A 144179-nucleotide genomic window follows, 5' to 3' on the forward strand; every position below is an offset into this window, starting at 1 on the left:
GTAGATTTATTGGAGACTCTATATTGTCCATATGTGTGAATGTATGTTGACCCTGTGATACACTGGAGAGTTGTCCAAGGTGTCCTCTCGCCCATCGTCAGCTGGGGTTGGCTCCAGGGTCCCACGTCCCCCTCAAAGGATAAGTGTTAGGGATAATGGACGGGTGGCGCAAATTCTCAGAGCAACTTGTAAATTAATCGAGCACTAAAAACAAAAAACAAAAAATGAAGAGAATTTATGGAGCTTTTGAAGGGATTTGTGGATCCAGGGGCTCAGCGCCAGCTACCAGCACTTAAGATAAGATAAGATAAGATAATCCTTTAGAAGTCCCACAATGGGGACACTTGCTTATGATTAAATAAAAGAGAAGGTAATTATTAAAATGAGTTCATGAAAAAACAAGTAGCTATTCCACATTTTAAATAAATACATTTTAAGTACAGGCCTATAGATATGTTAAACAGTGTTCAACATGATGCTGGTTCATATACATTATAGCCTATCACATTATATTTATATATAACGATGGGCAGGCCCCTCCAGCTTTGAGAAGCAGTGTTATCTCGGTTATCACCTAACTACATTTCTTCAAGACTTTCCCGCTCTGATCCTCCTCTGGTGAAACAGACTCCATGTAAAACCATTGAGAAGCAGTGAAGCTGGAGGCGTGAAACTTTCTCTCAACTTCTCCTCCCTCCCCCGGCCAATAACAGGGCGTCCTCTCGTGTAGGGCCTCCTCTGATTTGTCCAGGCCTCCTGTCCGCGGTGTGACTGACAGCCCGGGGGGGGGGGGAGAAGACTTTTTTTTTTTTTGTGTGTGTGTGTGTTGCCCCGTTGGATTTGAAGCGGGGGGGGGGGCTCTATGTGACGACTGAGGGAGGGGGCAGCACTTGTGATCGCAGGGAGCAGCGGTGCAGGACAGTCGAGAGGAGCAGAGAGGAGAGGAGCAGTGCGGGAGAAGACGGTGTCAACCATCCGTCAGCCAGCTGGAGGAACCCCACACTCACAAACCCCTTATGGCTGCTTGAGAAATAACGATACACCCCCCCTCCCCCTTTCTCTCTCTTTCTCTGGGACTTTTTCGGACTTTTTTTTTTTGAAGTTGTCCAAGAAGTTGTTGCGCGTCAAAGTAGTTGAAAGTTGAGAAACAGTGAATCCACTTGCCGTGGACGTCTCTGGCGGTCATGGATACCCATATAAGATGGAAAGTTAAACGGAGGTTAAGGGACGTCCAGATCACTTTAGCGGTGGTTCTGCTTTTTGTCACATCGCAAGCAAGTTCAGGTAAGACGCAGCTGGGGAGGGTTTGTGGATGCAGATTGTTCTGGAGACGCGCTGCGCTGTGCGTAAAAGTTTGTCTTCTCCGTCTTTTGGGTCACAGTGGACCCCCCCTCTCCTCCTAAATCATCTTTGTGCCTTTTTTTAATGTATTCAACGTGGTCTGCACAAAACCTAGGGGGCTGTAGTGTTAGTGTGAAAAGACTGGGGGAAAGCGCTTTCTTATAGGATTGAATTGGCTTCTTCTGTCTGTGATCATATGGAGCAACTCTGCAGGGAGGTGTGCACAAATAAAATGTGTTTTCCAGATGTCACTTTAAGATGAAATCCATTTTGCTTTTGCACTCTGCAGACTTGTCACTGTGCTGTAACTGTAATTTGGCTCTGGTGCAGCTGAAGCAGTTTTTTTCAATCTTTTTTCTTTTTCAGTTTTTTCTTTTCTTCTTTTAACTGATGAGAGGGATGAGCATAAGAGGGCGGGGCTGGAGCTTGTCTGAAGTGGCAGGGTGGAGCTGCCTTTAAGGACTCAGACACCAGGATCAGGACACAGCCTCTAAAGCAGTGGGCCCTTTATGCTAAGACGGCAACAACCGCATATTTCACAAATGTATTCTATAGAAACTCCACATGCTTCTCAGTGACACATATGTAAAAGTTTGGAATTTGTAACTTCAAAAGAGTTCAAACCCAGTCCGAAGACAGGATTGATGGAAGAAAAAAAACACATTATGTACTCGTGTGGGACTGTTGTGTCCCATAGGTGCTCAGGGGCCATGCCGTGCTGTGACAGTGGGGCTGGGGTCTGGCCTGCATTTATTATTAGCACCTTAAGACTGCCTGGCATGGTTGGTGGTCCGCTGTGAGTCTCTGACACAGGACTTTGAGGTGAACAGGTGGCTTCTTCTGTCTGTGCAGGACAGTTTGAAAGTGTCTGTGTGGAGTGTGTAATGCTGCCGCCTGAAGACAGAGACATTGAAATAATTATTATGAAAAACAGATGGAGCTGAAATGGTTTTACTGGCTCACATTGTTGGTGCTGTTAAATGTATATGAGGGAATTCGTGCCGCTTGTTCCCACGTTGCCTGTAAACACTGGTTGTAAGCTGAACAGAAACTTGGTCAGCATATAGGCTAACAGTTGGTTCAAGATCTGGGTCATTTTTGATGACAGGGGGAAGTTGGAGAGGAATTTAGTTGGGACATTACAGAGCATGGAAATGATTGTGATGCTCCAGGCTAGAGTTAATCAGCTCTTAAAACTGACACAGAGCAGCCAGAGTCTTGTAAGTGATTTTCCAGGGGGCTGGTACACTTCCTGAAACTTGACACGTGCTGAATGAGAAACACTTGATGAATGAGCGTGAGCAACGTGCCAACTACATGACAAGTTCTATGCAAACTAATTAGATTGAATGTAAATGAGCAAAGCTTTAAATATCATGGTGTTGGCTTGAATTAAAAATTGTATGCAAGATTTGCACGTGTCTTCCCCATCATTGTGGAAGAGGACCTGGATATGCTGTACATGCATCTGTACATTCAGCCAGCCCATAAGCACCACTATTGGTTATATGGATTTGTCAACCATACAGTATATCTGCATGCCAATTTAAAATGGTAAGATTTACAAGCATTGAACAAAGTATTATGATTGAATTAAATATTTTGCGCATTACAAAATGAGAGATTTGGCAACTCAAATAACATTCTTCATTTACTATATACTTTGTGTATTGGGTCCAATTATTAGTTCCATTATGGATACAATCCAAAATTGTCAAAATAACCAGATTTGCTAGCTCCAAATGTAAGAAATGCCTCAATCAAATTTAGTAAGATTAGTTTGTTTTAGCCAATAGAATTGTTTTAGTTGATATATTTTTCACCACCCAGGGCAGTAAAAGGAGCTGAAAACACAACACATAACTCACCACAATAACCTTGTATTTACAGCAGAAATGGAGAAACCTTATTGGTCATTTGGATTCGTGCTTCTTTCAACCTATTGAATGTAAGATAAATATTCACTCTCCTTTTAGCTCGGCTTTGGTCTCCACCAACTCTATGGACAAAAGTCTCAAGGTCTGTAGTTTGCTAAATGTTTCACCGTGCTAACACACGCTAGTTGCTAACTTTACCTGTACACCGTACACCAAGCGACTGCTTTATACAAGATCCGAGACCAGGACCAGAACTGCAACAGGGAACCACAACTGCTAAATGCTAAAATGCTCTGTAGAGCTGAGTGTGGTGAACATCTGCTGTGGCTTTGTTACTATGAGTCACTCATTTCACATCAAGCAGCCATTTGTTAATATAAAACATAGATGAGTGCAGTTTTAATGTTGTACTGATCCTCAGAATCACTGACTGGTCTGCAGGGAAATGAAGCCTGGCCTGCTCGCCTGCAAAGCTCTAATGGAGAAGAATGTAATACTCTATGATAGTATTTTTGCCACCGATAAACTCAAGAGAAATATTAAAATGTGCCTCTAACACTAAAGCATATTCTCAAAGTATATTTTTTGCACACTACCAGGTAGTTTAGAGTTCACAGCAACCTGAGGTCAGAGAGGATCCAGACAGTCTAGCTTTATTAGAGAGAGTGAGGGAAGTCAGAGTCCATAGACTTTTCAGGGAGGTCATCTGACTCTGGCATTAATGAGGAAACCTCATTTTAAACATATGTGAACAGTGGTAATACCAGAAGGCTCATAAGACATGGAGGTTAAGAATGAGAAGAGGGGTCAGAGTTCAAAGGTGAAGGTCAGGACGTTGGGATTGCCACTGCTGTCAGGTTTACAGTTTCAGTGCCTGAAGATACGAATTCTTGCTGCAGCTCCTTGTGTCTGTAAATCCTCCTTTGACTGATGGAGGTCACAGAGAAAGATAATGAGTTTCTGTCAATGTTTTATTGTGCTTTGTATAAAACCTCTTCTTTGCTCTTAAACAGTCCCATTGAAATGGAGAGTTTTTAACTATATACTAAGATTCAGAATTAGCTTGATTTAGTTAATAAAGGGGTTTTGGCCACCAAACCTCCAGCTAGTAGACACTTTCCTCCATTTAAGTGTAATATAATGCCCTGGCCTCCCAGTGTGGGACCTCAGTAGTTGAGTAGATTTACGATCAGCATTTCTGCAGTGGACCAAATCTGGCTTCTTCTCCAAAAGGTTTCCTTCAGGTTTCTGCTGAGTTGATTTTCTCTTAACTTCCTTCAGATCAATGGACTCTTTTCACGAGTCTTGGAACGTCTGTTTTCATTCTTTTTTTGCTGTGGTTTGTTATCATTAATTAACCAAAACTTTTTTGGATGGTCTTCGTCCATGACAAATATTCACACAGGACCAGAACCTACTTGTATAGAGTACTTTAGTCATCAAAAATACTGAGAAAACATTCTTTGAATACCATGTGCAAATGAAAACAAGGATGGATTTTGGCCAAAGTCACTGATGGTAACAGAAGACGGCGTTAAAAAAGGTACGCAAAAGAAATTAAAAAAATTATTCCAAACTTTAGGAGCCGATAGTTGTTTTATCCTCATGTACGTTTTAATGGGATAAACAGAAGAAAGCCTCGCTGTTTCACCGATCGCCTTCACATCTGGATTCGATGAGTTCCATTGTGCTGTCTGCTAAGCCCTCTAAAAAGCCAGAGAAATGTCTTCCAGATGTTTTCTTCCCATTCTTGGTGAAACAGGGGACCATGAAAGAAAAAAAAAAACGTTGCATTTTTTAAAAGAAAATACACCGTTCTGGGCTGGTTCTAGTGAAAAATTCCTAATCAAATAACATCTGCAGCCTTATAGCTGAGTTAGTACCTTTTGCGATTCAGCCAGGTTTGCACACACACACACACTTTCAGGGTCATTAAAAGGTTCTTTCTGTTGAAGTGAGTTGACTTTATGACAAGGTTAAAGGTCGGATACACCTGGTCCACAGCTGTTTCTATATTTACAGTCTCTTTATATCTGGACAACACTCTTTCTTAAGGAATTTATAGGGCTCAGCCAAGTCAGCCTTTTTTGCCACCATGTGTTAAGTTCTTCATGTGGCCAATTTAAAAAGCTTAAAGATGTGATTGAATTCCTACAGACCTCGCAGAACTTTCCATGTGCCAACTTTTTCTTTTCTTCTTTAACACAATGCTAACAGCCAGTTAGCCCTGAATGATGCTGTAGAGCTCCTATAGTGAGAGGCAGACACAGTCGTACCTTTGCGTTACCATTGCTTTCAGAGCCAATACTACCATTTCTATTGGTAATCATCTTTCAGTCAGACGGTATTTCTGTGGGTGGTTTCTTAATCACCTTTAAGTGGCGATCCCGAGGTCAGGTCCAGCTCAGTCAGATAAGTGGCGTTGAGAAAAAAGAAGGAGCGTCTTGTGTGTGCCTATATCGCCGTGGCTCTGAGGAAGGAATCTGAGCCAGCTGGACTGTGGAGAGAAGCAGTGACCCTGCAATCGCATGTGCCACTTCACCCTGCAAATGCAGACTTTGTGGAAAGGACTCTGTAAATAAGCCTCTAATGCCTGATAACAGCATTGGAGATTGTACAAAATATGCAGGACAAGGTTTTGACCCCGTGTTGGAGTTGAGGAGATTCTTTGTTCGCAACGAATAGTGCATTATTTGCCATATCCTGGCCAGGATATCATCTATCCCTTTCCAGACTCATTAAGGGTGAAATAATTGTTTTGCACTGCTCAATGGTCCTCTGTGCTGAAGACACAGTGAAATTGAAGCCAGCTGCAGATAGTTTTATCTAAAAGGTGTTTCTTGCACAAATCTTTTATCTGCTGGAGACACTCAGACAGAGATGAATCATTTCAGCTTCAGACAGAAAGGGCTGAGTTGCTCTTTATCCTTACAAAAAGGAACAAAATGGAGGCAGTCCCGTTTGAAATGTCAACACGGACACATCGGTGATGTAAAAAGTTGAAAGTGTTACCTCATGATGCAACTTCCACCCCTGAAGTTGATTTTTTAACAGTATGCTTTGTATGAAGTGCATGGCTTGAGTTAAACGTTAAGTCTGGTCCTGGCTCACAAGCCGACTATTCACTTGAGCTGGGAAACAGTGCTTTTCTCTGTAATGGGGTATTATAATCATTGAGCATGGAAAGCAATGTATGACTCATCCTTTCCAACCCCATTCCCCCTTCCCCAGCCCGAGCTTAGCCACAGCCTGGGCAGCAGAAATCCTGAGTGTAAGCACTTTTTTCTTCTAAAAGGGAAATACAATGGTTTCTGGTCAAAACTTTATTGAAGTCATGTGTACTATTTTTAATTGTGACTTTTGCAATTTAATAATGTAGCAATTAAATAATAATAAAACGTTGTAATGGTTATGTTTGCAGACAGTACTTAGTCAAGTTTGGGAAAGACTGCAGTCTTGGAAGTTATTAGGATTTCTCCTGTAACATAATTTGCAAAACAAAGTTAATAGTTTTTTTCTCCATTCTAACCTGGGACATGGAGTCAGTGGCTTATTTCGATTTTGTCTCAGGTAAAGTAGACTACCGTCAGTCAAAATCATTTCTGTTCACCCACAGGGTTGATGTTGCTCAAGTTTGACACTAGCTAAAGTGTCAGGAGGAGATGAATTGATGGTTGACTTGGCTGTCACTGCAGCTCAGGCAGATTATTTGCCACTACAGGAGATGGTAAGCTTTTCCTACCCCCAGGCTACATTTACAGTGTATGTTATCACAAGAACATTACCTTCCTTATGGTTTTTCCATTTCAGGTTTTCATCAATCTCTCCTATGGTTTGGGTTAGGGTTGGTTTCAACCCTCAGGTGTGCACACTGAGCTCATCAACATCTTTTATTGATGTCAGCAAGTTTTTCTGACAGTTGCAGTCAAACTCAAAACACAAATGAATCAATGCAGAGAGGAAGAAACATTGATGACAGTGATAACGTCTGTAAGAAGGTCTTTTTGTTTGTAAATTTGCTGAAACTAATTTCCACACAGCATCGGCTTGAATTCCAGTAATACCATGTATTTTATGGACACTGTTGGAATAATATTTCACGCAAGTAGACTTAGCTCGTTTCATCCTCGCCTGATCACATGCATACCTTTTGCCACTCTGTGTTCTGACTGTTTAAAACTTGTGTTGGACTGCTTTTTTCCATATGAGAAATTTGTCAGGATCTAATAAGCATAAGCAGATATTTTAGATCTTATAAATTCCCATTGCTACTCTTTACTGAAGCTGTGCCATTACTTTAACATTCTCCATCCTTTCTGGTTGGTTTCTCTTCCCTTTAGACACTGTTAGCATAGCTATCTATATGCATCTTGAAATGGTGTCGCTTTTGATGCTTGACTTGCATCTTTGAGTCGGAAGATGTCAGTATTCAATTCACACAACTCTAAAAGCATAACTTCGAAAAAGATAAGCTTGTGAATCCGTTTTTGGACGTTACACTTTTATGTGGGATTAATTAAAGCATTTCTTTGCACATGTTGACAGGTCACTAATGATGATGAAACTTTCTTTGTCAGAAAACAACATGCAGTATTTGGATCTATTGCCATCATTAGCTATGAGGCACAACACCTCAGTGAAGAGTTGGAAAATGTAATACGTAGGTTTGATAGGCCTGGGTGTATCAGTGCTGGAAAGCCTTTAACAAGAGGAAAGATTCACTACTGTGCAGGATTTTATATTCATAAGATTCAGTTTAATGATATTTTTTTTGTCAGTGTATTGGTGCTGGAATAATGGTTATCTGGGAGTGGGGTTGAGAGGAAATGGTTTTGTAATTTCAGTGCTGCAGGGCCATCTTTTATCATAAATTTCTCAGCAGGCAGCCATCAAAACTATATCTGCTGTGGGAGAGACAGAATGAGGGAGAGGCCTCATTGCAGGAAAAGATAAAATAGGCAGAGGGGTATAAAGCAAAAGGAGGTTTTAGAATGAAGCTGGTGCAAAAAAAGACAAGGCCACAGAGGGTGGAAGGCGAGATGAAAGACAGAGATAATGGTGATAACACGTTCCTAAAAAAGGGAGCATTTGGTATCAAATGTGCATTCAGAGGTGCACCGTGGAATCTTGACTCGGTTTTTCCATCTTCGTCTGGTGGACGGCAGACTGCGATTTATCCAAAGTGCTGTGAGCTGCAGCGTGGAGACAGTGAAGTAAACCATCTGGTATTCCCTCTGTTAAAGCAATAAGACCTCGGCTGAAGCTCACAGAAGAGTAGCTGTGGTCAGAATAACTCTCTGTTCTCTGGATCATCTTTCACATCTGAGGGCCTGTCATCTTGTGTCTGTGTGTGAGAGACGGAGACAGTACATCTGTGTGAATATGCAAGACTGTATCTGCAGATCATGCTGGGTGCATTTTGTCTGCATGAGTCTCGGTCTGACTGACTGCCATTTCTTGCCGTTTCCTGTCATTTTGTGATTGGACGTTAAGGCTAATCTATCTCATCATCATGAGCTGGTCGTCAACAGGGAAATGAAGGCATTAAGTGCATAAACAAAAACATTTCCCTGTTTGTATTTCCTGTGCTGCCTCTTCCTCCCCCACTGCGGCGTTCACGTGCCGCTCTCAGTGGAGGTCACTGGGTCAGTGTCATGTAAAGTCTAGATCAAAGTCAGCCGATTAAATGAAACTTAATTGATACTGGCACGTGAGGTCATTCACAGACTTTGTTTGGCTCATGTTGCTCAGAGCCGTTACCTAAAACTCGTTATTTAATCAGAGATACCTGCAGGCATTCATAGTTCTTACTTCTTCTTGAATCAAATCAAAGCTGCTGACAATGTGATTACTGCTAATGCTAATAGCTTATCATGTTCAGAGATACTCTGTGACCTTTGTTGAACTGCACCCACTATGGCCATAAGTAGTAATGAACCGACTCATCAATGTCAGTTACATAGTAATATCTAAAGTTTAAAGTTGGTGTCATTGTTGCTAAGAAAGAGTGAGTGGGTTTTTGATTGTACAATTTTTATTTACTTTTTTTTTTAAAGGAGTTAGTATGCTTAAATTCCTTTTAATCTCACTTCACACCATCTCCTCTCATTAAACCATATTCTCAGGAAGATCTGATTGCATTTACTCTACTCAAGATTGATTTCCGGTCAAATTACCCAACCTTGGCAGGGTTTTACAGATGTTTACTAAAGTATAACTCACTTACAGCCACTCAAGTACGACTTTTTGCCGGGCTCATGTCCTCAGAACTGTGTGTATGTGTGAGCACAGCACGTCGTCCATGTTGGTGCAGTGTTATTGCAGAGCGTGCAGAGGATGTGGAGATTGCCAGGAAATCTCCCTGGCAGTTGTTAAGCAGTCAGTAGATTTAATTAGGCTGCGGTGCTCAGGTGTGTGTGATTGCTTGCCATCTTGCCAACAGACGTCTGGGTCGCGCCTGCGTTGGGTTACTCATGTGTTACTTGACCAGCGATCTCCATGCAGTGTATATAATGTGTTAAATCTAGCAAGCTTAATACCTGTGGTATGATTCCCAGGTCTGGTCACATGAAACCCAGACGCAACAACTCAAGGTCAGTTTTGATGAGTGTGTTTTGAGAGGTTTTCTGCTGTAATAATCCTGGACTCTAAACCTTGATGCTTTTGTATTTTTGCCAGAATTCTGTTTTAACTCCACCACACCTGAAACAAAGACCCTTTCCACAGATTTGATAGAAGCTGAAACACTTTTATGAGAGGAAACATTTACCCTAAAGGGAGAAAGGCACTATTTCAGATTATAAATGTCACGTATTTACAAAGTGGTCGTCACCTCAGCTAAACAATCCTCCCTCCTGATGGTTTACACTGTAAAACAAACTTTTGTAACTTTTGCTGAACTGTGGCTATGGAACATGATAGGCTAATATCGTATAAGGGTAAATGCTTTAGATTAAGCGTAACAGTAGTGCATATAGAGAATGCTCAGTTACACTGTGACTTCAATATAACAGAGTGCTTTAGTTGCTTATGAATTCAACTTTTAATTGGAAGAAGAAGAAGAAGAATGTTGAACTCATTCATCCTCTTCAGAAACTTACATAGTCTCGCTTTAAGTAATTAAAGTCAGGGCTTTAATGATAACCCGCTGTATTCACAGTGAGACTCCGGCTTCGCAACAGTTGCCTTCAGTTAACTTTTTATAACAGAATCAGGTGGAAAGAAAAAAACCTTACACCCTCTCTGTCGGTGATGCGCTCTAGGAGGGGGAAGTCTTTCATTGGACATTCTTGTTTTCAGCTGTGCGTGGTTTCCAAGAGAGGCAGGGTCCTCCTTATGGCTGCTAATTACTCCTTGTCCTCAGCACCAGGTCAAGCATGTGCCTGGAGAGTCAGGCCTCACTTCAGGAAGGGCCAGAGGAGGAGGATAGGGGGCAGTGGAAGAGGGAAGAATGTTAATCCCCGCCCCCCATGATAAAGTCCTAATTCACTGTTCCTGCACCCCTCCTCCTGTCAAATGAAATGGTGCCGTTTGGAGTCAGTAAGCATTGTTACAGACAGGGTGTGTGTGCGTGTAAGTGCATTTGTGGAAATCAAGGGTAGATGGATGGGTTAGGGGAATGGGATCCACCACAGTCTTGGCACTGAGCCGAAAGTAGGATTATGAATCTGGCACTTGAGCTACTGTTCAGAGAAAGGGTGCAAAAAGGTAGAAAGAAAATGTAGTGAGGTAGGGAGGGGAAGATACTTGTAAAATCACATCATGCCCACTTTTCTCTGTAACTGCTGTAATATAGTATGTTTCATCACGCTTTAAAAAAAAAAGAAGTAATTCACACTTTTACTGCATGTTTTATGAATTCATTAGCCTTTACGGTGCTGTAACCTCATCCAGACCCATGTCTGACAAACAAACCCATAAAAGGCTTTAATCAAAGTTAAGTGCTCCTCTTTTAGCACATCACTTCAAAGATACAGCACTTTACTCGCTAATTTTAACATTACACTTACAGTTTCCACTGCATACATGACTTTAGTAAAACCCTAACAAGGGGAGTAGAAATAGATATACGTTATGCATCTAAGAGTTTTTATAATAAAGAGTTTGGAAAACGTTGAACACAAGTCTGCTAAGTAGGGAGATGCACGCTCTCGACCAATCAGGTTTCACCCTGTTTTTATGAAATCAAAATAACCAAACAAAAAATGATTAAAACCAATCTTACAGGAAAAACTAGCACTTGAAAATACATCAGTGTGTTAAGAGCTACCTACTGTACAATGACAAACAATCTTTGGTGTGTACTTTGACTTTTTAGTTTGAGGGGAGGCAGGGTTTATGACCTGTAGTGCAGCCAGCCACCAGGTGGTGATCAAGACATTTTGGCTTCACTTTTGGCGAGCGGTCATGTCATCCATCTTTAACTAGAGTCAATGGTTTGTACAGTTTGAGGAAGACAAGTGTACATCAACTAGGACAGGATGAGTGAATCCTGTGTGTTAAGTTTTTCAACCAGACCCGATCCCCCATTTTCAAATTTCCATTCACGAATTTTGTTGCTTGCACATTTGTAATTGTGTTGTAAATGAATTTCTGTGGATAGTAGAGGGTTTGTGAATGACGGAAGCATTGGTGAAATGTAGAATAGTGCCCCTGTCTGTTGTTCTGTTAATATATGGATTAAATGAGATTAAATGAAGGGGTTTTATTTATACATAAATGTATTTTGAAGGGATCTAGAGGTGAAAGGATGCTCTGTAATTACAGTATAACTTTTTTGTATCATGTTCCATTGCATGAGAGCAGTTTACGCAGCAGAGGAGGCGGGGCTGACCGGCGGTGTGCATATGTACACAAGGCCGTGTCATGTAAACAGCTTCTATGTATGTGTGGAGAACCTGCCATCGAGGATGTGAAGGGCTGTGGTCGCAGGGGAAAGTATTTTTAGCATCATGTGCCAGAGGTGTTGGCCTCTCGAGGGAACTGCCGTGTTAAGTGGGTAAACATCTCAGCTTAACAAGGTGGGACATAGACCCGCACCTGTGGCTTAGGATGTGGTCAGGACGGCTTCCGCTGGAAGGTCGAGTGCCGGTGACAGAGGGCCATGAATGAAGGTGTGTGGGAATACATCGAAGAGGGAGAGAAATAACGTTGATGCTTGTGTTTGTAACTTTCTAAAGTGTCCGATTTCCTTTATTAAAGGAGAAAATGGTTCAGTTGCTAAATCACGTTTGAGCAGGCTTTGGTTGCCCGCAGGTCAGCAGTGTGTGTAGAGAGCAAAAGAGGTGGAACACATTGATGGAAATTCATCGGCTATCCGTTTTTTAAATTTATCCGCATTCATATGCATATAGCTGAGATTATCCAAAATGTTGTCTGGACCTAAGACACCTACAAAAAGTAACCCTGTTTGGTTTTTGTGTGGAGAAGCGTTTGGCTTGTGCGATAAAAGAAGCTAGTCGGACTGTAAATTGTGTGTGCTGAACAGAAGACAGAGTCTTGGCCTGAATATCAGCTGTCTACACTAAAAGCCCAAATATATGGTCAGTTGCCCACAGAGGCTATAATTTGTAGTCAGACGATAGCCAATGGGCTCCAAGATTGATTGTTTTGTAGTTGGTGTCTGGATACTGTATCATGCTATCTCTTCACCTTCCCCCTGCTAACTGGCCCTCTCCACCCAGCTCATCTCTCGCTAAAGAAGAGGCCCTGTAGTTGCTTATAGGTCCTTGAACTCAACAGATTACACATGAGAAAAAAAGGAAATGAGAGAAGAGAACAGTTTGATAATAGAACTGACTGACCGACGGAGGGGAAGAGTGGTTAACAGGTGTGGAATGAGGGGGCATCCTCATGTCAATTGCTTCCTTTCTCAAAAAGCTGCTGATCTTCATGGGATTAGCTGGTGTCAGTGTGGATTAGCAAAAGCAACTCTCCTCAGCAGGGGTCGTGAGAGACTTCCCCCTCTTTCTTCCCTCCTTGTGTTGCTGTTATGATGATGTTGTTATTGTAATCGCGACATCCGTATTGTTATGATGAACTGCCAGAGTGTCGGCGGCTGTAGCCCAGAGGAACTGCTTTGAATCATTAATCACTGTTTGTGTGTTGTTGTCATCTATAAACTAATAAAACGGGCTGCAGCTTGTTGGAAACAACTGATAACTGTTTACCAGTAGTCCCTGTTTGTTTGTGTGTGTTTAGACATTCTGGTGTGAAGACAATGAAGTGATTGCTACAGCTAATGCGTTGCCATGTTGATGAATGATTGCGAAGTTGTCTAACATGGAGGGATATCATTTTTAGCGTTATTACAAGAAGTACAATTTGAGGTGAGTATTTGTTCGTGTCATCACCAGAGTGTCAGGCACCTTGTGCGGTTGTGGGTCTTTATAAGGTCCTGGAGTGAGTGAGTGTGTGTGTGTTGTGATGAATTAAGAGGCGGTGGAAAAGGGATGCAACGGCTCGATGGTTTGTAACAGTCTGAGAATCACAGACTCACTCGTCATAAAAGCGAACGTGAATGTTGCAGCTCGGTCATTTAGACAGTTAAACAGTCGCGGCATTAACCAGTCCAGTCCTTGTTTGGATCTCTGCGTAACTGTCAGTGACAAAATTGATCGGTCTCCCAAGGGATGATGTGCAGCTGGCTGTTGGCAGGTTAGAGGGAATCACTGCAGCAGAAGAGGTTGACTGTGGTTGTCTGAGAAAAGGGCAACGATTAATAGTTGCCTTGATTACTTGTTAAAAACAGTATTAAATTAAAATGCTCTCTCTCTCTCTCTCTCTCTCTGAATGTCACTTATTGCTGCAAGGCACTAGCAGGGTCTAGTCAGCAACAGTGCAGCGTTTAGAAAGATTTTACTTAATTAAAATGCAAGTTGTCATAGCCTGTTATAGAAGAGTAGGTGCAGACGAGTTCCATCACATCTCTGAGACAGCCTCATCCTACTAGAACAAATTATAAACAGCTTGGTAGAAACAACCGAGGCGTTCAGGCGCCTAACTGCCTACAATAAACTCCCAAAAAGTTAATTGTAGGCTGTTAAAACGGTCTCTACAAGCAGTTTATCTTTTGTTGCCGGTTTGATGAATAAATATAACATTTTCAGCGCAAAAATTTTAGACGCTGTAATTAAACAGACATAGCTTCATCTCGCTTCCCTGGGTGCTTGTCATGTCTTTTATCTTGAATCTTTCAAACCCTTCATTTCAGAATCATTACGTCTAATTGATGTTGGATAATCATTTCAACACGATCTCGTCTTTCCCCTGAAACAGGACTCCCTGTGCTTCAATTACTGTATCTTCATGCTCCAAGCTGCTGAGTGTGAATAATAAACATTTTATTCAACTTTTCCGATGTTTAATGTAGGCATTAAGGCCTCAGTTGCTAAGAGACGAACTCTGCAAATAAAGAGGGTCCATTTTCTAATTTTTTAAGATTAGTTCTTAGTATCTCCCATTTGCAAACAATAACAATGCAGAACACCGACTTTGATTCATGGCAAAACTACATTTCCCAATGTTAAAAAATGTTAACGGTATTTTACTGACCTTTAACAAACAGCAGCTTTCTTGTTTTGGCCTCTGTGGCCGTTTATTAACACATTTTTCCACAGACAACTGGCAAAACCACATTAGTTTTAATCCCTTATGTTGCTGCCATCACCATGGTTACCCAGAGCTCCTTACCGGAGTGAGTGACAGTACAAAACAACATTACAACAAGAGAGTCCCATAACCTCACAATATGCTGAACCCATGCCCAACAAGCTTCGGTGAATCATGTGAAAGCATCCCATTTCCTGTGGTGCCTGGCGTGCTGCAGAGTTTTTGGAACCCGGAGACTTGAATTTGAGTCTGGATGGACTTTTTGAAATTATGATGCTGTCACTCACATTCACTTCCTAATTGGCTCTCATCAGTCAAGCCTCGACTACCAGCTGCTAACATTTATTGTAAGTTACAGTTACGAGTTCCACCTCGTTGTTGGACCAAGCAAAGAAAATGCCGGTCTTAGTTTTAGTCATTTCTCTTTCTTGTTTGTTGCCAACAGGACAGTAGAAAATCTGGTTCCTGTTTATATCGGCATGCACATGACTTGTGCCAGAACACTGGCTTCTCTCTTGCTGCAGTATAGGGGGACCATACTTAAAGAGAATACTTCTCCTGGCTCCAATTACACAATACTGTCAAGATCAGGTGCAAAATCAAACTAAAATGTTACACCTAATTCAACTTCCTACAGTCTCTAAGTCCAGACCATCTGTATAGCACAACAAAATGAAAAAAAAAAAAAAAACTGCCTCCATTCTACCTAATTGAGGAGCTCATTAAGTGGACCTCTGTCATCATGGTGAATGATAGACATTTTCTGGCCCGTGGTTGAGTTTCTGCCTGTCTCTTCATTATGACCTGATGACAGACAAAGCTTTCTCTTTGTTTACACCCTTCACTTGCTTTAGAGGCTCTGTCAGCCTGTGGTATGCACATCCAGGAATATTAATGCAGTTATCTGTTTGACATGCTTAAAGGATGGACTAGATGGCTTTTTTTAAACAGCTGGGTGTGGTGCTTGGATTACTGTACTCTGATTAATACACCCCTGAAGCCATGTCTGCAGAGTGCCACGTTTGTGTAGACTTCCTGCATGAAGGAGGAAAAAGGCAGAAAGATTGAGATGAGATAGGAAAGCACCACTCAGCACATTTATATGACTAAATCAATTCTTGTCTGCTGAAAGAAATGTCTTCACACTCTTGTTCCAGACTGCGATGGTAATATTTATGCAAAGACAGGTATAAACTGTTTGACCTTTGTGCACATGCACTGTGGAAAACGCAGAGGACACGCTCACACACAACAGAGTGAAAGAGCGAAAGACAGGAGAACTGCTTTGAATGAAACATAAGGAGCTAAAGCTTTGAAGTCTGACTGTCTGCGTGGATGGTAAAAACGGTATGGACCATACCCCTGTCCATTGTTTTTGTTGGTTGGTTTGTTTATAGCCAAGATTGAACAACAGAAGAGATCTACACGAAACATGGGGGAAGAATGTGATATGGGTCAAGTATGAACCCATTAAAGTTTGGCACAGATCTGGATCAGGGGGCGGATCAACTTCAATCAAGTTTTTTTACTTTCTTTAACATTGTGAGATTGGGTGTTTTTTTTTTTGTTAGGTCTTAGCAGAGGTATGCACTCAAATGATTGCTATTCTTATTTTTTTTTTTGATGGCATCAAGATACTTAAAGTCTGATTTCTATTTAGGTTTTTTCAATAAAAGAACTTGATTACCTTCAAGCATCTCTTGGATTTCAATGCTCTCAGCAAGCTTTCTTTAGTTTAAGCTAAGCTTACCCTTTTGATAAGATAATCAATGCAAAACGTAGGAAGCTTTGTTTCCACAATTGCTGCACAGCTGTAGAGGAACATTTGCAGCCAAAGTGTTCTTAAACTGAGACCTCTGTCTAAGAATGTAGATTTTTTTTTTTAATTGACCTGATCTGCATGTGAGTCAGTGTAATGACATCCAGCTGGAGGTGGCTGCAGGGCAGCGCACAATGTACAAACTCTTTTTTTTGAGCAGCCCACTTGCCTTTCCGCTTTTCCCAGCAACCCTTTCACTGCCCGATGGATGGAGCTATTGAAAGTTTTTTTCTGAACTTTTTGTGTGGTCTTTGTAGCCTGACACTAGCACTGCTGTACCTGAGTGTGTGTGTGCAAGCTTTTATACTTGGCTGATGGGATGCCTGCCTGCACAAAAAAGCGCCCTAAACTCCTGTGCCATAAAATCCCTTTGTTGTCTTCTGTTTAGTTCTCCTGAACTTTAGTATTTGCCCTCCTCTAAAGCATCCTGACGCCCCTCCTTTTCCTTATGCGACTTGTCCCTAAAGATGTGACCCGGTGTCCTTTTCTGGATGCTAATGTGTGTCATTGTGCAGCTTGTTATGTGTGCATCTGGCTGCAGGAACAGCTGTTTGTCCTGGGTGGTTTTGGCGTGCGATTGTGCGGTCCAGGGTCAAACCCTGTGTTACATTGTTCTGAACCAGTGTGCTCCTGTGGTGGCCTGGTGACAGCCGGGACGACCGGCCTAAAAGTGTGTTAATTGCACGGTTGTGGCCAAACGGAGGCAGCCGTAGAGTCAGCGTAGCCGAGGAATGGAGGGAAGGATGGGTTTTGCTGCAGCTGCAACCCATGATCATGGTGATCTATAAATGGGCACAACTCTGTTTAGTGTCTAAATGGATAACAAAAAAGAAAATCCTCTGTTAACCAAAATAGCAAAGTCTAGTGCTTCTGAGTCAGCAAAAGACAGACGAAGGCAAACAGTGTTCATAATGAAAGCTTATCCAATATGCATTTTGTCAAAATGTTGGTAATTTGTGCTTTAATGATCTTAACCTTTACTTTTCTTTGTGTCTCTTTTTTTTATTCCTGTAGCGGAACCAGCAGACCTCTTGAAGATTTTAGATTTTCACAGTTCACCCGAGGGTGTTACAAAAACAACGGGTTTCTGCTCACATAGGAGGTCAACACAAGGACCCGATGTGGCTTACAGAGTATCCAAAGATGCCCAGCTCAGCGCCCCAACCATACAGCTGTATCCAGGTGAGTACGTGACTCGGCACACATACCACGGTCTCTTTTTGTCTCTCTTTTTAATAACATCAAAGGATCCTCAAAGCCATTTTAATCCAATTTTACTTTTCCATACTGCACTTGAGGGACTGTAAATGTTGTGGCTTTTCCAAGATCTTTAACGTATCTTACTAGTTGTCTCTGCTACACAATCTTTCCATCTGGTCAGCTTGATGACATGCTCTCACCTAGTCTGTTCCAACCCCCCCCCCCCCCCTTATCCCCCCAGCTGGACGATTTATTGGCTCGTATAAGTTGATTATTTATGTCAACTATATCTTTAGTTTATGGGATTTTAGGCAGGGGACCCCTGCAAGTGTTTCACCTCCCTGTTCATTCCCCACAAACATATACAGTATGTCTAAATCTTTTAGCCCTGTAAAGAAGTCAGAGATGAGCAGCACATCTGGAAAATTAGTCAGTCCTTAGTCTCACACAATAAAATGTCAAAACAATAAAGATAATGCATGCTGACTCCTCACACAGCTAAACATTCCAGCTCTGTAATATTTGATTCTGGAGGAGGAGCCAGACAGTGGAAAAAACAGTGAAAATAGGGGTGGTAGAGGGGCGGGAAGTCTGGGGTTCCACTTTCGCCCTTGTTCTATTGTGCTGACGTGGCTTCAGGCTGCTGCTCCGTTCTTTCCTCTGTCTCATCCCTCTGCTTGCCTTTCTCCCTCCTTCACGTTATTTTCCCTCAAGCGCAGTAATTTTCCCCTCTGTCATTGCTTCTAGACGGCTGCTGCCTCACAGTGTACTTTTCTCTCTCTCTGTATATCATCTAAACTGTCTGGTGAGACATGCTGAGCTCCTTTCTCGGTACACTTTTTTTTTTTCTTGCTCCAGTACAGAAACTCAAAACCATATTTCTGTGACAACCACTTTCTAAAATATAGATAGATTGGTTTCTCCGCAGCTTAAAGATACAAAAAGTCACAAAAAAAGAAAAGAGCAACGTGGTCTAGAGGGAGAAATGATAACCCTTCCTGTGAGCTAAGTCTCCACAAAGCTTAGATTGGATGATGGCCCTCTCAGACGTTGCACTGGCCTTAGCGGACCTTTGATCCATATCATAGTTCTTTTTTGGGGCTTAAAGCTGAGCCACAGGGCTGCTGCGGCCTGCGTGCCCTATCATGCTCTCCAATCAAACAAATACTGCTCCACTTTGAAGCTCTATGTCAGCGGAGCCCTCTGTTTAGATACACGTTCTATAATTACGCACATGCTACTTCGGATCATCCAAAATAACAGTCTTCATAAAACAAACCAACTTTGGAGGAGTTCATAACAGGCACCACATACTCTTTAGGTGCAAACAGAATACGTTGCTGCCTGGAGCTCCAAGGCCTTAAAAGCCAGTGTAAGTGTCTGTGAATGTGGTCCCCTCTCTCACCTCACCATTAAGAAAATGTACAGCTAATATATTCCAGAAGGCAGCGAAACGTGTGAGATCATTTTATCCATCTCTTTTTTCCCCCCTTAAATTAAGTTTGCTACTGAATTTTGACTCTGGCCCAAAGCCTGGGAGGTACAGTTCTCTCTCAATTATCAACCCAGCACCCTTTCCCCTGAGGGAAAACATATATTATATGAGAAAAACAAAGGCGTGTAAACTCATTCTGTTATGACTAACGTCAGTCATAAAAAAATATATAAACCTGCAGAAGCTCCGATTGAGAACACACTGGCCCATGACCCCGTAACCACAGTCTGTGATGATGTGTTGGAAAACGAGCGAGTACAGACATGCAATCATTAGGCAAACATGTGGAAGGGATGATTCATGTGAAACTACAGAGGCACTGAGAACAGAGGAGTCCTTTCTTACCTATATTATGTGAATGAGAACTGAAGAAACAGGGAAACGGAGACATATCAGGCTTTAATTTTTATACCACACACTTCCCATGGCTTAATAGTCAATCCTCCTCTAATTATTGTCTCTTAATACAGATAAGTCAAAAGAAATGGCATGTAAGTGCGCATATATACAAATACAAATTACCACAAATCTGCAGTATCTTAAAAAGTATCAAAATTAATAATCTTCAATTCTAAAAAGTGTTAAATACGCTAAAACATTATGTGCTAGGTCTTAAATACATTTAGGTAGGTCTAAATTATGTGAACTTTCATTAAACACTTCCACTGTGTTTTAAAATTAGTTTTTTATTTCGCTGGCATGCGTAGTTTATAATGTCTCCTTGTGTTGTAGGTTTTTCTCGACGATACAGATATTGGCACGCTGTAACAAAACTCAGAACAAGACCAACGTGGAACCAAAGTCTATTGATACCTAGCGTCTCTGTGTGTAGTTATTCTCCACGAAGCTACTTCTCTTTATCTTATTATAGGAAGATATAAGTAATTCCGGGACTCAGATTCCTTCATATAAGTCACACTTGACATGTGGTGCATTTAATTTGTTATGCTCTGAAAAAAGCTCTTAAAACGTCTCAAATTTAACTTGCTGAGAAACCCTGCTGTAGCTCAGACAATGTGAAGTCCAGAAGAGATTTCCTCCCCCGCTGTCTCTGGTGACGACAGCCTGCATCAGCCCAAACAGCAAGGAAAGATTGATGCAGCGTCTTCTCCCTGATTGAGGTTATAGCTGTCACTTGGCATGTGTACTTGTAATCACGGCTGCTGTGGCTCGATGGCACTGGCCATGTGATTAGGGGCTTCTGCTTGCAGCATGCGGTGAAATTCAAACGGCCAAGCTGAGCTCAAGAGCTGTAGAAGCAATCTGGACATGGCTCACAAATGACTCAGTCGGTTAACTTCATAAAACCTTGGGTAATAATATTGATGTTATTTATTATGATAGGAAATATTTCCATGCCACATGAACAGTGAGTCCTGAAATTTTGGTTTAGTACTCGTCATTCGAGAGACTGTGGATGCAGAATATGCATCATGATATGACAGTAGTAGGGAAACATGATTGTTCTGATATCCAGTCATTAGGTAATTATTATGGTTATTTTAGCTGATTGAAATAATTATGGGAATAGATAATAATAAGAGTAGTTTATCTTCATGTCTCTATAAAAGTAAATACAAGCAGCTCTATCCACTGATCTGCATGTATACAGATTAAAGCCACCATTAGTGACATCAGTATAAGATGTAAGAGGTGTAACTCTCTCTCTTCAGATCTAATCCTATCGCATCCTATCTTACTGGAGCGTATCTTATCTGATCTTATGTGATGTGATTCGGGCCTTTAATTTAAATCATTTCTATCCTGAGTCCTATTACGCTCACCTGTATGCAATACACCATCCATCTTCCGCTCTGTCCTTTGTCCGGGTTTGTCAACGTTTTTGCAACAGTCAGGTACACATCTCTGCAGCAACGCGCAATCCCACTGGAATGTTGCTTGTCTTAAACATAAGGAGGGATTTGGACACGGCGATGACTGAAAGACCAATTACTATAGGACACAAGACTTTCTACCTCATTTACCTGCATGCACGCACGCAGAGAGAGAAGATACTGCCCTTCACTCCCTCCCGGACTGTCTGTGTGTTCTCAGCCATATGTTTGGTTGATGAAAAAGAGTAAATGAGGTGTAAATGTCAAATGCCAGCGGTGAAAAAATTGAGAGGGGGAGGCAGGAGACGCTCTAGATCTCCTTTAACTTCTATATCTGTATATCATACTAGATCAATATTTTATGGCGATACAAAGCAGTTTTAGTTTAGGGTAATTAATCTGAGGGAAAATGATGGATGTTGCCTCATTTGAGATGTTTGGACTTGTTTTTGAGTCTCTGACATCCCCAGACCTTTTTAGTCTGATGCCAGTATAAACGACCAGCCTCTCCATTCCCACACACACACACACCAAATGAGGAATGAGTTATCTCTCATCTGGTGGCCTAAGTAGCAGTGTGAGAGACACATTCCAGAGAAACCCGAGCTTTTCTGAATGACCCCCCCATCCCCAACCTTCCACTCTGTTACACGGTCCAGAGGAGAGAGTGAGGAGGAAGGTTTTTTTTTTTAATTATTCAGGGGCATCTCAGTCCTCGATGGCACAGGGGATAAATAGTGCATTTAGCATGAATCCACATATGATAAACCTTGCTGTGTAAATGCTGCATCAAAATTTAGAGAAAGTTTGATTTTGATTCTAAAACCACTACTTTAAATTTGGAAAAAGCCATTCTCTGTTTTAGTAAAGAAAAAAATTGTAAAATTAAAATAAATTAAGTTCAATAATAATATATAGAAAGTACATTCTCATTGCTTTGCTCCCCCACTTTCTCCCTCTGTGCCGTGGAGTCCCTTTTGCCCCTCAGCTGACCCTTGACCTGCACACAAACAGCCCGTCCTGAGCCAGCGCTGAGTCAATGCCTCTGCGACAGAATGTGACTCATGTGCAACCGGATGTAGAGACAAACACTCACTCATGGTTTCTCTTCTGATACTCCCCACCTTTCTCTTTTTGCATCAGACAGTAACACGTTTCATATTCTGCATATTCAAACTCCTCCATGTTTCTGAAGGCTTTTCTCTTCTCTCTCTTTCACCGTCCCGCTGTCGAAGCATCTGTCAATTAGAGACAATGTTTTTCATATGATGCCAAGCTAAATTCCTGAGGGAGCACGCCGCCAAGGCATGTGCTCTCCGCATGATGTGATTTGGTGCCTGGCAATAATGAAGGGATGATGGAAAAGGCAGGAAGATAGGACAGGAAGGCAAATGCCTGATGCTGACCAAGAAAAGAGAATAAGTAAATGGATAATAGTGGCAAGATATTTTTTCTCTTCTTTTTCTTTCCCCTTTTTCCTTTTCCACTATCTCTTCCCAACCTCAGCTTTCCTCACCGCATTCCCTCTGAGTCGTCCTCTACATTTTCTGATTGGCCACCTAGTTGCTCCAATTTCGCATTTTCCACCCCACAGCAGAGTAAAAAGGGGGTTTAATGGCTGCACGAGGTGCTAGAAAACCACTGCAACCACAAACCCTGCCTCTCTTTTCCGGTCGTCTGGAAATCTGCTCCGTGCACTCTGAACAGCAAGGAGCTGCTGCTGGAGTCCCAGTCGTTTCATTTGCTTATGTTAAACATAATCCAGATAGCTGCTTTCTCCTAACAGTAGTGGTTTTGATATAGTCAAGATCGCCTCTTTCTAAAAGATTAGAAACCAGCATTTGCCTCAAGTGAAGTCTGACCTGGTCGCAAAGTCCCATACTCTTTCTGGGGTCCTGAATGCCCCAGGAAGAGTCTGTCTGGCAGATGTTCCGAACACTTCAGCAAAATGGAGGAAGTAGTTGAGGCTCCACCAAGCAAATGGAGGAAAAACATGTCTTTTTCATGTCTGTGCCTGTACCCTTTTATGGGTTTAAATACCAAATTATGATTTCCATTTCCACTTATGTCTTTAATTCTTTCTCCTGTAAAAAAAGTTTAAATCATATTTCCTTTTTTCCTCTGCTGGAGCGTTTCAGTGTCTGTTAGATCGATCATCTGAGGGGAGGGGTTTGAAGGATACTTCAACAAAGTCTCTCTGGATCACATGCTTTTGTCATTATGCTTCTCATCCTGCATTATGCTGGAATTGCTCCCACTTTGCATTTCTGCTTCAAACTTTTTTTTATTTTTTCCTCTCTTCGGCCTTTATCCATTTCAGATTAATCCTCTCATGTTACAGTCTCCGCACTTAACAAATAGTTTCCTTTCGGAGCTCAAAGCCATCAGTTATTCCAATCTAAATTATCTTTGTTTATTTAGCAGATCTTTCGATTAGAAGTAACAATAATAACTTTTATAGTCGCTCTTGACGCTGAAGAGCACACTGTCTCCTTAAAAAAATACTCGATTACAACATCCCTACCAAATAGTCTAGGCCTAGAAGTATTTGATTCCTTTTATGATGATGAACAACTACTAATATGTCTCCAAAACATCTGTCTCTGTCCAACCCACCATCCATCCTGCCAGGTGATGTGTTCCCAGAGGACTTTTCCATCTTGGCCACGGTGAAGCCCAGGAAGGGCAGCCAGTCCTTCCTGCTGTCTGTGTACAACGAGCAGGGCATCCAGCAGCTCGGACTGGAAGTGGGACGATCCCCCGTGTTCCTGTACGAGGACCACACAGGGAAACCCAGCCCCGAGGACTACCCCCTCTTCAGAGGAGTCAATCTAGCTGATGGAAAGTAGGTTCACCAGTCGATGAACGCGCATGAAGGCGTGTCGGCCTGTTTTTTTTCTTTTGCATCTTCCCCCTGTAATCAGAGTCCAGGTGGATGTGTCGGGCTTTAATGAACTGATGTGTTGTGTCTCTGGATAGTTTAGTGTGTTTGCACTAAACCCCATAATGCATCACCTGAAGCAGGTGTACCTGTTGCAATTGATATTTATTCTCTCTATTAGATATTACACATGATGTAGATTGCAGTATCCTCAAACGTGTATCTAGTGCAGAACCCATCCATGTCAACAAAAAGAGTTCTAAGATTATTTTACTCTCAAAAACTAAATGGGATATATTTAGATTTGAAGCCAGACACAAAAGGGGCCTTCAGCCTGTTGGCGGTGTGTATGTGGGCAGCAAGTAACCCAGTAAGCGTGTGAATTAACTCCTCCTCCCTTTCTAGGTGGCATCGAGTGGCCATCAGTGTGCACAAGCAGACCATCACCCTCATTCTGGACTGTAAAAAGAAGACCACCCAGAAGCTGCTCCGTAGCCCCAACCCCATCATCGATACCAAAGGAATTATAGTGTTTGGAACTAGAATACTTGATGAAGAAGTCTTCGAGGTAGGCATTTTGCTCTTTATCTACATGTTGGTATTGGTATGGTGCATTTAATCACCAGGCTATTAAAGATGGAACGCATAATTCATTGTCGTAAATACAAGTTGCGGTCTCAGCTCCACACATCAGAAAAGGGCCATGTCAAGGTTTTTGTTCTTCACTCAACTCAGAGTAGAACAGTAGCATACAAGCTAACAAGCTGAAGCAGCAAGAAAGCTGCCGACACAGTTATCAATGTCTGACCATGATGTGTATCAAATTACATCTGATTGTTTGGCCAACTTTCGAAACCTTGATGGAAATGGGTTTGCTTGATGTTAATAGCGAGTCGACAACTTCACTTACGCTGTTTTGAGTCAAGCTAGCATAACAGCACAAAACATAGCAAACAAGCTAAAGCTATCGCACAATATCCACAACGGCAGGTCGGCTTCTGTCCTGGGTCCTTTGGCCTCTTTTATCTCTCGCCAACAAATGAAATATCAACTCTTGTTTAGTTTCTTAATTTGTCACCTTCACCTATCCTCCTCTTCAATTCCTCCGACAACATCAACTTTGGTTTCTTCGGAGGCTCTGCCATGATGTCCACACTGAGAATGGCGAGTTGCCTCTTATTGCTAAGTGCTAGCTCTGGCTCTGGTTGCTAGTGTGCAATGTATGCCTAAAAGCAGGTCGTCATGTTCCAGCACTGTACACCAGAGTTACATGGTGCAGTTCCAGGCGTCCAGGGGGCGCTGTGGCAGTGACAGACGGGCCTTTCTTCCAATTATAAATTTATTTACCATCAGAAGGACTTTGCTGTTTCTGTTGCTTGAAGAACTATTTGTATGCTTGATTAGAGTGATTTCTGCCAGGTTCACACTAGTTTTCCAATCATCTTTGTCCATTTGGTTCCATGGTAAATTGCTGGTGCCAAAGTGGGATGAGTGAACAGATTTATAGGTTTCATAACTGATGCATTTTGGTATTTCCCGTCACATACTATTTACAAGGCCGTTCTAAACAAGTCAACGCAGTCTCTCTCAGACCAATTTGACTTTGATTTAAAGTCCTAAAGAAAGCAACATAAAAGTAAATGTGATTCATCTTTAAAGTACAGTACACACACATGGCAGTGGTGCAAAAGATGGTCGTCACCAATCCCCGTTCTGTGTGTCATGGAGGACAGAATACGGATTATGGTGGCGCCCACATCCTCCATAGAAGTGTGGATTTAGCTTTTGGAGCCCCCAACATCTACCCACTCGTACACACCCACACAAGATTGCAAATCAAATTTAATTTAAAGTGCCAGATATTCCACACTTTCCACAAAAGAACTTAATGTCCTGCAATTCTATTCCCTTTCCATCTGTGCTGCATTTGCAGTTCAACTTTGCATCTGTTGTTACGGTTTGAAAAGTTTTGCCTTATTGTGGCTACTAAGCAACTAAAAAATATTACTCAAACTGTTATATTTCTTTTATTGTTTGTGGTGTCTCCTCATCTAAATGGGCATGGGCAACATTTGTGTTTACAGAGCTTTTTAGGAAGCGATGGCAGGTTTTGATTGTTCAACTGAGGGGGTTTCCTCTTCCTTTCTCCACTTTTTATGTGTATAAAAGCTTTGTGGCAGGAGATGAAAGATTAATCATAACCTGACCAGACAGTACAGGAAGCCTTCACCTGATCTGCATCATAATATAAAATACAGTTTGCTTTTACCTAGTGTGAAGAATCAGAGTTTGTTTGGATACTGCCTATAGCGAGCTTTTGTGTGTATATTTGTCGCTCTTTAACATCACACACACATGCACACACGTACAAAAATGCACAGAGCGGCACAAGGCACAAGGAATAGTGTTGTCTTTGTCCCGTCGGAGTTGTGTTTGTTTAAAGGGGGATTAGTCTGTGAGGCTGAGGCCCTCAATAATAATTAGTAACAGAGGCTGACTGATGTGACTGATGCTGAGCCAGCTGACCTCTGACCTCACTGCTGCTCAACGAGAACAGACAAAAAGAAAGAAACATGACATCATCCCATGTACAATCCCTAAAGTCGCTCTGCCAAGCTATAGGGGACATGAATAAATGATGATAGACTAAGACTAAAACTTTCCCTCATTCATAACCATTAATGACAGACTTGCAACTAAATCCAGATTTCTACATTGAAAAAATGCCATATCTCAGTATGTACGATACTTTGTGTGCATAAATCTTTCCCAAGTGTCAGATGTGGTTCTGGAGTGAAGAAAAGAGGGGAATTTTTTAAGGTTATACAGATTATGTTTACATTTTTTGTGAAAATGTTGCCTTTAACCATTTGATAACTTCTCGTTTCCACACAGTTTTGCTTCGTATCTATTATTCCGTATCATATATGGACTTTGCCCCCTAGTGGCTTATTTTGTTATTATGTAACCTTCAAATTTATTTATCTTGTAGCAAAATAACATTATTGAAATTCACAATTTGTTAAACTGATTGAACCTGTTTAATTATACAGTTACACAGTCAGTTAGTTTTATGCTAATTTTGTGTGGGACAAAGTGCACATGGTTTGTCCGATATCCAACGCGAAAAAAAAGGTCCCAGACTGAAAAATACCAGATGGGAGGAGCTTTACAACAGATGAGATCACAGAGGTTGCCATAGGAATGCATACGAATGACTTGCATATGGACACAGAGCGATGTGGAAAAAGGAGGCGTTAGACATAAATCCTAATGTTTTTTATGTGTGTGCTATAGCTACTATTTAATCTACATCTATGGAGGTGACTGCTTTTATCCAGCACAGCTCTACTATTTGCTCTAATTTTATTGTTGCCCAGAGAAAACTGATCTTAAGGTTAAGGCGACACAGGAACACTTTAAATCATACCGAGCTATCGGAGCCGTGGTAACAGTCCAATGGTTACTGTGGGAACAGACGGATATTTTGTGAGAGATGTTTAAAGCCCTCCTGCTGTGCGTCTGCCAGTTGGGAGACAGGACAGGCTCCAGTGCGTGCACAAAATGGAAAATATGCCACATAGTTTCCAAATTATGCTCAGCCTGCACTCTTCTCACTCTCTCCTCCCCTCACTCCCTTCTCCCCTCTGTAGTTTAGTCGGATCCCATGTTGACTTTTGCCAGAGTCAGTTACCACCAGGAGGTGGTGAGCATGAAAACACACACACATGCACACACACACTAAAGAAAACACGTTTGATTTCACCAGCAGGCCGATTAGTTCAGTTGACTTGAGAGCCTGCAGTTTCCACTCAGTCTCGGAATGCAAAAGAGGAAATAATAAGACAAGAGAGAAAAAAAGAATCAGTTTGGAATTATCAAATTTGAGAGAGCTGTTCGTGATGGCGCTTATTTGATATCTCAAAACTTCTCAGAGGAGAGGATTTTATGTAAAGAGGACAAAACATTAATAGTCAAAAGCAGAGATAAAATGATGTGACTTTGCATCTAAGAATTGGAGTAAATGTAAAGTTCTGTCTGCCTGTGAATCTCTTTACTCGCCCGGGTCTTTTCTTTCCATACCGCAGTCAGGAGAGACGTATACTTGCTGAGGGGGGTTTGTGGTTTGGTTTCTGACATGGTTTTTGTGGTCACAGAGAGAGCATTTGCCCTCTAACTACCATAATGTTATTTTTTTTTCTCAGCGGTTTGCAAAAGAGTAGTGTGGCTCGTGCCAGTGAAGATCATAAACGTAATCAGAGCAGTTATTATGGGAGAAGACGGGTATTTTACCTGGTAATCACTGCTTATATGTTGCAATGAGATCACAATTACTCCATTATAATGCCTAATGCCCCTAAAATCTATTCAAATCAGTCCTCAGACCTTAAGCAGTGCTGTTACACTTCATGGATGTGTAGAGCTTGTGGGTATATTTTTGTGTTGTTCAGATAGTTGGTGCCTCTTTGACATTGTCCATCTGCAGAACGTGTCCCCCCCCCGATTTGTCTGTTTTCCCGGAGAGTGTGCCAAGAAAAACTCACAGAGAATTTAATGCCCATCCCTCAGTTTAAAGTGCCGCTCAGTGAAACAAATGGCTGCAGTTGGTCTGAGAGAACACAAACAGGGACGGACGAACCACTTGGCCTTACTCAGGTAATGTGGGAGGGGAACCTCCTCGAGTGAACCTGAGCAGCCGAAGTGGAGCCATGCGAACACAGCAGTGTCTGGATCTCGAAAGTCATCCAGTTTTGATACGTGTGATTTTATAGCGCAGTTTGTGTTACAAAAAACACATACATTTTGTATATTAGTGAGCTGGAGGATCAGAAAAAAGTCCTGGTGTCGAGAAAACAAGAGGTTGTGGTTGTGTAAGCTGAAACCTTTGGGCCATACTCTGGAAATTATGAGGAGATCTTTTCCCACTGATGTCAGACTTGGAACAGCACACATGCCACGTGACATCATCCAGAGGTTTCCTTGGTAGCCGCTGATAGGCCGTCCCGGGCCTGCAGCAACACGGGGGGATGAGGGTGTCCGTGTGTCAGGGTTAGTGGGTGGGGATATAAAATAGCAGGAGGACGAATGAGGTTGGATGTAGAGAAATAAAGGATTAGAGATGGAATGAGTGGGGGAGTAAAGGCAGTGTGATACGAGTAAGAGTTGGGACTGAGGCATTTAATGGGGCAGGGATGATGTGGGGCTCCCATGCTGCATCCACAGCCAGGAAAAAGTAGTAAAATCATGCAACACGTGAGCTTGATACTTGTTAAGAGCAGTGATGTTGTGATTTCATGATGAGTTTAACACATCCTGTTTTCCTCTTGTTTTTCCTGCCTCCCATTATTTAAATTTAACATGTTTCAGTCATCTAAGGTAAAGACAGATTTACCTCAGTAGTTATTCCTGATTTAGGACTTGACAGTTGTCAAGGGGGATAAACTGCAGAGAAACCTGACACCACCTTGTTCCATTTGGACAGAAGATTTTTCAAATTCAGAATCTAATTTAAGCTCATTTTGGCTGAAGTCTCTGAGGCAGAGGTAGAAACAGTTTGGCTAATGTTGCCAGGCCTTGACTGGACCTCTGTTTTATTGTTATAAGATATATTCAGTAACTTAAGTTCAGTTCAACTTTTTTCAAGAGTACCTGACTCTTTGCTCTCAACTTGACAGTTCCCAATAAATATGGAAATACACCTGAGGAGGCACCACTAAAGCCACATTTACATTGTGAGCACAAATAGTTCCTTGGCTTCATGAAACATCACTGAAAACCCACTAGAAATGGTTGGGAATCATACTGCAAATGAAGGTTATGATTTTTTTACCTTTTGTCTGCCATTTGTTGGCAAGATTTCACAAAAACAGCTCAACGAATTTCCACGAAACTTGGCGGAAGGATGTGTTATGGCAGAGGAAAGAATACATAAAGATTTGGTGTGGTGGGGGATGGATCCAGGATCCCCCCCCCCCCACCACACTTTCTTTAACATTGCAAGATGTGGTGTTATTATAACATGCTTTCCCAGGGAATAATTTGGCGGAGCACCACTGAGTGCCATAGTTTCCCTGCAGTGTTTGTATGATTTTCAGTCAGACTTGATTTTTCACACAGATAAAATCCGGTCATGGGGGAAGCGATGCATCTGACATTAATTTAAGAGGCATTCAGACCCCATATGCGAACTACAATGTGTCCCATCTGGGAAATATACGGTGATCCAAATGTTTCTGGGCGCATACCTTTTTAAAGAAATGTCCGTTATTGATAATGGGTTATTACAGATCCAAGTGGCTTACCTACGAGGATTTGGCCATAATAAATTTATTGTATTATCTTGTCCAAGGCAAACGTCATGCTTCACTCTCAAAGCACACTCTATACATTTCAGGCAATGAAATCGACTCCAGTAGCCTCAGGGAAGATGGAGTTTCCACCATGGATAATTAAGAGAATTTCCCTAATTCATGTCAGATGTTTGTCTTTCGCCACCTTTATTCCCTCCGTTCCTCCTTTACCGCGTCAGCAAGCCCTGAAAGTGTACCCTCAGCACTTCAGCGAACGGCCAAGCCAAACACTCATGAGACTACGTCTGCTAGGTGAGGTGAGCCGCTCCGGTTTCCACCACCCCAAGGAGGACGGGAAATGGGAATATGGCCGCCCGTGGCCTTTGGTGGTGTGGGATTAAAATCTTACACAGATGGGAGCGCGATGGGGGGAGGGCAAGGGGGGAGGAGACCTAGACGGGGGTCCAAACACAGGGATAGCATCAAAGAGGTGAAGGGATGGTTAAGGTGCTGTGTAGTGGATAAGTGGGGTGGCAGACGGGCCTGTTGCTCTTGGCAGCTGCTCTGAGCGTTGGGGTTGCACAGTCTAGAGGGGAAAGTGCATGTGGGTGAAAATGTACTTGATGTCTGGTAAAGGTAATTATATATTTGTTGGAAGTGCAATTCCCTTGTTGGCATATGTGTGTGTTGCTTGTTTGTACTCAAACAGCTATGTCGACGATGTGCATCTATTTTGTGGATGCAGTTTTGTGTGTGTTGGTGCTGATTTATGGCCCCTGTGCAGTGGGCTGACCTCTGCAGTGTGTGTTTCTGTGGTCAGGCTGGAGAGCGCCCAGGCACTGGGACTGCGAGTGTTGCCGGTGTGGGCTGGCAGTGGGACCGAGACCTGACTCAGAGCTCATGGGTGACTGTGTAAATATGCTGTGAAAAGTATTTCACCTTAAAAACGCAGCCAGATCTTGGACCTCCCAGTCTTATCCTGCCCTGTGGGACCCTCCCGCACCCATTTTCCCTCTGCTGACACCTGGTGAAATGATGACAAACTCGAGACTTAAATTTTCCTTCTTTAAGCCGCCGTCTTTTTTTATTGTGTGAGGCGAAGAAGGTAAACAGAACCTGTGTGAGCTGTCCCTGGTTTGTTTTATCTCATGCTGCTCCGAGCCAGGAAAGTGCAACTTTGACATCACCTCCAGAGCTTAGTCTAATAAAAAGGCCTTTGTTGGTCTCCTTTTACTTCATGCTTGAAATATGTGCGTGTATGAAAAAAGAGAGGAAGACGAAGAGTGTGTGTGTGTGTGTGCATGTGTGTGTGCGCGTGTGGTTCATGTCGTTTCAGCAACATTCAAGGCCGATCATGTTGTGATGATCTTTGAAAAGGCACCAATATTTGCTGCTCATGCATCATATCTTTTAATTCACAAGAGGGAACGATGAGCTCAGTCCACTCTTCGTGATTGTGGGTCAGGTTCAGTTGGAGACAGATGTTTGTTTCTGTGCTCACTGGAGCACTCTCCTGCCACCATTTGGACACAACCAGAACATCCAGCAGGGATTGATATGTGGGGTGGGGGGGCGAAACAGGGCGAGGTTCTGTGTAATATTTAAACAATAGATTATTATTGATCAGAATCCAGTTGTTCTGCTTCCGTAATCTTGTTACAAGTTGCAACCCTGCAATCACATATCGTGTCTTTCACATGAATGTGATGTGGAGTGAGGTCTTCCATCGCTCGCAGCCACAGGCGAATGGCATTTCAGCCAGAGCGCGACAAGAGGAGAGCACTGGCCAGGAGCTGAATCGTATTTCAGCAGCGTCCAGGGAGATGCTGACAGCCGCAGCCCTGTTATTGTCTGAAAATTCTGCCTTAAGCACCACTCTGATGTGCCACATGACATTGCGGAGTGAAAAATGTCACTGTCCCTTCTCAAAGAGGAGAGCTGATTGCTCGTCTTTTATGGCTCCCCTCTTGGGTTTGGATGTGATTCTATAATTCCAGGGTTTTTTCTTTTCTTTTGCGTTTGCTGTGATTGGGTCTGGGTTTGCTTATGCCTGTGTATGGTGCTGCATGTTAAGGCTAGTGTATTTTGTTTTGCACACCAGCTTCCATCTGTGAATTCTGAGGTGAAGAATAATCTGTACCGTGTTGACCATTGAGTGCCAGAAGACTAAATACTTAATAACCATTTAATACATTTGCATTAGTATGCAGTTGGGTACCGCATAGGAATATTTACTGTTTCCCTACATCTGTAAAACAGCAGCTTATATAACATTTTGGCGCCACAGTCCGTCTAGCTCCGTGCGGTGAAAGGAGCAGCTCTGGCTCAAAGGGAGGAAATCAGAAGCGGCTTTAGCGCTTGTCGGGGTGGATCAAGACTTTGACAATAGTTTCACTGTGAAGGTGTAGCAGCTTTCATGGGAACAAATGCACTGTAGCCTGTGCCTTTTTATATCATATGTGTGAAGATGGATAGAAATGAAACAATCAGGGAAAACTTTTGCATCTTTGCATACACTGTAGATTGCATGATTTCCCATCATTGTCTATATTCAAACAGCATCAAAAAACATAATTAGTGTGCACATCCAATTAATTATATGGCTTTACCAATACTACCAATACCTTTTTGAAACCAGCCTGTTTGGAATGGGCTACTCTCTTGTCCTGTGTTAATGTTTCGGAGCTACTTCAGAATTATTCCTCATCCTTAGTGAGTCTTCCTCAAACATTTCTACAATATACTGTCACTTTTTATTGTTTGTGTGTTGGACGTTGTGTGAAGAGCTTTTTAATAAACAGTCAATGGTGCAGAGTGGAGTGGTTCATCCAACCTGGTTTATCTGCAATGAAGATTTTACTGTCAATGTTCCCATACATTTTAACTAAATATGGTGTTGTCATGTGTTGCTTATATAAGTTCAAATTATTTACTTAATTGTTGCGTTCCATCTACAGACAGAGACGTTTGTGGAATTAGTAGGTAAATAATATTTTTAATTATCTGTAGAAACCTTTTGCTGAAAAATAAGGGTGCACCATTGATTTTACTAGTTGCGGTGAGGACCACACAGCCTGTGAATAGACCATACATTTCAACAACAGAAAGTCTGTGTGTGGAGGTTGATAGCATTAGCTTTAAACTCGCAGGGAAGCTCTAATGAAGAGTCGCTAATAAATGACATTAAGGGAGATTTAGGAGCCCATGTTCTTGGAGATTAACCCACGCTAATCGAAAAACTGTGGATAACTCTGAGTCTGCTGCATCGATTTTGACCCATTAAATCTAAGTGCAATCTAGTTTTGTATCCGTCTGAAGTTGGTTTTGTGCAGTGTTCAGTTCTTTTTCTAGTCGAGAACTTTTAACAGAGCAAAACACTTCAGTACATTCTCTATCCAGCATTTTCTCATCCTTTTTCCCCTTCTCATATACCTTCAGCCAAAGCCATCAGCTTTTCCAGCGTCAATATGACCCATATAACGCAACTCTTTTTCAGGCATCCACATGCCTCTTTCCTTCTCTTCTCATGTCACACATCATTAAACACGTTCTTCCACACTGCTCCCAGTGTTGCTGGGATGTTCTCATTAATTCTTAGGTGTATGATTAATTATCTCATCTTGGTGAAATTAGGATCAAACTGCTTGTGGTCAGGATCCACGCTGACATTCCCCCGGCCGCTGTGGGAGATGAAGAAGAAAAAAAAAAAAAAGAGCATAGGGGAAAAATTAAGGCAGAAGAATGGCATGTGAATAGGGAAACAGTCGCAGTGCTCCAGACGGCAGGGCTGTTTTGTTGTACGCTGGGCCTACTCCTAATTCAATGTGACCTCATTTCAAACAGTGCACTCCCATCATCCCCTTTCAGTGCAGCTGTGACACACGGTCTGGCCAGCATGAGGAGGACAGACTGTTGAAAATGATACCAAGTCTCTAGCCTCCTCACGCATTGCGATTTTTGGACAAATGGCTGAAAGGTAGCCATTTGAATGTTTCCTGGGAGCTCAGGAGTTCCTAGCTGGGGGAGTTGGGTAATGGCCAATCCAGTCCTTCGGTCTTGGAGGAAGTAGTGGGATTTGTTTTCTTGCATTCACCATAAAACCCCACTGATAACATAAGCCAAGGACGGAGCAGGAAACATCATCTTGTGAAGTGTTCTGCAATGTTTTTTTCTCTCTTTTTTTTAAGGATGCCAGACACAATGTTCTGTGTGGTACCTCCTACCGAAGCGCCGGGATTGGTTGCTCTTTAGTGAACTGTCACTGGTTAGACCACAAATGCAATCAATTTCTGTGTGTCAAAAAATACGAGAGTCATCTGTGGAGAATTTCAGCTGGAAAGACATGTTGAGCGATTTCAGACTTTTGGCAATTGCACATAATAAAAAACACTGCATGCTCTGCGACGGGCTGTTCCCAGAGTTAAGCCGCTTCATGATTCTCCTACCACCACACCCCCCTGAATGTATATTCATTTCGACCCTGTGTTTGATCGATGTGGAACAACATCACTGCATTTTGGAAGTGTGATCAGTACATGTTTGGAAAGATACATTACAGCATTTTTGGTGCCATGAGCGTTCTGTTAAGAAAACATGTGGCAAACACACACACACACCCAGCTCCCCATGTTGCCCGGGGATCCTTCGGAGCCCTTTGCTCTTTTTCTCAGTTGTTCTTTTTCTGTCGACCTCCTCTTTTCCGTCTCTTTCTTTAAACCTCTCACCTCTGCTACTGTTCTTCCTCCCCCCCTGCACCTCCACTCAGTGCGCACACACACACACACACACACACACACACACACACACACACACACACACACACACACACACACACACACACACACACACACACACACACACACACACACACACACACACACACACACACACACACACACTCTCTCAGGTCAGATATCTGTATCTGCAGGTCTGCTCATGTTCTCCTTGTCACTCGAGCTAAGTTTATCCATTCATCTCACACAATCAGCTTGAGGGTGGAATCACTCCCATTCAGATCTCAGGCTGGGCTTATGCGTTTTGTTTAAACTCATTCATCTTGTTAAAGATCTACTCGGAGTGTGTGTGTGTTTTATTGTTTGCGTTAGCTACATGAAGTCAGTTGTTCCATGTTCTGCTTGTCTCACTCCTGGACCTCGGACAAAGTTCTTCATCATGCAGTCACCCTGAGATTCCCCCTGCCTCGACCTAGTTTCAGGCCTGTTTTGGATGCGATAATGCTGCAGGCAGATGTTCTCCCTCTTTATTTCCTTTCTTTCTTTCTTTTTTCCTCACCCCCCTCCTCCACTGTGAGACCGCCATGTCTCTCACTAATGACTGTTTGCTTGTTTATTTACATGCATGACTTGTAACTGCGCCCGGCAAGTCTCTTGACTTCCTGTTCTGTTGTGATTTCCAGGGAGACATCCAGCAGCTGATGATTGTAGCAGACCATCGTGCTGCCTATGACTACTGTGAGCACTACAGCCCTGACTGCGAAGTGCCAATGCCCGATCAGCCTCAGGCCCAGGACCCCAACACAGATGATTCGGTGAGTAAAATCAACTTTCTCAGCTTTAGTTTAACTTCTATAAGCTCAAAACTTACAGTTCAGCTTTGTAAACACAATACAGGCCATAGAGATCAACAGTGTGGTTCCAGAAGTAAAAATCCCATTCATTTTCTGAATTGAGATGTTTATTATTAACCATAATGTTTTAACCATCCTAGGTAGAATTAGCACACATTATGAGATTGTGAAACAAAGTTATATTCTCCTGTAGAAGCCACAAGTCTGCATGACTACCGACAGTCGCGAAAGATTGGCTACAATCGGATTGTTCAGTGTCACTACACAAGGTTATTACACTATATGAAACTCTATATGCAAACATTGAAGATACAAACTACAATATATTACAACACTATATAAACAACAATGTTCAATTTCAAGAAGTAAAGGATGATTTCCAACGGCTTATGGGATGCGTAGTTCCTTCACTGTACACAGACATCTACCTCTGCTGTCAAGCTTAATCTGAACCCTAACCCTAACGGAAAATGTTTAATGGTCATGTTCAATTCATCGTGTAGCTGGTCAGCCTGGGTCTAGTTTTAGACGTGAACCTCTTTCTGAAACGGCAATAGAGAAAATTAATGGGACATTTATGTGAAGGTACCAGAGCAGTTATAAAAGTGGGCGGTCACTGTTACGCTCTATTACTAGATGTAGTTTTGGTGGATATTTGCATATAGCAAAATACAGTACATTGTAGAGTCAAGATAAAAGAGACGCATGTGCTCTCATGACTGACCCTGCTCAAGGAAGTTCATTTCCCTTAATCTATAATTGTCTCTAATGCTCAGATCTCTGCCAGAGGAAAGAACTGAGTGGAAAGAACGGTGCTCCCAGGCTTTGCATTCACTTAATAATGTTCAGGAATGATGACAGTGCCTGCCGAAGCCTGCACCACGCTGTTTTCCACATTAAATACCAGCACACTGTGCGCATGCTAATTAAAGGCGTGTCAGAGAAGTGTTACAAGATGGACAGGAAGCTCTTCCTCTTCTCGTTTTTCCTTTTGTGCTGGGGCCTGTCAATATGCCTGCAAGCTACACAAAAACTTGACCTGTTTTTTCTTTCTTTTCTAAAGATGGGTGACATATTCGTTTAGAAAAAAATTGCTGTGGAAAAGTAATTTATCATTCAGTCGTAACATGTTGCAACAGGGAGATAGAGCATGAGGTTTCAGCATGTGTAAGGCATTCCTGTGTGCTACTGATCGATGGCCTGCCTGGTGCACATGCATCAGCCAGCCGGCAGCAGCAAAGCAGTGGATCATATTTAAGAAATCATGTTTTTAATAATTGATACTGATTCTTTCTCCCTCAGTCTCTTTGTCTCAACCCCAGTGTAATATTTTTCTCCTTTAGAAACCAGAGGACGCCTACTATTATGAATACCCTTACTATGAGGACGTGGATGGCAAGCCTTACGAATCAACCGGCGATACAGAGATCACAAAAGAAGTCAAGGTAGTCTCCTGATGCACGTTTTGACCCAGATGGATTTTTCTATTTAAAATGCACCAAAAGTGGCTGACAAGAATATCATCTATGGCCCACAGGTGACAGAAGCAGATGGAGACACAGTGGTGACCACAGTGGAGGAGGTTCTGAGTGGCGGCACTGGTGGTGGCATCGACCACAAAGTCCTGGCTGGCTCATCCGCTGGCTCATCCGCTGGCTCCTCTGCCGGCTCGTCCTCCAGCTCATCGTCCAGCTCCTCCGGCACTGCTGCCGGGGGAGGGGACGCCTACGGAGAGGAGACCAGCCCTTATGACGGCTATGACGACTATGGTAACTACGGGACCTACTACGACGAGTCCACGGCGGCACCGGACGGTGACAAGACCCGACACGTTACCCTCACCAGCATCGACACCGGGGGTGAGGTGGATCTGGGCACAGGGGGAAAGATCGACTTGGGCACAGGCGACACAATTGAAAGGAGCGTGAGCACCAGGGGATCTGGAGGTGCTACGACCATCATCGCCAATGAGACATTAGTACGTTGACTTTAATGACACTAGCTTCTGGATGTTGTGACCTGTTAGGTTAATAGATGTATTTATGTGTTCAAAAACACATTTAAAATAATACTTACTTTAGTGTATCCTGAATGCATGGTCTACCTGCACATATGTTAATGTTTGAGATATTTAAGTGGAGCCCTTCATTATGGAAGCAATGCCAGTGTGTATTTGAAAATCTCACTGTAAAGGAATAAATGCTTGTATATAATTTCTTATTAAGTCAATCAAAATATTAACTGCAACCATTTTTGAATTGTTTGTGTTGTGTATGCTTTTATCCATTTATATTATCATCTTCATTTTTATCCTGTTATATTTTGTCTCTAAAATATATCTGTTTTTATAGGTGGAATCGTCGTACGATAACTATGGCGAGGGAGATTATAATGTGGACGACCATTACACCACTGGTGGAGGTGGCAGCAGCAGCAGCAGTACAGTGCACATCGGTGGTGGCGGCGGAAGCAGCAGCAGCAGCAGCACTGGAAATACCGGTGGTGGAGGAGGCGGAAGCAGCAGCACAGTCCTCGTCAGTGGTGGCGGCGGCGGCGGCGGCGGCGGCGGCGGCGGAGGCAGCAGCAGCAGCAGCAGCAGCTCCACCATCAACGTTGGAGGTGGCTCTGCTGGAGGATCTTCTGCTGCTGGAGGCGGATCAGCCAGCGCGGGCACTGGAGCTGGGGGGTCCATCGCCACCGGAAAAAACCTTGGCGTGGAGGGTGACGGAGACTACACCGACCAAGATGAGTTCACGGAGGAGCACATCACCGACTATGATTTAGACAACTATGACACCAATGACGCCTATGGCGACCTGGATTACGAGAAAGGGCGCAAGCTGCCTGCTGAGACCGATGAGTATTACGGACAGGTGAAAATTTCATGGGAGAACAAGATCTTCAAGATGAGGAGGATTGCATGATGATGGTGACGAAGAGGAAGGGCGCTGATCATGTGTGTGTGTGTCTGTGTGTTTGGTGTGCAGGTCGACGGAGCTCGTGGCGAGAAGGGACAGAAGGGAGAGCCTGCTGTTATTGAGCCTGTGAGTAGATCGCTGTTTGAACAACACAGTTGAGCAGCAGATGTAGGCTGCATATGGGCGCATGTTTATATCTACAAATACATATGTGTGATCCACATCTAAACACAACCCACCTCTCACTTCTGAATCCCGAGGCCCAAAACACTCATACAAGAACTTTCCCATAGTGTCCATGGGCAAGGCCTGGTCATCGGGACTCCAGCATAAACATCTCAAGAATGGCCTTCCAAGGATTGTCAATAATCTCAAACACAGAGTGGGTAGTGTGTAAACAGAAGAAGTCCAAGCAGAACAAAAGCTTTTTTCCCTTCCTCTCTTAGGCTTTGTCTAAATACAAACAGGTGGAAAACATCCAACCCTCATTCTCACATACAGGTGACATTGTGAACATGAGGACTCCTCTTTTGTGCATCAGGCGCAGGAGGAATTTACATTTACATACACAGCTACAGTATATACACAGCTACAGCTGTTTCACTTCAAACAACTGTCACCGAGCTCCACTGAGTATACAAGCCTCAGTGAGTAAGTGTCTTTGTGTTTATACGTGAGAGCAGGACGGACGGCCATATCCTCGATGACCGTTTGCTTATGCGTGTGAGTGTGTTTGAGGACTCCAACAACTTTGAGTTCACATCACCACCCAGGCTCTCGTCTCTTTTTCTGCCTCCCTTGAGGTTTAGCCCATTTTCCCAGCACAGACTGCAGGCAAAATATAGGCATAACCCAGGGAGTGTCAAAAAGATCAGATGGGGTAAGTTTGATGATGAAATCGCTCACGGGTGCAGTAGAGCTTGGGGGTTGACTGAAAAAAAAGGCAGAAACAAAAGCTGAGATCACATAATTGACATGAGTTTGGATAATGTGCGGGTTTCGGTCCTCCATAACAAAGCAGGAAGCCAAATGTTACCACAAGCACAAACAAAGCAATATCTCTGCAGCCGCAGAGCTGCGACAATGTGCCTGCAAGTCCACGCCGAGCCGGCCTGCTGTTTTTCACTGCAGGGACCGTGCATATGGTAGAGGAACACTACAGTGAATGTATTTCACATAACAGGCACATGCCTACACAAATTAATTACAGTATTAAAACTAGAATGTCACATAGAGTGCATACCTCTGCCAAAGCCCAACAGTCCCCTTATGAAACACATTTAAATTCACTTAATTTGGATCGGCTAGATCTATGAATTATTCTGACATATCAAAGAAACGATAGGGATTTAGGGAAAACGCCACATCTTGCAGGGATGAAAAGTGATTTTTTTTAATTAACATTAAAAATCACTAGATCTGGATCTGCACCAAGTTGCACACATTCAAGTCAGTCCCCTAAACTGATTTCTTAAAATCAAGATCCATGAAATACTCTTAGAAATCAATGAAAATGATTGGGAATAGGGAAAACGCCCTATTTTGCAATGTTAAAATAAGTCAAAGGAAAAATAAGAAATCCTGGTTCCAACTCCTGATCTGAATCTGCACCCAAATTTTGTGGGTTTTTCCCTGACCCATAATCACATCATTTCACCAAGTTTCGAAGTCATCCAATCAGTAGTTTATGCGGGCGAGCTCCTGAGGGCGTCTTCACCTCGGCGTCTCTGCAGTCACTCTCCTGTTCTCCGTGGATTAATTGCGAGCATGAAACTGAAATGACAGGCAGGAATGTCTATTAAGTCTGCAAAGACACAGAGGTAGAAAGTTGCCAGGCAGCTGTGTTGGAACACGTATTCATGGACATTTAACGGCTTTAACCGAAGCTGTGTTAATGGACAAGGGCGATGTTGAGGACATGAGAAAGTTTCAGGGAATTTTATGGTTTCTGATGATTTTTTTTGTGTTTTTCTGTTTCAGGGTATGTTGGTGGAGGGTCCGCCTGGGCCTGAAGGGCCAACAGTAAGTCAATCTGTCACAAATTATGTCACCCTCAGCCTCTCCCTCTCCATTTCCTCTGTTTTATCAAATCCTCCTTTTCCCCTCTGTGCCTTTCAATCACTGGCATTTTCTTTGTGATCTGTGTCCATAAAATAAAAGCTGATAACAATTTATATCCGCTATTGTTTTAGACAGTTTACACATTTGAATCAAGTTTAAAGCCTTCCTCTGAAAGAATCTCTGGCAGCCTGATTTCTCATGCAAAGGGAGTGGCCAAAGCAGTTTCCCCTGAAGAGATATGGACTTTCCGCAGATGTTGGAGGAACTTAATTATTTATCTAGGAAGATTTTTTTTTTTTCCCAGACACAGTTGCTCTTGACACCCTGCAGATGGAGTCCCACAGAGGCGAGCCACTCAGGCATCGTGTTGTAAACAAATAAAAGAGCGCCTCACAAAAGGATTTACAACTCGACAGGCTGCCCCACATTGCCTCATGCATTCCTATCCCCCATGTGTGACCACTTTGCAAGATAAAGTCGAGAAACTTTAGCGGAGCGAATATGACTGTTCACTTATGTATGTATGGGAGTCAAATGAGATCTTTTGCTTGGAAATAGGGTCTGCCAGGACCCCCGGGTTCTTCTGGCGCACCAGGCGGTCCTGGAGATGTTGGAGAGAGGGTGAGTTTGAACTCTAATGTCTCACAGATTTGCAGTGTTATTAAAATACAGAATTCTTTGTCATTTCTTTCTCCCCATCAATCTCTGTGTGTGCTGTTCCCCGTCTTAGGGTCCTACGGGTCGTTCCGGTCTCCCTGGTGCTGATGGTCTGCCTGGACCCCCTGGCACTGTCTTGATGCTGCCTGTAAGTGAATTACAGTTGTTAAAAATTGGTTTAAATTAGCAAAACAGGATTCCCACTCTGTTATTACACTAAAAAAACTGAAACATTTTTCCTAGTGGTCTCATATCCTTGTTGGCCGTGTTCAAAGCCTTGTATGATGCATGTTTCTCTGTTTTATCAATAACTCTTGACTGTGGTATACACAGTCTCCTGGAATGAAAGGAGGCTTCCTTTGAAATCATTATTGATGGATGTCCATGGCTGTGAAAATATTGTGTAATGTAAATATGTGCTCTAGCGGCCCCTTGTGGCGTGTTTAATAAGTGACCTATAGTGTGTTCTGACTCCATGTATGCAAATCTACATATTACAGGACTGTCTGTTTTCCACATTCCTCAGCCAAAATTGAAGCTATCAGGTGGCTTCCAGGAAGTTGTCGAGCTTTAGACAGGAAGCAAAGCAGCACAGTCCACCGCAGCACTTACACAGACGTCCTAACTACTTCCTATGCCGTCTGCCTTCTTGCTCTTTCCTTTCTTGGAAGACTTGACACCGTCGCTGTCGGACCTGATTAGTTGTGCAGATGTGAAGCTGTGATTTCAGGGCTGCACGGAGCTGTCTGGCCCGAGCCATGTGGCGAGCTCTGTCTGGACAGGAACTCCAGTTGTTCCTGGTGCGTCCACTGGCAGGGAGTCACGACTTGAAACCCGATTCCTTGAGCTCCAGGCCTAATGAGAAACATGCATTGTTGTTTCACCAAAGAAACTTTGTATCTCGGAGGATTAACAGGATTAATTGGCAAATCTTACCAATGCGTTTTTCCACTGTTAAATTCACGATTTATACAGTGGTGCATCCTCTGTGCTATGTGGAAAAAACATAATGTAATTCCCACTAGAGGTTTTTTTTCTCTTTCTCTGCTTTTCCAGTTAACAACTTGCTGTGGAAGAACATTCTGTTCAAAGTTTGATGTTGCAGAGGAACATTTTTAATGAAATGACGTAAAGAATGAGTGAGACAGAAACAATCATATAGAGAAAAAAATTTAGGAATAATAACAAGAACTAGTCAAATACTGTAGATTTGATCTGAAAGCAAATAGCCGAGACCTAAACTTATAAGACATTTCTATCGGAGAAGTATCTGTGGGATATAGTATGAAAAGTTTGTGCTCTGGATGAGTTTGCTTTGTGGTGGGGGAGCTGCAGTCGACTCAGCCCTGATGTTCTGAATCAACAGTCGTGTATTTGATTCTTGGTAACAATGCTTCACTGATTGTGAAATTCACAGTATTCCTCTGGCGTGCTGCTGTACATCTGTAAACCAACCAGCAGTCAGCCTCCCGAGGACTGAGCTCTGTAACCCAACCCGAGACGCCTGGTCTCTGAACATTTTCACACCACCCAGCCCTGGATATTCTCCTGTGGTGCAGTGCCTGCTCATCACCACCAGATGCCAGTAGAATGTGAAGTTCATGGCTGCAGAGGCGGCCTTTGATGCTGCTGCTCTGGCATCTGGAGGCCGATGCTCAGTTCAACATCTGTTGCATAGTTTGAGATGGGAATTACTGACGTTATTGTTGGAAATAGATGTTAAATATTCAAAGTTCAATATTTAATTTGCTGCAGGATTTTCCAGTATTTTAGTAACTCCAAATGTTGCACTGGTTTTTATTTTTGTGTCTGATGTGCTGGCATGATTCTCACTGGAATGAAGTCTTGACACGCTTTGATTCCCTCCACAGTTCAGATTCAGCTCTGGAGGTGACTCCGGACAGAAGGGACCTGCTGTATCAGCACAGGAATCCCAGATGCAAGCGATCATGCAGCAGGCCAGGGTAACAGTTCACACATAAACACACTGCAGCACTCAATATTATTCTCCAAATTTGATTATCTTGTTGAAAAACTTGTCTTACTTTTCCTTATTGTTTCGATGATCTTTGCTGTACAATGTGCTGATAAATATAATTTAAAAAAAGATATTTATCATTTACTTTTTTGCATTATTTCAAACTGTCTTTTTATAGCACTTTTCAATCATAAAACATGTGTAAGGACGCTAATACACGTACAGCACACACAAATGGATAAATACTTGATATATTCAATTATAAATCTGCTAAGAACAGCTTTTATCATCTTATGCATGTTCCTGACTTTGTTTTAATCCTGTTCATCTTTTCCCTCCTGTCATCAGTTGGCGATGCGTGGCCCTACAGGTCCAATGGGTCTGACTGGCAGAGGTGGCCCTCTGGTATGTATTTCAAATCCTCTCACCGCAAAAACAAATCAATACAAATTCCTTTGTCAAAGATTTAATCAGCACCTATTATAGTCCGCAGCACAGACAAATGCATTGGACATGTGGAGTCTGAGGCCAAGTTGCAAACCTATATCTTGAATCTTTTTCCTCTCAGGGTCCGCCAGGTGTATCAGGACTGAAGGGAGAGTCTGGAGAGGGAGGACCCCAGGTACAAGATACTAACGTTATTATGTTATAATAAGTCTATTTCTTAAAAAACTGAAATATCCAAAGCTAAACAACCCCCTTCTGAAACCAATGAATATATTATATACCTATTATAGTAAAATAACAACTATTTAAAGTGGAGCAACTCTTTTGTTCATTTCCAATATGGTTTTAGAGATATTAAATGCAGAAAAATAAAGAAATGCTTCTGTGTGTTTCTTACAGGGACCTCGTGGGCCCATTGGATCCCTTGGACCCAATGGAAAGCCTGGCAGAAGGGTAAGAGTCGTCAGCAGCATAGAATGCAATACATACTACCTGACACTCGCTTTTGGAGTGCTTTAAAAGTCAGGTGTATTCTAGCCATTATAGTATATTCCTTAATACGAATAGGCCACATATTGTGAAACTTTTGTTTTGTATTTTTGAATAGGGTCGCTCTGGAGCCGATGGTGCCAGAGGCATGCCTGGACAGCCTGGAACCAAGGTACCTTGTCCATCATAGTCACTCCCTTAACACTTTTGACTTTCTACTGTCTACAAGTTTTTTGACACCTGGACAGGAAGTTCTAACACAGTTTTCTTCCTGCTCTTCAGGGAGACAGAGGGTTCGATGGTCTGGCTGGACTTCCTGGTGAAAAAGGACACAGAGTAAGCAGATTTGGTTTTTTTTTTATATCAGTGTGGTGGCAAATGTGTGGGTTTGATGTGACACGGTTAAATGTGAATGTTTGTTTGTTCTATAGGGTGAATCTGGCCCGTCGGGACCTCCTGGAGCTCATGGCGAGGATGGAGAGAGGGTAACAGAGAAAAAACACACACTTTTGTTTTTGATTTATTGTTGCATTAACCTAAGTCGGCTGATAGAACTAAAGATCTAAAGGCGTGTATATGCTTGTGTCTGATGTACATCATCCACTAACTGTTAGTGAGCTGAACTTCTCTGTCAGACCAAATGCTTCTTTTTTGTCAACTTCTAAATATCTATTCCTCCAGCTCATCTCCCCTTTCTCCCTCAATACCCTCTTTGATACATATAATTTTTTTATCTCTGCACACCTTTATCTGTGTCTAATCTCCTTCTCCGCCCTCATTACCAAGATCAGCTGATGCAACCTGATCCCCTCTTCCCCTGCTTTTTCTTTGTGCCTTCTCATTATCTCTCGCTTCCTGTAACACACACACACACACACACATCCTCACTTTCTCCTCTATTATTCTTCACTGTCTGTTCCACATTCTGACCCGCTCTCTCTCCCTCTTTCCCAGGGAGATGATGGAGAGATCGGACCCAGGGGGCTTCCTGGTGAACCAGTGAGTGATCACATGTATTACCGTTCAGCCTCATACTGAGGGGTTTTCGCGATAGAGCCGCGGATGTTGGCATGTTGGGGAACGATCATGGTCTGATGCAAACATCTATCATTCGCAGACTGCAGACGCTGTTCATATTCACAGATATTTTTTTGCAGTATACTGCTTAGAGGTACATGCTGATCAGGTTTCATCTGTGCAAAAGATTCATCGGAGGTGGTGAAATGGACGCAGCCCACATCAGGCTTGTTATAATAGGTTCCCACTCTTTCAGGCAGGCTGTTCCCAACGGAGCGGCAGAAAGACAGGGAAGGAGAAACCATCAGATAGCCTTTTATATCCCCCTGTTATAATTGATTTTGTCCACCAGGGTGTGCTACATTGGTTTGAATTTACTCTTGCCAGGACTACACATCTTGTTAGGTAACTGTAGCTGCGAGCCAAAGCCCAGAAATTCAAAGCATTGTTTGATAGGCCTAGCTGTGGGGAATGCATGTGTAGTAGAGGGGGGAAAAGAAAGGGGCTTTAAGCTTTCCCCTCAAAAAAAATAAATTACTCTGCAGAATATCCTCAAGGACATTTGGGGAGTCGCGTTGCTTCCTGGAGTATAATTTTGAAACTTGATTTAGCCGAACATGTTCAATAATTCATAATTTCTTTCACAGGTGTGATATCATTCTCAGTGTCATTTCCTTTTCTTTCCTAGGGGCCCCGTGGTTTGCTCGGACCAAAGGGACCTCAGGGACCTTCCGGACCCCCTGTGAGTCCCCATGTCCTCCTCTCACCTTTTCATACCCACCACAGATTTACTGTTTCAGAGAGCGGAATCTATTTTTTATGATCTCATAGGCAGTGGGAGCAAAAGATGCAGCGAACAGCACCCACAGGAAGATACAAAACTCAATATGTAGCAGACAGTGTAGACAAAAAGCGTACGTTATTGAGTTTAACGTCAGTACTTCAGACAAATGTCCAAAACAATTGTTTTTATTGTTTCAACAGATTTAATTTAACATGGACAGTGTGCATCAATACAGCGACTCTGTCTAATTTGCCATTGCAGGATGTAGAGACCTCACATTGGTTCAGTATGGTTTGATATGCATCTGCTGAATGTTGTGTTCATCTCATCTGCTGCAGGGTGTCACTGGAATGGATGGTCACTCTGGACCCAAAGGAAACATTGTAAGTAAAGCTGTAATTGATGAAGTTGTCAATTGAAGAGATACTCTCCACTTGTATGTGTTTCTTAGCTGTAAACTAAATTATATGACTCTTGTCTGATGAAATACATTAACACTGGTTGTAATATCACATTTATTATCAAATATATAAAGAAATCTACGTTAATTGGTTGAACTTGGCTCATAACGCCACCTGGTGGTTCATATCCATATCGTCTTGGCCAATTTTTACGTGGAGTCAACCGTCCTTTCATTTGTATATATATTTGAAAAAGTCAACACCCTCCCAGCAGTGCGTTCTCAAGGCATTTTTTGAATTTCCAGGCAGAGACACTTAATCCTAAACTGAAGGAAGAAGTTACACTTTAATTATACAGTAGACCATTCATTTTCAAAATAAAACCCCACAAAAAACTACCCACACAGCCATCACAGAATCCCCAAAATACATCGGTTTTAAACATTTGTTTATTTCACCCTCAAATCTGCAAAACAGCCTTGTGTGTCCTCTCTAAACCACACACACACACACACACACACACACAGTGTTACAATCAGAGGATACTTAACGGTTAATGAAGAACAGAGCGGCTGTATTTAGATCCATTTAAGCAGTCCACCACTGCCAGTTGGATTTCTCCGGGTCAATTTCTGGTAGCGTCTGGCCGTAATGAGAAAATACCTGGCTGGAGCAGCTTGTCTGTTGTCTGGAACAGCGTAATTGATAGCCAGTTTTCTCACAGGGGAGGTGTTTGTGGTTCAGCAGTTTCTTTCATTAGGGAAGGTGTGAGATTGTGTACTAGGCGTTAGTGTGTGTGCATCTTCTGCTACGAGTCAGAGCAAGCTATTGTGTTATTTGCTAAAAAGTTGTGGCCTATTTAGGAACAGGAGTATAATAATCCAGTGATGCGTAGTTGGACAGTTTTAATTTATTTCTCTTCAGAGCAACACCTAACTTTTCATCGACCATTTGAAGCAACAGATAACCCTCAGACGTTTTACTCGTGTAAATACAGTAATCAATCTATGTATTTATAATGAGATTTCTAAAATTAGCCTCATGTCTTTTTCAGGGACCTCAAGGAGAGCCAGGACCTCCTGGACAGCAAGGAAACCCAGGTGCCCAGGTCAGTGATAAACGGTCTGTCTGACATTCCATTTATTTATCTCATCCATCAAATACAATGTCCTGAGCCTTTTGTATCCTCTCTACAGGGACTTGGAGGGCCCCAGGGAGCCATCGGGCCCCCAGGAGAGAAGGTAAGATATGACATGATTATTGACTGTAACTAATGTGAAATATGTAGTTCCTGCTAATCCACAGAGACTAAAAAACTGATGGATTAATAAAATGTGAATAATACGGATCCCACAGCTATTAAATGGCAAGAGACACTCATTCATCTGCATGAATTAAAAGCTTCCGTCTTATTCAGTTGAATATCAATTTACTTACCTGCTTGTGTCGCGCCAAATCACAGCACACATTTTCCTAAGGCAATTTAGATAGTGAGATTGAAACCTTACAAGATCAGAGAGAGGAAATCAGCAGTTCCCAAAAGAGAAAAATTCCCTCAGATTCCAAATGCTTGTCACATTATTAAACAAACACGTCCCCTTCCCCAACGCAGAGAGAAGCATTGTAGACAGTACAGAGATTTTAATCCCGATAAATTTTAATCCAATTTCTGCTAAAGGACATTTGCCAGCGGGTATTCAGTTTATTATTGAACAGCTGGAATCTGAGAATGAATAATGCAGGTGTTGTTTCTCCTGGTTGTAGATGAAACATGAGAAAGCTGTGGCATTTGATGTAATATAATAGAGTGAGGGAAAGAGTGATTTGAAAACACTGGTACAAATTAGGAATCTGTTGCCCAGGTACCATCAAAACACAGACAATACATCAATAAACCTTTGATACAAAGACAGAAGCATTTCTAAATGTTGCTAGTCTACATTGTCATGTTTTACCGAAACCGTGGCTGAAGTTATACAAACGATAATTACAAAGAACGCTTTCTTTACCCACATACCCATGTGACCCCTTCGCTTTAATTAATAGCAAAACTTGTCGCCATCGGCCTCAGTTACACATTTATGTTAATTACCACGCTAAATATTGAATGTTAGCATTGTTTCCTGGAGCGTACAAGCAAGATGATCTTAGTGTGTAGCTCCAAGCAACATTGTGCGCTGCCAGTATGGCTGTGGACTCGAGACAAGGAGATGAAGGGTCATAAAAGTCCTCTTGTCTTACTTTGTGATGTCTTATTTGCAACCTAACAACTTGTCGTCTTCTGTCCAGGGTCCTACTGGAAAGCCAGGCTTGCCAGGAATGCCAGGAGCTGATGGTCCACCGGTGAGTTTATACAACACAGATCCAAAAGAAATGTATACAAGTGGAGCAGCTGCTCTTTTTCTCCCTCTCTGTCTTTTAAAAATCAATTAAGAATCGGCATAACTCTGGTAAAACAACATTTCTGAAGCACTACATACAATCTTAATGTTTGAAAACCGCTGAACATGCTCAGCGAGATGTTTATTAGACTGAACCATATGTATGCTACAACAGATGTGTAACAGTGGAGCAACCCGCCCACACAGACACATACATGCAAACACGCTCCTTCCCATCTCTGCACAGAAGAAAGACACGTGCACTGATGGCAGCTGTGTCTCGGAAGCCACAAGGTTGCCCCTGAAGGGACAGGAGATAAGAGAGGCTGTGAAATATAAATAACTGTCCTGAAAGAAAAAGACACAGGGAGATGGTTTGAAAATGGGGGATTTAGTAGACGACAGGAAAGCGAAAGAGAGGATACATCTGCAATCGACTGCAATGTTCTCTCTCTCAATGCTCTCTCCCTGCTCCTCATCCCTGTCCTCTCTCGTGTCTCCTTCCTCCTCCTCCCTCTCTCACACATCACTTAAAACCCATCAGAGGCTTTGCACAGCTCCTTTGTCTCATGAGAGTGAAATCAATTTCCTTCCAACAGTTTTTTTTTTTTTTTCCAGACATCCATGTGTGTATTAGATGCGTTTTTTGTGTCTTGTCCCTTTTGTTTTATACAAATCTCAGAGCAGCAGTCTTGGATTTTAGAGTCCAGTAATATCCGCTGGCGCCTCAACAACACTGTGCATTAAAGGATGAAAATCTCAAATGAGATTGAACTATAAAAGGTTCCGCCTCCAATTTTGCGGTTTGATATGTCCTCCAGTAGTTTAACAACCTAATCCTCGGGTTATAGTGGGTGTTGTAGTATTTATGGTGGTAATTATCGTGAAATGAGATGCAATAATATTTCTCTTAATAATTCATAGGGTCACCCTGGAAAGGAGGGGCCTAATGGAGACAAAGGACACATGGTAACTTCAACGTCTTACTTTTGGAGCATTGTCTGAGTTCACACAATTTGCAGTAATGTACAGTAACACTCACATTGTGGGTGTACTTGTGTGATGTATTTGTGTGTGTTACAAGCTCTCACCAAATATCTTTCACCCCAGGGCCCTGCAGGACCTCAAGGACCCATTGGTTATCCTGGCCCCCGAGGCGTGAAGGTGAGTTCATCATCATCTAGTAAGAAATTCACGTGTAATATTGTCCTGTCCTTGTGCTTTTGCAATTACCAACTGTTAGAGGCTAATTGTTTACCACTTTCATTGAAGGTCCTCTGAAAAAAAAAGAAGCTCATTATTATTCCAAGGTTTGTCCAACCGACCATGATTTTGTGAAAAGTTGTGTAACAAGTTAAAAGCCACAGTTTCCAGTTAAATTACACTCCCTTCAAAGAGGAGCTGTATTAATTGTTAAATAGCCTCTTTCTTTGTTAAAAGGACTTAAGAAGTATCTCAGTGATGCAAAGATTAAGACAGGAGCATCAACTTCTCAGATCTTACATCATTTAGCGCCCATTAGACACAGACTGATAACAGCTCAGGGCAAACAGCTCTTCTCTTTTTTTGGTGTCATTAGAAGCTGATGAAACCACGACAAAAGAAATCCCATCAAATACAGTAATTCCTTGTAGAAGGGTGTGACTGATCCGATCATTAAAAGCTTCCACATAGAGGGGATCCCACAAGTGGCTTGATTTGCAACTAAAGCTGTTTTCATGAATTCCAGGAGAATGTCCACAGAATTAGATCTGGACTCTCTGTCCACTGTACATGTTTTCACACATTTCATTGCTCTATTCTCAGACGTATTAATTCCGCTGTGGAGATCACATGACTTTTTTAAGACACAGAGTGTCAGCTCGCATTGAGTCCAGCAGGGCATCCCCTGCTTTGTTCTAACATCGAATTCTCCTGACTTCATACCAGGGGCTATGCAGAGAAAGTCAGCAAGTAATCCGGAGCCTCTCACTCGGATATATGCGTTTACACTTTAGCAGAAATTTGCAGAAAATACATGTCTGAAAGCAGCATATTACTTTTGCGTTCTCACATGCAGCATGTCTGAAAGCATCTTAAGTATCTTCACCGTCTATGAAGATGTTAAGAGAGCGACAATAAGGAGACCAAACACATCTAAATGCATCCCTCAGGGTTTATCCTCCATAGCTCACTCGTTTGATAGGGGGGGGAAAAGCAGTGACAGTTTGTTGCATCAGATACCTTTCCTGATTTTATTTTGGAAAAAAAAAAAAAACTGTATCCATCACACTGGTGTGAGTATCTTCATGTCACAGTTGCACTTAGTACTGTGAAATGCACCCCCCCCCCCAACTCAGTCTCTTTTGCACTGTACTGGCCTGTAACGTCTGTCTGGTCTTGCATCACAGGGAGCCGATGGTGTACGCGGCCTTAAGGGACACAAGGGTGAAAAGGTAAGAGTGCACCGCCTGTTGACTTACTGTGAAAAGACAGGTCTTATGATACATTAAACTATTTGTATGAATTGTAAATAACATTAAGAGAGACAATAAGGAGATGATGATGATGAGTGGTGGTAGTTTTTCATACCAACGATAATGTCAATGAAATCCTGTAAAACGCATCCGAGTTTCGCTGGCTCACAGAAGGGGAAAAAAGCAATCAAGAGTTTCTATGGCAACAGGGGATCTTGCCAAGACTCCATATATCTGTGTGTGTGTGTGTGTGTGTACTTGCCTTTGAGTGTGTGTCTGCGACATGAATACAAACCACAAACGGTTCCAACATCTGTATTATCAAATTATTTCTTCGTTACATCCTCATCTCTCTTTACTCTCTTCCTAGGGAGAAGACGGCTTCCCGGGCTTCAAGGGAGATATGGGTATCAAGGGCGACAGGGTAAGTCGTCTTTGTTCATGTGTCAATCACTTCTGTCAGAAGCATCATCAAATATATCAAGCTAATTGGATAACTCTAACTTCTGCATTGTGGTTAGTTTTTGGGGCTAGGTTTTACTTTACATGTTAGCCCCCTTTGGGCCCATGCCTCTCACCGCAATGGAATTGTGGGTAATAAGCAAACACAAGTTGTTCCCAATGGCCTCTTTTAGTGTGTGCCCCTGCGATTGTGTTTACGCGAGCAGTTCTCAACTCTTTCCTATTCCCCCCGTGCCATTTCCCAGTCCGTCCAAAATACAGCAACTTTAAGCACAAGTTTGACAGGTTCACCCATCAACCAGCTCCCTTCTGTAAACTGCATTAGAGGTTTACACTGTCAAGTCGTACCACCTTTTTCCACAGTGAGAAACATAACTTGAACCAGGCCCCTACTTCAGACATCAAACACCCAAACCCTGACCAGGCTGTCTATAGAGCAAGGAGAAATCAATGCCATTTAAACCCCTTCAAGCCTAAGAGAGGGACATGGGGCTCCAGCCTGTTTTCCTCTGGCGATGCAGCAGATCCAGATGAAAGCAAAGATTTGAGGAGGCCCTCTGTTCTGGAGGAGACGCACATGGACTAGAATCTCAATGACTAAGTTGTCAGCGTGCCTATGGAAAGTGTGTGTGCGTGCATGCAAGTGCTCAATTTAAGGTGTTGTCTTTGATGAGCTTGCCGGTGCGAGTCAAGTACAGTTTGCTTGACGCCGTTTCATGTGCGCAGTGCACTTGAGTGTGGGTGTTTGCGCGCGCACTCGGGTGCATGTGTAGCTGTGCACCAGCCCTTTAACTAGATACCTTTCATACACCACTGGGTCTCCGCTGCAGAGACTGGTTGTCAGCGCGAGTTTGTACTCTATCATTTAGCGTGTGTCCTGCTCGAAGGGGAGCACACTTACAGAGAGCTGCCATAATAGGATTACTAACTGCTTTGAGGGGCAGGCAGCGAGGGAAAATAGCCCGACTTGACTCCATAAGCAACATCACACTCAACCGTTTTAAAAAAGGGGGTGACCTGAATTGCCCAGAGAGGACAGACCTGCTCGCTAATCAAGAAATCCTGTTACCCAACTCCCCATGTGACCCAAATGAATATGAATAAGATTGTGTGGTTGTAAAGGAATGATTTAATACAGTGTGAGTTATTTCCTGCCACGTGAGGATAGGACTATAGCCCCATATATTAACCCGAAATAAATGTAGCAGTTCCATGCTGCAGAAAATGCCCCCCCCATTGACTGAAAACATAGAGTAGGTTGTTCAGATCTTTAGTTTCTCACCACAGATGTTGCTGTAAAGCAATGTTTTGATCAATTCACCACGCGACTGAAAAGGAAGATGTACGATGTGTCTCCACTTCCTCCCAATATCCTGAAATTAGGTCCAAATATCCCAGATAGGATCGCAGCCATCCTGCGCAGTAATGTATTATGGAAGCCAGAAGTAGTGGTGCAGTAGTGATCGGGGAATGGAGCCACTGTAGCAAGGTCCCGCTGAAACACGCACTCGGCCAATCGTGCGTTAGTCTCAGCTGTCAATCAAGACAATTCATGCCATTTTTATAGCATCAATTCACAAATTAACAGCAAACTTATCAGACAAATTAACACTTTAACATAAATGTATCTGATGTGTGTTTAGATCTTTTAGCTCGGCCCATGTCCCATTCACTAACATAGAGGAGGTGGAGTTTGACCTACAACTACACTAAGCCACCAGGTGGCGATCTTAACACTTTGGCTTCACTTTTGTGGAGCTGTCATATTATCCACCTTCATTCACAGTGTATGGGTGCACCAGGCTGTGCATTAGCATCTGCAAAATACAATTTATTTATTTATTTAATGGGAAGTAAAAAAAAATGCTTCCTTTTAATCAAAACTTGGTTGTAAAAATTGAAATTCCACTTGGCTTAAAGGACAATGACAAAATGTCCATACAAGCTATTCAGTTACAAATATATGTGTTCAGACCTAAAGATAACAGTGCATAATAGTTGTGTTTAAGAACAAGGCATGTGATATTTGTTGCTTGTGCTCTTCGTGTTTTCCAGGGAGAGCTTGGACCAGCAGGATCCAGAGGAGAAGATGGTCCAGAGGGGCCGAAGGGTCGCTCAGGTCTCCCGGGAGATGCTGGTCCTCTTGGAACTACTGGAGAGAAGGTAAGCTCCTTTTGAGAGTTTGGCTCCTGTAACTATAAAGACGTGATATCCCACGAGTACTCTGACTAAATTCTACTCGGGCTGATAAAATAGAATAAAATCCCTGGTAGTTATTTTGTATCATCAGGCTTGTTTGATCGAGGATGATGGCTCAGCGGGGCTTAACAAGGAAAATTGTTTTACCGATCAGTTTGGCAACTGATTTTTCTCTGCTGCTGTGCAGAAACCAACTGGGAGCAGAAAATGGATTCAGTTCTCATCATTGTCTATTGTGAAATTGAAAACTGTTTTTTTTTTTTGGGTAAAGGAATGAAAAACATTTATTCTTCTAGATAACACTCCCTCTTATTGTCTTTCACTAAAGGTAAATATTGTCTTGAAGACAGTTTGTAAATGCGGTTTTGTTTTCCAGCCTCTTTTGCATAATATATGTAGTTTTTACTACTGGAATAAAACCAATATTCTAATGGTTTACATGCTCAGGAGGAGCAACATTGTATACAACTTCTAATTATTTGATTATTTTTTCATTACCAATACCCTGTAAAAATAACAGAGTTCATATACAATGCCACATTATTAGTAAGTGTTTCATATATTTTATGTATTCATCAAAAGCATCATATCGTATTGAATTACATAATGAAGGCATTAAACCAAAAAACTGCTCAGCCAGTAAACTCCATGGATCTGGAATCAGCTTTTTGGTGTTAAAGTTAATCTGGATTTGTGTTACTCACTAGAGTTGTGTAGTTTGAAAGAATTTGGCTGAGGAGATTAAGTTATTGACTTGCATTATGGGAACTGTAGGATCCAGCACCTTTGGAGTTGAGCATTGACCATTGAGTTGTATGTTTTTTAGAATTTTTCCTAACCTTCTGGAAGTGCAGCTGTCAGCAGCTGGTGTAGCCTTTCGATGAAATCTAATAACACATTTCTCATTTACAGGGTAAACTTGGAGTTCCTGGGTTGCCAGGATATCCAGGAAGACAAGGACCAAAGGTAAGCTATCGCTAAATGATACTATCAATATGATATGAAACAATTCTTCATTAAAATGTCTGAAAACGACCCAGCCCATGTTATATAGTTTGACATGTATATTAAAATTATCCAAACTAATATTCAAACTCAGAATAATCCCCAATTTTATTCAAGGTATCAGGACGTTTCATTTTTGTCACCTTTTGATTGTTTCATGTCTGCGATAACTTCCCCTGCAAACGTCTCATTACGAAGGAGAAACTCACTGTTAGCCAGTTAGACAGCTTTTTTTCCTTCCACTCTTTCTATTGGCCAATCAGAATGGATTGCAAATTTTTATGGCAGTTTGCTTGTGGGTTCTGTTGCTGAATCTCTCCTAGTAAAGTGCAAACGCACAGGAGGAACACTCAGCCCAAGGAGATGGTGGTGAAACCAAAAACTCCCATGTATCTGCTTCATGACATCATCAAACTAGGACTTTTTTTAAATAGTTTTGATTGAGACCCCCTTGTGGCGAAGTTATATATTAGGGACACAATTTCCCTGAATTCCAACTACACACACACATTTCTGTGTGCATTTAAAACAAATTGAAAAATACACACTGTACATGTGCATGTGAATGCTGCTCTTCCTGAATTTGTGAGGGGTTTTGAGGCTGAGCCGTCGTCTGACTGCTGGACAAGCTTGAAGCTCCCTGATCAAAGAGCCGGGGATTTAAAAAATGCCTTTTGGTGTCAGCACTCAGCTCCTGATACAAGAATAAAACATTGCTTTACTCAGAGAGCATGCAGTCCCCCTTTTGCATTTAATAAGCGGGGGATGTGTCAGTGAATAAACAAGGGATATAATATTTACAGTTTGTCTCTCAGATGATTAATCTTTGTCTTTCTCGCACACAGGGATCTCAGGGTTTCCAAGGCTTCCCTGGCGCCAATGGAGAGAAAGGAACTCGGGTATGTCAGATAGACTTCTTATTATTCTTCTCATTCCTACAAGGGCTGGATCAATACAGGCGCAGCGGTGGAGACAAACTCCTGTCCCAGCTCCAGATTTATCAACCTAGAGGAAGTCGCATAGGATCTAAAATAAAGATTTTTTTTTTTTTCAAACCAAGAGCTGAAAGACGATTGCGTTCCTTCTTCATTATCACTTACACAACTCATTTCATACCACCAAAAGCATTGTTTATCACTTTGAGGTAGCCGAGCAATGTTTCATTTTCTTTGTTTAAGGGATGGGCCATTAGCTCGGTGGCAAGAGTAATGGATTGTCACCACGGATGCAGCAGGGCACGCAAAGCTTTTAATCTTCACAAAAACATTTGTGAGGTTTATGAAACCAAGCTGCCAGACAAAGAAAGGAAAACAGTGCTATTAAAATAAGTTTCACGGCACTTGTTTGAAACTTCAAAAACCGCACAAAAGATCTAATTGTTTCTCTCATTAAAGTTGTATGCAGCCACTGGGATTGCAAGATCTCTGTAGAGCCATTACATTGTGCATTAATGTTTATCAAACTGTCCTACTAATGGATGTAATATAAGTGAGGACAAATACTGATCATATTGCAACAGCTAATGTCCGAGGTTGCCCGTTAAAATCTGCTTGTAAATGTGTGTTGGCAATAGATTTGCTCTCGTAGAGGATTCCACCTCTTCGTGATGCCACTGCTTTGATCATCGTGCATGTTCATTGTGTCCACAGGGAACAGCAGGGAAGGCTGGCCCACGCGGACAGAGAGGACCAACGGTTAGTCTTACTCAGCAGACTCGTGCCTGTATACAGATGGCAAAGCTTGGCACCTGAGTCAAAGTGGAGGTTCAACCGGGGGGAGATGCTGAAGCTTAACAATGACTATGTGTACATGGACACTAATATTCTGATATTTACCTGATTAAGACAATAGTCTTTTTCTGATAATCTTAATAATTTCATCCTCGGAATAAAGAATAATCCACTTAAAATATGTGGAGTATTCTGACCTTAGTCGCATTATGGTAAATGATCTGTATTTATATTTTCCAGTCTGATTAACCACTTAAAGCACTTTACAGAACAAGTCACAGTCACACAGCACATTTTCCATCACACCATTCATACACTGTCAGCACACTTTGGAATATAGGTGATAAGTTGAGGATCGAACCGCCAACCTTTTGGTTAGTGGACGACACTCTCTACCTCCTACAGGAGTTACCAGCTGCTTGAAGTCAGGCATATAAGAAGAATAATCTATTAGCAACTCATGTAAACCTCATAATTAATATATTATCTTATTCAGAATAGGTTGATTTTCAGAATATTGCTGTCCATGTTAAAAGAGTCATTTTCAGATCACAAATAAAATACAAGGAGCTTTTCTAGGATTTTAATTGTGTTGTATTTTTGGAATCAAGGGGCCTCGAGGAGAGAGAGGGCCAAGAGGACCAACGGGAAAAGCTGGACCAAAGGTGCGTAAAAGATATTTCACATGCTCGTTAACACACTCAACCATTAGTCCATAAATGCACCAGTTTAATTCATCTTTTTGTAACTTCAGGGTACCTCAGGAAATGATGGCCCATCAGGACCTCCCGGTGAGAGGGTACGTACCATCAAATAATCATAGTCATCAAGAGTCGTTTCAACCATGTGTTGCTTTCGATTAAAAGATGAATGATCATTGATCAGCTTTCATTTGTGGTTTGTTGCAGGGTCTGCCAGGGCCTCAGGGACCAACAGGTTTCCCCGGACCAAAGGGTCCTCCTGTAAGTCCAAACTCAAACACCGTACCTGCTCCTCCATAAACCCATCCTCTTTGTACTGTGTATTCATGGGTCTGGGTATGTTTCAGGGACCTGCAGGGAAAGACGGACTGCCTGGACATCCCGGACAGAGAGGAGAGACTGTGAGTGAACTGGTGTGATTACTCAGCTCTTTATGTTTCGCACAAAATCCGCTGTTGTTGACAATCCTGTTTTTTCTCCTCCCGTAATGAACAGGGATTCCAAGGCAAAACTGGCCCTCCTGGTCCTCCAGGTGTGGTTGGACCTCAGGTGAGTCTGTCCATCACTGTCCATCATGTTTACATGATCCTTGACAGTTTCACTTGAACTTTTTGTATAGATTTGGTTCCACAGCTTCCTCTGCCAATACAAATCTCTATTCATGTGGAGGTACTTGCATTGAAATTTGCACTATTAAATTTACCATTGCACATTCTCTGCATTTTGTTTGTCCGACCAAAAAAACATCCATCCTCATACCTACATTTCACGAGCTGTGAACTGTAAGTGTAGTTTATACACGTGCATATTTGCATCAGGCTCTTCATCCATTATGCATGAACGTTTAACTGACTTTCCCTCCCAGTCACCCTGCTAATGCCATTGATGATAATGGAGCGCTATGTGGCCTTAATGACTAGTAGTCCTCCCACACAGCAAATGCTCAGCTTCTCCACGCCATGGTTTCTAATGGCTGGAGAAATTGAAGCATCCTTTTTGTATTTAAATTATCTTCCTCCTGCCGTCCTCTCGTTGTAGTTTCTCTTCCTCACACCTCCTCTACAATGGGGCTTTATGATGTAGCGTTAATGATTTTATTTGTATTTATTTTTTCCTCCAATTGTAGGGACCAACAGGTGAGACTGGACCAATGGGAGATCGCGGCCACCCTGGGCCCCCAGGCCCACCTGGTGAGCAGGGTCTTCCTGGATCTGCAGGGAAAGAAGGAGCCAAGGTGAAGCCTGAAGCTTTGATTATTATCTTGTGTTATAGGCAGCAATTTGGCACCCCATCAGTATAATGCATACCTGTATTAGCACTTACAATATTAATTTCCCATCAATGCAACCTCAATGTCCAACATTTTGGAACATGCATTTATAGAACTAATGTTTTCATCCATCACACAGGGTGATCCTGGCCCTGCTGGCCCAGCGGGTAAGGATGGTCCTCCTGGGCCACGAGGTTTCCCCGGAGAGAGAGGTCTTCCAGGCCCAGTGGTTAGTATTGCCCTCTAACTCCACTTAAGTACAATAGCTCAACACAGATTCAACGTCTTCCACAGCTTGGTTATTGCATAATAGTTCTGTTATTAAATCCCTGTAAGACTGGTGAACCTCAAGAATCAGACATGATATATCAGATCCCTGAGTGGGCTTCAGCGGAGGAACATTTTGCTCCAGGCTGTTTATTTATTATTTTTTTTTATTCCAACTTGACAAAGTCATGTACTAGTTGTTATGCAATCCACACTTAGTTGTTGGCAGGAGCAGCTTCTCATTTAACTTTCGGTTGCGGAAATGATGGGATTCACACGTTTCCTTTGTAAGGTGACGGATGGTTGCAGCGTTTTTGGTAAATAACTGTTGTTCCCGTGTTCTCTCAGCCTCCACTTTGGGGACTATAGGAGGTTTTTCATCTCACGATGAGCCTGTTTGAAGACGGGGAGTCCAGTGTAAGGCAGGATGTGTGCTTCCCCAACAGATGTGTTTGTTTTCTGAAGCCTTCATTTTTTTTGTTCTGCAGGGGGCTCATGGCCTGAAAGGGAATGAGGGTCCTCACGGCCCACCTGGCCCCGCTGTGAGTACAATTGACTGAATCTCTGCTTTCAACCTCACTTGTCCATACAAAAATATACCAATTTGCAGTTTGTCTAAAATAGGATATTGTGATTTTGTCTTTAATGGTCTTATGTCTGATATGTCTGATAACTGATAATATTGTTGTGCGTCGGTGCTGTAGGGTTCTCCTGGTGAACGTGGTCCTTCTGGCCCAGCTGGACCCACAGGCCTTCCTGGACGTCCAGGCCCCCAGGGACCTCCAGGTCCTTCTGGAGAGAAAGGTGGACCGGTAAGAACATCCCAGAGATTACTATGACATACGGAGAAAGGCAACTTAAGGATGACTTATAACATGGTGTTGGACTATAACAAAACAACCTATTATAGGGAGAAAAAGGACCTCAAGGACCAGCTGGAAGAGACGGTATTCAGGGACCTGTGGGTCTGCCAGGACCTGGAGGACCTCCTGGACCACCTGGAGAGGATGGAGACAAGGTAAAGTTTAACACAAATCACTAAAGCTGCATTGAAGCTTTCAGCTTTTCACACAGACACACAAATATACAATTCATACACACTTACCACTTAACAAAGACTCTAAACTTAACAGCAGAGATCCAAGCCAGAAATTCTCTTGTCTCTTTCCCCGTGGCCTTAAATGCTCTGAGGGGAATTGGCCTGACAGAGTTTGCATCAATTAGCAGATCTTCAAATGCAATCCTGCCTCGTTGCCGCTCTGTACCCTTCTGTATAAACAGGCAGAGGAGAGGGGAGGACTTTGATGGCAGTGGCAGCTTGTGTGAAAGTGACCCGTATTCAGTAGCGAGAATAACTCCTCATCCCCCTCGAAAAACATTTGCAAGAAGATCAGCCACGGAGATACTCGGAGGATAATCTCTTATCCTCTAAAGAATGCTTCAGTTCTTAACTGGCCTCACGATAGTCCCCGTGGTGCAGACGGATACAGAGGGTATTTGCTATGCAAACAAAAAAGGATCTAAAGAGCTAATATTTACACATATTCAGACACTTTCTCATTAAAAAGTTCTGTCCACAGGAAGGGAACAACTCCAAGGGCTTTATTTAAGACCAACGCTGCCTCACAAATAGCATTGTCTGACTTAAACCCAAAAGTAAACGCCTTTGGCTTTGCTAGTTATTAGCATAATTCCGTCAAACACCCACATCATGTGGAGGTGTTGAAAGCACTGTGCAAGGTTCTGGGAATAGGTTGAGATAGGACTGATTATCTATTCCGTTTTTGGCTGCTAGTACCAGTGACTCAACCATCACGATAAACCCTCTTTAGATGTGAGCTAAATTTATCACGGACAGAAAGAGAGTGATGTAAGAAAGTGTCCTTTCAGAGGCAGGGTAAACTTGTAGTGGAGTTTTAAAGTGCTTTGACATATCTTTTGTGATGATTTAACCTGAATCATATTCTATCTTCCTCTCACTTGTATTATTTGAAATTGAGATGTTCATCTTTACACTGTGATGCTTTCATTCCTCAGGGAGAGCTCGGAGAGTCAGGCCAGAAAGGAGGCAAGGGTGACAAAGGAGAACATGTAAGTGGCTGTTTATCTCAAGCTCATCCAATTTTCTGGTGAATGCATACATTTTAAAACTGTTGATTGTGGATTTTGATTTTTTTCCATCTCCTCTGCAGGGCCCACCCGGTCCCACTGGCCCTCAAGGTCCTGTCGGAGCTCCCGGTCCTGCAGTAAGTTACATCATTCAATGCCTGATTTATTACATCCGTTGGCCCACCAGCGTTTGCATGCCTCTCCCGTATGTGACCCCTTTATCTGTGGTGTTGCGCAGGGTGCAGATGGTGAGCCTGGTCCCAGAGGTCAGCAGGGTCTGTTCGGCCAGAAGGGAGACGAAGGATCAAGAGGATTCCCCGGACCTCCAGGCCCAGTCGGGCTGCAGGTGCAGACAATAATGGAAAATACAAACTGTGGTCAAATGTCATTAAGAAAGACACAGAGGCTAATAATACAATTATTTGCACACTCCCTCAGGGTTTGCCTGGACCTCCTGGTGAGAAAGGTGAAACTGGAGACGTTGGACAATTGGTAAGAGTTTACTGGAGAAATGATTATTATAAGAAGTATTCTAAATATTTGATCACAAGCAGTATGTAGGTGAAATGCATTTTGAAATTAAACTGTTTCGTCTCTTCTCTATAGGGTCCACCTGGCCCCCCTGGTCCCAGAGGCCCCTCAGGGCCCCCAGGAGCTGACGGCCCACAGGGACCTCCGGGCGGTATTGGAAACCCTGGCGCTGTTGGAGAAAAGGTAAATCTCACCTGTTTGGTAACTGGCTTGCACAGATGTGCAGACGTGCAGCTACAGTCTTTCTATAAGCACATAAGGAATGCACCTTCCATCTCTTTAGCAGGTACAAGTGTAAACACAGACATTTCTAAAGTCACATTTAATTCCTCTCAGCCATGTTTTTGTTTCTGTATTTGATAGAAATTGTATCTTATTGACAACTAAATGAACGATCACTTATTTAGGGAGACAGAAACACTTTTCATACTTTAATTCCATAGCCAAACATTGATATCTTTGTCTAGCAAAAACAATCTATTTACATACTTACACACAGAGATTGGGATTTTATTGCCTCCTGAAAAGTTTGAAAAAAGATCTTCAAACTTGCCTTAAAGGATTTGTTTGCTGGTGATGTTTCGAGTCGCCATCGTAAAAGCTTACAATGCATTTTTGGGCAAATCACGTGATGTATCAGCACCACAAAATATATCATGGTAGATATCATAAAATGTACATAGACAAATAGTACAAAATACAAAATAAAGACTCACATATAGTATTCAAGTCACATCAATTGTTGGAATACCATTAAAGGTTCAGGCTAAATGGCCGTCATAAATACTATTACCAACCAATAGTATTGGATTTGGTATAGCTCTCTTTCTCAAAACGTTTTGTGATCAGTACCCCATATTTGATGTGCGTGTTATTCCTATTTTTCAACATTTTATAGTCTCCTGGTATGATCTCTGCCCATGTGAACACCATATTTTCTCTGCTGTATGATCATTTTTGTGCTGCCTTGTGTTTTGGGGCCCTGCTCTTTCCACATAATAGTTTTCCCTCAGAGGAGCCTTTGTGTTCTGAAACTGCCTGTGGTTTTAAACATGTATGAAAGGAGCTGCTGTGCGGCCATTGTGGAAATCCACTCCACCTGCTAATATTCATTCAACTGATAATTTATTCATCCTGATACAAGCCTCGTTTCCATCATGGCACCTCTGGAACACTTCAGAGAAATTGAGTTCATTGTCTCTGTATTTTAATTTGAGTTTTTAGTGTATGCAAATTCGCCTACACAACAAAAAGGTCCCCAAGTGGGCTCGATATCGCCAATCCCAGACCACAATGGCAGCTAACATGTTTTTCATTGTACCCTGCGCATGCATCAGGTGTGATACAGTTTTTATCCAGCTCACTGTTTTTCATAACACTTTGAAAGAGGCAGATTCAGTGCGCCAGCAGTTTGTCTGAGTGCTCTGTGGTGCAGGCTGTCAATGATACCTCTTTACCAGGCTTTTGCAGCCATTAATATTTCACATGCCTATTTATACGATACCCTTTTAAATGGGACATTATCATTTCCCCCCCCTCCGCCGCCGAGTGACGGACATACAGAAAATCTAACGGACAGGCTGCCACCCCCCCAACAGCACTGTTGCTGAGTGGAGGCAGGATGAATAAATACTCAGCGGCACCATGCTTGAAAGTCCAAGATGATAAATCCATTATTAACGGCAGCTCTCATAAAAATCAACTCCTGCTCTTATTTGTTGCGGCTCTTTCATTATGAAAAGGCCTGCTTTGGCAGCTTTTGCCGCTGCCAGACTGCAACGCTGTGCACCTTCAGCTCACTTTCTGTCCAAAGTGATGGTGGGATTTACTTTTTTTCCTCCGGCTTCGAGTCTATAGAATCACCTTTTGCTCCTTTATAATATCCCCGAGGATTGCTTGTCCTTCTCCCATGCAAACAAACACATCGCTTTCCCGGCTAATTGTGCCTCAGCTGATCTGGCATTTTATTAGCTGGCCAAGGGACCTGGCAGGCGACCAAGCTCGGGCTTTTTCTCGAAAACGCATCCCTCATATAACGGTGATTAGCAGCTGTCTCTCACGCTCGCGGTTCTCCCTGTTGTCAGCAGATTCGAGCGGTCGCCCCGTGGTGGACATGAGCAGCTTGTTGTTCGTACAGACTTAGCCAAGGCCTGAACAAAGCTTATTAGATGCAACATTTGCATAAAGTCAGCGTGCGCTCCTAAAAAACAAGGATCAGTCACGTTTTTATATACAGACAGCTGCTTACAGTGGATTTCTTGACAGCAGCAGCAGGAGAGATTCTGGAAAACAGCCTGACGCTAATTTAGGAGCATCGGTTGATGTCCAAACACAGACCTGTTGTTCACGCTACAGAGAATCTGGATATGCTTATCATAACACATCACTGTGCAGCTCCTCATTGCAAAGTTGCAGTATCAACTCGTGCCATCTCTTCTAAATGCATCATTTTAAAACCTGAAACAGGTGTTGCATCTGCACTCGAGCCCAGAGGGCGGGAGGGTAGGCTCATGTGACAGTGAGTAACGACAGCGCCCGGCGTATAGGTGAGTCAACAGGGCAACTATCCAATAAGGCAGGAGCAAGGGGACAAGATATATGTGCAGGGCCCAGGAGAACAGTGAGGTCAGCACCCTCTTTACTCCAGTCGTCCAATGTACCTGCACTTGATGGATTGAAATGTCTTGTGTCATCTCTTTCCGTGCCCATTTGGGTGACAAGGGCACCTGGACAGTGCGAGCAACTATAAATGATGGGATTTTTAGAACCGCATCGCATCAACAAATCACCGATCTGATAACGTACATCTCTGTCTTACCCTCTAATATCCCCTCTCTCTCTCTCTCTCTCTCTTACCAGGGAGATTCCGGCGAAACAGGAGAACCAGGTCTTCAGGGAGAAGTTGGCCCACCAGTGAGTTAGCTCATTTTCTTTTCTCCATTTTTTCAAAAGATCCAACAAAGACTGAAAAATACAAAGTATTTCACCACTTAAGAAAAGTTTTCAATTTCCCACTTTTTTCCCAATTTTTACCAGTCTCTCTGAATTGGAATTTCTGCTAACTGCTTTTTATTCCAGGGTTCAAGAGGAGAACGAGGAGAAAAGGGAGAGGGTGGTCCGGCTGGTGCAGGTGGACCTCCTGGCCCCAAGGGTCCCCCCGGAGATGATGGTCCTAAAGGCAGCCCAGTACGTTTTATTCTGTAATCATCTCATGAAAGTTTATTTTATATGGTGTCTCTAAAGTGTCTCTAAATCTCAGAGAAAAGAAATTAATGCAGCTTTTATTGGTTTTCAGGGTCCAAGTGGTTTCCCTGGAGACCCCGGCCCTCCTGGAGAGCCTGGTCCTGCTGTACGTATGGCATAACTTGTGAAGTGTGCAAACTCTATTCCTTACGGGTTTTTTTTAATATAATGCAGCTTGACTGAGGATCTGTTTATTTCCTATACAGGGGTTGGATGGTCCATCTGGTGACAAGGGAGATGATGGAGAGGCTGGTCAGCCTGTGAGTGTCACTTTTTTACAGCACTATGGAAATTTTCTGTTAAATTGCAAGTTGTTTCATTTTGATTTAATCTTCACCCTCTGAAATTTTAAACTAGGGTTCACCTGGACCCACTGGAGAGTCTGGTCCCTCTGGACCACCAGGAAAACGAGTGAGTACCAGCCTTTGCGCTCTCCTCCCATCGCTGCAAAAGTGTTGTGTTCTGTGTCAAAATGTTCTGTTTATGTATTCTTCTATTTTAATCTTTGTCATCTATGTGTGTTTTTAAAACAGGGCCCCCATGGAGCAACAGGACCTGAGGGAAGACAAGGAGAGAAAGGATTCAAGGTAACACATCCAACAAATAATGCAAAAGACACTTCATACCAACAGTGTCAAAAAACACAACAAGAAATGAGCAAGAAACAAATGTTTATTTGTATCTGTGTTTCTGTGTGAAAGGGAGAGTCTGGTTTGGAAGGTCCCCAAGGAAAGACAGGCCCTGTTGGTCCTCAAGGATCACCTGGCAAGCCTGGTTCTGAAGGTCTCAGGGGTATCCCCGGCCCAGTGGTGAGTAAAACGCTTTGTGCCTTCACACCAATTCATCACAGTCATGCTGAAGTTGTATAATGTTGTTAAATGTAAATGCATGTAAAACAAGGCTACATAAACAGTTTATGATAAACAGCAGAACATAGGATATGTGATATATATTTAAACTTAAAATGTATTGTTTTTCTGTGCAGGGAGAGCAAGGTCTGCCTGGTCCTTCAGGCCCAGATGGGCCTCCTGGGCCTATGGTGAGTTGAAGTGACCCCTGGCCTTCGGACTCAAGTATTTTCATACACTTATATATACCTGATCAGAAACTGTATTCATCTGTTCCCCCTCTCACAGGGCCCTCCTGGTTTGCCAGGTTTGAAAGGAGACTCAGGTGTCAAAGGAGAAAAGGTGAGCCCCTCCAGCACCTGCTCCACAGCTCCGAATGCTTTCATGTGCAGCATTAAGCTACAGTAAATACTTCAGCAAAGACTAATGAACCTATTTATCTAGATATTGATTAGATATGTTGTTTGCCTCCAGCCATCAGATCATTACCCTAATGATTAGAGGGTGTGCCAGATAGATATAGGATAGGGCTAATGTTTGTGATAGTGCATTTTTGACTAACTGACTTTTCCCTCTGCCCACAGGGACATCCGGGTCTTATTGGTCTTATCGGACCCCCAGGTGAACAGGGAGAGAAGGGTGACAGGGGTCTTCCTGGTCCTCCAGGAACACATGGTCCCAAAGGAGACAACGTAAGAAAACAAAACTAAACATGGGAAAAAAAGTCTCACATCTTTATACAAAAACTGCATGTACCGCAGAAGCTTAGCGCCATTGGTGCCAACAATCTGCCCAATGGAAGTTATGGATAGTCTTTATGTTTGTGGTCTTTAGTTAAGCAAAAGGCAAAATGTGGTATCCGGTCTGATTATCCCTCATGCTAATCAATACTGTTGCATCAGAAACAAACGGCGTTTTCTCTGTTGTCTCACTCTCGTCTCTACTTTAGGGTATTAGTGGTCCATCAGGTCCCCTCGGTCCCCTGGGTCCTCCTGGATTACCTGTAAGACTAAATCCATTATATATGATTGTGTCCAACTCAGTAGCATGTGATGTTGAAGCTGACATTGATTACTCTGTGAACTTTATTCTTTAGGGTCCTCCTGGCCCCAAAGGAGCTAAAGGGTCATCGGTAAGTGTTTTTAATTAAAGATTAAATCCATCAGGAACGATGAAGAGCATTTCATGACTCTCTAAAACTATTCGATGTTAAAGATAGAGTATGTCTTCGTCCTCTTCAGGGTCAAACTGGACCAAAAGGAGAGACTGGTACACCTGGACATCCTGGCCCTCCTGTAAGTCAATGCATCGTCCTCTGGTCATTATTATTGTTATCGTAAAATGCAAGTCATTATCTCTTGGTATTATGGACATTAATCCTAATTACCATCCATACCTCATTTGTATTTTTCATTTCATCTCTCCTCATCAGGGTCCTCCTGGCGATGTCATCCACCCGCTCCCCATGCATGCTCCCATGAAGGGCCGAATGCGCAGGAACATCGACGCCAGCCAGATGATGGACGACGCCGCTGTGGACGCCAACTACAAGGACTACGACGACGGCATGGAGGAGATCTTTGGCTCGCTCAACTCCCTGAAACTGGAGATCGAGCAGATGAAGCACCCGCTTGGCACACAGGCCAACCCAGCTCGCACCTGCAAGGATCTGCAGCTCTGCCACGCTGATTTCCCAGATGGTTCGTATCACATTCCATCTAAATTAGTATCTGTTGTCTGATCCCCAGGGGCTTTAGAATATCTTTTTCTGACCTTTAACAGACCGAATATTGGAGATAATAATTGCCAGATTTATCTATAATGAAAATAATCAGATGCAGCCCGGGAATCATTCTGCAGTTTGGACATTTCAACCGCTAATCCATCATAGCTGCTCGACACTTGTGTACATATGGACTAGATAATAAAAGTATTTCAATTTCCACCTCAGCAGCAGGACTCACTTTTGGATGGATTTAAAAAAAAAAATATATATATACTTTAGACTATTTTTAAAGGCCATTTTGATAACTTTCCCTTTTATTTTCCAAAAATGACGCAACACACAATTGTGTAGATATAGTCATGCATGACAGTGTCAGACATGATCTTGACCTGGAGGATAACAGGATACGTGCAGCTCTTCAACTGCATGCCCTCTGTTTTCTCCCTCTCTCTCTCCTCTTCAGGCGAGTACTGGATTGATCCAAACCAGGGCTGCTCTCGGGACTCCTTCAAGGTTTACTGCAACTTCACAGCAGGTGGAGAGAGCTGCATCTACCCTGACAAGAAGTCTGAAGGGGTACGTCTGTCTGCGCAAAAACACACTCACACTGAACACTTTCAGCATCCTGTTTGGGATTTGATGACAATAAATGAACTTAATTCTAATTCAATTCATTTTAATTCTCACCAAATCGTCATACATTGGGCATCATACAAAAACATGTTTGTATTCTTATCCCAAATTTCTTAAAAATGTATTTGTTCGCATGGTGAGTTCCTATAAATGTGAATTCCACCTGTAAGCATAATGAATGCCCCAATAATACCATGAAAGGATCTTCCTGCCCTAATGGCAGAAGTGTTAATATAAGATCAATGAGTGGAAAATTGCTGAATATTGCAGAATGTATTTTTTCATACCTGGGACTAACTTGAACACAAGAATAAATAACTTGCATGCAAGAATAAATAACCCGTGCATCTCCAGACAGCGATATTTGGAACTCTGTTGTACCTCCACATGTACTCGTATAATTAGCCTCCATGAGATTACCTTGTGTTGTCATGAAGGAAGCCACGGGAGATGAGTCACCACGACTCCCTGGATTTCCCATGAGGACAGTGACTTATTTTACGAACATAGTAAATCTCAGTTTGGTTCTGACAGTCGCTAACTGCGGGGAGACAATCTTTCAAAACACACTCACACAATCATCTGAATTCATCCATACTTTGGTGCCATTTTTAGATAGAATGTCATCACCTGAGAAAGCATTTGGCAGCTGACAGGCACATCGGAGGAGATTTTTGCTTCATTATGCATGGAGCGTGGAGAGGAGAGTAGCAGCAGTGGTGAAACACTTGGAACACTGTCTTTGACAAGTCGAGAGGGGAGGGGGGAGTTGGGTTATAGCACAGTGCTACAGCCATTTTAATGATCGCACTCACCAAGCCTCAGAGGAGCAAGAGTTTGCTTAAGCTCAGAATAATGAAGCAAGACTTTTTATAGCATGCTGGTGATGGGCTGCTCTCATCATAAAAAAAAAAAAGCCTGTGAGCTGCCTTGTCTTTGCACTGAGGCTGAACACACTAACACACGTTTAGATTGGCACAGTAATTATAAGAGCACACGATCTGTTTGAAAACCGCATTTTCATTCTGTATCAGTTTTAATCCCTGTCCCTGTGACCACTCGCATACACTGGGCATGCATGTGTCGGTGTTAACATGAAGGCATGCGTGTACAGCTGGACAAGGTAATTGTCTCAGATTGCTCCAATAATAGCTCGTCTCCTATGCACGTTAGCAGTTGTATCTGTACAACAGCTGTTAGCTAAGACAACACGGTCAGCAACACTTGCAATTGATTATCCATGTTGAGGGGGTGGGGGGTCATGTGATGAGAGCCCGATGAATCAGTGAAGGCTACATCGTGACTGATAATACTCAGGTACTGTACATCATTGTTTCCAAACATCTCAGTTCCTCTTCTTCCGTTCAGACTAAAACGCTCCGCTGAAGTTTTCAAACTAAATCCAAAATTCTCTAAAACTGTGGAGTGGTGTAGACGCTTATCCAAAGCAGAGTTGATGCGTTTTTTTAAACGAAAACGTAGCAGTGGGGATGCAACAAGAAAGCCTGGCGTGCTTTCATGGATTTTAGAGAAAGAGAAAGTCACTGCAAGGATACATTCCCTCCTGTGCTCCGTCCACTCCGGTGAAAACAACTAAAAGGTCACCTTCAAGGCAGCATGGGTCTAATGTATGCAGTCTCCCAACGCTGAGTGCTCACATTCCCATCATTCATTCATTAATGCATTAAGCTATTGACGACACTCTCATATCAAACCCTGCTATCTAATTATGGAGAATTCATCATTGTCATGCCTGAGACCATTAGAGCTGTGCCCTGTTGGCCAACTCACAGCTTTTAATGGCATAACAAAGTTACGCCATGGCTGCACAGCACAAACACCACACAGCGGGGAGAGAGGCCGAGACGTAAGAGCTTGTTGCAGGCGATCATTTCTTAATTAATCACTGTGTATTCATGAATTTTTCAGCAGCAATTTGCTGCCAGCTTCAGTTCATACTGTACAAAATGGCATAATGGCTTATTAAAATCGCCTGTCCTGGTCTGTTGTGGTTGATCTCACCAATACCGTTTCAGGTCTGCAGGATTCCTCAGAGGACAAACGGGAGGAGGAAGAGGGGAGAAGGAGAGAAAAACTGTGTGGATGTGTTTCTGTCAGATGTTTCTTTTCTTTAACGCTGCTGTTTTTTCCTTCCCCCGGCTCCACCTCTCATTTGATCCATACCCCAGGCTAGGCTCACATCCTGGGTAAAGGAGAATCCCGGGTCCTGGTTCAGTGAATTCAAACGTGGTAAACTGGTAAGCCAGACTCCTGACTTTCCCTTTCCTAAACACCTCTTATATTTTGCAGAGCAAAATGGCAAAATGGCCCAAAGACTCGCCAGGCACATGGTATAGTCACTACAAGAGAGGTTCCCTGGTAAGTTTCCCCTCGCCTGCGGTCCCAGAGTCCTGGCTGAGGCCCGGACTCTGCGTGGCCGAGGTCCTGCATGTTTCTGGTTCTGCTCTAAGAAGTATGTATATGCACTGGCACCTTGCTTGTGGGTTATGTGTTTGTGGTGCATGATTCGGCACAAGCTGCTCTCACGCTCAGTCCAGCAACAAAGCTGATGCTCTCACGAGGAAAATGGAGAAGAGGTTTGTGGACCATGCAGGCAGGATTTGAATATGCTGATGCAACATGTTTGACAAGTAATGGAGGTTAACCCATTAAGGCTTCAGGCGCCAAATAACAGACTCGGTTCATTATTTAGCAGGAACATCACCTTTTTATCATTTATTTCATCTATGACACTCACTTAGATCATCAGCCATTGTCTTAAACGCTACACATTTTTTAAGCAGGAACAACATGCTTACAAACAATCGACATTTCCCATAATGCATTTTAGCAAATTACAATTAGTCATTACATTGCGGATGAGAAGCACACATCTCATCCAGTGCTAAACAGGAGAAGCATTCAAACGTCGCACCTGGACTCAAGGTATGTATAAGCATATGTTGCATCTGGTCTTAATGGGTTAATAAACAGAAGTACTTACTGAAGAGACTCCTGGCTGGATACTCACCTCTGCTGCATTAAGAGAGCATCTCCCAAGGGTGACTGTGTGCCTCAATACTCTCATGATCCAGGAAATAGAAGTATCCATAGGTGTTTTGTCCTTAATAGGAATACATCAATTTACACTTCTTTCTTACACATTCAAATGTTCTAAGCTGTAGATCAACAGGGTCCAGCCTCAGTCATCTATCCTCCATAGGGGGGTGAAACATAAGCAGCCATTCAGCTGCACTCACATTCCCCCACATCTCCCTTTAAACACTACTTAGATCTGGCAGAGTAGCTCCGAGTCAGGCACAGGTCAGGCACTCAGTCACCACCCCAGGGGCTTCTGGGTACTCAGCCACTGTTGACTTGCGGCTGTGATGGTAAAGAGGTAATGTTTTCTCTGGTGATGTCGGGCTACATTCACAGACTGTGGGGGATGACGACTGGTGGGGGTGAATCAGGAAATGCATGGGGACTCTGCAGACACTACACAACACTTTTCTTTTAACCTGAGCCACAGTGTCAACACTCAAACATAAAAAACAGAATAAACTGTTTATATCAGGTGAGTAATTAGGCTTGATTTCGTAAATATAAAGTTTGAGTGTTGGTACTCCGGGTTTGTATATGCATGTGTGCTAAGGTGAGTGTGTGTGTGCACAAGTACAAGTCGAGAAAGAACACGCACTCAGACAGGTCTGCCGCTCTGGCTGCATGGCATGGACGCTGCATGCGCTCTACTATCAGTAAGTCCCGCTTGTCTGAGAGACAAAGCGACCGTGTGGATCTAATGGATTCCTGATGGTTGGTATATGCTGATAGTCACTTAACGGACATTAAACCCGACTGTGACCTGTTCCGAATCTTGTGTCTTCATCAGTCAGGATTACAAAGAGCCTGAAATCATTTAAATGGATATAACAAAATGAAAAAAAGAGAAGTCCTAAGTTAATTATAAATTAATTACCATGTAATTATCATATTACTGCAATGCATTTCCTATTCAGATAATTACATTTTCATGGTTTAAACACTTCTCTCACACATTTAGACAATCACATAATAGGTCTTTATTTGGGCAGGTTTTTTCCACATCAGTGCAGTTTACAGGCATTATCCTTGGAAATACTCTTCATCACTCTCTATCTAATGTCATCGCTCGATATAATTGGTCCATGCTCATCTTTCCCTGGAGAGAAAAACATAAATGCTACTTAAGTGTGAGTCTAATATTCAATATTGTCCACAAATCTCCATGAAAATCCCAAAACAACATGAAATGAACAACAATTCAACAGTATGAATACACAATATCTGTATCCTGTGGAATCCATGTGCAAAAACTGTTAAAAATGCTTCAGTGAGCCGCTGTTCCACAGGCTGACATCTTCCTTCATGATGATGAATGTGGGCTTTGTAGTTAATTTTGAGAGCATCTTGGCTTAACCAGTCTGGCGTTGAAAATGTTCAATGGTGCAATTAATTTGTATTAAACCCCCGCTGAAAAAGAAAAAAAACTGAATGCACCTTTTTAGTAAAGTATGCAGCAAACTATACTATACAGTTTGTTTTAGGGAAATACTGAGCCTCACCTCTGCCAAGTCCCAACAGTTCCCTTAAATTCAATCAAGCTGCACCAAAGTTCGCACACTCATAAATAGCAGTCCTCTAAATGTTATGATATTGTTCTCTGGGAAAACTAAAAGTTGAAATATGCCCTCTCTATCGCATGCTAAAGGAAGTGAAAAAAATAATCAGATCAATCCCCTAAACTGCACCAAAATATCATGGGTTCTCCTCTGATCCATAATTTATCCTTCAACCAAGTTTCGTGAAAATCCCTTGCTCAAAAACAAACCAACTGAGAGACAAACAGACCGGGGGTGAAAAGATAACGTCCTTGGCAGAGGTAACTTTATATTTGTGACCTGGCTTTAAATATTTACAATGCTTTGAATTAGGAATGAATGGGCTGAAATTAATAGGATAGTTAAATCAGACGGGCAGACAAACTCTAGCATGGAAGGTTCTGGTCTTTTCATGGAATATGTCAACAAAAAAAATATAATATCACCACTGTTGTCCTTTAATAATCAGGTTAATGTGTTGTGTTACGTGCCACACACACTGTTAAGTTCTGTTTGCCTGTGCTGCAACAGAGCAGGGTAGTGTAAATAAATTGTGTGTATCCTCAGATGACACCTGGATTCCCACACCATTGTAAATAAGAAACAGAGAAATCCCAATGCAGCAGTGAAACAGGAACAGAGATTACAAGCCATAAATTAATTCAGAACGACTCCCAGGAGACAGCAGCACTGCACAGTATAGACTTGACAGTGTGTTCACTAAATCTATTGTATCTTCAGGACAATCCTTCCTCTCTTTTTACTCACTCATTCTTTACACCGCTGCCTGCCCCTGGTTTTCAGTCTACATCCCTTTATTTTAAATCGCAGCTCTCCTACGTGGACGCCGAGGGCAACCCCATCGGCGTGGTCCAGATGACCTTCCTGCGGTTGCTGAGCGCAGCAGCCAGACAGAACATTACGTACAACTGCTACCAGTCGGTGGCCTGGCACGACCAGGATCAAGGAAACTACGACAAGGCCGTTCGTTTCCTCGGCTCCAACGATGAAGAGATGTCGTACGATAACAACCCCTACATCCGCGCCGTGGTCGATGGCTGTGCGGTAAGTCAAGGAGATGTTTGTGGGAGTGTCTCTGGGTGGTTGGCGATAGTAACATCTGGCTATTGTCTGCAAAGAGAATGGATTCAATTGGTATTCACTCCGGGGTCAAATTACACTGCATTAGACACAAGTTTGTATCTGCTCCGGTTTCTGGAAACATGACACCAAGGTGAACGCGCTAATGTGGTAAGACAACGAGGTGAGAGAGAGCCTCAGTTGTGTTTGCGTTTGTAGCGCTGAACATGACTGAAGAGAGGCAAACTCCTCTATTGTCAATGTTAAAGGAGTTAATCTCCTCTTTAGCAGGTATGTACTGGCTAATTTAAGTGTGAATGAGCTATTTGATGAACACTGTCAGAAACTGATGTTGGTTGTATTTGTAGCCGCTCTGTCTTCTACAAAAGAACGTGATGTTTAGCTTCAATGCACCAACTCTCCTCTCCGGTGTTTCTTTTTCGCAGTTGAAAAAGGGCTACGAAAAGACCGTACTCGAGATCAACACGCCAAAGGTGGAGCAGGTGCCGTTTGTGGACCTCATGTTCAACGACTTTGGCGGCTCCACGCAGAAGTTCGGATTCGAAGTGGGCCCCGTCTGTTTCATGGGCTAAGACTGTTTACTGAGCAAATGGAGAAAAAGAAAAGCATATTTTGTTTTCTCAGAAAAAAAACATTTGAAAAAGAAAAAGGACAATTCTATTTGTAAAAAAAAAAAAGAAAAAAAAGTCTACTTTTTTTTTTTCCATAAAGCAACCAGAGTAAAAATGAAATCAAGTTGAGGATGCAGTGAAATTCTTTTAGGAATAGAGGAAAAACGAAACAACCTCAGTGGGCCTTCTCCATCACATGCAAGTTTTGAAACTGGATGTCAGATCCTGCCTCCTACGCCACACACTCACGCAGACACACACCTAACCCATCACTTGATTTAGACGTCCTGGTCCCAAACAACGGACGCGACCCTGAGAGCTGCAGCATTCCAGACGAGTGCAGTTTTTTTGCCATGGACTCCATCTGATTTGGCTTTTTTTCCCCCCTCATCTTTGGTTCTGATCTCGTCTTCCTTCATCTCCCTGGCTTCTTCCACTTTTTGTTGGGTTGTTTTTGCTCTTTCACTACTAGGAGCTCTTGCTTGTGCATAATTGTCCCCTCCATTCTTTTGGAATGGATCCTCTATATAGATATATATATATATATAAATATATATATAAATAATTTTTATGTTTGTAAGTACATTCTGTATATTTTTTTCCTGATAATGTTTATTGCTTCTGGCTTCAAAACGTGCATGTGACTTTATTAATTGTAGAGGTAGGAGGAGGAGGAGATGATGGATACAGGGATAACACTGACAATTGCAGAGATATTGAAAGTGAGGAAATTCGACTTGTAAATTGAAAAAAAAAAACTAGGAAAAAAAACTAATTGGGAAGTCCTGTCTTGTTGAGGTTGTGGAGCACATCTTGTTGTAATTTAAGAACACAATGGAAATAAAAAAAAGAGACGAAAACAAGCTCTGTGATATTATGTGACAGTTGATTTGCAGAACTAATGAAAAGAAAAATACATTCCTCCTTTTGTGCCCTCGGAACAAACCACCTACCTTGGTGGCAATTATCATTAATTTAATAAACTGCTTCTATTTTCCTTTTCCTGAAATACTCATCTGGCTATGCAATGGGAGATGATGTCACATTTGAATGGAAATAACAATCAAAGAACCCTGGTGCTATATTTCCTCTCGTCTGTGGTGCTATGTATTTTTCTAGGTTTTGTTTGTTTGAATGAAAGGAAATTTGTGGCAATAATATTCTGTCACCAGCAGCCCCTTGACTCTTAAACACCACAGTGGACGCAGGTGGATCTGAGCTGCATCCATTTTTCTATGTTTAGTGTCCAGCAGTGGTGTTTGCATGCTCTTTCCCCTGCTCGCAGATCAGTGCAGCATGGCGGCGTTATGTTGCTTCGGCGGACCGCACACATATGAAAAATATGTCTTGTACCAAATGTTGGGATGAGAAAAAAGGAAACCAAGATGGTGCTGTTGGCTTTGCTGCTGGCTTTTGCCTCTCGCTGCTGTCGGATCATCTGTGCCTCATCAAACGGACGGAGTTGACGAGTGGGAAATGTTGCGATGGGCGTGCAAAAAGGGTTATGATCCAATGTCTGGTTTGGTGTATGAAACTCAACCCTTCCACCAAAGGTTATCACATTTAGCTTTAACAGGCTTGAATTTTCCTTATTTCCTTTGTTTTGTATGGGAATGTTTTTCTTGATTTATCCAAAGTAGAGGCAGGTAATGAAATCAGCCAGATTAAGCAGTTTGCTCCTGCAGCGTCAGAAAATGTCTTGTTGGTCTTTTATTTTTGCCCTAATTGTAATTATGCTCTTTGTTCAAACTATGCACTCTCTTTGCTTATGACCACTAAGTATCTACCACAGAATTTTTTACAGCCCTTAATACATAGATTTGTTTCCTCTTTGTTTTTAAATCTTCAAATATGTGACTTGAACCATTTTTCTGTCAAGACAACTCAATATGCTTGTAGATCTCTGGCTTTATCTTTTCATCGTCATGCAGTACTCCCCAAATTTTTAAAACACTCTGCTCTCAACGCAGAAGACAAACAATTTCTTGTAAATTTCCAGAACCAGCAGAAATGCTGCCATTGTTTTTGTTTTGTAGATTTTCCGTTTTTTGTCCGTCTTTGTCACGTTCGTTTTTCACAGTCTTGTCAAAACCTGTGTGAGGATAAGAGGATAGAAGATATATTGGTTTTTATGTCAATAAATTCAAGTTTACTGTGGCCATCCACTCTTGTATGTCTTTTGAAGCATTAAAACCTATCTGTATGCATGAAATTGTAAAGTTTTTTCTCTTGTTATGATTCTGTAGGGGGACATGATCTGTAGTCCAGGTTTTTATTCATCGGGATACGTCCGTTTTTTTCATGAATGAAAGATAAAAAAAATTTAAAAATAAAAGGTCATGTCCACTATTGTGAAGTGGAGAGGAAATGATGAACTTGTAACTCTACCAAAGCCAATGTTCGTTTGTAGTATATTTATTGTACTATTTAAAATAAAAAAATAAATGTTAAATGATACCATAGTGTAAGTGTAAGAGGCCCCCTCTTTACGTGCACACCAGAAAAACAAAAGCTACTGACTAAAGGTGATGAATTCTACACATATGCTGGTAATAGCTCCTTTTTTTAAAATGGAGCCTTTCAGAGTACGTCAATATAAACAGACGGATGTTTTCATGTTTGCAGCATCTGGATTGTTTGTGTGTGTGTGTGCGTGACAGTGTGTGTTTGTGTTGTCAATGGTGTTTAAATTCTAAATGAATAATTGGACGTGTGTTTAGCTGCACAACAGGTAAGAATATACTATTAACTGCTATACACTGTGTCAGTAATGTCAAACAATCCTAGCTCCAAAGACTCGCCCCAAGAAAGAAGTTCCCAGAATGCATCATGGTCAGATATCGCTCCTGATATATCCAACAGAGAATCCTCCTGGCTAGAGACTTTTTTAATGGCTGGCTAATGTCAGTACTTCCTCTCACTCTAAGCTCACATTTCTACACTGCCTGCATCACATTAAATATGTATTATTCACTGTATTGCATGCAAGCTTTCCTCAGCGATGATTATAAAGAAATAAATCGGAGACTGCTTTAATCCCACTCTTGCACTCGTTTCAATAATCTGCAAAATTTAAAGATTTGATCAAATCGGCGGTGGAGAAGATGGCTTGCAGAATGTCAAGTGTCTCATTAGTGGTAAATGTTGCACAGTACACATTAAGCCTAGCGCAGCAATTCGAGGGAGAAAAAAAGTTGTTTCGCATGATATGATGATCAATATTTAATGCAATGTTCACAGAATGGGTTTAGTTGAAGGCACAGTCAGAATGCATCCTGGGCGAGTAAAGTAGAAACCAGAGTGAAAAAGCTAATCAAAGGATTACAACAGCAGCGGAGTGTAGTGAGCTGGTGAAACATTTCAGAAGAGGAGTCGGGATGCAGTCAGATTTGGGATGAATAAGGAGGGCACTGTGGGACACGCACAATTACACAGCACTAGTTTGTAATGGAGGAAAGGTGTTGTAGACACACTGAAGTGAGCCAGGTAAGACAGAGCAGCTGAAGGAGAACCCAAAACATTTAGATCAGTTCAGTTCCTTTAAGTAAAAAGATACCAAAGAGTAAAAATACCCCAATAAGTGACAGTCATCCAACACAATTGTAGCCTGTAGGGGTTAAAATGTCTTTATTTCATCTCAAAATGCTTTATTATGAATTATTGAATTGGATTGTAAACCTGTAGTGTAAAAATATTTGAATTCAACATGAAAATGTGTTTCGTCAACCCACATATCTACAAGGTGTTATTACTAATTGAGGACCTGCTCACTGGATTCCAAACCCTTTGTTTCTGTAGATTCAAAATATATATATTTAAAAAAGGAAAGGTTCGACATTGTGGCAAAAGTACTTTGCAAATTTCTGCTAAGCGAAGTTAGTCAGCTACTGCCTGCTGCTACATATTAGAGTGCTTCAGTCATCTTATATCACATTTTTCCTTTTGATTTACAGCAGCTGACAAACAGAGAGGAAAACATTTGGGGGAACTGCAAACAACTAAGTAATCTGATACTGCATCAAGTGGCCTTGACGAGACACCGCTTCTTTTTGAGGGGTCATTAGCAAAGAAGGTTGGGAACTACCCCACACACCATTCAGGAAATTGCACTTTCATGCATTTTATGTTACAGTCAAGCAAATACATTTCCCCTCAAGCTACACTCATTACCCAAACATGTAAGCAAAGATGGGAAACAAACTGACATATGTACTCAAATCCTGTGCTATGAGACTTGAAATCCATCGCTCAGAAGCTTCCAGTTTCTGTTGCGATGCTTCTACTTCACTGAAATTGTGAAAGTGGACGTGATTCTATACCAGGTCTTTCATTTCAGAACAAAAACCGAGGCACAGATCTGGAGAAGGCTACAAAAAGGGAAGCTTGGTTAAACTAAAGTAGCAGCTAAAATTGAGGAGGAAGCTGGAATACACGTCTTCCATGGATTCATTGACATGTCTGTTACTGTAACGCATGTTTACCAAAAACGGACAACATTTGCTTTGGAATATTTGGAACACATTTGCTATTTTACAACTGGTCCACTTTAGGCTCACATCCATTTTGTTCGAGGCACAAGAAGCCAGGAGTGCCGCATCGTTGCCTGAAGTGGCCCACGTCCACCTGCCATATTGCTGTGATTGCTTGTAATGTTCAAAACTTGCAGGATGAATATTTAGTGCTTACTGAGGATGTAACTCTTGATTGACCTTTAGTGCGAGTTGAGGATGAGGTCCATTCTCAGATTATCCGTGAAGGTTGATTGATCTGCTCAACAAGACATTTTCAAGAGGATTCCCACCTTCCTTACCCTAACACACCAAAGTCTAATTATTAAATGTTACAGACTGCTGCTGCTGTGTGGTCTGGGCTGGTGAGGGGAGAACTGAAGGGTCAAGCTTAAAATAAAAGGAAGTCTGGGACAGAGCGTCTTCCATGTTAATGTGTAATTGCTCCGAGCCTGTGGATCTGCAGCTAACAGAGCCCATTCATAGCCCGGCGCTGCCGCCACTGACCTACTTGCATATGAATCAAACAGGAGAGAAAACGAGATAGTGTTACAACACAGGGACTGTCATACAGAAATATTAACACCAGGCTTTTCCTCTCTAATAACCTTCGAGATTATTAGAGGAGTGGCTATAATTGAAGATATTGGGTTTCTAATGCGATTAGAGGCGACCACCCAAGCATTACATGTGGCTGCATCTCTCAAATATCAATGTTACGTTTCTACGTTGTTGTATTAAGCCTCATAACAAAGTTTTCATTTGAGAGTTAATCAAAAAATTAATTTTACAAAACACGCTTTTCATACATTTTCCATTTCGACACGCTAACAAATACAACATTGGAAACCGTCGTCTCTGGCTTCATCTTAATTTAGATCAAGAAAAGAAAACCTACCGTCTAAATCTGATAATGTGATAAACACTAGTGCAGTGCTTGTTCTAAACCTGCCTGTATGGATTGGGCTGTTCTCTTGTCCTGTGTTAATGCTCCAGAGCTACTTCAGAATTAATCCTGGTCATTAGTGAGTCCTCCTCTAACAGTTCTAGAATATACTGTCACTTTTTATTTATGTTCTGGACATTGTGTTCAGAGCTTTTTATAAAACAGTCTGTGGTGCAGAGTGAAGTTAGTTTAAGTTTATCTGCAATGCAAATATAGTTTATGTTTTTCATAAAATTAAACAGAATTTTCTTTGTTACTCTTCATGCGTGTGGTTTATATATCGTTTTGAATGATTTACTGAACTGCTGTTATGTTTTCATACATTGCATGTCGGCTATTTCAGAGGTCTGTTAAGCAATTGACACAATCTTCAGACCCAAGTTCACAACTTCAAAATTAAAAGCTCTGTAATTTAGCCCAGTATAAAACATTGCAGCAATGAAAAAATTTGTGCTTTTACTTTGAAGACAAATTAATTAACAGGAAGTGATTCTGTGAATGTTGTTGCCATGACGGAGACCATGGTGGGCCGTTTATTTACATTTTGTTAATTTTGAACATATTGAATGTCCAAATCACACAAAACTGGATACTAAACTTTCTCAGGTAATTTACAAGAGACATGGTAAGTGTTAAGTAGACACAGACAGAGACATGTGTGGAATTAGGAGGTAGACAATGAACAAAGTTGAGTTCAACCACCTCCTTCTGTCAGCTATTAGTTAGGTGAACCAAATGACGCGAGGACATTGTCTGCGCTCGCGGCAAAAACGTCTGACAAACTGCACCGATAAACTTTGCAGCAAATTCAATTCAACACCTCAACTTCTCACTCTAACAGAGCTGCTCTGCAGACGCTGTCAAACAGGAGTCGCAGAGAGGAACAAGCTTTATGTGGACAGGGAAATTCATCACCCAGGTGATTGGGATCTGCATGATGGAGAGGCAGTCCACTCCACCAATCAGAGCCGAGCTGTGGAAGCACTCTCAGACACTCCTCGTAGTTTAAAAAGCATGCCTCTATAGAAAAGATAAAAAGTGGAAAAATACAATAAAGAATATAGAATTCCAAAACACATTTAATCTAATACATCAAAAAGGCAAACCTCACATTTATCATCCAAAAAGAAATGATCATTTAAGCTGCCATAGAGAAAAAATTTGTAGAAGTAGGGTAGAAAACATGGTGCTTAATCAAATAAAGCACAGAGTAGCAATGTGTGAGAATTTATACTGTTATCAGAAAATGAATGCATGAGGCAATTACTTGTGGAGAGATTAATATTCAAATCCAAATAAAAAGGAAGGATAAGATCTCTTAATTTTATTTGTTCCAAATGTTACCGCTTACAAAAAAGGTTGAAGATCTAAATATGGATGCCTTCAGGTCATAGGAGTAAAAACACAGATTTTGTGTTTATTGTCAATATAAGTTTTAGTGTTTTTACCGTATATATCTTAATGTGGAACTAGTGATGTGCTTTAGTCTTTTTCTTTCCCTCTCAGCCCAGGTTCTTCTGTTCATCAGGGAGTTTTACTTGGTTACCTTTACACTCTGAAATGCACAGAAACAACAATTTACTACTAATATTACAGCATACAAATATTCGATGTAAATATTTCAATGTCAATTTTGACTTTCTCCCTTTCTTCCTTTAGTCTTAACATCTTTAAGAAGTTATTTTTACAATAGGTTTTTCAAGTTGATTGAATTAAATCAAACCTATTTGAGCAAGCAACATATTATAATTTCCAGTCAATTCCTACCTCATATCTGACATATATTATTTTTGATGTATTACACTGAATTTGTTTTTGCACTGTGTATTTTAATGTGTTTTTCTATAGCTATATTTTCTACCGGGGCATGCTTTTTCCTCTATATAGTAGTATCTGACCGTGTGGTGCAGCTCTGCTCTGATTGGTCCATTCTGAAAGTAGATTGAGCCTCATCTTGCAGATTGCAGCCACCTGAGTGATGAATGGGATCACCTATATAAAGCCTGTTCCTCCCTTGCTGTCTGTTTGATGCTCCCTGATCAGTCTACCAGTGCAGTGTGTGTTGATCCAGAAAATCTGTGTTCTTTAGACTGCGTTAATGAAACTGGCTGCAGAGCTCCAATTTCTTTTAAAACCTTTATTATGAGCAAAGACTGAATGAAAACAGTAAAAACATCTCAGCCTAAAGCCATGTTCAGTGTCCTTTAACGTCAGTCTGCAGTTTGATGAATGACTCCACCAACCAGCTCACAGCAGGAGGCTCTCCGGCTTTAAAGGATCAACTAGATGATAATGAAAATGTAAAGCTGAGTAGAGATCTGCTGAATCTACTCCAGCATCGGAGCATCATGAATGTACATGAGGCACAGTGAGCTTCATGGTTCATCCAGTGGAGCAAATCATCTGTTTTTAAACCCTCCTTTTTTTTAAAAAAAACTGAAATGTCAGGCAATTCACAAAGATGTGGTTTGACAGAAAATAACCACATATCTACAATATGATCAACAGAGCGACTACAAGGGTTCATTGTGGCTGTGAAGGATTTAACCTGGGTTACAATCATTAAAATACAAGTTAATATAAGTCAACTTCTCCAATAAACACCAATAGTTTTATAATTTGACATGTACTTCTTTATTTATTCCCTTAACTGTTGCCTTTGAAATATTGTCTGTACATTTTATTTCCCGATGTATTTGTTAATTTTTAAAACTGGTAAGACGAATATTTGTCTTTTCTATGTCTCGTAAGAGCAGGAGACTTAATCAGAGATATTAACCTGACCAGGTTCTTTGGCTGCGGTCATTGGCTTCTCAGTTTCCCCTAGTCTCGAATTTGATCACTGAGACATGTTTCTGATATTGTTTAGGCTCATGTGTAAACCAGTCAAGTTTTCTTTAGGATCTTAACTTTATCTCAATCTTAATTTGAAACACATCAACATTAACAGAGGGAGAAACTAACGGGAGCATTTTAAGATCTTCAATAAGGATCAAGCTGAGGCAAGAGGAGTTAAGTGTGAGAAAAAGGTCTAAATCACATATTGATCTTAACTTGAGCTCAGTTATGTTGAGGAGAAAAAGGCAAGACAAAGAAGAGGTGTTTGGACTTTCCAACTAGTCTACCGATCTTAATTGATATTGACCTGAATGACATCTCAAGGGGAAAAATGACCTTATGGTGTTGCTACAGGAAAAAAAACCCAGGGCGATCAATAACGTAATTTGGATTTAATCTTTGGGCACGATGGACATCTGTATTACGTTTAATAATCCATTTCATATCTGTTGAGATATTGCAACTGGAAGTCAGGGTAACATTTCTTAATTATAGATAGTAAAAGCTCTTTATAATTTTTACCAAAGTCTCCCAAATAATGACAATAACCTCAGTTTGGTTAATGGCAACAATGGGCCTGGAGTCATATAGTCAATATATGGTTAATGTGCTTTTAAACCACTCAAATTATATTGTTTTGTGGTTTTTCCAGAGTTTTGATGCTTTAAAGCTAAAAGGCTGCAGTTGTAGAAAAAGAACAGGCTCTGATCAGACGCAGGTGTTTTCTGTAGTTCTGTATGATCGGACCTCAGGGTCACGCTGACATGACGGGAACCAACGTTTGGTGTGAGGTGCCGAGGACAGAAACCTTCAAGCACAGAAAAACAATTACATTTTACTTTAGAATCTCAACGGTGCAGCAAGGAGAGTGGCTTAGGTGTCACTCAAACGCCGTGTGTGCACGTGCAAGCTCTGACAGATCTAATCTGCAAAGGGATGGCGTGTGCGTGTGTGCGTGCGCCTTTCAAACATGCCACAGTCTCCACAATGTTATTGTTGTAGTTGCTGGTAGTATGTTCTCTGCAGCCTTGCATTCATTAAATCTTAAGCCTGGGAGCATGTGTACCAGATGTAATGAAATTTAAGCTGCAATCTGATTCTGATTATAAGATAACGATGAATTTGTCTTTGGGCACCTGAGCAAATACTGTAGAAAAGGGATTAGAGATGGGGTGAAACCTGAGATAAGAGCAGATGGGAGAGGATCGCAGGAGAAGTGAAAGAGCGCATGTGATGAGGAAGGAGATGTTTGATGTGTAAATGCCCCACACGCAGCCAGTGATGTTTTCCCTGCAGAAATGCAGGTAAACAACACATGAGTTTGGTTCATATTTAGGAGAATATTCAAATAAGTGTCAGTGGATATTATTAGCACACGGAGAACTGGTTGGTTTAGTCGTCCTGTGAATCGGCTTTGTTCCTCTATCGTCACGAGGGATGCAAACACCTGGGATGTTATTAACTTCACTTCCTCAGAAGATGCGAGATCCTCATGGGTTAGAAAAGCTCAGATGTCTCAAGAATTAAAAAAAGAATTGTTGAAAGCATGAAATTAAGGAGATAACATTCAGCCACATTCACACAAATAGCACATTGTCTATACCGATGTGTCAGAGTAGGTGGAAAAGAAGTTTAATTAGTTAACTAAATAACTCTTGGCATGGAAGTGATGTGTGGTATTCTGTGCCATAAAGGAATCGCTAACAATCTGACTTTGAACCTTCTCTCAGCAGGAGAAGCTTTGTCCCACTCATGTAAAACTTAGCACTTGATTTAATTAGATCATCTTGTTTCGCAGCCAGAAGGAAGAGCATATGGTCCCACACTCTTTTTTTCCCCTCTTCACTCATACAGTAGCTGTGTTCTATTTTCAGGTTGCCGGCGTGTCGGGTTTGAAGCTGCAGGGCTCTCCTCCACACTTTGTGCTCCCCTGTAGAGAGACAGGGTCAAAGAGACCCGTGTGGTACAGGACCCAAACAGCAGCCAAGGACGGTCCCACATTAACAGCATTAATTATTATTCCTAGACACAGTGAGGAGCCGCTTTTCCCCCCCTTGATGTCAGTCAAGAGAGACACAAGGGCATGGTAAATTACTATCACTTTTGAATATTTCTGCAGCCTTAAACACATTCTGCCCTGATGCCATTTGTAGGACAAGTTGCGGCAATTAACGTATAATTAAAATCTTGACTTCATTTTTTTTAGCGATACTTAAACCGTGTAAGTAGGTCCACCCTGAAATTACAAATCATGCTTTTATAGTAATTTACAAGAACATAGCATACTTGTTATGGAGAATAATTGTCTATATTGGGTTTTCTATTTGATGTAAATCGAAAAAAATATTGACATGACCATATTAGACAAATGTCCTGACATATTGCTATATGTTATTACGATAACATGAATCCAACCTGACCTTCACCTTGACCACTGAAATCAGTTCATCTGAGTCCAAGTCCCAACTTGTCAACATGTGAAAAACAAATCCTATAGGCAGACTTGAAACATCAAGAGGCCAATCCCATGTTTAAGGCTGAAGTGACCTTGACCTTTGACCTCCAGGCACAAAAATCTAAACTATTCCTTTTTGAGTCCAAGTGAATGTTTGTACCAAATTAAGAAATTATTTTAAGATTTACCTGAAATGTTGTGTTCACAACACCAAAAACATGTTTGCAAGGTCACAGTGACTTTTGAACATCAAGATTCAATCAGTTCATCCTTGAGTCCAACTCAACATTTGTACCACATTTTCATAAATTCCTTCAAGGTATTCTTGAGACATCGTGTTCACAAGAATGCTGTATATGAATTTCATTACTTGGAGACAGGATTGCAGCAGGTTTCTCCTCAGATTTGAAGCTCCTGAAAACTTCCTTACTAATCCAAGTATTTTAAAATAAAAGTTGTTATATAAATGATAAAGTGAAATTTTGGGGAAATGTTCTTGAAGTAATTACTTGACAGTGCTGGCAATCTAAGCAAGGAACTTTTTACCAAAATGTTTATTCAAATGTCGAGATGTGACATTGATTTGTACCAACTGAGCCCCGCCCACTTTAAACCAACAAGAAAAGCCAAGACAGAAACAAATTATAAAATTATCATGTAAAGTAGACAAAACTGTTCAACCTTTGGCAGATGCAGGTGACTGGAAAAATAGTTTTTTTTAGAATTTGTTATAAGTTGGCTTCATCAAATAAAAGTAAAATCATAAGGAAGCTGTGCCACCTGGCAAAATAAGGACCTGACACCAACAAATCTTTTTTCGGGGCAGGATTCAGAAGACATGCTGGTATAAATCCTATTAAAGGTATTTTGGCAGATTTATAATGGTATTGAAGATTGTATTTCAGGGGAGAGGGAGAGAAAAAAAGGTTTGGTGGCGGGAGATGGGAGTCTTTTGTGGTTTGACATTTGGAGACAAAAATGGAAAAAAAATAAGAAATGGGGGACTTGTTATTGGACTGAATGAAAGGAAGACCTGCACAGTGCCAACATTGTTCAGTTGTTTAACATGCAAGTGCGCACCAAGCCCTGCAGTCGCATTAGTAGCTCAAGGATTCAGCCAAAAGGTTGAAGACACTGTATGAACAAAGCTTTTTTGGGGGGGGGGTCATTATTTCTTTTATGTGCTCATAATTGTCCAGAATAATGTGCAATATATTTAAAATTCTGGGTTTAAGAGGACATTTTATTCGTTAAAGAACAGAGCCTCACTAAGAATCCATTTATTACAAGACGTTAAGTACATACAAGTGTCCGGAATTTGCTCATATAAATACTGCATAGATAAATGTCAAAAATCATATTACAAGCATTTATTAGCAGTTTCCAACAATGTGGGGAAAGATATTATTAGGAATAGGTCCGTTTTATTCACTCAACGTTTCTTCTGTTTTCCCGGGTCGGGGTGGGGACCACGTCTCTCAGCTCTCCATCCGCATTGTGTGCAAGACATTAAAGTGAATCAGGTGTTAAAATCATTTCAGTGTACGTGCACTCAACTGAATATTTCATGACGCTGGCAAAAGCTATCGACAACACAATCTCACATCCCTCTCCTGCACTTTTATTCGCTGTTAAATCATTTCCCTAAACGACAAGATCCACTCCAGGCTCTGGTCATTTGCAAATGCAAATGCAGCCGCTAAAAGGCATGCATGAATTAGCATAGAGACGTGCACACCCCAGCATGTGTTTACAGGTTCTAATACTGGCTTTACATGCATGTTTTGATGTTCTGCATATCAAAATCCGAAGAGAAATCCCAAGGCTCTGTCTCTGCAGCTTTCTGCAGACACTGACACTAATGGCCACTAAAACAGTAAATGGCTGTCACCTTGCACTTGCCTTGACCGCATTCAGAGCCTCTGATGTTTCAGGCTGTATCATACAACTGGTGGTTTAAATGATTTGTAATCCTGTCTCTGCAATGCAGGGATTGTCAAAAATGCAGGTGTCTGTCATAGGGCGTCTGAGTCTCGCTGTTTGAAATCACCAAATCAGAACAAAATTCTTGACTTTGATTCCTGAAATTAAGTGTGACAACTTCTACCTTTTCTAACTTTAACATTTTGTGAGATTCTGGAAACCAATGTGCCCAATCTTGATTTTGCATTAGTCACCTGAATCAACCCCCCCCCCCCCTTACTGCATCCTGAAAAATACAAAGATATCTTTAAAAAAAGAGAAGATTAAATTATGCAAGTGTGAATGTACCACCTGAGGTCACAGCACATGGAGGTAATTCATCACTGTCATTTCAACATTCAACACCTTTCCGGCAGGTCAAAAAGCTTCCTCTGATTAAACATTGAGTGGAGACAGTGATGCCAAGGAGAATCAAACTGGTGAAGCATGTTTGGCCCGCAGGCATCTGCAGAGCAAAATAAATCTCCAAGCAGTCCTATTAAAAACAGTTACAGAATAATGAGGTTACATTGCTCGCAGTAGTTTAACATGTTGTTTTTTTCTTGCTACAAAAATAAAAAACACTGCAAACCCTGTGTATAATGATGCGGTCAATACAGTAATGCCACAAGCTAGCGCGTTGATTTGGCCACCTCTTCAACAAAGGTTGATCATTATAAGCTTTGCTATTACACTTGCAAAAAGTGTTGTTCCATTGGGTTACATAAAAAGTGCATAATAGTCCAATTTTGTTCTGTGTTAATGTCAGTTACTCTTTTTAATCATCGAAAAAAGTCTTCAAATGCCATTCGCCTCTATGTATGTGGTTACATAGTTGGGATAATGTTGATGCTTGTAAAACAGGATAATTAGAAAGAAAGGGAATAGGTGGTTAATTAGATCCTGTGGAAGTAAACTTGGACTAAATAAATGAACGTATATTAAATTCTCTATTGAATTGGACAAGTACCTGTAGCTGGAATACCATTTTTTTCTATATCTATGAGTGTGCTTTTTTTCAACTGTATATCAAAGACTAATTTCCATAGACTTGAAGTGGACAGTAAATTAGATTTATGGGAGACATTTCGACCTGTCATATCAGGCTATCCATGAGCATAATCGGTAACCTTTAATAACGTACATCATCTAGGTTAATTACATCCAGGACCCTGGTTTTATGTCTCCTTTTAATGCCATCAAGGGATGGTCTCAACAGAAAAATAGCTCAGCTAAATTTATCTGCATGTCTTCACAAGATGGCTGGTTCAGAGAGGGGGTTTCCAGCATAGACTGTATACACAAATGGACTAAGTGAAGCCAATGTGGAAGTGTCTGAATCCCACATTCTCCTGAATGACCAGCAGAGGGCCAACTCCACTGTTCCCAAAAAGTGACATTTTACAATAGTCTGAGAAATGACTGTACTTCTCACTTTATTCACGACCTCAAACATCTTGAGGCATTTGTTATTAATTTGTTATTTTTAAGTCTCCACCACGAAATTATGATTTTGTAAATTATCGTCCCATTCAGAATCTAATAAAACAAGCATTGGAATGTGAAATGCTGGTGTGACTGGCTCATTGCTGGATCACTTAAACGTACTACTCAGTCTCTCAGTCCCAACAATGATAAAAGTTTGAGGTTGTGAAGCTGCATGGAATCATGGGAGTTTCTGTCTTCACCAACATTGCCACTGAAAATTTATGACAACTCGGGCGCAAATCATGACATGAGACGATGTATTAAAGTTGTATTCATGTTACACAGCAAAAGGCAATTATAAATGGCTAGCAGCGTGTTTTTCCATAATCTCACGTTGATAGCCCCGGAAGTTATAGCAGAGACATTTTAATGAAGGATTATTAAACATCTTTATACAAGCAAAACAACTGTGCAGTTACTAAATAAAGAAGTTCATCTTAACATGCAGTCTTTGCAGTTGTGCTCTGTGAATTGGAACAACATCACAGAGGATTCGGTGAGACTAGGTTGGCTGTTCCACTGCTCGTTTCATCAAGCTATTGCTATCCGCCGACTCGAGCCAGACTGACTGATGGGGAGAATAATTCATCTAATGGCGAAACGTTGACACTGTTCACTGCTGTCACCACTCGTCTCCCCTGTTACCAGCAGCAGCAGCACAGACCGCCGGCTCTTTACTCGCGCACACACTGAATACACATACCTATATCCTTGCAAACAAAAACCCAGCTTTTTCCACGAAGTCCAGGAGAAGAAGAAATAACTGCACCATCTTCTGTTCCTCTACTGTCATTGTTCAATCTGTTTCCCTCTGACCTTGAGTACCTGCCAGTCTCACAAGAGTGAATCTATTAAACTCAGGACATTTCGTACCAGGTTAAAAATGGCAGAATAAGCCCTACATTTTTCTCAAAAAAAAAAACAACCTCTCAAACGAAGTCTGGAAAGCATCTCTACCTGTTGTTCCTGAGCAGCACGACTCGTCACCCTTGATTCACTCAAACTGATTCCGTTTGAGAGTCGACTTCACGTTGCCTTTGTCGGCGCCAGGTGTCATTAACAGTTACCCAAAATGACAGCTGGATTAGGAAGTGCGGAGCGCACCGCGTTGGAAGAACAAAGATGTTTCATCATCAAAACGCCGCTGGATCAAATAAACTTGGGTGATACATCTTTAATGGCGCTCAGGCAGACATCAGGAAGCATTAAGTTTTTAAGGAATAATCCACCCTCAGGTATTCTTACACTGTTAGTTACCGTCAATCCATGACACTCCACTTTACCTCTACCGCTCTGATTTCCTGTTTCCCCTGAAAGGCTTTCAACAAATCCTAGAGAAGGAGCTTTCATTCAAAGGTTTAAATAACAAATAGAGCATGCTTGCTAATTACTACATGCATTTTCATTTCAATTGAGAAAATGAACAAACCTGCTCCCTCTGTTAATTTTGTTGCCTCTGTAATGGTTATGGTATTACATGTATAACCAGCAAAATGAATGTGTTTGTCATTCAGACAAAACTTTGGAGGTGAAGACTACAAGTAATCCTCCTAGCATCTTTCGCTTCTTCTATTGTTTAATGCTGTGTCAACTTCCTGCAATTGGTCCAAAAGTCTGACAATTCCAAAAATCTTTCACTCTGCAAATGATATGAACCATCGTTTAGTTTGATTCAGACAGAACACCTAAGATGTGCCGGTCTAGCTGGTAGTCCAAGGCACCTTTCAAACCTAGTTTAATTCGGTCTGGACCAAACTATAAGTTAGGTGTGAAAGCTGCCGCAGACCTCGTCTCCTATTTAGACATACCCACAAGAACTAAGAGCTTCCAGGAGCCATTCCCATTGTTTGTCTCAACCACCTAAAGTGACTCCTTTCTGTGCCAAAGAGCAGTGCTTCCAATTCCTCTTGAGTCTTGACCTGTTTCTAAAGATGATCAGAGGTTTCTATGAGGGAGACAAATTTTGTCCATTTGCATCTATAATACTATTCTTTTGGTCACTAACCAAAGCTCATGATCACAGACGAGGGTTGGAAATACACTGACAATCCCCACTTCGCCACCACTGTCTGCTACAGCACCAGCATCACTTCTTGCTTACAGATCCTGAAATATTCTTCACTCGGGGCAGCAACTCTGACCCGGAGGGAGCAGTTCAGTGTTCGAACACAGTAGCATGTCCTCTGTCTCTTGTTTTGTATACTTCACAAACCGTCCCAGCGCTCCGGAGGGTCACAAGTCACCGAAGCCAGAAGGACCACGTCTTCTGCAAAAAGCCATTTTCCTACCCCCTCCTGCGCTTTGAGATTCTGTCCATGCAGATCAGAAAAGGTGACAAACAACCCTCGCTGAGTCCGACACCCGCTGAGGATACAGACACAACTGTTGATGGCTATCGATGCAAAATCATGAGCGCCGAGGCCCTGATTTTGAAGAGGGTCCCTATTTCAAGACTTTCATGATAGAATTTCCCACCTACATGTTTAGCCTAATTGCAGTTTAGCAAATTTGGGGCCTGGTAGCATTACAGCACAAACAGACACACAGAAGGAACAATGGGGGCTTAATAGACTCACACAAGCAGCTAATGTATTTACACTGAGCCACCGTGCAGGGTAGAGGTGTCAAGGTGTGGTGTCACATCGAGTACGTTCAGTCATCAATGAGAATAAGACAAATCTACCGTCTCACAACATATGCAAAACGCATAGTAAACAGCTGTTGTTGAACATGATTTATTGTATTCATCAATGCGACAGTATGTTGTGACAAGATGTTTAATGTCTTTTTGGAAGCAATGTGTAAGACTGTAGGAGTCTATGACATGTGTACGCAGGTAAGGCGGACCTGCAACAAGCAGTAGCATTTCTCTGGTGTATGCATTAATCATAATGGAAATGCACATTTGACATTTAGCGATCTATTTTTTACTTTTGGTGTCAGATCCCAGCTGATTTGAATGTCACTCTTCTGAGTTTAGAAGAAAATAACCTAAAAGCAGCTCAGTACAGGCAGACTTGGAATCTTCACATTAAATGGGTTTTTGTTCCATTTTCATTTCACGTTCAGCTCGTTCTCCTGCTCTTTTAATAAATCTAACTTAGTCGTTTAATCTTCTTGATCCTACTTTACTGATTAACCTCTGTTTCTTCTTCTCTCTCAGACTCTCTTGCTTACATATACATCCATGTCCCCAGTTTCCTGTTGTGGCGAATGAATTTATTCCATAAATGATAAATCAAGAAGATAGATTTCTTCTCGTTCCTTTTCCTTTTTTTTGTTAGTTTTTTGCCCTATGTTGCAAACACACAAATCATCCCCTCCCTCTATTTTCGAGTAACTTCTTGAGATAAAAAAGGGGATAAATCTCATGAGCATATGCTTTTCCTTAACTAATTAACGCTCTAAACGTTAAATTAGGAATCCAGTCAGCCACTCGTTTGTCATGAAGTAGCAGGCTGTCATTAAAATCCCCACGCTCCCTTCTGCCTCTCCAAACTCCTCACCATTTGTTGTTGTCACTAACTGTTCAGTTCAGGCACTTCTCTTTTTTTTGAGGAGGGTGCAGCTATGCCTGTCAGACATGTAGATGCTGCTGAATGCAAGCACAGGTGTGCTGTTGGCATCTCGAGCATCATGCAGAAACCGCTCTGACAGCTGAGAACTCGGCGTGATATTTCAGAAGCCACTTCACAAACATGAGTCGACAGACTTTTAACAGCAATGCAATATGAAGCAGAGAAAATGTACTGAGCTACACTGTTGCAGGTGTATTTTATGGAGTTTAGGAAGTTTCTAGAAGTGAAACGTGACGCATGACCTCTCGGTACCAAAAAAACTAAACAAAGCTGGTGGTTCACTGTGAATGCTGATTATGCTGTGGCCTAGTTTGCAGGACAACTTGGGGACATATCATGGGGCCCACGTTTCCTGCAGTAGCTGGTAGCTACAGACTTTGCTGTGGCCCAACTGTTGATGGGATGAAATTAAAAAAACTTAAGGCGATTAATACTGTGTATATATAATATACAGGATAACGTACACAACTGATAAGTGGATTTGTTTACCTTTTGGACTGGGTCAGGTAAAGCTGCCTCGCCCTGTTTCCGGTCTTAAAACACAGATGTCAGAGTTCTATTTGCTTCTGCATATCTGTGTCAAAAATATAACCAGATTAGTCGTGGATGATGATTGGAGTTAGTAGGCTACAGCTCTGAATGTGCGTCACACCCCTAGAAGCTTAATTGCCGAGGACTTCTCTCCACCTCTTTCGCCAATATGCCTGAGATCTGAAGCAATGACTTGAACAGCATAGGTCCATGTGAGCGGGAGTTAGAAATTTGAGAAAGTATTGCCATTGAACAAAAAACTATTAAATGCAGGATGACTCAAATAATACAAGATTAAAAAGATTGGATCTTTGATGTAAAAATTATTACAGATAAATACAGCAACAAATTATTAAACCGGGGAAATTTAATTTTTTTCATCGGTTAAGTTATACCATTTATTGGTTGTAGCATATCAAATTGATACCGTGTGCGCTGAAAAAGGAAAATCATTCAGCCACTTTTTTCTCAGTCATTTAATTATGTCATAGATCCACTATCTGTCCTTTCTCTAGTTTGCTATTTCCCCACAACGATGTCCACAGTGCCTGATGCAATGGGCTGGCATCCACGCATTAATGCCAAAGTCAATGGGAAGACGAAGGGGTCGAAATGATTTGCACAGGACTGTGGGAATTAGTTGCACAGCAGCCAGATACCCTGGGGTTACATGGGAAGGAAATTGGTTCTGGAGGGAATGAGAAGAGGCCGTGTGATGTCATTTATTACGATGCTTCTGTGGAGAGAGGTGGAGTATATCTCATTACTGCGAGCAATGAACACAGCTGAGCTGCTGCGTAACATGACAACCGGCTGCAGGAGCCCAACACTCTAACAGGCTCTCGTATGTAGGTGGCAGTCGCTAACTGAGCAGCGTATTGTGTGGGCGTGATCCACTGCCACAGCAATGAATCTGCACTGAAGATGAGCCTTTTAAAAAGGCAAGGCACTCTTCACATTGTCAGTGTCTCGGTTGTCGCAGCATTTGTCTGCGTGACCTTTCTATTTTTTTTCATTTCGTTGATTCCCTGCGAGAGTGGCAGCAGCGGGTGAACCAAACGCTGACGGCTGATGATTGCCGAGTGGTCGACATTTCTGCTTTGAATAAAAAGGGAATCTGTATTTGCTTTGACACAGAAACAGCGTTTGTGTTGTGGCCTACTTGGTTCTCCGAGTCGATGCATAATTGATGATGTTGTGCTGCCATAACACTGTAAGTGTCCAGCACATGATGGGCAACGACATAAAAATCATTTGGCATCAGGATGCTCGGGCGTCCAGGCTCAATAATAACATCCCAATACTGAGATAATTGTGGTATGCTGTTTGAGTCCAAACTGAGCATCACTTTGCGTTCATTCCTTTTATTTGTATTCTCATTCCTTGATGGGAAAAAAAAACCTATTTCTTAAAAAAAGTATGTTTGTAGTCATTCTGACACATTCCTGAGTTCCAAGATGCAAATTGGACGGGTACAGCTCAGCACCAGTGTACTTGTCATTTCAATTGGGTGCATTTAGGCATAAACTGGCCTCAGAGAGAGAACGAAGCTTGGGAACACGGAATTAGCTGCAAGCCAAGTCACAGAGCATTCAGCACCTGATTCTCGACTAGGACAGATGGCAGAATTGTAGCATGATGGCACAAATATGCAAGAGGACAGAGGAAGAGGGAGGATCAGAACACCACACACACACGTCTCAGTGTTCGCTTAGGCGTGTGTCCAAGAAACTCAATGTTTCACAAGGATTAAAGTCTCTCCACGAGACATCAGCGAATGAGACGTTGGATCATCAGACCTTGCCAAAACAGCTGTCACGGTACCGGCAATGAGTCACAGTTCCTGTCCACGGGACGTTCATTCTGTCCTGATCTGACGATGTGAAAGAGATTTTCAATTCAGCGTCCATCACAGCTTAGCCCACCATGTTCCAAATCCTCCTACAACCAAACGTCACGGGCCTCTGAGCTGTCTGACTTTCTGTGCTGATGGCGTCCAGAGCTGGTAACTGTAGTTTCAGGATTGTAATGGCTTTGACATCATGCCCATATTTGTGCCCTGGTATCAGCTGTACCTTGTGTAAGCGCTCCACTTTCTCCGGGGAATTGTTAATCCATCAATACTTAGATCCGTCTCCCCACCGTTCCATGTTCCGAGATGATGAGCCGAGCTAATAAAAACACGGGCAGAGACAGAAGCTGATGATAACACATTATCCCCACCATCTAATCCCCCTTCTAATTAGCGATGCTGATTTAGATCAAGAAAAAACAACAAAATGTAATAGAAAAATTAAGACTCTGTGCCAGACACCGATTGGGTTTGTTTATTGTTTGAACTAGTCAATTAAAAAGTGCCATACCGACAGATTTGTATGTTTAAAGACATTAATTACACATCACACTCTTTACACTGTCGACCATTTGCAGTACACCAGAAGACTTATTTCATTCCTTCCAGGCAGACATTGGTTTCCAGACATGGGTTTCATCTCAGTATTCAAACCTTCAAAATAGATTCTACTAGATAATCAATCTAAGTGATTTAGATTCTACTCACCTACTGCTGCTCCTACATTCATTTCATCTGAGTTCTTGTGAATCTTAGGGCGCTTCTGCAACCATCTTGTTTGATTTGCACTTTCTCTTTTGTCGAAACCAAAACAGGTGTGAGAGGTGCCTCGAACCATGTACAGTTCAAACCAATGGAGCAAAATTTTGTCCGACCAAAAGAAGTTGCCTGGATCAAACAGAACCATGGTTTGGATTGTTCATACTTTTGGAATCACTGCAGGAAGCTGAAAAAAGAAATTTTTAAAAAAAGGTTTGGGCTTCATCTTTTGTGACTTGGTGCACAGGCCTAATGATCTGAGAGGTGGTGGTACTGTAGTGTTTGTTTGGGTGAGTGGCTAGATGGCAAAGAGCCTGAGCCACCATTCCCCCCCCATAGGAGCGGTGGTTCAAGACCGGTGGGAGACCAACCCCAACTTTAGTGGGAGCTGGGCAAACGGGGCTCAATACTGAGAATTAACAATGCAGCGCACAGTGAAGCAGCAGCATTGAACACATGGTGAGTAAGAATTAGGTCTGTAATATCGATTTTTCTCATACAAACATGTCGAAACTTTGTTTTTGCCGTATTTCAGTGTGTAACATCCCAATGGCATGTTTATCAGTGTTTTTGTGTTGCACATGCATATAGAAGTCGATTTTATTTCAATCTGTTAATTAATACTATACAATATGAGACTAGTTTGCTAGCTAAATAATACATACATTTTTAAGCTAATTCGTCATCGAATGTTCCTGCGTCAGTCAGTCTGGAATTTGCAGCCGGGCTTCCCAGCAGAGGGATATGTTTTTTGCTAAGCTATTGATAAAGTAAAGGTAAGGAAGCGATAAAAGTGAACCTGTTGGAAATAAAGTCAAAGATGCATGTCAGGAGGAGGAAGCTGTTGAATTATCAAAACAGATGGCAAAGCATGTCAACCAGCAAGTAAGCATGAAGAAGAGATTGTCATAACGCAGGCAAAGCATTGCTGCTCGCCCTGATTTAAAAGGCTTAAAAAAGAATATTAAGTGTCCTGGCTTTTCTTCACACCTCGTAAGTTTTTTATTGTTTGAATGTACTCCCTTTTCCACTCTTAACATTGTTAACACTTGTACTTCTTGAACCCCTTTTTAAATCAGCTATCACAGGTGCTCTCCATTACCTGGTTGGCAAGATAGTAAGTAGATAATAATAGGGTGGGTAATTTATGATATTTTGCTGATGATACAGAGCCTTAATTTGGTGTTATTTTTAATTATCCAAAGACGGACAAAGTGTTCGGAATGTGTTTCGCTAGCTACAGAAACTTAAAGCAAAACATCAACATTGGACATGGGGTCCACTAATGAGCTTGGTACTTTTAAGTTGTGTTAATATTACTTGTGATTCCCTGGTTAACAAGGGCACTGATAGGAAAGTTTACATCATATCCTATTGCATTTTCTATCCAACTATACACATATTTTTTTGTGGCTTTTGTGTAATAATGTTATATACACTGAAATTTGGAACCACAGGGGTTTAGTTTGCAATTTTGCAAATATTTAACACTTAACTATAGAGGATGATGTTCTGCCTATGATGAGGAGGAGGATGCCTTCTACCTGGGGATTTCAACGACCTATGATTCAGCCTCCAATTATCATCCTCCCACTAGAATCGTCTCCACCCCTGTACCTGGGTCCCAAAGGTCCTCTTCTGGTCACTAGTCTATGACTCCAACTCTTTTCCACCCCTCTGCACGGGTCCATGAATCCCCCTTCCTGTGAGTGGGCTTCCTTCGTCCGACCTCCTGTAAGCAGTTTGTTCCCAGGTTGCAGCAGCTGGAACAAAAGGTGGATCATTTGATGACAATGCAGCCACAGACACCCAACAGTATACCACGTAAAGCACCTCTGTCGGCTCAAAAAGGGGAACAAGTTTTTCAAAATGCAGGTTTTCATACTCAACCTACTCAACAAGCTTTTGTACTCGACTTTTTTATTCTTTTCTTTTTTTATTATTTGATTTTGAGAGGACAAAGAGAGAGTAAGCTGTGAAAGGGGGAAGATATGCAGCACTGGTTCACACTCAGCTAGTGGAGAGGAGCGCTCGCTCCTTATGCGTCTGGCCGGGCTGGGTGCACTCTGACTAGGCCAATGGACGCTGAGAATATATGATCATGGATAACGATGTTAGACCTTAGTATTCCTGTGGACAGAGTGGCTGTGACAATGACATGATTGTAATGTGTGGCGCAGTAGCAGTAAACTTTTTTTTTTAAGGCTGTGTAGGTGAAAAGCTCTGTGGGGCTGGCCTATCAAAGAATGATGTGGACACAGCTATCCAATGAGGATTTTCATTCATCACGAATACGGATATTGTCACATTTTACTCGGATGGTACTCGTGCTCCCTAAAAGTACATTATCCGTACCGGATACTCGTTTCATCGGAGTATTAGGCTCAACCCTACTAGTAGTCTTGAGGCATCTATGGTATTGGTGAAGATCTCAGTTGTATTTGGATGGTCATGGGATGAATGATAGGCCCCTCTCCAAAAGGTGGTGAGGGAGATGGATTGAAGGTCGGCGCTATTGTGGTGTCTATCTGCTGTCTGGTGGATCTGGGCCTCAACTTCCAGGGTTTTTCTGGTGGAGTTGGGTTCAGTGCAGGGAGTCTGGGAAGGTGGTTGGTGGTGGCATGGGTCAGGTGATCTGTTTGGTCAATGTCAATTTTATCTATATAGCACATTTAAAACAACTTGGTTGAACGAAGTGCTTTACAGGTGTAATGGTACAACAAAAGCACAATCACCTCTGGTTACTAGTGTTGGGATCGAAGCCAGACAAAAGACTATGGAGAGGCCTGCATGGGACCTTAGAAGCCTGAGCTAGAGTCTTCTGCCATGTGGTCGGAACACACCCAAAATTCCTTTGTGGACCCCCACAGTTGTTAACCGACGCTGGAGTTTAAACTCTGGCCTTCCATTGGCTGAGAGCCAACAGACCCCCACGGCCCCCCCTGGGGGGAGGCCGGACACCTCTCAGGTAATAAATAGAGGAGCACCCTGACAACTCATTGCTTTTTTCCCGTGCGCTGAAGATGAGACGAGAACCTCTCCTGGTTACTCTAGACGATCCAGCCGCTCAAAGGGAGCAATCATCCAGACGTTTGTATTTTTATTTTTACCTTAAGTTTACTTTTCCCCCTTTTTTTTGTAAACTCTTTTTACTTGATTTTTATTTTTAAAGACCACGGCAAAAAGTCTTTCACTCGCAGGCTGAGTTCAGACTTTTCCCAGCTGCTCCTCAGCTGCTTATCCCTGCAGAAGGACGAAGAAACTTCGCCAAGGAGAACGAGACAAATTCTCTCCTTTTCCGGCCACAGCCCGATCCCCGCTGCCACCGTGCGAATCAGCTGATCGCTGCTCTCGAGGCCGCGAACACAATCCACTTGTCTTCCCGGAACGCGCTGCTCGCGCATGAACGAACCGTGGAACAACTACAAGTAAGAGGCTTATGTCTGGGCAGAGACTAGTTTAATAATTAGCGTGTTATTATTTGAGTGTATATTTGTGTAGGACCGCCGTGTCCACATTGTTCCAGTGCATCGTGACGAATCTGCGTTTCCGGCAACATCGCCGCACTGTTATCGTCAGACCAATAGCAGAGATTTTTACCTATTAAAAGATCCCAAGATCCAAGCGGACAAACTAAGGTCCGTCCAGCTGTGTACCGAGTGGTAAAGTCACCGCGAATTGTCTCTGGCGGTGTTAGAGATCTCCTCTGATCATTCAATGCATGTTTCCCTTTCTCTCTTTTTTTCTCCCGACCTGCACCCACACAATTCACGTTTTATACACATTCTGGGACCTAGATAGTGTGGTCGCATCTCGACGCCATTCGGTGCTTTGAACCACGAGATAGATCAAAGTATCCTTTGTTCTCTACCTCCCTTTTGTTCAAACCACGCGGTTCCACCGGCCATATGACGTCACCCGCGTGACTTCGTATGCCATCTTTACTCCCCCCTCTCTCACACCCGCACATACCATAGGTATTGCATGTGTGTTATAAATCTTGATAAGTGCTTGTGTTGTTATCTTTGATATAGTGGATTCTTGTTAGGATAGTGGTCATTGATTGATATTATCTTTAATAAATGTGAGTGAGTTGAGTGGTTATGATTTAAGTACCTGTGATAACCCCACTGGTCCGCAACTAACAATACCCCAAGTTCTGGGTCAACTGACACTCCTGTCCAAATTCCCACTTGTGGCAGGAAATTGAGGAGGCCCAAGAAGAACATGACCAGGCAATGCAGGAGTGTGAAACTCTGCGCGTGCAGGTCCAAGTTCAAGATCAGCAAAAAAGGGAGGACACGGGGGACAGTCAAATAGGGCTGGCCTTCCCCGAGCTGATGCCCCTGAGAACAGGGTCAGGAGCTGACGTCATTCCCGGTGTAGCCAGCGGAACGGAGACACTGGGAGAGCAGCTGCAAGCACAGCTGCGCAACCCTCAGGCAGAGGAAGCTTTGCTCTGGAGGGTCCAATACGCCCAGCAGACGACCACTCCGGCCAATGCAACGTCAAGGGTGGAGCAAGAGGCAACCCCTGGGAGTGCAGTGACCTGGGACCACTATCAGGCAACTCCCAATGCCCGTCTAGTGGACACTAAGGATCCACTCCAACCAGAGGTAGCACATCCTGCACGGAGCCACCCTGCTCCAGACCATGACAACGGAAGAACTCCGCCCTGGAGGATATTCACTGTTAGCAAGGAACATGGCTGGCTTTGAACCCCCGTCTGCCACTCAGGCGTATGCGCACTATGGCTCACGGTCGCGTCCTGGATGGTCCTCCACTCCCGGTGCAGGGCAAGGAGATGGTGGCCGCAGTGATCAATACCGTGGTGGATACGAGTCAGAAGACTATGATGGCCCAGCACCCCCTCGGAGAGAGGGAATCCGCACCCGACAGCTGGAGTCCCTATCCAAAGACGTCGAGCGCTTCGACCCAAACAGCCGAGAGTCCAACATAGACGATTACCTTCGGGAGATCGAACGTTGCCTCTTGGACTTAACCGACCCATCATCCAGAGAGAAGCTGAAGCTGGTCTGGAACGTCATGCGTTCATGGAAACGCTCCCCCCTGGTACCAGAGACCGCTACTCTGTCAGGCCCTGCGAGAAGAGTACTCACTCTTCACCGACCAGGCCTCTGCCACCCTGGGTGCCTTCGCGGTCATGCAGAGGAGGAATAAACCTCCGAGGGAGTACTACAGACACCTGAGGCTGGCGTACTTCCAAGGGCGTAACGCCCCTGGGCTAGAAGAAGAAACCGCCTTCAAATCACTATTCCTGCATAACCTCCACGAGAGTGTGCGGTATGACGTCACCATGCACTGCAGAGCAGGTGACCTCACCATGCAGGAGATGAGGAGGTATTCTCAGCTAGCCTGGGAGACGCGAACACGCCCAAGCAGAGGACCTGAACAGGACACCAGGGTTCTGGGAATTCAAGTCCAACCAAATGTGGACCTGGCGCTGGAAGGTAACGAGATACCTCGCGCCAAGATGAACCCCAGAATAGGGAACCAGGGACGTCGACCCTTCCAACAGGGTGCCACACAAAACCAGGGGGATGAGGGCTCAAACCAGCCCCACAATCAGAGGCCTTGGTATCCAAATACTTCTCAACAGAGAAGTAGGGATCGACCCGAACAGAACCCCCATCAATACCAGGAGTATAGATATGGTGACAGAAATCCAAAACATGGAATGCATCCTGGGATGGAGATGTGTGGCTGAAGCGATAAGGAACCTTGAGGTCCCTGTCCGCTCCCCGCAGAAGCCAGACACTGGCCCCCCATCGGCTAGACTAGAGCAGGCGCCCTCCTTCCCCACTCCCAAAGTTTACCTTGTCGATTGGGGAGGACCAGGCGCAACCAGAACATCTCCCTCTCGCCTCCGCACCTAAAAGGGGGGGAGAAATCCCAACTCCAACAGGGAGACCATTAGAACCCCTCACACCATCAATAGCTGCATGCGTCAACTCACCCCGTCAGCATGCACTAGTACTCACCTTCATTCCACGCTCCATAGTAACTAAGGTTTGTTTGTTTCAGGATGATACTCCTTTGGATCCTCGGCATGTTCCTCAGTCCACAAATGGTTCCACCTGTTCAGGTGATTGAACAAGGCCCACCAACTGGCATTGTTCTTCAGAACACACCTGGACTCCTCACCCGTTGCGGACTCTACACACGACTCGACCCCTGGGATTTGTACCGAAAGCACATCCGTACCCCCCCACAGTTGACTGAGGGGAGGTTAAGTGGAATCCAAATGCATGACTCAGTGGAACATGCCAAGCAGACCACTGTGCATATTCTCGAGCAACTGCAAAAGTTGCTGGTCACTGAGAAAGACCTCAGTAACCAAAAGAGACCAAAAAGGTTCCTTGGGGCCCTAGTTGCTGCAGCATCAGCTATCGGGTCCCTTTTCTCTATTGGCCTATCAGTAGCCAATTCAGTCAGTCTCAGTGCACTCCAGAGACACATGAGTGAACTAGATGAGGAAATGCCAGAAATCCAACAAAGACTTAGCCTCCAACAAGAGCAGTTACAGGACCTGGGTAAAACACTCCAGGGTACGGTACTTGCTGTAAACCTCCACTGCGCTCTCCTAAACAATACCTTGCATGCCTTAGACACTCTGTCAGTAATTGTGAGGGATGATATAACGTATGTTCAGGTAGTGAAAGACCTAATGCAGGACCTCATGAGAGAAGTTAGCTCCACTGTTAACAGCGTGAGCGCCGGTAGGATCCCCACCTATTTGTTTCCTTAGACCTCGTTGAGAGAATCTTGAAGTCCACTACCACTACGGTTGTGCAGCCCTCCCAGGTACACTTGGCATTCAGTCTTGGCAGTGCAATTCCAATATCGGTAGATCCGCAGAACCTAGAAATAGGATTCATCATACATTTACCGATTATTGAACAACAGAATGTGTACCGCCTAAAGTCCGTTCTAAATGTTGGGTTTTGGCAGGATAACACACATGTTCACCTTAAAACACCACCTCTACTCGCCTACCATGATGAAAACCCCTCGCTCTCTCATCCCAAATTTAAGTTTATGCACAAAGACAAAAGGACATCCATTGGATTTGTCCCAGCACCCCTTTCATCAGGGATGTTATAAATTACCTCTGTGGTCTGCGAACCGACGCCCCAGAACAAAAGTGCCAAGGCAGCATGTCCACCAGAAATGAGGAAACACAAACTTGAGTTGAGCGAGCCGGTAACAAATGGTTGGTTAATACACCCGCCACTGAAGCCATAATGGCCTATGACCGTCATGATACATCCACTAAACTATGCCTGATCAACCAGACGATGTTCTTAGTGGTTCCCCAAGGAGCCACTATACATATTGGTGACATTGTCCTCCATCATCTCAACTCCGACAGAGACGATGCGGAGATTGAGATCATGGACGCCTTTAGGGGTCACAATCTCACGATTGATACAACCATCCAACAACAGCTCATAGCTGAGGGGACAAAGGAGGGAAAGTTCAGTGTCAAACCAACTGGATTTACCACCAAATTTGGTAAATACCTTAGTCGGCATGGTTGCTCTTTAGTGGTTGGATCATCACGACAGTTGTGGCTTATCTGATGTACAAATACATTCAGAAACTCCAGGCAAAATTGGATTCACTCTTTTTCGTTCCACCAAGAATGGCTGCGACAGTTTCTACTTTTTCCCAAGACACAACTCACTAACCTCAAATGTTCCTTCTGTTCCTCTTTCCCTTTTCCTTCATTTCACGTTTCGCATCAATTCATGGGTATGTTGACAATTACTGCCGATAGCATTGTGTGAAATTGTGTGCCATGTTTAGAAATGTTATATAGTTTCTCTGCCCAGATTTTTCCTCTGTTTGCCCAGACATTTATGCCTCTCTCTGCCCAGATTGTGCCTCATGTCAAATGAACTAACATTAACTGCTCCAACCTCACTCAGGGATTACCTTTCCTGGATTATAACTGGACTCTCGACCCTAGAGTTTGCTCTGGAGACTGTGGCCAATGCCCCACTCTCCAGACCAAAGGAGGGATGTTGGGCTCGAAGCCAGACAAAGGACAATGGAGAGGCCTGCATGGGACCTTAGAAGCCTGAGCTAGAGTCTTCTGCCATGTGGTCGGAACACACCCAAAATTCCTTTGTGGACCCCCATGGTTGTTAACCGCCGCTGGAGTTTAAACTCTGGCCTTCCATTGGCTGAGAGCCAACGGCCCCCCCTGGAGGGAGGCCGGACACCTCTCAGGTAATAAATAGAGGAGCACCCCGGCAACTCATTGGTTTTTTCCCGTGCGCTGAAGATAAGACGAGAACCTCTCCTCACCTCACGAGAACGAGACAAATTCTCTCCTTTTCCGGCCACAGCCCGATCCCCGCTGCCACCGTGCGAATCAGCTGATCGCTGCTCTCGAGGCCGCGAACACAATCCACTTGTCTTCCCGGAACACGCCGCTCGCGCATGAACGAACCGTGGAACAGCTACAAGTAAGAGGCTTATGTCTGGGCAGACACTAGTTTAATAATTAGCGTATATTTGTGTAGGACCGCCGTGTCCACATTGTTCCAGTGCCAGCGCGTCGTGACGAATCTGCGTTTCCAGCAACATCGCCGCACTGTTATCGTCAGACCAATAGCGGAGATTTTTACCTATTAAAAGATCGGTACACAGCTGGACGGACCTTAGTTCGTCCGCTTGGGTACCGAGTGGTAAAGTCACCGTGAATTCACACACATTCTGGGACCTAGATAGTGTGGGCGCTTTGACCTTCTCGACCTCCCTTTTGTTCAAACCACGCGGTTCCACCGCCATCGTGAATTTGGCCATATGACGTCACCCGCGTGACTTCGTAAGCCATCTTTACTCCCCCATCTCTCTCACATATACACACACCCCCACACAGATATACATACCATAGGTATTGCATGTGTGTTATAAATCTTAATATCTTGTGTTGTTATCTTTGATATAGTGGATTCTTGTTAGGATAGTAGTCATTGATTGACATTGATGTTATCTTAAATTCAAGTGTAATTAAAGTACCGGTATTTTGTGATTATTTGTGCATGTGAATACAGCTGGATTGTGATAGTCAGTGCTCGAACTTAAAACCTTCACTGTTCATTATATAATCATTAATAGTAAATATTGAGATTACTAATTGAACTTTTCCAAACTGAGACTGATCTGTACAGATTGATTCCCCGTCTTTTATAAATTATAATTACAAATTTGATTCAGAATTGATAATTTTATTGTTTTTCATTAATAATTTCATTATTTTTAATTGATAACTTTATCGTTTTTAATTAATAATCCTATTTTATGATCATTAACAACATCAAGTCTGCTTACTATTGCACAACACTAGCCTTGTCTTAGGTTTGTCAAGGAGCAGTTGAGTGGCTCATCTCAGTTCCCCAACTGGAGGCCAAATAGGTATGTTTTTTGTTTGTGGGAGATAGTTTTGTTGTTATATAGGGTTTGAATGATGTTGCGGAGTAGTGGTTGTGTTTGGGCTTGCATATCTGTGTGAATGGGTTTATAATGGTTTGTGTTTGAGAGTTGTCTATTTGCTTCCAGTAAATATTGCTGTCTGTCCATGATGATTATTTTGGATCCTTTTGTCTGCTGGTTTAATGATGATGTTTGGATTTTGGGTGAGTTGTTTTAAGGCCCTGCGTTCAGGCCCCGAGAGGTTGTCTGCAACATCCCCTGGGGGCCGGTAGTTACGCAGGGCTTGTCTGTTTTTTTGCAGCAGGTTTATGGTGTTAATGTCCGATTGAGCTGTGGTGGGTTCCCAGTTGGATTTTGGAATAAAGGGTTTTTTGATGTGGTCTGGTTTATTGTAAAAGTGGCTAATCTTTAAACGGGAGGTCCATGTTTGGGGTTCTTTATGGATTTTTGGGAGTAAGTAGAATTGTCTAGGGGGTGATCGGGGCCAAATAGGTTGTTTTTTTGTTTGTAGGTGATGATTTTATTGTTGTATAAAATGTTGATAATATTGCAGAGTTGTGGTTTAGGGGATTAGGTTTTGGTTAGACTGTCGTGAGTGGGTTAGGTTTGGGACAGGGGACACCTTAAGTGTCAAGAGGAGCATGTGAAAAAGATTGGAATTATATAATTATATAAGTTTATACTATGGCTTAAAGATGAGTAGGTTAGTGACAGTAATAAACTCTGACTTGCCTTAGTCTGGCCTTTTGGGTTGAGAATCCCCAACCCTGCTCAAAGCAGCTTACTGGCTGGATCTTCCTGATATGCAAAAAGAGAATTCATAATCCAAGGGGGGATTAGGGTTTGGAAAAAGGGGACATCTTAAGTGTCTAGAGCAGCCCAGGTGATAAATTCAAATATGCAACTATATAGGTATAAAGGCTGTCCGCAATGAAGTCAATGCAGTGTCCTTACAAGAATAGCTGCTCCGTGTGTGTATCTGTCACATTTTCGAGAAAGAGGGGGAGAAGTTAGAAAGATGCTGCCGTTGACACCGCCTGTCACTCACCTCTCCTCCCTATTATCTTTGCGCAGTCCCTCCCTCCTCCCATTTTCTTCTGGCTCTTGTTTTTTCTCTCACTGAACATTTATTGCTCTGCTGAATATAAAACTCCCATCTCTCCTCTCACACTCCATATTCTCCACTTCCCTCTGACTTTGTTTACTTTCCCTATCTGAAGTTTTTTTTTTTCTTAACACAGACCAGCAATTTTTTCTCACTCTATAATCCAGCGCTCGCTGTGATTTTCCACCGCTTCTCCTCCTCTCTTTATGTGGTCGAACATCATTGTTGTCTTTTCTTCCCCTTGTGTTAGTACAGACAAGTATAAGCTGAGCTAGGTGTTTTTTAAAAAAAATGTATTTCTCAGGCGGTCAACACGTTGATGATGGTTTAATAAGTCGGCACACATACAAGGTTACAAGAGGTAAAAGAAGAGATAAAAACTGCAGGGAGAAACGCAACTGAGATCTTGTTCTGTATTTCAAAAACAAACTAATTAGCCTTATTAGTGGACTTTTACCTCTGAGGGGACAGATTCAGAATAACCACAAAAACAGCTGAGTTACAATAACTTGCTTTAACGTGACCTGGAAAAGCATCGCTAGCGTGGCAGGTACATTTCAAAAGCAGCTTCTCTGCGAGTTTCAGAAGTTAACTTGCCCAAGCTGCTGATGTTGTGCGGATACTTTGCTGAGCCCAGAGAATAAACTGGGGGTGGGAGACGGCCTAGTAAAGGCTTTTTGAGACGTTGCTTCAGCAACCCTCTCTCTGTCTGAATACATGTCCTCGCTTTCCGTGGGACAAAGTGCAGCTCATTTACTCCAGGTCAAATCCTCGTCAAACACTGTGACCAACACCCCGAGTCAAGAGATGTAGGTTTTAGAAATCTCTGAAAAGTGTCATCTCTAATTGGCTCTGCATGCTTTGCAGTGAAAGTACTCCCAGCTACTTTTACAACTTATGTAAAAAAGAGATCAAAAGATGTCGGAGACTAAAGTTGCAGGCAAGGAGGTTGCATCCAATAAACCTGAATTGGTATTTCTGTTAATATATCATCACTGTTAGTCTTTTTCCCATATCCTGGCTGTCACCACACCCACCCCCTCAAAGACTAAAACAACTCACCATTTCTTTCATATTAAATTTTTTGCTGTTGGAGTCACTTTGGAGGCCAGACAGGCCCGGAGGGTGCTGATGTCAAAGCCTCTGCTGATACACAACATTACAACCTAACCAACGGGGGGGTTAGGAGTTTAATAATACACAACCATGATGAGTGAAGGACAGCAAAGCCAGTATCTGTGTGGGGTAATGAACTCTTGGGGTAATGTACCTATATTAGCAGGCTGAGATTAGCAGAGGGTGAAGCCTAACGAAGGCGGCGTATCCTCCTGCAGGGGAAGACGTAGCAACCCAGATTACTTGGCTGAAAATTGCATCATCTGCGGCAGAGCAAAGCGGGTAATCTCAATCTCCCTTGAGGCAGAGAGGATCCAGTCCATTCCCACTCCAGGCAAAGCCTCATCTTCTCTCTCTCCTCATCACGAGTAACCCCGTTGTCTGGGTTATGAAAAATGGTGATGTCTTGTACAAGTCTTTATATCTGCGTGTGTGACAGAGAAAGTAATGTATGGCCTTGTATGGCAGGGGTCCAAATCAGAAAAAGAACAGATCTGTGCTGTTCACTGTTATGATGCCTGCAGTCTGTGTTTGTAAGATGCATATTAGCAGTGAAACCTTTGTCTGCATATGCACATAACTGACCTTTTGCTAAACCCCTCCCTCCAACAGCGATTGTCCACTCATAGCTGAGCGCATCAGGCCTGTCAAGCTTTGGATTTCTTGACATCATGAAGTGTTGCGCGGTGTCAGTGTCTCAAGAGCTCGGAGGGATGTGTGATTTTCTCATTTGCAATGGATGATCAAACGGTGTGTTAATGTAGCAGCACTCTCGTGTTGTGAGATGAGTGAAGCACAAAGTGGCACTTTTGGCTCCAGTCAGACATTTATTCTGGTAACGACCAAATTAAATGAGGTCTCTCCCAACCAGTGTCATGGTAACAGGCTCCAAAAATGGAGTGCATGTTTCTGGCAACGAAACAATGATGTCTACCATGGCCGACTTCATGATCCCAGAGAATAGTAAAACAAGGAAAAGGCTATGTCAAATAATTAGGAGCTAATTGTAACATACAAATTACTGAAGATGTTTAAACAGAGTTTGGGGCGTACTTGTTCCAGCTGGTAAAGGTTATTAAAATGAATAGTTCGGAGTTGAGAAACAATAGTGGAATAATCGTGAGTGACATCATTATCTCTCTGTATCTGCTCATCTTATCTCTCCAATGTAAGCCAACCTGCGCATAATGTAACACCACATTTGTTATAGACACCAGTTCTAACTATTTAAGCTTGTGAGAAAGCATTGTCCATTATTTTGGCATGATGGTGGGCAGGTCTCAATACTACATTCTCCCGTGAGTCTCAGCCTCGGTTGCCATGGAGAAAATGTCAGATATGGGAATCTGATTTGAAACGGCATTCTTATCCTTCAGAACAAAACAGTACCGTGGTGACTGAATTTCCACAAATTACCCTGAATTTGAAGTATAATTGATTAACCTGCAGATTGCACATTTAGCTTTCTGAAGCAGTAAACTTGTTTAAAACTTGGTGAGTGGGTACTTCTTGCCAAAGTCTACCTCAGTCTTTATGTACCTTTTACTTTGTAAACAAGTGTGGTGGAAACTATTTTGTAGTTGAAAAGTAACTTTTTGCATACCTGTCAGACTTTTATGACCTGAAACCTGTATGACCTTTCCATTACTTATTGACTAAGGACTTCATTTCTGTCTGCTTTATCTTCAAAGGAAACGTATGCAAATCAGTTTCCTGTGTCTTAATTCCTGTCTCAAACTGCGCCTACAGAACCAGTCTGAACTGGCTCAGACAAACAGCCTTAGTTCTCCTATATAAGATCCTTGCATTTGACTGTTCTCCATCTTCACTCTGAGATCCCTGTGACTCTGTGTTGATCCTTTCTGCAGAAATCCCCTATTAAAATACAGACAAATTTGGGGTTCCAGCCTCTTGTATTTTCAGATTTCCATCACAAGTTACAATCCTGCAACCCTTGCCATATATTAGCCGATGTAGCGTCACATTTGCCAAACTAATCAGTACAGTCTCAAAGAAGCTTCGTTCATAAAAGTGCAACATACTACTGGATATTGATGTATAAATGTAACCCCTGTGTTGCTTCTCCAAGTATATGTTGCTATCGTAACAATACAAGCACCGTTATGTTCTGTACGAACTACGAAATAAGTTGACACAGGCTAACTGACTTAACCTTACAGGAACATGATACTGCTACATTTCCATACATTTTACGCATATAAGGCTGCCGATTTTTTTTTCCCCCTGGAAGATGTAGCTTTAGCCTCAGCCTTTTAGGACACATTGAGATATGTAGCAATCAAAAGGATATTAATACCCATTTCCAGTATTTATTTTTATAAATGACTGAGCGGGAGATGGATGGTTCCCGGTAATGAGCAGCCAGCTTATCTATATCTGTCTGAAACCATTATTTCAAACATTAATATCAATGTTTGAGTGGTAAATCTCTCATTGTGTACTGCTGTGAGAAAAGCAATCCAGCAGCGGGAGCTGAAGGGAGTGGGGTGGAGCAAAGGGTCAGTTGCATGCAATGGATTAACACAATTAGTATTTACTGTTTTTATGAAATTAGACATCAGAAGACATCTCTTGCCCCCGAGTTTGGAAATACACTATATACACTAAAAAAATGGGCAACACTCACTGTCTAAAGATTCTTAAAGGCTGCTAATGATGTTCAATGCAAATTTCTCATTCATAGCGGCGCCTCTAGTAGATGGGGAGGACATGTTCGGGAGGAATCGCTGCTCTCCTCTCAGGCTCGAATACATTTACAAACACAATATCGTTTCTTATTCCCCTGCCACTAAATCAAACACGGAAGGAGGATTCTGTAGAAGCCTGCAGATGCTTGTTCAAATTACATCGGAAATTTTTATCTCAAAATGAGCAGTCGACAGCGCTCAGGCCCCCTCATCATCGCGCTGACAATTTACCTCCCCTGCCGGTTTGAAGGAGCTGAAGAGTCTCAGCATATGGTGTCCGATTCATTCAGAGGAGTGTTGGCGCGGTTTAATATTGCATGCTCTGGGCATTCAGGAAGGGTTGGTCTGTGTGCACATCGCAACTGTGCAAATCCAAATCATTTCTGCACCACTTTGTTCTCATGCACATCAAATGCACAATCGCAAGCAAAAGAGATTAAGGAGTATTTTTTTTGAAAAATGTAAAGGAGGGTTCATTTACTCTGTGTCCAGTAGAAGTGAGAGCTGCACATCAGCTCTTCCATGATGTGGATATGTCAACACAAATCGCACTCAGGAAGCACAGATATGATGTTTGGTTAGAGATTTGCAACTTCCCCCTGCAAAAACATTGTCTCGTTGGAACACAGATCTTTAAGGATATGTGGACTTTACTCATACGTTATACTTAATAGAATAATTGTAACTCTTTGATGCCTCAAGTTAGGTCAGAGTATATCTGCTGAAATGTATTTTGCAAATTTAAGATCGTTGTAATTTTTAGTGTGACAAATCAATAACTGATAAATGGCTTTGGCGGGATCTATTGATTAATTATATGATGATGAATGGTTTGATCTAAATATATTGTAGATTGTTTGTCTAATCCTAAAAGTAAAAGCATAACTACACAATATGATTTAAATTTCTGACTTGTTATGACATCATTTGATGAAAATCAGCTTTAGATCATCTCTGTTAAATGCAGAAAATGTATGTTTAAGATCATATTTGTATTGACCTTCACCTGCATTTTTCACCGATCAGCTCCAAAAGTAAATCATGTTGGTGAAAATCCATTCATTTAGTGGTTGTGTACACACACACACACGGCTGAAAACAGGAGCCTAGTATGTTTTGGTTTGTAGAGCACTTTTCCTAACAAAGTTACAATGTGATTTAAAAGAGGATGAAACAATAAAATTGAACAAATTAAAATGTAAGAAATAAAAAATACAGTATTGGTTCAAATTAACCCAGGGTTTAAAGTTTTAAGTAGGATTTAACAGCGATAACAGGGCTTGCATTGCAAACGCATGACTCACATATTGGCTCTGGGAACTATCAGACTATCTAAAATGGCGTGTAGGCTCATAGGGAGTTAGTAAATTCTTGATAAACACAGGAGCTTGGTTTCGTAGCTTTAATGTGAAAACATACAGGAAGCCAATGCAGCGAGGCTACAGTCAGAGTTATATGGTCAAGTTTTCTTGAACCAGTAATAATCCCATATTACCCGGTGTTATATCCTTGTAAGGGACTGGGGGAGCTGCACAAAAATGACAAATGTCTTATTATGACCTAGTGTTGTAATTCTCCATTACTCCTTCCATTGCTGGATATGATTTCAATATCTGTATGTGTGTGTGGCAGTCTACAGGAATGGGGGGGTTCCATCTCTGTCACAGTGTGATGGGGTGTGACACACCTGTGCCCACTAGCAAGACAGATGCCCGCTGCTCCTCAGGTGTAATTGGATCATGCACCTGCCTCTAGTGTGGCCATCGATTCCTCTTCTCACCCCTCCTGTCCAACATTAGAAGATTCCTATTGATTCTCCCCTCACACTGATCATGAGTCCTCAGACACATGATCAACCTTAATCTGTGGTGCTCCATTTCTCTCAAAAGGTCTTCACTCAGTCCACATACAACCCAAATGAGACGTTCACTAGCGGAGAGAAGCGGCTCCACTGCTCCTGTGAAATCGAAACTGTATGTTGACAGGTCAGGGCTGCAGACCAATGAGGCAACAAGCTGATGTGTTTTTATGTCAGGAATACAGTTACATCATTGGCAAAAAAAGGAATTGTAATTGTGGTGACGTACTGAGAGTCAGCCTTGAAAGGGATTTATTGTAAGAACCAGCAAACCACGGTTTATTTACATACAAATTTGAATTCATAATGTCACCTCCCACCATTTCACTGGGGACTTCTACCATCTCACATTTAAAAAATAATTGTGTGCTAGATTCAGCACCAATATATTCATACTCAAATATTGTACTTGCGTGCAGTAAATATTTAATCTATCTATATCATACAGTGTAATGGATCATTAATTACATAATGTATGACTGTTACAATAGAGTATTTGGGCCATATTGAACAAGAAACATTCTTGCGATTTTGACGTTGTCGTAATATTACGAGAATAAAGTCAGATTGTCACAAGAATAAATGTAACAAAATCACAATATGAGAATAAAGTCGTAGTTTAATGAGAAAAAATACATAATTTACGAGAATAAAAAAAAAACCCATCTTGTTTCTTGAAACCCATTTGAATATCACACAGATGTGACAACAGTGCGCCTCAGTTTGACCACTGATTTCTACTCCTCCGTAAAATAGGCCATTTCCCTTAGAACTTACACTCATGATAATGTAGTGCTGAAGAATCAGTATTTGTCATTTGTGAAACTTGTCTTAAAGCATAACTTAAAAAGATGCTCCACATTACTCATTTTATTGCGGCCGTATCCTCTAATATTCCCCCTCTTGACACGTAGCCTAAAATTATGTTATCATTCTCAAAAGCTCAATTTCTTATCCCATTAAGTGGCCCTAACACTCCGCTGTAGAAAATAAGTTCACTGCCAATGATCGAAATGTTAATGTTGCATATCTTGACAAGTGATTCATGATTATGCTTAAATGCATTTATATTTAGTCGAGTAGTTGTTTGGAAGTTGTTTCTCAGGGTGACATTTACTTGCTTTTATAATGGCACTCAAACACAAACTCTGAGCACTTCGTTGCCTTGGGTGCATCAACAATGCCAACAGTGTCATTATCATCCGTGGAGCCGGGGAAACTTATTTCATTTCAAATGCATGTAGGTGCGTTTCCATTTCTGTACGGCACAAAGGCGATAAACAAATCAAAGGAAATTACATTTAGGTATGCAAAGCTGCTGGCTGGGTACATTGGCTTGTGAGTCCACTTGTGTGAACATATATATGGCAAAGTATTAAAATGCACAATGTTTAAGCGGTGCAATTTTGGTCAACATGGACTTAAACATTTTTAACAAGTGTGCGTGAAGCTAAAGATATAGAAAATGGTTGTTTACAATGAGATTACTTGTCTCACAGTAAGTACATACATTCCTCTGCATTTTTGTAGCTACATTCTGCTGGCTCTAGGTCCCATAATGCATTTCGCCTTTCCCGCAAGTACAAACATTAATGAACTGGCAGCCACGAAAAGATGCCACACATCTGGCAGTGGCACATGTACAAAAAGAAGGATGCAGCCTACCTAAATGTTTTCTTTTTGCACTTTATCCAATATTCTGTTTAATAAATGTTGACCTTGTTTGGCCCCTCGACGTAGTCCCAGTTTTTATTTTGGCCCTCTCTGTGATTGAGTTTGACACCCCTGTTGTGTAGCTGGTTGTTCTGAAACGTTAAACGAGTAAATTAATGTGGAAATTTTAGCCTGAAGGAACCGGGGCTGTTCTATATTGGAGTTATTTTAGTGTATGTAGATTTAGTTGTAATGCTTCACACATCGTATTAAAAAAAAAAAAAACATACACTAGGAGATGCTGTGTGTTTGTGCACACATGTTGGATGTTGGCTACAGCTCTCCTAAACAGCCACCTCTTTTCATGTCTGACAGCTCCACCAGATACTGCTTGATTTTCATGCTTTTCAATGACTGTCTTCGACCGGCTGCAAGACGTTGCCTTGGGCCCTCAAAGCAGAAATATTACAACCATAATGAATATCAAAAAAATGCAGTGTGAGGTTTTTAACAAGTGCTTATACACGGTGTATTATGATGATGAATTCCCCCTGCCTGGGCACCCTCCAGATACAGCACAGAAAAAAAAAGATGGAAACTGTGTCACACACACAGAGACAGAACAAGGGGAGACAGATATGAAAAGAGGGAGGTTTCTGCACAGCGTCTGAATGTGATTAAAGATGCACTGTCGAGAGCTGTGGACAAAAAATATTAGGGGCACCTTTTAATACACTGCAATCTATTATAACAGCACAAACACCCTTGGGATTCATAATAGAGCCATCAGCATCTCTTTGGCACAGTATAATCTTCAGAGGAGCATTGGGACGTGCACGATCTTAAAACCACCCCCTGCAGGTATAACGGGCATTGTCAAAATAAAAGCCACCAAACATTGAAACAAAGATATGTAGATAAAAGGGAGACCTTTTTGGGGATTTTTCGAAAGATTATCCTCATACCACACTGTGGACGTCCCATGCTGTCTGGGCTGTCTCTTCTCCCACACAGAGGTTTTCTTTTCTTCATTTGGTTCCTGTGGCTCCCCAGTGTTAAAGCCAGCAGAACTTGCAGTGCCACTTTGAAGTTGTAACATTCACGCTGAGATGTCTCAGGCTCGCAAATACATCACTATAATCCGAGTGCTCCCTTTTGATGGTCTTTGAAATGGTGCTTAACCGAACGTCAAGTGTATAACGTGTGTAGGAATCCTGAGTTGCATTCAAATCGCCATTAAAAAAAAATGGAGTGGGCTGAAGAATAAATCGCACATGTTCACCCCCTCTCCTATAAATCACTGGCAGTAGCTTTGGCAAAGTTTCCCACTACCAACTTTGAATACTAAGTCACTTTTCTTGTCTACTCATCTCTGCATTCATTTTCTCGTGTGTGCGTTGTTCAAACAATTTTTCTCGTGATGTATAATTGAACAATTTATGTATGAAATGGTTACACAGTGTCGGGCTCCCAAATCTAATTTCCAGACAGTAACGAGTGAGATAGCTATAATTTGCTGGGAGAGATCAACCAAATCTTGTGTCAGCTACTGATGGAAATTCCAGCGAAGAGAAACATGTTTTTAATTCTGCTGCGCAAATATAATAACTGTCATGAATTGATTCACAGTTAACGAGTTACCTCGCTTAAAACTGTATAGATTTGTTTTTCTTTTGGCCACTTATGGACAGATAATACAAGCTGTAAACACAGCACTGACCTTTTTATTAGCTGCTTGGCTAAATATACAACAAATACACAGAAACATGAATTTAGGGTTGTGTTTCTGGACACAAAATGTTCACCAGCAGGTACCTAATGTTGACTGTCTGCAGCTTAGTCCTGGTCAGGAAGCCTGCTGTTGGTTTTAACACAGGTAGGTGGTAAATGCTGCTCGGCTCTTGGCCTGCCGCACCTCCACCGGTGCCTGCTTTGTTAGCTACCGGGTCAATGGGATGGTTCGCCCCTTATCCCAGAACATCTGCAGGTGGCTGAGCTGTGAACAAAAAAGTCTTCCTGAATCCCCCCCCGGCTTCCAATGTCTTCTTAGCCAGAGCCAAAAGTGTCTTAGCGTCTTCAAAGAGCTCCTTGATGGCTTTGTGTAGCTCCTTGCCAATCAGCCCTTGGTCTTTCAGTAGACATGATGTTGAATTAAACCTCTTCTGTCGATCTCCACTGGGCAGAGCCTCGTGCTCCATCCGCTTTCCCTGCACTCCGCAGTCTACGTGCTCTGGACAGGCTGGTAGTAACATGAGAGCAGCGAGCAAGAACCTAAAGCCGGGGCGATGCCAGGATTACATTTCATAGTGCACACAAGAATAGCCCACATTCAAGGTTATAGCCTCAGCGTGCGCTCGTATGACTACTCGGCCAGCAAGTGAACGAGCAGGAGAGTTTGATTCCATTTAGATGCTTGTTTTTCCACCTTTCTATTGTAGCTTAGCTCTGGGGCGCCTGCAGAACTTCAACTAGTGGTAACGCACAATAAAAGCATTCAAGGCACAGGACAATGAACAAGGCAAATATTTTCTTTCTGTAAAAGTCAGAAAAGCTGACTCCCTTTTATGACAAAGATAGGCTAATGACAATATGTAATACTAAAATGAACAATCAAAAAGCTAGGTGCTTCATAATGGTGAGAGCAAAGAAACACTTTAGAAACTTTGGTTGCGAGATACAGTGGAGTCTGTAGGAAAAATGCATCCTTTTATTGGTTTTATGTATCTTATTATTATTTCATTATTCCCACTTTTTAATCAGTGTGTTATGTTTAGTCTGTGGCAGTTGACCATGCCACGGGGCTCTCACCACAGCAGCCAGAGACAAACCATTCAGGTTTTAGCATCTTTTATTTAAAGACCACACACACGTGAACAAACAAAGACACTAACCTCAACTTCTTCAGCTTTCTAGCTCAGTCTCTCGTGTGAGTGCCTCTCCTCAGTGTCCGTCCTGAGTCCATCTGAGTCTCCCGCTGACGCAGCTCAGACGCTGCCTTTTAAACCTGAGGATCAATCGGCTAACAGCTCTCACCTGCACTGATTGATCCTGTGTGGTGCAGGTGAAGGTGCTCTCCCAGCCCCCCCCCACCTCCACAGTGTTTAATATGTATCTTCACACTTTCCAAATAGTTTCGTGGTTACAACTTCCATGGTAGCTCATGCTTTGTTCAGCACATTGTGCGTTCACCTGGAATCAATTGTGCTTAATAAATCAAGCTTTACTTGTTTTCATTTTGTCACAGTTTTATTTTCAGATAAAAAAAGTCATGAGAAAATGTATGCACAGTGCATAGAGGATTACGGGTGTTGACACTGGCGACTAAAGGTGCTGTCTTTTACTTCATTGTAAAACCTAACTAATGAAGTAAACACTAATGCTAAAAGGCCTCATGAGGAACTGCCGAGGAGGAAGAGACACCTTTCACAAATGTGAAGTAATCTGTTCCACATTAAAACTACAAATATTTTATTATGGCAGCTTTAATCACTACATAACTCGTAATGACATTTGCAGCTATTAAAGTGAAGGGAGACAAGACACAGCTGTATTCCACATAGCCACATTGAAATGCTAAAATACACCGTGCTGATCTTACAAGTAATCACAGTGAAGATGTCTGCAGCCTGGCGACGCTATAATTTGAGGACGTGCAGAAGGTGAGGCGTTGCTGCGAGCTTCGGTGGCATAATTAAGACTTTTACAAATCTGGCAACCCAGTAGGGTGGAAAGCACATTGCTGAGACGCAGCTCCGTCCTCTAACCACTGATCTGGCAACTGGCGGCATCCTCCTGTAATTAGCTCTGACATGAAAACAAGAACCACACAGAGAAGCTATGTGGGATGAGCAAACAAAGGATGGTACCGTATGACAGAAATACTAACATCAAGGATGACGTTCAGCTCTCCCTTTCCTTCTCCTCGTCTCTCCACTGTCTTGTTTCGCTCGTCGGGCAATCCGTCTCCTGCTGGAGTGTTTCTTTGGCCTTCTGTTTATCCATGATGGCCTCAGTCTGTGTAGCCTCTCCCTGTCTTCTATTGTCTGTCAAAGTCCCTCCGTGTATGTCTGCGGCATCATTCTGGCCTGACCCACATAACCTCTGGTCATCAATTTTGTATATAGCTGATGCATTATGATGCATGGGTCTCTAAGGCAGAGAGGTTTCCCCCCCGGGGACGAGAACAGTGCCACGCCACACACATGCATGCGCACACACTCGAGCATAAATCAGGACTGTAGCAGTCACTGGCTAACATAAGCCCCCCAGCAACAACCCACACTAACAGCACTGCAGCCCATTTAGAGGCAGAGAAACAGGGGGAGAGACTGTGCTGTCAGACTGAGGATGATAATATCTCAGCAGAGACAGTGGATGTGGTAAATAAAGAAATAAATGGAACGGATAATTAAGAGATGTAGGGATAAATACACAACCCGTGGGTTTTAATAGAGATTTGAAGCAGCTAACTGATGGAAAACAAACAGACCAAAACACAATCACATTGAGACCATCTAAAGCTATAGAGCTTAGGCTGTAAAGATGTTTGCCTGTGTGAGCACCAGACTGGAAGTGCCAAATAAAAACATCCACAGAAAGTGTGTTGTATGATGAATGTGTCTGGCTCTTTTTGGAATGGCTGTGGTTATGGCAGAAGGTGTATGCAGGGTATGCATTATGTTTGTCAATTTAGGACTTTCTTTCTTTCGTTCTGTTGCAGTAAATGTCTGCATTAGTTAAACCAGTGCTTAGTCAGTGAATCAAAGGCAGGGCCTGAGGGCTGGCCTGCAGACTTCACTACCCTGGGGCATGGAGGTCGTTGTGTTTACCGTAGCAAACTGTCAGTTCAGCAACGCTCAGGGGCACCTACACCACCTGCAGAACAATCAGCTCACATAAATGACTCAATCATCTTCCTAAATACCTGTAGAAAATTGACCTTCCCTGACGCCTCGGCCCCTCTTTACTTTCACAGCACATACGCAGTTTGCAATCCTAAATGTGAGTTTCCCCTTGAAAATCCTATTCATTTTTTGAACAGTGGATCCCAGAATTCACACAGAGGAAGACAAAAGCAGTTTTTTTTGTTTCAAACCAGTTGAAGAGACAACTGTTGTTCACATATTTTATTGTATTTTACTAATTGTTATCTGTCGTAGACTGTGTCCAAATATAGACTGTATATGAAGATGGACAATGCATCTTCACTTCCTCCCGCTATCCATAAATGAAGACAAAATATCCCAGATACAAAAGCTGCCATCTTGTGCCGTCACTTGGAGCCAGTGTCTGAGCAGTAGTAATCAGGGGATTGAGTCGTTATAGCTTGAAACCGTGAGTCAGTCTCAACAGTCAGTTATGACCAGTTATTACCAAACTTGCTGGAAAGGGAAACTTAAACATACATCAATGTAATAAGAACAACCTAAAATGATAATTTTGGTAGCTGTCATGTCTTCTGCAGTCGATAGCTGTGTCTGAATTCAGGGGCTGCAATTGATGCACGTACTGTACCTAACCTCTTTCTGAGCTATGACTGGACAGTCTGTGTTCATGGGAGGGCTTTGGCAAATGGTCATTTGCAGAATTTATCTCAGTTCTCTATACAAGTCTACTACCAGTCCATCCATCCGACTCTATCATGCGCAAGGTTTGTTCAGGGAGGTTAAATGTTAACAGCCCCATTCATACTCCGTGATTCTGTACTTCCCATAAAGCTGTAATGATTTTTGGATGCTGTGATTGGAGAGGCCATATAATGCATTTGACTTGGTCTCATCATTGATGAAACTGCTCTTGAATTGCTCCAGCGGCGTGTGCAGAGACATTACCATCCTGCTGTATGTGGGAACACCATGAGGGAAACACATTTGCCTCACTAGGTGCACCTGATGCAGTAAACACGGCGTAATATCCCTCAGCTGGTATAATCATGCAGAGCAATCATTGGATCTAATATTTCATGGTAGATCAAGCTGTAGCTGTTTGCGTCACTAAGGTTCTCGAACCACGTTTAACATCTGGTTACTGGCACTGAGCGTCAGAGGCCTTTTTAAAACATGAATCAACCCAGTCAGTCAAGGTTTCTCATAAGATGAGTGTGAATGATTTACTGAAGTGTTGTTACTTTCATATTTTGCATGTCGGCTATTTCCGATGTCTGTTGAGCAATCGACACAATCTTCAAACCCAAGTTCACAACCTTTCAAAATAAAAGCTGGCTTTTACTTTGTAGACAAATTGCTAAAGAGGATGTGATTCTGTGAATGTTGATGCGATGACGGAGATTGGCTGTCAGTCCGATATGGTGAAATAAAAACATTCAAATTATCAAACTAGTCTTGCAGCGATTTGACGCAGTTGCTGAAGTTTATCCAAGGACTTAGAAGAAGTTCAACTCTGTCCGTAGGCTGAAAGAACACTGCACCACCCCCCACGCCTGTTTATGAATTTTTTTATTATATTGAATTGTATCGCGTGTCCAAATCCCACCAAACTCAGCAGTGCATCTTGGGCAGTGTACAGTAAACATGCCAAGTATGAAGACGATTACATGAACGGTTTGCAAGATAGGTGTTCCACAGACATTTGTGGGATGAGTACTTAGGCAAAACAGTTTTATGTTTATTCTCTTGCTTCATTTCTCTTACACCCTCTTGCCTTTTTTCCCATTTCCACTTCTCCTTCCTTCTCCCTTCATTTCTCTCTCATTCTCTGTACAATACCGGGGCACTTTCTCCTTTCTCCTCCCTAGGTCTGAAGGCTGAATGCTGAGTGGGTGATTATCCAATGCATTAATACTGACTGCAGATCAACACACATGACGGATATTACATTATACTTTTAAGAAGATCTTCCTGCGAGCACTGAACCGATTAAGGTCCTGGACCCATTCAGGCCACATGTCTGCATGTGGCACACTATGAATGGAGAGTGACTGAGAAATAACAGAGGTGTGAAACGTATCTTTAGCAGCTATCTGTAGCATCGAGTCTGCACAGAGTGAGCGGGGAGAGAAAGTGATGAAAGGGGGGAGTAATGGCTCCGTGCCTGAGAGGAAAGACACAAATTCTATTAGGACCTAAATTTAAACTGCAGCTCTTTTACTTGGTTTCTCTCCCTCTCTCCTTCTCTCTCCTTCTCTCTCTCTCTCTCTCTCTCTCTCTCTCTCTCTCTCTCACACACACACACACACATACTCACACACACACACACATACACACACACACACACACACACACACACACACACACACACACACACACACACAGAGAGACAATCAACTCACATACCCTGAATGTGAAAGGAAAACAACTGAACTGATGAGCGAGAGCTGGGCCCTTTGTCAAATGAGGAAACATTCTGGAAGGTTAATTAATTTTTTCGGCAGAATAACCGTACCAAATCCTGACTTTTCTGCTTAATTCTGCGACAACGGAACGTCAAGAAGCAAAAACAGTGAGAGAAGGGCACGTATACGATCAGTCTCAATCATCTCACAGCGTCAGTGCAACTCGGGGCGTTAACGCATCGCGTGTATTTACCCAGACTTGTCCTCCAATGCACCTGCGATGAGGACGTTACACCCATCTGCATACAAACAAGACAACGCAGTGATTTGCATTTTGAGCTCAGGGGGCAGGAAGTCATATTTTGTGGAGAAATCTCCACATACAAACCGCCGCATCCAATCAGCAGCCCCGCTCATGCAGCTCTGCTCCATTTGAGCATCTTTTTCATCAAAGTCGTCCAAAGCACAGTGGTGCTCCATCATCTCCCCTTTCCTGTGTTGACATTCAGAATCTGTGATAGTTTACCCGTTCATAACTTGTCCACCACATCAAGCGTGAGTCGACTAGAATGTTAAAAGAGACGTGTTCCTGTGTTTTTGCAAAAATCTCAAAGTCAAAATATGCCAAGGAAATCATCCGACCGGAGCAGCGTGTTTGTTTGTCACATCAGGTGCCTTTGCTGCTTGATAAGAAACATTTCATTGGGCAGGATTTAATGGTCTGCTGTGCTTACTGGTATCCGCTGCGGCTTCGTGCTTTAAAGACAAACTTTAATACCGGCCAAAGAGCCCGTGAGATGTGTCTCCTGCTGTCCAGTGTGTGGGCTGTGTACCACCACGCAGGGAAGGGCTCCTGCGGACAAACAAATGTTCCTCTTTTATGTCTGCAGCATTCCACTTTCAGTACTCGCATCTCTCGTTCCCCTGCCCTGTAATCAAATCCTCATTGAAAGTGCTGAAACTCTGTTACTAACACTGCAAATGGCGCACTAAAACACATGCATTCTTATGTGTGTGTGTGTGTGTGTGTGTGTGTGTGTGTGTACGTGCCGTCTACCCGACCCGCGCACATTCAGCTTGTGAAGACGATGGAAAGCATAATGGAGGCTGCAGGGAGCAGGTGTCTTGTGCACTTTAACTCATTATCTTGGAAATCATCATCCTGCTGTTCAAATGTGAATCTGATGAGGCTTCTCGCTTGAACTTCCTCTCGACCTGACGTTGCATTGCTTCTCTGAGGTTGCAGGAACAAACAGCCGGAATATGCCAACAGACAAATGAGAGTCCACATCGGAGAAGACAGATACAAAGTTGCCCTGGTTCCATTACAGAGGTTTATGCATTTATGCATCTTTTGGCCTCCAAAACAGAATTCATTTCAGCGGAGACTCTATCTGCAGGCCGCTCAGCTATTAGTGCATAATGTGGTTCAGACAGGCAAAGGCAGGTGGAAGCAGAGCAGCTTCTGAACCGACTCATCACCCAATTAAGATCCTATTGTTGAGCGCTAAAGTACCAAAGTGTCTTACATCGCTCTAGGCATAATGCACTGCACTAACACACACATGTAGCAGTTCTTCCAAGAATTGATATGCAATAATTCCCCTATAACCCCACAACTGAAAGATATAGGACCTGCACAACCCTTCAGGTGTCCTCGCTTCATCTGCCTGATGAGGTCTCCGCTCATGTTGAAGTTGAGCTACAACATGAATTAGCTGAGGTCGCTGAAGTCCAAGAAGAAGGCGAAAGATGTAATTTGTCCCGCCCTCGCAGGTGAAAGAAAGTCAAAAGGAGGGTCAGGGAGCTGTCAATCAAACTCTGTCTACAGAGGAGGTGGTCTAATAAGGCAATCAAATTAAGAAGAATTACATGTATGGATCTTCTTAAATCCTATAAGCCTACAGCATTAACATGAACATAAAAATGTTGGGGTTTTTATCAAACTGGAGGTTTACGTTAAGTAGGCGATTTGTATGTGGAGGAGGGGGGGGGTGCCATGAACCTTGGGTTGGACCTTGGTCCAGACTTTCAGGTGTGAAAAAGCCCAAAGTAGACGAAGGAACAAGACAAAGATGAAACTAATGAAGCCGGGGCAGGTAACCAACCCTACTGTCAGGATATGAAACTAATGAGCTGTGTCTGAAATCTCCCTCTCACTCACTAACTCCTACTTCACTATAGTGACGTCTGTGTAGAGGACTTGTGAGCTCATCTGAAAAGAGAGAAGAAAAAATTCGGTGATGCAACAATAACGTTGGCCGGTGGAAAATGTGAGAGTACATTTTAGATGTTTATTTTACACTTTGTCTGAATACTTTAAGTAAAAAATATGATGAATGACCATTTTTAAAAGTAGAAACTAACTTGTTTGCTGCAGCTTGTGCTGTGATGCTCTGCTTGTGATAACATGTGTACAATAGACCGGGCTGTTCCTGCTGCCCTCTGTCCTCTTTCGTCTCTTCGCCTCCAGAGAAATGCATGATGGTACAGTTGCTCGGTTAGTGACCATCGGTTGTACACTACCTTTCACGATGCATTGTGGGAAACATAGTCCCCTATGTAGGGCATCTCACTATATAGTGGACTATATCATGTATATGAGTTATTCAAGTTCTTATTTGGATCTGCACTAAATAGCATTCAAATAAAAATGCCGAATTTCTCCATCCATGACTTATTCTCAGAGAAATCAATGAAACACATCTAGATTTTCCAATGTTAAATAAAGCAATACAAATAATCCTGAATGTTTTCTCAATTCACTCTAATGTTTAATGTACATTTTCTGCCTCTGTTTATTAATTGTGAATCCCAAGCTTTTTCAGATTCAGTTTCTGTTATTTTTAATATGAATTGCCATCATACACTAACTGACAAGCCACTGCGCCGACTGCTGCTCAGAAACATATATAAGTTAAAGACTAGAATGGGAGTCTGGCATGTTTACGTTAAAGGTTGAGTGTGTAAGATTTAGCTGAAATGGATCAATTGGCAGAAACTGAATATAAAATAATCCTAGTAGTGTTTCTTCTACAAATTGTACAAATTGTTGTTTTCTTAACCCTAGAAAGGGCCCTTTATATTTTGTATACTTTTTTATTCTGCCAAGAAAAGATTGACTGATTTGTTTCTATGAATAAAGATTATTTGTTGAGTGGGTAACAGCGTTGTTTTCCCTATATTATAAAGACAGACAATGGGTTGGACAGCTGCTCTCCTGTGTCCTCGCCAGTTTAAATCTCCCTCTCCCCGCTATGTAACTTCCGTTTCAGCACCACCAGCTCCGTCACTCGTGTCTTTTCCCATCCACAGCTTCTCCGGCAGCTTCAGGCGGGGAGCTTCAACTTCAGCGCGGCATCCAGAGTGCAGGTTTCCCCGCCGCGTACCCCACCGTGTCCCGCCGTGACCTGAGCACCGGAGAGCCCCATGTTCATGCCCACATCCACGGTCCGGTCGCAGCGACAGAGCAGCATCACCGAGCGCGGCATCGGAGGAGACGGCACAGAGGAGGAGGAGGAGGAGGAGGAGGTGGTGGAAGAGGAGGAGGGGAGAGGCAGCACCGAAGGACGGGCTCCCGATGTGCAATGAATGTGCTCCGAGACGATTCCGTGAAGCAGATCTGTCGCTCTCTGCTGCAGGGATAAAATAATCGCCGTCTGATAAATAAAGAAAGAAGAAGAAGAAGAGACTTCCAGCGCAAAGCCACAGAGACAGAGACAGAGAGAGAGAGAGCCGGGGAGGACGAGGGACCGCTGCGCCGAGCGGGGGGACGCGAAGGGGGGACTCGATCTGCATGTGAGACCGCTGCGTGGTCCACACACACCGGAGGCAAGAGATGCAGCCTTCGAGCAAGCTCCTGACTCTCATCCTCCTCATCTTCATGGGCACAGAACTCACCCAAGTAGGTCTCACTGTTATTATCACTATTCTTATTACTCATTCTATCTGTCAAACGCCATTTTCCACCCTTACAATCCGCAGTTAATTGGCTCCAGATCCGTTTAGAGATGTGACCAGTTTACCTCGGTATAAAAGAGCCCCGGTGAATTAGCCCTCCACCACGCTTAACCGGATTAACGGGTGGGATTACATGGCGGGGATGCATTGTGCTTGACGGGCGAGGAGAGATCCAGATGATCCCTCCTCCTCAACCCAGGGCTCTCCACGGCTGTCACATTGGTGGAGATCTCGCACAATGAGTCAATCAGTGTCACTCCGATCACCGAGGAGCAGGTCATTCTCGTGCACTGTGTCTGCAGAGGCCAGTGTTGGTGCAGATGATGGGGCTGCGCTGCTCTCCACGACCCAAACGCAGTGTCTGACTGAGGGGTGATGCTGTGCAGAGCATGCCCAGTGACCACAGTCTGACTTGGAGAACATTTAGTGCAGCAATGTGAAAAGCAGCACAGCTCAGTTGTAAACACATTCATTGGGCTGATAAAACGCCTCCTTTATTGGGACCATTTGCTGTAATAGTTACCGCTGCATTAAACTTTTTTTGGCTTCATGGATCCTCACAAAACAGGAGAGGATGCAGAGGAAGGGTTTATTTATCCCAAGGCCCCTGCTACCAGTGGGTTGCAGCATCTGATGTTTTAATTACCTTTTGCAAGAACAGTCATATTTCACAGGCTTCGCGCTTGCGTGAATCCAATTGCTGTTGGTAATTGGAGGCTAAAACTAAATAAAATCAAAAAAATCAAATGGGCCTCTGAGGTACTATCAATAAAGTATTCCCTGTTTCCCCCAGCGTGGCCGTGATATACTCTCTACTCCAAGTGACACACTCAATAAATTTGTGTTGGTGGAAGTAGGTTGCAGCAGCAAAACCCTGCCCGGCCCTGATAACCAAAGCGTGTTAGAACAATATTGATGTAATATTGCCTTGACAGAAATATGCCAAGCCATTGATTTCCCGAAAATTTATGAGGGATGTCAGCGCGCGGGGGCCGAGCGGGCATTTTTTATTCATGGCGCAACAGCTTGGCTTTGACGCTTGTGGTGGAATTTGATTTGTAAAGTGATCAAAGCTGTAACCTTACACGCGGTTATTGCCGGTGTTATTTTACACCCCCCCCTCACAACGATGACACTGACTGCAGCGGCCTATAATGTGAACTGGATGTGCACAGCAAAAAAAAAAATGCTGACACAATGGCACAATGGGGCTATTTGCACTGATTGATGGGAGCCATCAGTCGGGGGATATTGGGAAGAGAAGGTGCTACATTTTGGGTTCCGGGGTCCTGCACAGTGCAGGTCAGGGCCCGTGTCACAGTGTAAAGTCTTCCTCTGATGGCCTCCGAGTGTGTGTCGTCTGCTTGAAGGTAAGTCGATATTAGTCCACAGCTCGCCTGTCTGCTCCCTTCCCGAACAGAAACACAGGACAACGCTGACGGGCTCTATTTATACCGCCCCTGCTACACAATCCCACAATCCATTTCACTGTGGGAAGACCAGGCCTCTGCACATCCCGCTGCTGCTTGAATAAAAAAAAAAAGAAAAGTGAGAGGTGTTATCTGGACACAGAACTGTAGAGAGCCATTTATTGCCAGATTACTCATCAGGAAGGGAAAAAAAGAGCCACCCAGGCAGAATAGCTCCAACCTTTTTACGCTGAACAATAACATCCTCCTAATGACCACATTAAGCACCATGCCACTGAAGGCTTGCTTTCAGACGCTGTCGGGCAGCTGCGGCTCTCTCCCTCCAACATCTGGGCTGAGGGAGGAGGGAGACGCCTGATTAGTAGCTCGGTCTCTCCTCTTCGATTCTGCCCACATTCGCTCACCTCTGTCCACGCTTCTTGTGGGATTTGCCTGGCGTTCACACACAGAGAGAGAATAGTAAGCAGCCAGAGTGGCATCTGTTCCTCACCTAGCGGCTCCCCCCGTGGCTGCAGGCCCGCATCCGAAAGCATCTCACCGACACCTCGCCAAACAGATGGCGCCGCTATACAGCCGCCCCTTTGACACCATGCAACCTACATATCATAACAAATCCTGCAAACACCAACCTTGCACAGGGATCCTGCACAACATCTGCTTAGGGTACAGCTTTAAATTTGCATGCACGCACAAGCCAGTATATGTGGATTTTTACACAAAAGAAATGTGCCCAGCCTCCTAATTTACACGAGACAACTTTGCCAACGTGTCTTTGTTACGCAAGCATGTATACCAAGGGGTTCAGCAAGGGAGCGATTTGAAACGGATAAGGATTTTTAATGTATAAGACGAGGGGGGGGGAAAAAGGAATCAATCTGGTTTTATGTTAGAACCTGAGATGGAGTTGAGCTGAATTGCAATGTGCATGGTGTGAGTGGCAGCTGGGGTTGAAGCTATTTATTATTCAGTATGGCTGGTTGAGCGATGGAGCAGGAGGGAGAGAGGGAGAGCAGAAGTGGAGTAGGTGGAGACACAGTGCATTTTGTTGTGCACTTGCAGGCTGGAAAAGTGATTTTTCACTGAGCTCTTACCACATTGTATACTGAGCGTTTCTGTTTGGTTATCACAGTGTGTGCACACAGACACCTGTTCTCCATAATGCAAAACAGCATAACAGCCAGAAACGCTACGTCTGTGAAGCCTTAATGTTGCATTCGTTAGATGGTAACTGCTCATTTGTATTACACTGGCTCCTCTTATAATATGTGCCTGCTTATCCCTCCACATCTGCACCAGTTAAACCGTAATTTGCGCCTCTTATTGCAAAGTGAAAATAACATCAATGCAACCCCTATGCAGCACAACACCTCAGGCAACGTTCTTATTGGCCTACGAGAATGGCACAAAAGCGAGCGTTTGCCTCCCCTCCCAAGGCCGAACAATCCTACACAGGATTGTTGAAAGTTCCTGGATCTACTCCTTAATCGGCATGCGCACCAAAATAATCAGTTCTTCCCTCCACCAAGTCTGGTTGAAATCAGTTCAGTAGTTTCTGTGTGATCCTGCTAACACATAAACCAACTAGAATCCCACTAAGACAGCGTATACGTCAACCAAGGACCAACAATCCTCTTGTGAAACCCCAATTAAATCCACAAGATCATGAATATGCACCAAATTTCACACACTAATAAATATCAGTCCCCTAAACATGTCTGATTTCTTTCATCAAGCGTAATACTGGAAAATGTTGAAAATCTCGCAGATAATCTCACAATGCGAAGGAAAGTGAATGAAAAGTCTGAATCCACTTCACAGATTCTCCCCTGACCCATAACTACATATACACTCATCTTTGCACCAAGTTATTGTTCTAATACATCTAGTTTTTCCGTATTCCTGTTAACTAACCAACAAACAGACGGTGAAAAATAATGGTGGAGGTAAAAATCAACAGATCTGACATAATCTTATTTACACACAGCATCACTGATCATTGCGCAGGTGTCGCTGTAGTCTACAAACTTGAAATCTCGTAGACAGACTGTTTACATTGCTTTGAATAAGACATTATCTTGATTATGGTGTTTACATGAGTTGCTAATAGAATATTATATTCATAATCAGGTGTACGTGCCACAGACCACAGTCTGACTCACATCAATGTTACATTCTACTACTTGGTAACTGTCGATGGCGCAGAATGCTGTGAAATCTCCAATGAGTAGTGATTAAGGTCAGAATAATCAACATGTCTAAATTGTTGCTTATACTGAGTATGACCTTATTGAGATGAAGGTAATCAGAAAAAGGTGATTACATTAATTCAGACTGTTCACTTAATCTGGTTAATATACGAATATAAATGTGTCTAATGATAAATCCCCACTTCTTCAATCCTTCCACCAGTGGAGTACAGTTCTAATAAAAACCTTTTAATGTATAATCTCTGTATAAATCACTCTTGATAAATCCAGTAGGTGGCAGGCTGATAACTGGATGAGTCATGGATTAATCCTCTTTTATCGCTGCACCTGTGGCGTCCCTCCTGATGCTGCCGTTGTAAAAACCCCGAGCACTTGATATGAGAGGCAGGGACCCAAAACCTCAGATGATTTCCATCACCATCGTTAAAACTGAACGGGGGGGGTCTGCCGCTGCGGGGCTCATGGAAGACTTGAGTCGTATCTGTGTCATTAGAGAGCGCTGTGCCGAGCAGTGCACAGCAGCGAGCTGACCCCACTGATGCCTCACTCTAATCTGTGCGAGGCGTCAACACAGTGAGCTCTGCACCTCAAAGGTCATGAAGAAGTGGCAGAGACAAGAGCGAGGGAGGTGCAGAGAGCTCGAACTTTGCCTCCATCTTTTGAGTTTACAAGAAAAATCCATTATGGTGCTGACAGAAATAACTGTGGATGCAAGAGCCACTCTCGCTATTCTTGGGAGCTCATGTATCATGCAGTGGTGCAATTTTAGCCCCTGGGCTGGAATGTTTGTCCACAGGCCTGTTCATGGAGAACTTGGGCTCTGGTCAGATAAGATAAGCTAAGATAAATCCAGACTTTATTAGTTTTACAAGATTAAGGTCTTATATACTACAATTTATAAGGTCTATATATCTCTATATATCCAGGAGTGTGAACCACAGGTTTTCAAAGTGGCTCAATACAGTTTCAGGTGATGCTCAGTGAATGGAAGCGGAGAAAAGTTCAGTTTTTACTTTCGGTTTTAAAAGGCGATCATGCAGATCTGGTTAATACTGTAATTTAGGTTGATTCTATTGTTTCCACCACTGGTCTGGAGTCAGTAGTTAAAAAATACCGCAGTACAGACCTTATTTGACAAGATAAAAGAGATAACATAACTTTGTATTAGTCACACATCTGGGAAATTGGCTCTGTTGCAGAAGCAAATTGAGGGAAAGTCAAAAAAACAGATATCAGTAAAAGTAATAAATAATTTAACATGCAATATGAACACAAGGAAATGTAAAAAATCGAATAGAAATTGTGCAAACAGAATATAAACAGTGTGACAGGATTGTACTTTAGTCTTTGGATTGCACACAATTAATTGTCATTTCCATTTGTCCTGTCAAAATAAACTACTTGTTCTAATTCTAAATATGCACCAAATCATCTGAACCTAATGCCACTGGAATGTTTTGAGTGGAAGTGGCTGTAAATTCCCTGCATAGACATTTAAAATATATACGCCTCTGAAAAGTTAATCAACATTAACGAGTACTTTTTTTAATTGGGTATTTAAAATAAATCTACTCCTCCTACTCCTCCTCCTCCCATTATAAACCCTCCCTCCCCCTCTGGTTTCTGCAATGCCATTTGTGGCTACACGATGGCGCCAGAGTCCCACGAATGAAAAGCTCCATCCTCGTTTGGAGCTGATGGTCCCCAGGACTCTGCTCCATCAATAAAACATGAAATCATTTCTGCGCCCTGACACCGCACCGTGCGCCACTGCGACGCGACATATTTTGCGCAAGTGTTTTGGGTTCATTTTCACATTTATTTAATCTTTGGTTGAAATAAGTGGGGGCAGTTCCACCGTGCAGGTGCACACAGAGAGCCCCCTCATCTTCTGGGGGGGCAAAGGAGATATAAATGTCACTGTCTGGGAGAAATAATTCCTCAGCGTCAGTGTCATTGTCATTTCCTCCGGGCACGGCCAGTGTCGTGGCGCGCACCTACGGGCGCAATTCGTCATATTTCCATGACCGGACCCCCAACCTGGCTGACATCATTGCGTCTGGAGATATACATAGATCCGTAGTACCTCCTCCTTCCTGCTCTCACCCATTTGGAGGAGCCCGTGCGTGTAGTCGGTGGCACTTAATCACAGCGCGCACCAAGGCAGGAGGCGGGCCGTCGGGCGTGAACGAAATAGTAACGGTGAGGAGGAGAGGCAGCAGTGTGCGTGTGTGGGACAAAGCAGGCAGAGGAGCTATCCGGAGGACGCATCCAGCTTTGGTTTTATCTTCTTTCTTCCATCCTCCACTGCGCTGGATCCGGTGCCGCCGCCGCAGCTCCTTCTCCGTCCCGACCTTCCCAGTTTCGGTCGTATCCACCGCGCGTCCGACTCGTTCGCCGCCAGGGCTTCGTTGGGAGATGTCCAAAAAAAGACCAGCCGAGCCGGAGTCCCGGGTGAAACAGCCAGCCGCTCTGGGCAACATGACCCGCCGCCTCCCCGGTTCCTCGCTGGAGTCTGTAGAATGAAGAAGGCTTAAAAAAAATTACAAATAAAAAGTCTAAGGGAAGCAGCGCGCAAAGATGTCGGTGCCTTTGCTGAAGATCGGCGTCGTGCTCAGCACCATGGCGATGATCACCAACTGGATGTCGCAGACCCTCCCCTCTCTGGTGGGGCTCAACACCACCAAGCTCACGGCGGCGCAGGGTGGATATCCAGACCGGAGCACAGGAGTAAGTGCGCAAATTACGCATTATTTCCTGCGGATTTGGCTCTTCTTGACACATTATTTCCTGAATGAATGTCGACTGTTGCAACCTAATAAGCTGCAGTTCAAGTATAGGCAGCCTAAGAGCGATTTTGAGTGCGTTTGATTCACACTTCAGAGGAGAAATCCTGTCAGCGTGATGCGTAAAAGTAAAAGCGACTTGGAGACGCATCATAGAAATCTCACTCCTGCTTTCTGATGTTGCTCCAGCTGCCACAGTCCCTGTCGCTACCCTGCACTAAGTGGAAACTTATCTGTTGCTTAATTTTCTTTCCTGGCATTGATATGAATAATATCAAGTTGTAGGATATTGGGGGGGTTGACGTAACAAATTTCAAAGCAGGGTTATTTTTAACCCCACGGAACAGCAGGGAGTCCTCGTTCCTTCCTTTTCTTCACTGGTGAATGAGAGAAGATCAAAGCTGAGGTACCGTTGTCAGGATTTTCTTTTGCATCAGATTATGTGGAGCTAGGTCTGTGCCAGGATAATTTTAGGAGCGCTCTGTCTGTCAAGAGGTTAGAGCAGTGGAATCTGGAACAATGGATGCTGAGGGCAAGTCCTTACATAGAGAAGTAAAAGGAGAGGATTCAGAAAAGTGATCTATCCTGGACGAATTAGGTTTATTCCAGGATTTTCTTTAGAGAAAATTCAAGTTTTCTTTCTTACATCAGTAGGTTTTGAGGGGTTTTATTTGATCACTGTCTGTGTGACAGCACCGACCAGGTATTTCAGAGACAGATCCCTGACAGTGATTTTCTTCATCTCGTCAGCACATCCTCTGGAAGGAATCTGTGCCGCTGACTAACAGACACTGTGATTGCTCCTTTTTTTGGATTCTGTGAAGTCAAGTCCTTCTCGCTAATTGAATCAATCTGCAGGTCTGGTCTATACAATACTGTTATTGCTGATGCAGGGAGGATCTTTGTCAAAGTCACCTACACATAAGTCTTATCTAATCAGTAACTGGAGTTGTGTCTCGAGGGGAGGAAAAAAAACTCAAGTCAAACACTTCACGCTCTGAGCTTTCACACGCACACACACACAAACCCCACTGAATAATGGAGTAGCTTCAGCCGTCTTGATTGGCTGCATCTTCCCTTTGTGTGGCTTTAAAATATACTGGTGCAGAACGGGTGGAGCCTGGTGGTTTGTGGCGTCCAGATGGTGATAAATATATCACAATACAGCTTTAGCAATAAACTGGCCCAACACACTCAAAACACCTTGGGCTTAAAAGTGTCACGGACAAACACAGGAAGGTGCCAACCTTGTGTCTTTTTTCTTTCATTCTATGCTTTGTTCCACTGTCCTCCAGCTCCTCTGTTCATCCGCCCGTGTTTCTCTCTTTCTCCGCTCCTTCGTCCTCAGGTGTTGCCAGCAAACCCAGAGGAATCGTGGCAGGTGTACAGTTCAGCCCAGGATAGCGAGGGGAGGTGTGTCTGCACGGTGGTGGCGCCCCAGCAGTCCATGTGCTCACGGGATGCCCGCACCAAACAACTGAGGCAGCTGTTAGAGAAGGTAAAACGCAGCTTAACCTTTCAGCAAACGCATGACCCCGCCGATCAAAGTCATACAAAGCACACAGACACCACCTTTACTCCTTTTTGTCTTCTCGACACGCAAAGACAGAGACACACATTTAGGTTAAGCCATGTTTGTGGTCCCCCAATCACCTCTGCCCGTTGGACAAGAATAGAAATAAAGCTCTAATGAGCTCCCTGGAAACCCAACAGGCGTCATGGGAGGCAGCTATACACCGACACTCTGAGTTTCTATTGTGCTGCACTTATCCAGAGCAACACTTCTAATGATGCAACCCAGCTCAACACCCAGGGACTGAAAGCTAACACCAGCTCATTTATACAGGAGGAACATTTTGAGCATATTTATGACAAAATGCTTCCCATTAAAAGGTGAGATTGTCCCAACACAATGTGGACCAGCTCAGACATGAACAGATTTCTTTTGAATAAATGGCTGATGAGCCAAGATCATGGAGTTTTGGAGAAAGCAAATGTCTTAACAGTGTTGCCCTCTACATTGGCACCATGTGTCGGAGGCTGCTGTCTAATTGACCTGATGTCAGAGTTTGGGAATCTCCAAGAAGAGAATGTCGAGACAAAATAACACATTGGGAGTTGAATTTTCTTTACATCCATTGCTTATTTCTCCTTGTGCATCATGATTTATTGAAATACATCTGACTGATGTGTCCATATGGAACCCCAGGTCCAGAACATGACCCAGTCCATCCAAGTGCTGGACCAGCGGACCCAGAGGGACCTGCAGTACGTGGAGAAGATGGAGGTCCAGCTCCGAGGTCTGGAGACCAAGTTCAGGCAGGTGGAGGAGAACCACAAGCAGAACATCGCCAAGCAATATAAGGTACGTAGCCATATGTCCAGCCATCGACCCAACCGCCATTCAGTTCAAGTCATTCACAGCTGCTCTGTCGCCCGTCACACGCAGCCTTATCCATTTTGTGCTCATGTGTTCCCAATGTAGAGATTGTACAGATTTATCTAAAGCTCCATACCACACATCAAGAAACCCATAATGAATACATAATTAAAGACAGTAAATGATTGGATGTATAAACTCAACTGCAAGAGTTCACATTATAATTCCTCACTGACTCATTTAAAAAACATGTGATAGAATCCTTAATGAACTGTCAAATAAGATTTAATAAAACACATTTATATGTTCATGTTTCACCACATACTGGTTGTACAGTGGCACTCAAATCTCTGCACATGGGAAACACATGCATGTTAGTATAACAAGGAATTTTTCTTGGAGGGTTTACTGTTCAATTGAAACAAATCCTATGCAAGCAGGCCAGGGTATTGAGTGAAATTTAACTTTTACCTCCTTTTAATGTCCTTTAGCATGTAAGTAGGGCTGCAGATAACTAATCTGTATCTTTTATTGTTCATTAAGATACAGATTGTTGTCTCAGATACCTAGAAGTAAAATGCAGATAACCTTCTCTGGCTATCACACAACACACACAAATTCTGAGATTTTGAGAATATCATAAGGTTACGAGAATATAGTCGCCATTAAGAAGAACGTCTGTATTCTGCCATCAGTTTCCAACACAGTCCTGATACTTATTATAATGTGGTGCTGATGAGCAAAAAGATGCAACAATTTTTTTTGTTGTTGAAATTTATACCAAAGTAAAACTAACGAGATGCTCCTCATTCCTCATTTTTAGAAATGTGTGACTGATCTGATATTCCCCAAGTAAAAACACACTTTACACACTTTATTCTCATAAATTTACGACTTTCTTTCTTGTAATATTATTCTCGAAATCTCAGATAATTTTTGATGAGATAATCAGTGACTATTTTTTCAAACAAGGTTGATAAAATGATGACATTTAAAGATTTTGTGACTCTGCTACAAGAATAGTTTGGACAACTTGATACCCAGCCCTGTTTGCAGCCACTTACACAAATGCATTATTTAATTGTACCTATATTCTTACTTTTAACACTCAATCAAATGCATCTTCAATGTTTGTATCATTTATATCTGCACCAATACATTTGTGTGATCCCACCATCATGTGCATGCTCAAAAACCTCTTGCACCCACCTCCAGTGCATGTGTGAAGTATTCTGTATTCTGCCATATACGAAGTGTGTGTGCGTTTGTTTGTGTGTTAGATAGGTTAGCAAGCTCAAGTCCCTGTCAACAGTTGTGTCGTTTTCTTGCTTGCAGGGCTAACTTTAAGACAAGTAAAGAGAGCCACAGGGAAGAAGAGGCAGGTCAATTCCAGATTCCCCCTGAGCTGGGCCACAGTACTGAGAGCATTTGGGCATCAAACAGTTAATTTAGCACCATTAAGACTAAGAAACCCCACCCCTCTCCCAAATCAACCCACCACTGATCTCTTCCTGCATGTTACTGCTGTTAAAGTTTTCCATCTAAAAGCTTTTTTCAAAAGTAAAGACATTTATTATTATTATTATTACAATTATTATTATTATTATTATCAATTGCTGTTATGCATTTTATTTTCTTTGGCTTTTGTCTATGCATATTTGGTTACTCAACAAATCTCTGCGTAAAACTATAGACGTAAAAATTCGAGACACTTTGTTGTGTGTGACATGTAAAAGCATGTAACCCTTAATACGATGTTGCATTTTAAACGATGATGACCAATAAAGAGCTTTCCCAATTGTTGTCGGTGTACCGAGGGCTTGCTTTTTAAAAACGGCTGGTCACTGCCGGGACGGAGCCGCTCCGCTCTGCTCGTCCTCCAGGCGGGTGGAGAGTATTCTCCGGGTTTGTTTGCTCAGACACACACTTGCACAGACAAAACACAGTTTTTCTTTCTCTTTCTATCCCACACACACAAACACCGAACATGGACACAAACAGGGGGTCTTCATGTCAGTGGAGAGGCAGGGTAGAGTCAGAGTAGTCAGGTCAGACAGGTGTTTTTTTTTTTTTTTTTTCCTTTTCTTTTACGGACAGCAGGACTCTTTTATGTTGGGCATGACACTCAACCGAGCTTATTCTAATCCTTTCAGGCCATAAAAGCGAAAATGGAGGAGCTTAGACCGTTGATACCAGTGTTGGAGGAGTACAAGGCCGATGCCAAATTGGTATTGCAGTTTAAGGAGGAGGTCCAGAATCTGACGTCAGTTCTAAACGAACTTCAGGAGGAGATGGGGGCCTATGACTACGAGGAGCTCCACAACAGAGTGTCAAATCTTGAGGAGAGACTCCGAGCATGCATGCAAAAATTAGGTAGGCAAAGAAAGCTGTTGGCACACACCATGCTTCAGACACATACATGCATGCACGACAACACTCCCACTGACACGCAGTATGTTGTGACTGGCCAGAGAAGAGAGCCTCAGGCAAACTCACATGACACAAACATTATGTGCGTCTGTAATGATCCAACACTGAAATACATAATACACAGGCTAATGCTGATTATTTACACTGTTTCATATGTGGTTGCACACTGTGGGCCTTTGCTGTTTGTTTCCTCTTACACTGTCAAGGAAAACACATAATGAAATCCATGCATGCACTCATAGAATTGGAGTTACGCCCTGTTAACTTCCTTATTAACTGTACATTCTTCCTGCAAATCAAAAAGAAACTCGGGCTGAAACCACTGGTCGTTTGACAGAAAACCAGTCAGCACCAATTTTCATAATGGATTAAATTGTTCTGAGCCATTTATCCATCAAACAGCCGAACAGTCATTCTGGGTTCTAGCACCTCAGATGTGACAAATCGCTGCCTTTCTCTGTTTCTGTTTTGCATCATTGCAAATTAAAAACCTTGTGCACTATTGATCAGACAAAATAAGCTATTTGAAAAGCCTGCCTCGGGCTCTGGAAATGTTAGATTTGAATTAACAATTTTTTAACAAGTTGTTGAATGTGTCATGAATTGCAAGATGAATCGATAATGAATTATATTATTAGTGGGAGTTCTGCAATGCCCGCTTGTTTTGTATTTGCGCGGCATGAATCTACATTTAACACTCGCCTCCTGTGATGCTATTAGTGGGATATTAAAATACATGATTAGGCCTTAAAGAAAGGGTCGGTAAATTGTTTTTGAAAGTCTTATATTGGTGGAAATCCTCTTCACGTATTGCTAGCATCAATAATTAAAGTCAGCTGAAAAGAAAAGGAAAAATCGCAGGTATCTGTGGCCCCTTGCAGGCCTGTAATAAACACGACCAATCAGACCGAATGAAACGATTGGCTGGCGTACCTGTCTGTCACTAACCGAACGGCCTGGTTGCGCAAACCCTACCTGTGCTCTCACCGCGCATGACCAGAGTCTTCACAAGCCAGAGAGACACAAGCCACTGAAGCAGAGACGAGAGCCAGTCGCGGAAATGTCGTCTTCTTGCAGTCAGGCAGTGGTCGTTTATGTGTTTTAGGGGGCGTAGCTTTGACAACAGGGCCAATGGGAGGGGTCGGGATGTATAGTTTTTCCAGGAATACCAACCCCAGCTTTAAGCATTTAACGCATTTCCACACACAAACTCAGAAGAAGAGAGCGTCCTAGACTTGCAAGTTCCCATCGCAGTCCTATCTTTGCTTTTAGCCCCTGTCTCAGTGCCTTCACACCTCTGTCACAGCCCACAGTGCTAATAGATGCACACCCACACGACAGTGACTAAGATATATTGCTGACACTTACAAGCCGCACATCGCGGGTATGTTGTGTCCCTGTTTCAAATTACTCACAGCGTGCGATGACAGCAAGAAATTGGGAAGGAGCTTTTTGCATACTGTTCTTTTTGGGAGCACCAGTCGAGTGGCAGTGATTGTATTTAAATTGAATACACAGGAGTTAAAAAAAAAGAAGCAGACACCTAATCTCAGCTCCGCTTGTTATTACTTCAGTCGTGCACGATACCTGCAGGAGACCTGTCAGTGTTTTCAGCCGCAGTTCAATGCCACTCTGCACAACTGTGGTCAGACTGGCCGAGATAGCAGAGCGGGGAAGTGCGGCGTGTGTGTGCGAGATCAGACGAGATAAAGGCGAGGTCACCCAGTGAGGGACGAGCTCGGGCAGAACAGAGAGGGACCTCTCCCTTTCATCTCCACAGGACTGCAGAGGCACTCATGCATAGTGACCACAGACACTCGGGTACACTGCCGTTATTGAGATTAAACTCGCGAAGGTCACCCGCCGCATTACCATCGGCGGAACAACAACAGCAAAAAAATTGGGGGAAATCCAGAGGGCAGGGGAAATTTTTACACTAAATAATACATCGAGCGAGTGGAGAAAGTGATGGAGGGTGGTACAAGGGGAGGGAGGAGAGAGAGTGATAAAGTGAAGGCGAGCGGGCAAAGTGAAAGAGAGTAACTAGGGTCCCTGCAGAGCTGTCCTTCAAGCTGTTTTCTGCCGGAGAGACAAACAGCCCGGCGGCTGCTGGGACACAATGGCCATCGATCAAGGGGACATGCCAGCTTGCTGGGCAATAATCAAATAAATAAATCACTCTGACTCATGCCCGGGCAACGAGAAGCCACAGACAGCTTTAGGCAAATCCAGGGCCCTTCGCAGCAAAATACTGATGCATGGAACCAGGAGGTCAGAGCTGCACACAAAGCTCTCTGCCTCCCGCTGATACCACTTCTTCTCACCTTCTACTTCCTCTGCAGACCATAACGTTACAGGTATAATAATAAAGGTTAAAAGGTCATTTAAGTAAATAGTAAGTGATAAAGGGACAGAAATAGAGTAGGAGATGAGTAGGTATGATGCCCCTGAAAACTTGCTTTCAAATCTCTATTACATTAAACAGTCACAACCATGTACTGTATATAAGGAAGTGATCGAGATGGTATGGCTTCACTCTTGGGGAGCAGTCATGTCGTCCATCTTTATATACAGTATAATGTCATAACTAATTAAGGCAATTGTGAGTTTAAAAACATTTTAAAGTGTTTATCTATTCATGAAAATGTTCTAGACTCAGTTATGTGGGTGTTTTTTAATCAGATTTGATCATCAGTGAACAAACAACCCACCAACTGTCACTACAGAGTCCTGAATGGTAGAAAGGATTATGTGACACCACCAGTATAAAATGGGTTAGATAATATTTGTCTCATGGCTCACGTTTATTTTCCCGAAATCTAACTTTGGCGAACACAGTGTGTTACAGCCAGAACTCTAACAGAAAGACGTTTCAATAAATCCAAATTATCCTTTAAAAACAGCTATTCATCATCCTCAGCAGTTGAGCATTTATTCTATAGCTAAATCTAAAGCTGATGGCTAAATTCTATCAGCTCCAGTTCCCATTAGGTTTTCCATTTGCTCTGCCCTCTGCGTCGGACCAGGCAAATTCAGGCCAGAGGGGGATTAGACTCTGTGCATCTCCAGACTGTGGATCCATCAGCAGGCTCCCCCGGCCGCCCGCTGTAGTAGCTGTCATCTAAAGATAGAGGCATGATTATAGAGAAAAGAAATAAATAAATCAATGGGCAGTGTATTACTGCACTCTCTAATCCCACTAAGGGTTATGTAAGGGACTTAACCCCCCTACTAGAAATAGTAGATGCTGCTCATGTGGGCATGCGTTTGTCTCTCACCCGCCGCCGAGGTGCGATGCCCACACGCGCTTACAGGCACGACATATGCTGCACACCGAGGCGCACACACGCTCAGGCATATAGGCAAAAAAAAAAAAAAACAATCAAAAAAGCACAAGTTTCATTGTGAAAGACATTTCAGGAGATGAAGATGAAGGCAGATAATTGAATGAGACCCGCAGACGGAAACAAAAGGCAATTCTGGGTTTATGATTCTAAAGTAAAATTACATTTTGCAGCGATGAAGAGCGATGATCGTGGCTATAAAGGAAGAGGAGAGGGGAGTGCAGCAGTGAGCGGTTAATGAATGCAGCGCTTCACAGAAAAAGACGCTAATGAAATTCCTAAAATGAGCCATCGTCACAGTGTCACTCCTTAAATTAGCATATCAGAACGATTCATTACATTCATTGGGAAAAAATTAACTCATCGAAATCATCTAATTGACCTTTGTCCGGCTGAAAAACAGCCTGTGGATGTGCTGCGGCCGTGAGGAGAGGTCTTCTTGTTTGGTAAAATAGTGCCTCGCGTCTCTGCCTGCGCTCATTAGACGGGGTACATAGTCCGACCAGCTCTCAGTCATGAGGGACTCGGCGCCCGGCGTTAGTTTTGTCAAATTCACATTAACACCTCAGTCAACACTAATTAACACGAAAGCAGCTTACAAGCAGCACACAAAAGTAGAAAACACAGAGGCTCCCCGCTTTCCTATTCCCTCTTTCTCACACCGAGAGTGAAACAGACACGAGCATGTGTGAAAGGAATAATAAGCAACTGATGTACAATACATGCAAAGAGAGAGAGAGAGAGAGAGAGGCAGACGCGGAGCAACAACATGGACATCAGCTCCCTCAGGCAAACACATTTTGATTTAAAGTCAAATGAAAGTAAGACCCTACGAAAATGGGTGTCGCACTGGATGTTCCCATTTCACTTCTTTCTCTGCAGCATGCGGCAAACTTACGGGCATCAGTGATCCCATCACCATCAAGACGTCTGGATCCAGGTTCGGATCCTGGATGACTGACCCTCTGGCACCTGAAGGAGACACTCGGGTACGTACTGCTGCACACAGTCATCACACAGTGTGGGTGGCAACTCCTCGTGTGAGTTTGAATTCATTTCTATTGGTACCAGAAGCTGACAATGTTTTATTCTGATATTTGTGAGTCTCAGATTTATTTACTTTTGTGTTTTTCTTAGTTTAATTTTTTCAGGCAAAGTTCATGTGAGGCAGTTAAGAGATGACATTACATATTGCAGGTTTGGTTATTTTTCAGAGAACGTGCTCATTTTCCTATTGGTGTTGTATGGCTTTTCCATTGCAATCAGGATTATAATTGAGCTCTGGGAAATTTCAAACAATACCAAACCCTGTTGATCTATAGCAACCGTCATTTTGGGAAACACACCTAAGGAGAAATAGATGAGAAATACAAGGAAGCTACTTGGTTTGCTCGGATGAGGTGTTACCCGCAACCTCATGGTGAAGTCAAGGCTCCAGGAAATAACTGGTACCAGCCAATAAAAAGTTCAGATGGCTGAAAGTTCAGTTTTCGGATGAGTAAGGTTATTCTGCGGTTCCACATCATGAACTTTGCCACTCTCCGGCCATAAATCATACAGACATATATGCAGTGACTGTATCTAGACAATTGACAGGTTCACAGACACAGCATCACGCCGGTGACCAGGACTTTATTGGGTTGTTCTGTTAGTTCTAAGATCTTTAGCTTGGTTACATCAACATTGTCTAACATAATGTTTCCCTCAAGTATTTTATTATATATATATATATATATATATATATATACGAACCTGCAAGCAATGCACAACTTTCATCTCGAGGTTTCAACTTGCCTAAGATGCCTTAAGTGCACACACAAACCACACTATTGATTTTTTAAATTTTAATTCAAGCAATTATGTTTATCTTGTATTGCCTTTAATGGTTTCAATGGTTCCTATTGTAGTTGTGCTCTACCCTGAACTTAAATACTTCATCATTATGTTTATATGATCGACGGTTATTAGAAAGTTATCATGCCCACTCAAGCACTTGGTGCCCTACACACAGCACGTGATGTGTGTTTTCCAGCAGCAGTGGTGGATATAGCAATGTTGTGATCACTAGGAAATGTTAGAATTCAAAATAGAAACACTAAAACTGAGTGGATACAGCAACTCTGGAATAGAAAGCTGAGGTCGATAACCTTTATTGTCATTGCAGAGTACAACAAGCTTATTTTCAGCAGGTTAGACAGTTCATTCACACATAACATAGCAAAGATCAAAAAGGAAAATCACTAGGAGAAAAGAGGAATTCTAGTATAGAGATATTCCTAAACTAAAACAGGCATCACATACAGATAAATGATTGCACCTCAGGGTGTTAGGTAGAAGGTATTAAAAACTGTGGAAATATATAAATAATCCTCCATATCCTCTGCTGGTCCACAAAAAAGCAGTTAATGTAATGTTTTAGCTCAGAACTCATTATTTTGATGTACGTGTCTCAAATATTTGCAGCTATGATGGTGTTGCAAAGGTTATTTTTAATCTTTAGAATTTTCTAAAATGTTTGTGACAGCATGTAGACTACATACACAATTATAGATCACCCAAACTTTAGAGTTGATGCTGACTTTTTCCTACGACCAAGGTCAATTATCCCTGTAAAATCAGTCTTTGTTAATTGGTTGCCGGCCTTTTATCAGCTGATTGCATCTGATTTTCTCTTTGTGGAGCTCAGCTGCCGTTGGCTCGATAAGTGGCTCGGCTTTGATTACTGAGACACATTAAAACCGAAATGCTGGGGGGCATAAATCTATATGGTTTTAACAGGAAGCTGCCCTGCGGACGAGGAAGATCGGCAGCCGGAAATAAAGAGAAGGTTTATTTGGCTGCTAAGCGTGTACATGCTGTTGGTGCACCACCTTTATGAGACTCATTAATAAGGGACGATGTCGCACGGGAGGAAAGAGGACGGAAACTTCAGAAGCAGCAGCATGCGGTGCAGAAGCTGTGCAAATTTGCAGTTTGCGTCTGGAAGGATAAATGTCATGACAACACAGGCTTCTTAATGCATATATATTTGAAAAATTGGCTAAGATTATATTTAGCACACAATAGTCAACTTTTTTTGTAGAAACTAATACATTTTGAACAGAACACATGAAAAGATGTGCTGCGTTATCAAAGAACAGCAGAGAAAGAATGAGTGTAATTGACGGGAGCAGACAGGCCCGCTCCACTTCGTTTCATCTCTCGGTTTCCTTACCTTGGCTCTTTTTTTCTCTGGGCCCGTCGAGACCCGCTTCCTTGATGTGATTTATTTTGTAAGTCAATCAAAGGTGTGTGGTGGGGGGGGGGGGATGGGGGCTTCAGGTTTCTCAGTCCCGCTGAGACACAGGAAGTGTTTCAGCCTCAAGCGGCTCCGGGATGAGAGCATCTCTGCCCACCAGCACCAGGGGCCAACAGGAAGCTGGGTCGAAGCAACAGAGACAGGCTTTTATCTGAAATGATGGGCGTTATCCCTGCGGGGCCCGGCTCGTGCCACCCTGCGTCTATCATCCTGACTGTGTTCAGGAGCTGCTGGGTCCCAGCTTCGTCTGCTCTTCGAGGAAAATCTCAGCACTAACTTAATTGGAATGCTTGTTTGTTGTGTGATTTGATTTATTCTCCGTGTGATCTGTATACAACTGATGAATGAAGATTATAGGGTTCTGTGCTAATTTCCTTTCCCTTGTCATATTGTCTAGGTCTGGTACATGGATGGCTACCACAACAACCGCTTTGTGCGGGAGTACAAGTCCATGCAGGATTTCATGACGTCGGACAACTTCACCTCCCACCGGCTGCCCCATCCGTGGTCAGGCACAGGTCAGGTGGTGTACAACGGCTCCATCTACTTCAACAAGTTCCAGAGCCACGTCATCATCAAGTTCGACTTCCGCACCTCCTCCATCAGCAAGTCCCGGCAGCTCGACTATGCCGGTTTCAATAACGCGTATCACTACGCCTGGGGCGGACACTCTGACATTGACCTCATGGTGGACGAGGGAGGGCTGTGGGCCGTCTACGCCACCAACCAGAATGCCGGCAACATCGTCCTCAGCAAGCTAAACCCCAGCACGCTGCAGATCATCAAGAGCTGGACCACCAACCACCCGAAAAGGAGTGCCGGTGAGTCTTTTATGATCTGTGGCACGCTCTACGTCACCAACGGCTACTCAGGAGGCACCAAGGTCTATTATGCGTACTCCACCAACTCCTCTACCTACGAGTACATTGACATTGCCTTCCAGAATAAGTACTCGCATATCTCCATGCTGGACTACAACCCACGTGACCGTGCCCTCTATGCTTGGAACAATGGCCACCAGGTCCTTTACAACGTCACGCTGTTCCACGTCATCCGCTCGGAGGAACTGTAACCACGGAAAAAAGGATTACAACCGTCAATACATATTGTCTGAGTAGAGATCTCCCTATATACAAAAATATATCTGCAATAGAAAAGGACTCAATGGCGAGACCATTCTATTTATAATTAAATAACGTTTACTGAGAGACTGAATCAACAGTGAATGCAACCTGGATTGAATGTGCATATACATGACACTGAAAAAAAATCTCAAATTGAAGGGTTTCATTCCGAAATGTGATTATATTAAAAAAAAAGCTTTATGAGTTAATATCACAAAGTCATAGATGACAAAACTGTAAATAAAAGACAAAAAAACTAAAGTTACCCATAGTAGACTTTATTTTAATAGCTAGCTGCCATCATTCTGTTAGAGGTGTTTTATTTTGGAATGAAACTCTTTAATTGTTTGCCACATAGAACATGATTGTAAAAGTAGACTATATATCAGACGTAAGAGAATAAGAACAGATGCCAAAAAAAAAAAAGAATTAACATCACGCCTTTTTTTTTATATAACGGAACATCAACCGAGGTGCGCTCCCGTGGCTCCGGGTCTTTCTGCAGAA

General features: G+C 42.7%; 2 protein-coding genes and 1 long non-coding RNA gene across 7 annotated transcripts in view; 2 read left to right on the forward strand and 1 right to left on the reverse strand.

The window, feature by feature from the left end:
* Window positions 1-865: 865 nt before the first annotated feature.
* col5a1 (procollagen, type V, alpha 1) lies at window positions 866-77062 on the forward strand. Of its 3 annotated transcripts, XM_034601367.1 has the most exons (67): window positions 866-1284; window positions 17662-17829; window positions 23809-24022; window positions 24464-24626; window positions 35765-35896; window positions 37279-37380; window positions 37473-37913; window positions 38287-38401; window positions 38522-38808; window positions 38923-38979; window positions 40834-40875; window positions 41473-41535; window positions 41645-41719; window positions 43443-43535; window positions 43898-43954; window positions 44118-44171; window positions 44396-44449; window positions 44604-44657; window positions 44768-44821; window positions 44917-44970; window positions 45440-45484; window positions 46191-46244; window positions 46625-46669; window positions 47742-47795; window positions 47884-47928; window positions 48977-49030; window positions 49993-50037; window positions 50179-50232; window positions 51459-51503; window positions 51895-51948; window positions 54042-54149; window positions 55098-55151; window positions 56036-56089; window positions 56840-56884; window positions 57532-57585; window positions 57675-57719; window positions 57829-57882; window positions 57969-58022; window positions 58117-58170; window positions 58748-58855; window positions 59031-59120; window positions 59647-59700; window positions 59863-59970; window positions 60069-60176; window positions 61196-61249; window positions 61351-61404; window positions 61506-61613; window positions 61706-61759; window positions 61874-61981; window positions 64658-64711; window positions 64877-64984; window positions 65094-65147; window positions 65248-65301; window positions 65399-65452; window positions 65575-65628; window positions 65743-65850; window positions 66027-66080; window positions 66178-66231; window positions 66474-66581; window positions 66839-66892; window positions 66986-67021; window positions 67131-67184; window positions 67322-67589; window positions 68079-68191; window positions 70438-70506; window positions 73720-73953; window positions 74415-74561. In XM_034601367.1, exons 1-67 carry the CDS (start codon window positions 1185-1187, stop codon window positions 74559-74561), a joined length of 5919 nt encoding a protein of 1972 aa, XP_034457258.1. In that variant the 5' UTR covers window positions 866-1184. The 3 variants fall into 3 exon arrangements, with proteins under 3 accessions (XP_034457258.1, XP_034457256.1, XP_034457257.1); XM_034601365.1 differs by having other exon boundaries at window positions 867-1284; window positions 38287-38808; window positions 74415-77062; XM_034601366.1 differs by lacking the exon at window positions 70438-70506 and adding an exon at window positions 70559-70627 and having other exon boundaries at window positions 867-1284; window positions 38287-38808; window positions 74415-77062.
* Window positions 77063-102612: 25550 nt separating this feature from the next.
* Window positions 102613-112915, reverse strand: LOC117771271. Its single transcript, XR_004615562.1, has 3 exons — window positions 112905-112915; window positions 105666-105670; window positions 102613-103061 (listed from the first exon to the last, which is right to left on the reverse strand). It is a non-coding gene; the product is annotated as an uncharacterized LOC117771271 (long non-coding RNA).
* Window positions 112916-123972: 11057 nt separating this feature from the next.
* olfm1b (olfactomedin 1b) overlaps window positions 123973-144179 on the forward strand; it is a 21136-nt gene continuing 929 nt past the window's right edge. The window contains exons 1-6 of one of the 3 annotated variants that reach the window (XM_034601426.1): window positions 123973-124617; window positions 132445-132594; window positions 133306-133461; window positions 135630-135849; window positions 140133-140239; window positions 142946-144179. The exon at window positions 142946-144179 is cut by the window's right edge and continues 929 nt beyond it. In XM_034601426.1, coding sequence (XP_034457317.1) covers window positions 124552-124617; window positions 132445-132594; window positions 133306-133461; window positions 135630-135849; window positions 140133-140239; window positions 142946-143620 — 1374 coding nt within the window. In that variant the 5' untranslated portion in view covers window positions 123973-124551 and the 3' untranslated portion in view covers window positions 143621-144179. Of the gene's footprint in view, window positions 124618-130427; window positions 131041-132444; window positions 132595-133305; window positions 133462-134811; window positions 135280-135629; window positions 135850-140132; window positions 140240-142945 lie in introns of those variants that run through there. The other 2 variants (XM_034601425.1, XM_034601427.1) reach the window with 2 other exon arrangements.

Source organism: Hippoglossus hippoglossus, chromosome 12, assembly GCF_009819705.1.
Source record: "Hippoglossus hippoglossus isolate fHipHip1 chromosome 12, fHipHip1.pri, whole genome shotgun sequence".
NCBI lineage: Eukaryota > Metazoa > Chordata > Actinopteri > Pleuronectiformes > Pleuronectidae > Hippoglossus > Hippoglossus hippoglossus.

Bases quoted from the DNA above. Each gene is read 5' to 3' on its own strand.
- col5a1 (XM_034601365.1), top strand. From the start codon at position 1,185: ATGGATACCCATATAAGATGGAAAGTTAAACGGAGGTTAAGGGACGTC. The intron at 51,949-54,041 runs GTAAGTCGTCTT...CGTGTTTTCCAG, and splicing joins TGGGTATCAAGGGCGACAGG to GGAGAGCTTGGACCAGCAGG. The intron at 68,192-70,437 runs GTACGTCTGTCT...TCCATACCCCAG, and splicing joins CTGACAAGAAGTCTGAAGGG to GCTAGGCTCACATCCTGGGT.